This window comes from Triturus cristatus, chromosome 2_2 (assembly GCF_964204655.1).
Source record: "Triturus cristatus chromosome 2_2, aTriCri1.1, whole genome shotgun sequence".
NCBI lineage: Eukaryota > Metazoa > Chordata > Amphibia > Caudata > Salamandridae > Triturus > Triturus cristatus.
This window is the reverse complement of record NC_140582.1, coordinates 862,503,239-862,647,417: the sequence shown is the minus strand read 5'-3', so window position 1 is coordinate 862,647,417 and position 144,179 is coordinate 862,503,239. Positions and strand designations below refer to the sequence as shown.

Sequence of the window (144,179 nt, the reverse complement as noted above, 5' to 3'; positions counted from 1 at the left end):
TGTGACCCGACCAGTCGCGCTCACCCCCCGGGAATTGGCGGAATGCCCAGCTGTGTGATAGCCATCTCCTGCTGTGGGTGGGGTGGGGACTTCTACTGTAGATATGTGTGGGAACGAGCTTGAAGTGGGGATTCCGAGGATGTTCTTTCATGTATCAAAGCAATCTCAAGAATTTGCCATGTACAATAAACCGTGTAATAAAGCAATAAACTTGTGTATAAGAGGCCAGGCCTCAGAGATGTGGAGAGAGCACCTCGAGACGATACCTTGCTGTCTGATCTGATGTGTTCTCCTCCGGAGAGAATAAACCTTTGTTTCTTGCCTTCCAGTCTTCAGCGCCTGCCTCTTTTATTGGTAAATCATCGAATGGTATAAGAGGCGATTACCGCCGGCCAATACTTGAAAGGTTATCGACTGAAACTGCCGCTACCATTTAACACCCGCCCCAGCCACATCACCGTCCACCTGAGAGAGGTACAATGACTCACTGTGTGCTGCAGGATCACCTTCAGACTCGTCAACCACACTCAGGAGGCAGTCCACAACCCCAGACCCAAACCGACCTTGGACGTGTCATCCAACACCCCGTTGGCCCTACTCCATGCAGCTCACCTTGCCCTGGCCACCATTCATCACATCCACATAACCTCTGCATGCAGGAGATAGTTCTCCCACCTCGCAAAACAGACCTGGTACTCCCTCCCCGGGCACATCAACATGACCCATGACCTCTCCACCTTCATGTAACTCTACCAAATTTGTCTGTCAGAGCAATATAGCAAGGCCCCCCTCAGCAGCTTGAGGCCATCACGGGTCAGTGTTAGGCTCCATGTCTGTATTTTGTGATACATTGTGAGCCATGTGTGTCCTCGACCGGACTCAGATCCAAGTGTATGGATGACTGGAGTTAGTTCCACACTCAGGCATACTTTAACATATCCCCACACGTAGGTTGTGGACTCATGCTAAATGACTGCAACATGACATTTCAAATATTAAATTTTTAATTTCGAGCTCTGGGGCGTGATTTGTGCACAGAAAATGGGGAAATGCAGGGACCATAGAATCCAAAGTTCACAGGGGGAGATGGGATCCTTTGCATTTGAAGTCATCAGAGTCCAGCCCACAGTGTTTGGCATCATTGGTCAGACTGTGACCAGCAAGTCCATGTGGCAGATGATGTCAGTCAATGGGGTGATGCTGTCGCAAATGAAGGCCAGGTGACCTGGGAGATGTGGATGGCCCGCTGCCTCTCACGGTCTTTTCCATGGACGACCAACCTTCCTCCGGGGACCCTCAGATGCAGGCCTCCTCCTCCCTCCCTCTGGCTGGTGCTGGTCTGCGCCTGGTGTCACAGGGAGGGTTGTCCATGTTGTCAGCGATCCGACGGAGTGAATGGCTTATGTCCCTTTGCACCGCCAGGAGCTCAGCCAGTCTTGCCTCCATCCGTCCTTGGTGTTGTTGTTGACTGGCGTGTTGCTCGGCCTGCTGGTTTTTGATCTCTGTGAGGGTCACCACTACCTGGCTGATCTCCCTGGTGTCACGCCGGTATGCCTCCATGATGTTGCGGATGTGTGACATACCGGTCCCTTCAGCTGGCTGGGCAGGTTCTCGCCCTCCGCCTGCCTCCACTCCCGCCACCCCTGCCCACACGAGCCGGGCCTGCCGTTGTGGGCACATCGGGTCGACGGGACCCCTGAGGGATGGCAGTGGCGGTGTTGTCTGCCTCCTCCTGGGTGCCCGCCGCACCTTGTCCCTCCTGGTCAGACTGGCTCTGTTCACTGCGGGCAGGGCTCCTGGGTGTCTCCTGTGATGTGGCAGGAATGGGGGTGGTAGTTGGCACAGATGTTCCTGAACCAGGTGCTGCAGGGGCTTGGACACCAGAGGGTCCAGGTTGGTCTGGATCATCCGCGGAGTGTTGTGAGGCGTCGCTGCTGGTGGGATCCGGTTCCTCCCGAGCCTGTGACTGTGATTCTTCCCCCCATTGTTGGGGGGATGTTCATCACGTTGCCCTGTGTGTGAGAGAGAGACAATGTTAAAGCTGTTTAATGCAACATGCATGTTTCATAAACATTCAAGTTGGACACAGTTCCTCCAGGTAGTTGTATGTGCCTAGCATTCTCCTCAATGTTCACTTGTGTATGGGTATGTTGCGGGGGACAGATTGATATGTTCGCCTGAGTCTTTCACATGTCCATTTGTGGCTTGGATGCTTCTTCGGCTATGTATTAGTGTTGTTGTGTTACATGTCCATTGTGGTAGTGGGTAAATCCATTGCCTGTCCTGGTGGTGTGTGTTTGTGTAAGGGGTGTGCGTGACAGGGCCTGCTGGTGGGTGTAGTGTGATTTGGCACTGGGGCTCCCAGGTGATGTAGCTGTCCCCCCATGGAGCATGCTGCCATGACAGTGAGTGTGAGTTACTATCCTAGATATCTGACCTTGTTGTGTTGGTGTTTGTGTTTGCACTGGTCACAGGAGGGCCTTGTGCTGCCTACACTAGGGCCAAGTGTGAGCTATCTTGTCAGTACTTTCCCAATCCCTGGGCATTGCGCATGGTGCATGGGTATGTAGCTGGGCCATATGGGATGAGGGCAATTGTGTCTGATTTGGAATTCAAATATGCGTTTTGGTGCACCCACCCTCCCAGCATACGGGACATCCATTCTTGGGTTGGTGCTTCGTGACGCATGGGACATGGCATGGCCTTGCTTTCTCAATGGGGCATACACATGTTATTGGCATTCGCGTTGTTTGTGACTGTGGTTCTGGCGGGTGAGGGCTTGGGGGTAGTTGCGTGCATTTGGTGTAGTTGGGGTGTGGATGCCATTACCCCCATGTTACGTAAGTGGTTTGTGTACTCACTAGGCTCTGGAGGTCCTTGGAGTCCATGTACTCCCACCGGCGGAAGCATGGCCACCACCTTCTCCTCCCAGGGATGGTAATGTACTGGTCTGCGGGGCGCGCCACCTCCAGTGATGTTGGTCTGGGCGTGCTCTTCATTCATTTTTCTCTTGACCACCCTCCGCAGATCGTACCACCTGGCTTGGCATTCATTCCTGGTCCTTCTGATGGGTGCGACAGCATTCACCCTCTCGACGATCCTCTGCCACAGGCGTGATTTTTCAGCTATGCTGGTCTGTCTGACCAATGTTCCAAACAGCTGTGGCTCGACTCTGATGACTTCATTGACAAGGATGTCCAGCTCCTCCCTTGTGAACTTTGGATTCTTGTCGGTGGGCATGGTGTGGGGTGGAGGGTGTGGATGGTTGTGGGTGTGTGGGTCTGAATGTGACGGTGTGTGTGTGAATGTGGAGAGGGGGTATGTGTGAAGGGGTGTGTGTGTAGGTGTATATGTTTAGGTGGATGGGTGCAGTGGTTTGTGTGTGCTCTGTAGCAGTGGTGAGTCTGTTGCAAAGACTCATGGTTTGTGTGTGTGGTCCCTTTTTATTGGTCCATTTGTGGGTGGGGCTCAGTTTGAATTTTTGGTGGGTGTGTTATAAGGGGTGGTTGCGAGGTTGCCCCTCTGTTTGCCTGTTTGGATGTGTCCAGGTCAGTTCTTTTTATTTTTTGTGCAGTGTAGACGTGTTTTGTGGTGTTGTGCGAGTCGAATAGGCCCTCCTTGTGCTGTTTTACAGTGTCCGTGGTTCTGTACGGTACAGGGGTACGAGTCGTACAGCCACACACCCCCATGCGTTGTGTATGTACGGCGCGTACACGGACATTGCTATGTACGGTGCGTACACCCCATTGCTTCTGTACGGTGCGGGTGCATAGACCGCCATCGCGTATGTACGGTGTGTACCCGCAACATTGCGTACCCGCAACATCCACGGTACATAGGCAATGTTGGGGGTACGCACCGTACATTCGCAATGGGGGTACGGTGCGTACATACGCGCTGGGGGTACGCACCGTACATACGCGATGGGGGTATGCACCGAACATTCGCACTGGGGGTACGGTGCATACCTATGCACTGGGGGTACGGAGCGTACCTACGCGGGGGGTGTACGGTGTATACCTACGCACTGGGGGTACGGTGCGTACCTACGCGCTGGTGGTACGCACCGTACATTCGCACGGGGGTACGGTGCGTACCTACGAGCTGGGGTTACGGTGCGTACCTATGCGCTGGGGGTACACACCGTACATTCGCACTGGGGGTACGGTGCGTACCTACGCGCTGGGGGTACGGTGCATACCTACGCGCTGGGGGTACGCACCATACATTCGCGCTGGGGGTGCGGTGCGTACAAACTTCGCTTCATAGCGGGCAAAGTCATTTCCCCATGTACGGGACGTTTTCCGTACGAATCGTAAATTGTAACGCCGGTCCGGATCGTACTAGTACGGTAGGACTTCATTTTTACGATTTATACGGAGAAGTGTCCGGGTCCATCTCGTACTAATTTTACCGCTACGATTCGTACAGATCGGGCCAATCCGTATGTACTTTTTCCCGTACAGATCGTACTTCACGGGTCGGACGTGACTTGTACGATTCGTAAGGAAAAAAATACGGATACGAGTCGTACGGGCAAAAAAAATACAGGATCGGAATCGACCCCATAGTATTACATATTAGTGAAATATAATTAATTTACATTATATTGAAATTTTATGTTAAAATATTTAGAATTTACTAACTCTTTATTTAAAACAAAATCAAAATCTTGTCTATTTTTGGGCAATAATAGAGCCAACTATATTTTTTCCCGATATTTCTGTACTTACCATTATAAGTATGGGATCACAATATTGTGGTAAATGATATTTTTGTCAATGTTATTGTTCACCATGAAATTGTGTCAGTGATCCTCCCATTCTCTATGTTCCCCAATCCTTTTCACCAGCTATGCTGCCTGTTACCCAACATAAGACACCTTCACTCCAGCACACATGGCACCCCTGCACGCTCCACCACCACATGTTGTCCGGTTACTGGGGGTACTTATCCTCTGGACCATGCCAGTGACTCCATGTCCATAGAGGGTAAACTGGAAATGTCCTGGAGGCAATAGAGAACTCCAGTGCCCCACTAGAATGCAAGATAGACACTGTTGTGGTACATCTTACCTTATTACGTGCAGACCACCGCAAATTGGCAGACAAGGTTCGTAATGCGGAAAAGGCGACCTCCACAGAACCAAGAAGGGATTAAGCACCTTGCAGGAACAAGTCCACATTTTGGAAGAGAGAGCTGAAGACGCTGAGGAGCGATCTCATTGGAACAATATCCACATTGAGGGCTTGCCCGAGAACATGGAGGTACAGGATGCGTTCTCCTATGCAGAGCATTGGCTGCGCAGTATACTCCCTCCTGCTGCACTGTCACCCTTCTTCTTAACTAAACGGGCACACTGAGTTCCGGCATGGAGACCCCCACCAAGAGCAAACTGTAGACCAATGGTAATTTACCTGCAGAATTACCAGGGCCATGATTTAATCCTGCAGAATGCCCTCAAAATCTTGGATCTAGTACTCGACAATGCAATGTTCATTAATATTCCCAGATTACACCCTGGTGGTGCAGCGCAAGCAGAACTCCTCCCTCGTGGTTAAATGGTATCTCTGTGACTTGGATGTCAGGTACTTTTTACCCACCCGACTTCTTATATATGATGGCAAGACCTTTTCTTTCCAGACCCCAAGGACGCCTGGGACTGGATTGAAGACACTGGACTGGCCTGGGTTGGTCAGCTCGACCGAGTACTGTGACCTCAGCCACCCTTGCAGAGAGCAGATGGCAATGCCACCATCACCTAAGCTCACCACGACCTCACAACACGCCGAATCTGGAGCAGATAATTTAGGAGAGATGTATAGCATTGCAAGCGGATGCGACAATGCAAGACCCAAATCCTCTATCTGTCTTAGATGAAGAGATGCTCAATTCCTCCAGAGGTGACAGTTCTTCAACGACCTGGCCTTCCAAAAGGGACTCCACCATGCTTTTCCAAGTGACTCCACAATCTGCTGACGATCTTCACTGAGTCCCTGCTGTAACATGTACAGTATACCTTTTGTTGTGCATGGTTTTCTCATGACTGTTGATTATTTTTTATAATTTCTGTAAAGACCAATATTTGCATTTTTCCTTCTCCACTATTATTCATCAGACTTGCATGATCCCTTTATTTTGATGCCATGTACATGTTGGTGCCTTTTTGCTGCAATCATTTTCTTTGTTGGCATTGTGCTGTTGGATATATTGGAGCAGATTCACACAGGGGTTTTTGTGTCCCTGCCTCTGACATGCCAAGCCCACCCCTTTGGACAGTTTGCCACACTTGGCACACACTTTCACTCAATTTGGGGGGACACATGTTGTTTCTCTGCCCATATGGCATTTTTGACTTGCTACTTCACAATTGTATTCCGTTAAATTGGTATTTGTTTTACTGTTCACACCAGTTTTTGCAAGGCACTGAGAGGTGTTTGACTTGTTTTCCCCATTAGTGCCCATTTACCCCACATACAACATCCAACGTTATGCCTAACATGAATATACTTACCTGGAATGTCCAGGGAATGCACACTCCTTCATGCAGATATGCAGTTTATTCATATATGTGCCATCACTCCACACACATAGCACCAACACAGGAGTCCCACCTGACGCAACAGGAGGCTGCGAGACTACAGCAGCACTGGCATGGGCATGTATACTCCACAAATTATTCCATGTATGCTAGAGGTGCTCTGGTGCGGGTCGAGGGGGGCATTCCCTTTATAGTAGACACAACGGTTGTTAACCCAGAGGGTCGCTATGTTCTCGTTCACGGATACCTGTAAGGGAGTCACCTGCTTATCAACTCCATTTACATCCCCAACTACGACCAAACAGGTTTCTTAGCCAAACTATCAAGTGTGCTTTCACGCTGGAACGGAATACCATGGCTCCTTGAAGGAAACTTTAATAGTGACCTGAGCACTGACTTGGACCGATCTCCCCCACCATTTCTCGCACTGTTGCCTCATCCAATGCCCAGGCCATGGTCACCTGGCTAAAGTACTGGCAGCTAGCTGATATATGGTATCTGCATAACGCACATACTAGGGTCTATCCCTTTTACTCATATCTGCTCACCCTCCACGTCCGCATAGACTACTGGGTTGGCACCCAGATATTCTCCTTCACATAACTCACATTGACTGCTTGGGTCGCACCCACTCAGATCACAACCCCCAGTATCTACAATTGAATTGGGATGCCGAATCTGACCTGAAGACTGCAGCCGGAAGCACGGGAGGACCCCCCATTTCGCACCACTCTGGGCACCTTTATCGCAGAGCATTTTGACATTAATGCCAACACTGCCTCGACTCGCTTGATTGACTGGTGCGCCATTAAGGTTGAGGGCAGGGGCCATTGTCTGGGATACCAATGGAATTTGCACCCAAAGTTTGACAAGGACATTACCCAGATAAAGCGGCGATAATGGGCTTGATAATATGCCACAGAAAATTCCAATAGAAGCCCATGTTCTGGTGTCAACATGGGCTTCTATTGGAATTCTCTGCGGCATATTATCAAGCCCATTATCGCCGCTTTAGCGGCGGTTTTCTGCCGCTACAGCGGCGATAATTTTAACGCCGTGCTTGATAATATGCCCCCAAGTTATGCAAAACTACAAAAGTAATAAACAGAATTTAAACAAAAAAAGGAGGCAGAGCAAAAGGGAGAGAAAGTGCAGGGTTCACCGAAGAGTGAGGCAAGGTAGAAAGAAAGGTGAGTTAGAGCAAGATACACATATTAATCGGTGAGGTAGTGAGGACATTTTAAAGAGATGTAAAGTAGAAAGAATGTTGAGGTAGTGTTAGAAGCCTACAAAGAGGCAATGAGAATTAGATCAAGTAGAAATAGTGAGGCAGAAAGGGGAGCGACAGGTAGAAAGATAACTAAGGTGCATAGAGAGAAGAGGGGTAGTGAAAGGTGAATTAGAGCAAGAGGTGTGTTGTTGATACAGAAGCAGTGAGGGAGCTGTAAGGTAGTCGCACAGAGACAAAGAGGTGAAGTGGAGATGTACAAAGAGAGAAAGAATTAGGCGGATACATTGAGTTGAACTAGGGTTGGGGTTACAGAGAGAAATGAGAACGAGAGATTGAGGTACTGATAGAGAAAGGAGGTATAGGTAGTGAAAGAGAAATAGTGAGTGAGTAAGATAGAGTGGGGGGTGAGTTGGTGGTAACAGAGGTCCCAAGAAAGAGGGAAGGAGTGGACGTTAGGCAGCAAACACGAGGTAAATTGAGAGGTTAGGTAGTGAGAGGGGATGGATCGAAGAGATAGAGACAGTGTAAGAGGTCAGGTAAAGAGGGTGGTGAGTGCGAGAGAGGTTACATAGAGGTAAGATGGATTAGAGCAGTGAGGCAGAGGGAGCGGCATGAGGTACCAATTTAAAGATAGACACAAAGAGGCAGAGAGCAAGGGAGTGAGAGAGAGGTGGACCCAGGTGAAGAAGAAAGAGCTGAGGTGGAATGCGAGGGGTTAGATTCATAGACAAGTAGGCAGAGAGAGAAAGAGGATTAAAGAGAGAGATCGGGCAGAAGATGTTACAAAAAGTTAGGGTAGGAAGAAATTAATATTTTTTAGATTTCATTGCCACCACCTGGCTGAGAGTATGACGGTTAAGGGTGAGCACGTTCATGCCCAGTTGTCAAATGTATCTGTTTTTACACATACAGATATCACTTAGCACCCCCCACCACCCCTTGAAAGGTAGGGCCCCTGTGCAATTGTCCACTTTTCCAAGGTCTCAAAGCATCCCTTCTTTCTATTGCCAAAAGTACATGACCAAATCTCGTATTTAAAAGCAAAAAGCTGCAATGCTTTCGTAAATCTATAAGAAGACATTGAAAAAACCTGAATAAACGTCTACGCTTTCATCCGGTAGGCAAATTTATTTAACTGTAAAAATATGCTTGATTTTGCTACACAGGAAGAGTTATTTTTTTATATGTATATGGTTTATAAAGCACAAAACTACCTAGAAAGCAACGGGGTGCAGTGTACAAGAGAGAAAATACCAAAAGAAAGGGAGGAGGGCAGAGAAAGTGTGAGAGGAGATGCAGGCATTGCATAGTGGGCAAGCAGATGCTATGGTACTTGGGGCCTGGGTGGCCACAAAGGTTTCAAGCAGGGAGAAGTAAAGGGCGATGTACTAAGTTGGGGGAAGGGTGTTGATGGCAAAAGGCATTCTCTGTTGGAGTTGGTGCTGAGCTGTTCCACTCAGATGACAAATGTTTTCAAAAAGAGGGTCTATCGTTGTTAAAATGGAGGAAGAATAGAGTTTGTCCAACTCATACTGGGATGATGTTCCAGGCTCTTGGAGCATAACTGGGTGTCTCGTTTTCTCCTTCCTGCATCTCTTGGATTCCAGCCGTATTAGGCAAAAAGATCACAAAATAAAGAAGTAATTTTAAGATATGAACCACAATTACATTGATACAAAAGAAATGACGACAGAAAAAGGAGCTAACAAGCATGATGATCACTGGGTAGCTCTGCAAGCCATCTCTGACAGTGCTGAAAGGGGCGATATCGGTTTGAATTTCGATTGTTTTGAGTTAAAAGGGCCTGTCAATTGAAATAAACAAAGGACTAGTTCAAAATGGAATGCCTATAGAGCCCCGGCCACCACAACCCCCCGCACTGACTTCGTAAACATGAAGTCTATCGAGGAGAAGTTAGAATAGGCCAGCCCACTAGTGTGGTTAGTGCCATTGCTGTTTATTTTAGGCCCTGTAATTATTAAATGCCCTGTTATAAACATGTTTTAAAAGAAGAGCATCTTCCTCCTGGATGCTTAAATTACGGAATTAACTACTGGGTGACAAAACACGTCACCTCTCCTGAAGTAGGTCTGCATTGTACCCTTGCCGGGAGACAAAAAAAATATAATTCACATAGGTACTAAAGAACATGTACACACAAAAATTACAGTAAGCATAATTTAAATCAACACATTTCTTCTGTGTATAGCAATACGGAAGACTAGTACATTTCCTCCTTAGCCCAGAGGTTTAAAGCTTGCCAACGACAGCTACAGCTGTAGGCCAGAGCCCAAGTAGTCACAAAAAAGATTTAAAAGGCAGCATAGAGAGAGAGCATATTTGGCCCCTCTCATGTGAAGATCTTTTTTTACGGGCAGCTGTTTTGCTAGCCTGCTGGTACAGTAGTCCCACTGCTCATAACTAGCAGAGACATATTGAATGCAGACATCATGTCAAATACAATAGGGGGATTTGCCCAGTATAAACCTTTGACAAACACACGGGGTAGGTTTACAATGTGAACTCTGTCAAATGGAATGGAATAGGGTTTGACAATAAGAAAGCCTTAACAAACACCATCAGAAGGGACTTAAAAAGGTTTTAGACTGAGAGACCTTAAGACCGTTCCCTAATTCAAAAGGGACCAAGGAGGTCTGTTTTTCATTGTGCCTATTTGTAGTGTTACACTTAGCATTTAGTTGTATGTGAATTAAAGTGATTTTCTGATAAAGCACCGAATGAACATTTATTTACTGTGCACTTTGTAGAGTTCGAGTTTCTACCCCACACTACCTTCTCGACTGAGCTCTGGATTGCCCTACATCACTACTGTAAGGGCCAAGGGCTTATGGGCTATATATAGCCTGTGCTCAGTTTTGGCCCAGTAGTAAAACAGCCCAAGGTCATTGGCTCCGACCCTCTGCTGGTCTTCTTTATAGGCATGCATTTGAGCAGCAGTAATGTTAGCCCACCTATGAAGAAATAGTTTTGCTCATAACTTATGGAGACATTGTAATGAAGACTTTGTGTCAAATGCAGAAGGAAGAGGCCTTGCAAATACAAGAGGAACTGGTTTTACATTGTGAATTATGTGTTAAAAACAGTGGAATGTGCTTCACATTACTTAAAACTAACACACCTTCTTGCACAGATCTCGCTAGTTCAGTAGGGGCTGGAAAGGTATGATTTTTCATTAAGTACATCCTAAATTTTACATTTGGTATTTAGCACTATGTGAATTAAAGTACAGGATGGACATCTGTGAGAGAAAGGGGTGTATTATATGGTGTGGTTGTGTCACCTCACAATGTAATACAATCACAATACCATATTTGGCCCAGTCAGGCTCATTTGTAATAACTTAGCATAACCCTGGGTACCTGTGGCTTTGAGCAGTCAGGTTTCAACAAAGTAACAGGAGCAAAGTATTTAGAAGTACCAAACCAATAGCATAAGAAAGTCACACAACACGAAAGAAATCCAACACAAATTTATAAACATATATCTGATTTTTATGAATTATTAGACACCAAAACAAACCAAATCCACCAGAGGGTTCCAGAGATATAGATTTGTAAGTGAAATGTATATCACTCTTTACAATCAAAATGTAAAGAAGCATTGACAACTACCGCAGTTAGTAGAAACTTTGGAAAATGTTTAGAAAGTTGTGTTCAGGTACTCTGGCAACCTTTGGGCAACCAACTCTGGCAGGGAGTTGGTCAAGGGGCCAGTGAGAATTTGCAGAACAGTTACATTGTCACCAAGGTAGTCTCCAGTCCAGTTTCAGGCTCTATGGGCGAGCCACCATAGACATCAATGGAGTTGTCTGATAGAGGGGATTAAGGATGCTGAAGAAGGTGTAGGATGCGGCTAATGCTGTGTGGTCGACGGGGTGCTTCCTAGGGCTAATACTCGGTCCATGGTCTTAGTGGGGTGACTTTGGCCACAGGGCTCGATGCCCCTTAAAGTTCTGATGGATTTAGCAAAAGTCCACTTGCCACTGGTCTACTAGTCTCCAGTCACAGGAAAACCAGCAGTTCCCTTTGGTGGAGGTTAGTGTGCTTCTTGGTGACCAAATGGTATTTCAATGACTCTCCTGGGTCATTGGGCACTGGGACTTGGTCTCCTAGGCTGCACATCGGCGGTATGTAGTGATGTAGTGTTTGTAGCTATTTACTAGCCAAGGCGGGCTTCTTCAGCTTTTGTGACCCCGGAGCTGTAACAGGAAGTCAGCCAATTGGCTCTTGGAGTTCACCTCTTCTGTCCGAGGTTCAGGGGGTCGACTTTCCCCCAAACAGACCACCACATGTACAGTCCCTCTTACTAGCCCAGGAGAAGCAGATGCAGTCCAGACTGTGGTGCAGCCTCTCTTTGCCATTTCCAGGGAACAGTGGGGCAAAGTCCTTTCTCCAGTACAGACGTGATCTGAGGTCTGGGTGCCAGGGATGATATATTTATGCCCAGAAAGTGTCCTCTGGAGATGCAGCAGTTACTAGCAAATGGCCTACTAGGTGCTTTCCACCAGATGATGACTTCCTGTGATGTGTGGCACCTAGCCATCCTAGAACTTTATCATTACTTTAAATGGGAAAGTGGAGTTAGCAGTTTAAAACTGCTCTACTAGTCTGCAGTGACAGGCTGGGAGCAGAGTCAGCTCCTCCGTTAAGGCGGAGGAGCGTTGCCCCACTGCCATTCAGCACTGTAAAAATGAAAAAATGATAATAACGCAAGGTTTATTTTTCTGTGCTGGGGCAGTTTTGTGGGGCAGGACTAGGCTGGGCAGCGCAGGGGGGCAGAGTGGTGGCACCCTCCTAAGTACGCATGAATATTTGGCCAGCCCACTCGGGCTGGCCAAACATTCATGCGCATTTTGCATGTTCTCCACCCAGGCTGCATTACAGCCTGGGTGGAGAACATGCCCAGGCTCCCAGTCCCCATCTGAGCACCAAACCAAGGTGCTCAGACCAATCACAACACTGTATTGCAGCATTATGATTGGCTTAGGGGAGTCTGTGTGAATCCTGCTCGCACAGAAGCCAGGAAGAGGACGGAGAGGACTGAGGAGGGGTGGAAGCTGGCCAGTCAGCAGGCAGGTAAGTAGTCTTTTTTGTTTGTTTGTCTTTTAAGCACCACACTGCTTTCTGGGAGCAGCCGCTACTGGCTGGGAGCCATGTTTTACTTTGTCACGGGTTGGCACAATAAGTGCTGCAGCCCTTGAAGGACACTTTACCTTGCAGACCCTGGGTAACTTTAGCAGTTGACCCTCAGGATCGCAAGGCAGACTAATCCAAGGTTTACTTATGGATGCTGTGTGGGTCAGGAACTCCTACTATTAAACAGCACACTATGCGATTTAATAAATCAATGTTGTAATGAAATGCCTCTTTTTTCATGATTACCCCAAAATTTTGGACTGAAGCTGGTGGTTTTTCAACTCTGCAAGTGAACTGAGGCCTGCTAGCCAGACCTCAGTTCCAGGGCTCTGACCCCCTAAAAGTGTATGTTTCTTTGGCTTGTACACAATTGGCATAAGTTAACTTTCTTATACGTTCCTAGTATATGGTACCAGGGTTACCCAGGGCCTGTAAAGTAAAGTGTCCTTCAAGGGCTGCAACACGTATTGTGCCACCCCATGACAAAGTAAAACATGGCTCCCAGCCTGCTGCTGCAGACTCGTAAAGCAGTTTTAAACTGTTAACTTGAATTTGCCAAGAGGCCTTGAGACCCTCACGAGTGATTTGTTGTGCTTTACTAATCCCTGATTGATTGACTGATGTTATGTATTGTTTTGCCCACTGACTGCCTTGCCTCAGCCCCCCCCCCAGCCAGGTAGGTACTGGCAGCAGTGAGTGGTATGTAGTCTGTACTTTTCTGGTTCATCTAGGGCACGAATATGGCATTCATTGGTGCATGCTTGAGAACATGCAGAATGGTGATCCTGCCTGGTGGTGCTCCTGTCAAGCTCCCTGTACTGAACATGCACCCTGAACATAAAAGCCAATACTGCACCTGTTAATTATCGGTGTGTGCATGCAGGGGAGCTGAAGTAGCTTCTGGGCGGGTGCACTAGGACCAGTGCCAGCTTTGGAGAACAACAGCTGGATATTACTGCAGAGCTATTCATGTGTTCCTGGACACAGAGTCCTGGTGCAGAGACAAACTGTCTGTGAGTACTAAGTGGACTAAGGGGAGGAGTTTAAGATTCTGTTCAGAGGTGTAACTGGTGCTCGGTGACTACCATAAATACAGTCTCAACCAATCAATCAGGGAATTTTAAAGTGCACTACTCACCCGTGAGGGTCTCAAGGCACTGAGGGGAGGGGGTGCAGCTCCGAGTCAGCGAAAAGCCAGGTCTTGAGGTTCTTCCTAAAGGTGTGCAGAGTAGGGGAGCATCTGATGTTGAGCTCGTTCCAGGCCTTGGTCGTGACGTTGGAGAAGGCTCTTCCACCCGCTCTGGTTCTTCAGATGCATGGGGTTTATGCTAGGGGGAGGTTGGCGGAGCGGAGGTTTCTTTTGGGTACGTGGAAGGAGACTCTTTCGTTGAGGTATTTGGGTCCAATGTTGTGGAGGGATTTGTAGGTGTGGATGAGTAGCTTGAAGGTTACTCTCTTCTCGACGGGGAGCCAGTTGAGGTCTCGCAGGTGTTGGATGATGTGCTCATGTCGTGAGTTGCCGAGGACGATTCTGGCCGCGGTGTCTTGGATGGTCTGGAGTTTGCGTAGCAGGGATTTGTTGATTCCAGCATAGAGGGCGTTCCCGTATTCCAGTCTGCTAATTATGAGTGCATGGGCAACGGTCTTTCTGGCTTTGGGGGGTATCCACTTGAAGTTCTTGCGGAGGAAGTTTGAAGCATGTGGAGGCGAAAGTGTTGATCTGGCGAGTCATGGTGAGGGAGGAGTCTGTGCACATGATGTTAGAGGGTAGTGATCTGTGTGGGGTAGTGTAGGATGGAGGTGGTCTGCCAGCGGTCACCGGGCAAGAGTTATCAAAAATAAATAAATAGGCTGCCTTGGTCTTTAATGCCCTCTCAATATTTGGGCAAGCGCACCAGGAACTGGAACTTCAAGGCTTACAGGCTGTGGAAAAGAACTTCACTTTGGAACGATTGCTGCAGCGTGGTTTCAAGAGTAAGACTCATCTATTTTTTTTATTCACTTTTTTTATTGTTTTGCGGTCAAAGTATAAATAAAAGAGATACAGAGTCATCTATTTTTTAATAGGTATAGAGAAAGTCTTCAAAATATTGGTTCAACTCAATGATGAGGGTAGAGATTGTCTAGTAGCCTAATCAGAGCACCATTGATTTGACCAGTGGGTACTAACAGGCCGCATTAGCACCTCGTGCCAAGGAGAAGACTCATCCTTCAATCTGGAACAATTTGCATTAGTTTAGGGTAATGCATTAAGAATGCTCCTGCCACTTTCATTTCCTGATGAACATGTTCTCTCAGGGCTAGAAGAGTTCTTCATGGCCTACCTTGACACTATTGCTGCCTTTAGTAATACTTGGGAATACCACCTGAGGCACCTAGATCAGGTGCTGATCAGGATACAGGAAGTAAACCATCTATGCAACCAAGTGCCAAATGGTGCTGTCTTTTGTAGTCCACCTTAGTGAATCAGGTTGGCAAAATGAAGATTGGCCTGTTGGAAACCAAGGTCCAGCCTGTGTTGGGGCTTCCCACCTCCAAGACCCAAGGGAAAGACTTTTTAGTACGCAATGGCTACTACAGGAACTTTGTGGCCAACCATGGGACTATAGCAGTGCGTCTGACAGACCTGACATCCAAAAAACAGCCCAAGAAAATGATCTGGACTGCAGAACGTCAGCTGGCTTTTTACCACTTGAAGAGATCACCATTAAATACACCTGTACAGAAAATTTATAAGTATAGTCAGCCCTTCATAATATCGACTAACACGTCAGATAAGGGAGTTGGAGCAGTATTCGTTCAATTTGATGAGAAGGGTAGAGAGTGCCAGGTGTAGTTACCAGTCACAGATTACACCCTAGGTAGCAAAACTGGGTTGCTATTGAAAGAGAATGTTTTGCCAGATTATGGGATTTTAGGATGTTCCAGCCTTACCAGTAGGGTAACAAGCGTGTGGTCTAGGCAGATCACAAGCTAGTAAAGTGGTTTAAGGCTGAGATTCCAGAGTTGCTGAAATAGTCTATCTGTTAACATGCCTACATTTTGCAGTGGAGCACAAACATAAAAATTAATCTTTGGACTGCAGATGGACTTTGATTGAATTGATCTGAGATTTTTAGAGCACGTAATTAACTGGCATCCTGGCTCTTTGCTGCCGTTTTGCTGATCCAGCGACTGGGATTCTCCAATGGCTGTAAGAATCTGGGTAGTCAGATCTGGGAGTAGCAAGTGTTAGGACATGAATTTTCTCTGCATGGTATATAGGTGTGTTCCCCTTCCCTGAAAGTCCAACTTTCATTCTTAAGAATTATTATTCTGCATCTGGCATCAAAGTGTGAGCAGAGAAGCATAGGCTTTCCCTTGCCTATGTGAGGTCCTGGGCCTGCCCTGAGACCCAGAGGATTGCAAACAAAAACAAGGGACACCCTACTCACTAGGAACCAGGGTAAATTATGTGTTACAGAAACAGTGTTTCCTGCGGGAAAGTACTTATCAATATTGGTAATACAATGCACAATCGCAATGGTTACGGGTTACGTAGATGTCAGAAGGAAAAGAGACCAAGAACACTTCCGTTTGTATTTACAATCAAACTTTTATATTTTGTTAAAGAGTATGTAAATATATGTATACAAAAAGCAAAAACATATTATAAAGTAGTGCTTAGTGTCCCCAGTGTGAATGGAACCAAAAAACAAAGACTAGTGAATTTGTGACATATATAACTTGGTTTCCATTATTTTGAAAAGTGACCATCTATAAATGTACAATAATTACAGCCACTGTATACGAGCTGATACAGTGATTTGCTTTACACAGTTGTCGACGATGTTTCGACCCTTCATAGGATATAGGGTCTCTTCAGGACCTATGAATGCAGGGACATCTGAAATTAGGGAGTTGCGCAGCCACGTGAGAAGAGTGAAACACCGGTCAAGTGAGAAGAGAAAAATAGAGATATACTCACACTGGACCCAGCTGAGTACCCAGTATGAGAGACGGGGTGAAGGGCTGGCAACCATGGATATACACAGCAAGGCAAATGCCATTGTATGAAAAGCAAGACTTCCTGTGGGCTTAACCTGTTATAGGTACAAGAGTTCTCTCAAGGCAAAGCCAAGAGTGTAGGCGGGCAGTAGCTCCAGCTGGTATTGTAAGGATGTGGGCGCGGGTGCTCGATCGTCCCGGCTGGTCACGACGTACTCCTCTGAATGAATCAGCGGTACTTTGAAAGCGTGCCTTAGCTACGCAGGGTCTACACAAGCCGTCTACGCTGGTACAATGACCCAGAGGGGGCACCAAGTGTGTCATCATTTTTGGCAGAGGACTTCTGTCCCTATCTTTGGTCCCAGTCTTAATTTAGGGGTGGTGGAAGAATAGCATGTTTCTAGAAAGCTCAGTAGGTTGGAAGACCTTTCCATCTCTCTCCTTGGAAGTGAGGACTACTGGCCCATTTGTGTAAAGTTCTGCTGATATGTGTATCGCCAGAGGCTTGTGCTGGCATCCCTTCTATATGCAGAGTGAATGCCCATATATAGTGCGCGTAACACTTGTGTAGTGCCAAGCTGTGGGAGTGAGCCTGAGTAATGGGGACCATTGTGATTTATTTTGGATGCCCCAAGCCTGTAATAGCACAAGATGGAGGGTGAAGGCTATGCCTCCAGACATTAAAGTGAATTTCATGCATTATTGTAGCTAGCAGTAGTGAAATAGACACTGAAGTGAGGAGGATGGAGACATGGCTGCTATTCTAAATTCCATAAGGTCTTTGTTAGAAAGGAGCTGCTTATTAGTCTGCCTGAGTGTTACAAAAGTGAATTTTTACTCCAAGGTAAGAACAAATACGTTACTTATTATATTACAGGAAGTGGAAGGTGGACAACAGTTCGACGACATAGTAATATTAACTCTGGCTCCCTTAAACCGATGGTCCTAGAATCCACCTACCTGTTCTACATTCCAAAGTGTATGTCCTTGAGACCACGCTCAGCATATAGAATACAACACACCTTCCACTCTAACAAAAAAATTACATAAATTAAATACTAGAAATGAAACAACATGCAACAACACTATAAGAAACAAGTTAAACATTTTAAAAATACTGTGTTGCAACAGAAATTAAACATACCTTAAATCTAGAACCTGATAAAATCATGAAATTTACAGGAGGTACTTGTCACACGTAGACTATTTCTCCCACATTCACTCAGAGGTTGCTCAGTTAGTGCATTTGCTACAGTAACCTGATTTAGCTCAGGATTAGCATCTCTAACAGCGCTGTTCGAAACTCAATCGCTTGGATCCAAATATTCTAGTACTCCTTCAGTCAGATGATCAGGTATGTCTAAGAAGACATTATCCTCGCTTGCAGACTCACCATACTCAACTACACCACTACACTTCTGCAACAACTTTCCTTTATGTTATGTTATAATATAACAATTTGAGTGTCACGGCGCTAAAGACTTACGGCACCGAATTAAAAACCAAATCCGATTGTGTGAAAAGCCAGGTTTGAGTTTCTTTTTTAAAACAAAGAGATCACTGCTGAGGCATAGATCTCTTAGGAGTTTGTTCCAAATGAGGGGCCTTAGATAAGAAAAGGATCTGCAGTCCATTCCAAGTCGATGGATCCAAGGGACTCTTGCCAGATAAACAGAGGAAGAACGCAAAGTGCAAGGTGGAATGTATTCATGAATCCTCTTTCTGGGGGATCCTGTTCCTGAATCATGCAAGGCCTTATGCACTAGGATCATGGCCTTAAATTGCACCCTTATTTTCAAGGGGAGCCAGTGATTAGAGTAGAAGTCTGGCTGCCGAGTTTTGCATCACCCCAAAGATCACAATCTCACTCTTGTCTGGGTTGCATTTCAGTTGGTACTGGGCCAACCACTGAAACACCTTAGAAAGGCACTGTGAGATGAGCTCCCCTTCTAGCTCCTCTCCCCTACCACAGAAGAAGAGAAGCTGAGTGTCATCAGCATATGAGATTGCTTTAGCGCCCATTGGCTCTGCCAATGTCGCCAAAGGCGTGAGGTAAACATTGAACAGTGTGGGGCTCAATGCTGATCCCTGGGGTATGCTCAGCGTCAGAGTTCTAGCTTGAGATGAAAATAGAGGCAGCCATACCTCTTGTCTTCGGTTGTTCAGAAAAGAGGAAAGCCATTTCAGGGCAGTGCTTCTGATTCCTATTGCCTGAAGACGTTCTAGTAGTTTTAGATGGGGATACACGTCAAAGGCCGTAGTTAGGTCCAACATGATCAGGATGGTCTTGCCTCCCTTATTAAGGGTGCCTTTGACATGCTTCACTACTTTCAGAAGCACTTTCTTTGTGCTAAAGTGTCAACAAGTTAATGGGGCATGGATCAGATGGGGAGCCTGACTTCAGGCTCTTGATTGTTGTAAGCGACATTTCAAGGGACATCAGGTCAAAATTGGCCAGGGTGGAATTACCGGTGGGAGAGACAGAGGTATCCGGGAGGTAGGAGAGAGTCTGGTCAGACTGTACATTGTTAAGAAGATAGGCCTGAATGATTGCAATCTTTTTGTAAAATGAACGAATGAATGAATACGCATTTGTATAGCGCATGGCTACCAATAGGCATCCCAGCGCTTAGAATGATTGATAAAAGAATGATAAAAGAATGAGTCTAACTCCTTACACCACTCAGCTGTCAGTTTACAGTCTCTTGATATGACCTCGGGTCTAAGAAAGGATTGGACGATTTTAAAAATCGTATTAGTCTTATTACCTGCCTCCTCGATCTTTGTTTCGAACAAAGGCTGTTTTAGGTAGAGATACCTTAGCGTAATAGTTTTTTAATACTAGCTTATAGGTCGCTTTATCTTCTAGCTTGAAATTATGTCTCCACACCCTTTTAATGTGTTTACACTGTTTTTTGCAGGATCTAAGGCCATCATTGAACCACAGGGCTGTTGGTTTCCTCCTTGCTAAAGCTCGCCTTGTAATAGGGGCTACCTCATTGATGGTCTCTAGAATCCAACTATCCACGCTTGCAGCATCCTCTTCAAGAGAGCCAGACAGAGCCGGGGTGTTTGTTACCAAGGCCTGCCTCAGGTCACTTTGCTGTACTTTGTGGTAGGCTCGGGAAGGGACCTGGGTATTTTACTTAGGAGGCGGCCTGACAAGTGTTTGTGGCCACGTGAATGAGAAAAGGAGGTGGTCAGACCATTCCAGATGGGATGGTTGCAGCGCCTCCAGATCCACATTTGAAAATACCTGGTCTAATGTGTGGCCTGCTTGGTGAGTAGAGCCAAAAAACTGTTGCTTATGTGAGAAGACGCTCATAGTGTCTAAGAGTGCCGAAGCCTATGACTCCGAGGAGTTGTCCAGACAGACATTAAAATCTCCCAGGGTTATAAAATGTTATTAAAATTAATCCAGTATTTGTAAAGCGCGAACAGTTACCCGAAGGCATACCGGCGCTGGGGGCCGTCGGGAAGATTAAGCAAGCTATTGCCCAGAGTCACATGGTGCTGGGCAGACCTGCCGCTGGTGCCGGGGATCGAAACGTGTGCCCCAGATTCCAGCGTCAGTTGCCCTGGGCGCGGCGCCACCCCTCTTCCCTAATTAAAATGGGCATACCTCATGGCCCATGGGGCTAAGGTGCTCCCTAGAGAGTTCAAGCATGAGCCAGCCTGTCAGCCAGTAAATGAGGACCCCTGCCAGAGACTGATGGGGAGTTAGGGACAGGCAGAAGCCCATTGCCTCTGCCTTCTCAAGACCCTCAAGTGTAAAGGATCTACATTTGTATTCCTTTTTGTAAACGAATGGCATCCCACCCCCTCTACCTATTTCAAGGTCCTTCCTCAGGACTCTGTAATTCATAGGGATTGCTGTGGCTAATATGGTATTGGTCGTATCAGAGAGCCAAGTTTCTGTGAGGAATAAGGCATCCAAGTTCCCATCATTTAGTAAGTCAAAGACCTGTAGTTTGTTTTTCTGAAGAGACCTCACATTTATTTAAGCTGCCCAGAACTGCTTAGATGATCTGCTGGACTTACCAGGAGTGGGGGGAGGGGGGGGAATCTGTTATTTTCTAACATGTTAGGGGTCCATGCACAGTCAGGGCAAACACAGAACACAGACACGCTACTCAAATTCCAAACGTTTCCACCTTCTATTCTCACAGACTCACTAACCACAACCCTGATAGGATTCAACTATTCAGGTGATTCTTTCCCTGCCACACATAATAATTTGATATGAAACAGATCACCAACACTAGGGTGGACATTAGAACATTTTCCTTTCTTGCGATCCATCAAATGTTTAATTTTCTCTCTGCATTTCTCCACGCTTTCTCCAATTCTTCCATTATCTACTTTATCATCATTACCTTTCCTCTCCTTATGTCACCATGGACCTAACTTGATGCCCAGTTTGCTTCCTCTAAAAATTTCAAATGGTGAACAACCAGTGACCGAATTGGAAGTGGTTTTATACATGAAATGTGTGGCTTGAGATGCTTTTCTCCATTGCAAGCCACTTCTTATTGCCAGTTTATTGCCTTCCCTCACCACGTGATGAAATCTCTTAACTTGGCTGTTGGCCTTGGGATAACAAGTGGCAGTTCTTTTATGTTTAATCTCACATCTAAAATGATAATCCTCAAAGCACTCTCTCACAAATTGTGTCAATCCTTCTCTACAAAACAAATAGCGCAGAAGTAGGATTCTCAGGCATAGTGTAGAACAGAAGGGTTTATTTAAGAATCACAATGTACACATCACCACATTCTCAAACTAAGTTCTTCATTCCGTTACTACATTACAATGGAAAGATACAACACACATCTTAAAAAAAATAATTTCTAATCTTAGACATTATCCTCTCAGTCATCCTAACCTCAGGCCACTTAGACAAATATTCCATAAGGACAATCACAAGAGTCTCTTTCCCTGGTATAACACTGAACGGACCTAAAATATCAGTTGCCAAAATTGCCCAGATGTGGGTCCTGTGCATGCTGTGTCACTGGCGCCATGCAACACCCGGTTGATGAGCCCTAAATAGGGTGAAACTGGTTTGGATTGCTTGTCTTCCATTTTTAGGAGGACTTGTTTTAGCGGGTCGGGCAGGACTGTTTCCATTGGAGAAGGATCAAGACTGATTTTCATATGGTTGGGTCCAAAATGAGGTGGCATGGAGTGCAAAATAACAAAGGCTAGGATGCGACCCATATGATTAGCAGTGGCTAAAAAATATTTCAAGAATTCCATCCATTGCTTTTTTGTATACTTTAGTGCACCGCCTAAAGTATTTGGGGCAAATATTCTTCAGCTCAAGGCAGGTTAAAAATCCAAAGCAAAGCAAAAAGAACAAACGGGATCTAGCCTCAATCTACAGCAGGTCAGAGGTGACATCCAAAATGAAAAAAAATGTGGAAAAACATCAGGCAAAAGCTTATTACAAATTCCCATGCTTAAACATGAGTTAAACTAGCCCATATCCTGGAAGTTGTCCTCATCTAGCCAGAAGTTCCTGCACAATCCATTTGTATTACATTTTAACAGCATTTTAGTGGAGTTCACTAGTTACACTAAGGGGCCGATTCCGATCCTGGAAAAACGCTGTACAAATCGTGGTATGGAGCGTTTTCCCCATACAACTCGTACTTGTAAGGATTCCCCTACAACCTAGGAAGTACGATCCGTACAAATAGACACTCTCCATACAAATTGTAAAAAAGACCATACAACAAGCGATTCCGATTCGGATTGCCCTGCACGCGACGTTCACATGTATTCCCGGCAGCAGTTTACAACCCGTCAAGTACGATTCATACAAACGGCACTCCGTACGGCTCTTTTTTTACAGGAGCCAAAAAGTGCCGGGAAGTCATTGTACGCCCCGAAAACAGTACGAGACGGACCCCCCAGGTACGCGTCGTACACCCCATGAATACAGGGGTACGGTGCGTATGTACGGTGCGTACCGATGACACGGAAAGTGTGTATATACGTGCTGAAGGGGTACTGGTCGTGTACGCACCGTACAAGCACCGTACCACAAAATCGATGGTGTACGCACCGTACCCCAAAATTGCGTATGTACGGTGCGGACCCCAAAATCGCTTATGTACGGTGCGTACATGCGCGATGTTGGGGTACGCTCCATACACATGCCTCGCATGTGGGGGGACCCCTCTACGCCTCATACCCCTATACGACCCGTACCCCGGTACGAGTCGTACCCCCAGAACGAGTCATACCAGGGTACGAGGCGTATAGGGGTTCGCTTCGTAGCCCGGTACGAGTCGTTCCCCGTATATAGGCCATTTTCCATACAAATCGCATGCTGACAACCCGGGACGAATCGTACTTGACGGGTTGGTTAGCCTTTTTACAAATTGTATGGTCTTTTTTACAAGTCCGTGTCGTACAGCTTTTCCCGATCCGATTTGTAAGGAACGGGCCGATCTGTATGTATTTTTCCCGTACGAATCGTACTGCACGTGTTGGAAGGGACTTGTACGATTTGTATGGAAAAAAATACGGATCCGATTTGTATGGAAAATAAAAGTCCAGGATCAGAATCGGCCCCTTTGTGGTGAACACATGGGGTGGATGTCACCCGCTACAAGGCTACCCACTGTGTTCGGCCAATTCTATAATGGCTCTTGTGAAACAATGCAAAGATAACTTAGCCTCTATCTCCGTGAACAGAGGAAAGTGTAGGTTGTGCCCCCTTTTATGTACTCTGAATTCATAATCGTATGTTTAACAGCAAATATCACATTTTGTCTCATTTATCGACCTACAATTAACATGCTGTGTGAGAGTTTCCCACGGTCCATACAAACAGTAGGTAGACCTCTGTGACATACATCAGAACCATCATGCAGATGCAAAGTCCTTATGCTGCGTTGGCCCCCCCCGCTCGCCTCAAAATTGTTACGTTTTCCACAGCGGATCTCACTCCATGACACGCCCAACATTTCCACCATCTCCAAAGCGGTACCACGAAACGAGTCCACACCTCTCCATAATCTTTAATTCCCCAGTAATATAGTCAACTGTCTACTGTCCATCTGAGTAGTGAGTGACTTTTTCTTTGCTCATGGAGTGTTGGGGGCATTTTCGCTGAGTTCCTGTGCTCGCTCTCTGTTTGAAGAACTGCAATCCCTGCCTGGGATCTGTGAAATAATGTGCCTTACCTTACGCCATTACCCGTAGCTTGGCAAGGTATAACATATTGTATTTCAGCTGGAGCTCGCTTAGTTGCCTCTTTGCCGGCAGGAAGAGCCTTTGTGCATCATGGACTTATTGAGTAAAATCTGGGTATAAGAATAACTCAGAGACCTCATAGTGCAGTGTTTTCAATTCTCGCGTTTTGCGCTATGCGGTATCTCGATCTCTGTAGTTTAGGAGTCATGCTATAATTGGACGTGGACATGCACCTGGAATTGCCTTAGCGCCAGACACCAATGAGCACGCTCCACAACAGATATCTCTGAAAAACTATCTTTCCCCAGAAGTGTAGTGAGGAGGTTCTCCACTTATTTTTCCATGTTTTCTGTGTTGGTGGTTTCCGCCACTCCTACTATTTGGATGTTGTTCCTTCTTGGTAGAGCTTCCAGGTCCTCAGTCTTCAGTTGTAGGGTGTGAATTAGATTAATTACCTTTTTGGCTTTTGCCGATTCCTTAGTTAGCACATCTTCCACGTCCGAGACTCTCTTCTCTACTGTGTCCAGCCTCTAAGTGTGTTTAACCAGGCTCTTCGTCATCCGATCCATCCGAAACGTGAGTGCATCTATCTTGTCATCTGTTTTCGTTTGGCTTCGCTGCATAGTAGTTAGTATTTGTTTCAGTTCCACATCTGTTGATGGGCTCGTCGACTGTGACCCCGATTCCGCAGAATTCATGTCAACTTCTCTCTGCCTGGCGGTCCTGCAGGCTTCGAACTGCAGCTTGGACTGCAATTTATCTGATTTGCCCATGGCAGGTAGCTGTGAGGAGCCAACAGTTTGTTTAACTCAAAGCGCTCCTTGTGTATTTTGCAGCCCTCTGAGTACACCTACAACACAAGGACAGGAGTCATCAAATATGCCACACGGTGGTCCAGGTGGTAATATCAGGGCCCAACCAGTACTTCTGCACAGGCCCACAGCGCGCTGCCTCGAATGACCCAGTACCCACAGGGCTGTGTAGCCCTCCATCTCATCTGCGGGCTGGAGGCGACCAGTAGGCAATCTGTGTCCCAGCACCCTCAGGGCCCATGCAGGCCTCCTCACCTCAGGTCATGTGCCGCAGTGTTCAGTGCCCTCACAAGCCGCACTCTCTTAATTGTCCGCTCAGCAGGGTATCGGGGGTTCAGTGGCACTCACTCTATCTTTTTGCCCACCTTCTAGGTGGTAGGAAATTTGTGTCAGCCTGGTGATGCCACAACTTTCCTCTCTGTCGGCTTCTCCACACAATGGGTCGCAATGCATGTCCCAGGGCCTCGAACGTGCTCTAGTGCAGTTATTGTCTGCCTCACTGTGCCGCCGTTCTGCCCTTGCGACTCGCTCCCTGGGACTAGGTTCTTGTCCATGGTTGGCGCCGCCGCCCACACGTGAAGCTGGCACCCCGCACCACAGGCCTAAGGAGCAACACTGACCGTGAGGCCTTCCTGTCCGGCTCCCACAAAGTCGCACTCACCGGACAAGGGGAGGGCCAGTACAGTGCCTGTTCTCTGTGGGATAACGGGACTTTTCCAACGGCCTGCTGGGGCTTCCACACCCGCTGTCCTGTGCTGGTGCAGTTGTTAGCCACTGTACTCGTTAATGCCGGAGTCACGTCTGGCCACCGTCTGCATCTGGGACCCACCACCATCAGCGGAGTATGCACGGTCCCCCACCATGATTGAAGCTGCTTTTTCGCGCATCTGGTGGGTTTGCCTCTTCAGCAGGAGATCGCAGGCTGTCAATATGCTTTAGACCCCTTTTATAGCAGGAGGATGACAGATTATAGGCCAGTTTGTCGGAACCTTGTTATTTCGCGGCCATCTTGGAGCCAGGCAATCTACACCCCCCAATTTCGCTTTTACTACATAGAGGTCACCACTAAGGTAGGACATAGGTAACCCTATTGGCAGGGTACTGTGTAGGTAAAAAGTAGGACATGTGCCTTTATTGTGTGGCATGTCCTGCTAGTGACAAAAAGCCTATTTGGTTTCTCACTTCTGTGAGGCCTACTCCTCTCATAAACTATCTTTGGGAATTTCCTTATAGGTACTTAACTCCTTCTATGCTCATGACGGAATGGTTCCATCATGAGCACAAGTTCTAGTGTGCTTATGACGGAACCATTCAGTCATGAGCACATGCTCAGAAAATCTGTTTGCTGCAGACAGCAGAGGGATTTCCCTTTTTTTTTGTTGCCTGGGGAGGTGTGGAAGAGCTTCCCCAACCTCCCCAGGCCTATTTTTGTATTTCAATGTAATGACGATCACGAGCATGGCACGCGATCGTCATTACAATTAAATCGAAACTGAAACTTAGTTTCAGTTTCTCAGTTTCGGTGCTTGTGGGGCTATCTCAGCCCCCGAGCACCGAAAAAGATGGGAGAGGTATCGTTGGAAAGGGGAACACACCAGTCTTTCTGTCCCCCGGGGGGCAAATGGGGGCAGAAAGCCCACTAGCGCCAGGGAGTTTTTATCCAAAAATGTACTTAGGGTGGGGGCTGCCCAAAACGGGCATGCCAATACCCCCAACCCCCCAAAAGAATTACAGTCTTTCTGTCCTCCCGGAGGGGCAGAGAGCCCACTAGCGCCAGGGATATTTTTTCCGCAATTTCACTTAGGGTGGGGACTGTCAAAAACAGGCATGCCAATGCCCCCCACCAAAATTACAGACTTTCTGCCATGCCTGGGGGGCAGTAGCCCACTAGACGCCAGGGATTTATTTTGGGCAATTGAATTTAGGGTGGGGGCATCCCAAAACAGGCACCCCCCAAAAGAAATTAGTCTTTCTGCCCCCCCCCCTTTTTTTGTGTATTCATATTGGGGTGGGGGCTGCCCAAAATTGGCATGACAATACCCCCCCAGAGAAATTCCAGGCTTTCTGCCTTCCAGCGGAAGCAGATGGGGGCCGTGGCCCCTGATCTGCTCCCCGGGGGGGGGGCAGAAAGCCCACTAGGCGCCAGTGATTACGCTGGCCTTTTTTATGCATGGGGATGGGGGCTGCACAGAATGGGCATACCAATGCTCCCACCCCCCGCCCCAAAACAAAAGTAGCCACAGTCTTTCTGCCCCCCTTGGGGCAACCCCCTGATTCCCCCACAGGGCGGCAGAAAGCCCACAAGGCACAGACTTATTTTTAGCAATGTGCCTTCCTGTGGATTTTGGGCCCTAGCGCAGCCGGCACATAGGGAAACCTAGCAAACCTGGTAGGTTTCCCTAACTGGCCGCCGAGCACGGGGCCAAAAACCCAGGTGACCCCCCTTCCAAAACCAGGTTGTTTAGTGATTTTTGATGTCGCCTCAATACGTTTTGGGCCCTTGCCTGTCGCGGGTACTTGGGCCTCCCACACGAGGAGACCTGGGGAAACACTGGGTGGTAGGAAATTTGTGTCAGCCCGGTGATGCCACAACTTTCCCACACAAAAATGTGTGGAAAAAGTGATTGTTTCACCTAAATTTGAGGTTTGCAGGGGATTCTGGGTAAGAAAACATTGGGGGATCCACGCAAGCCATACCTCCCTGGAATCCCCCGGGTCTCTAATTTTCAGAAATGTGTGGGTTTTGGTAGGTTTCCCTAGGGACCACCGAGGACGGGGCCAAAAACCCAGGTGACCCCCCTTGCAAAAGCAGGTCGTTTTGAGATAGGCAATTTTGATGTCATCTCAATACGTATTGGGCCCTTGCCTGTCGCGGGTACTTGGGCCTCCCACACGAGTGAGGCACCATTTGTATCGGGAGACCTGGGGGAACGCTAGGTGGTAGGAAATTTGTGTCAGTCTGGTGATGCCACAACTTTCCCACACAAAAATGTGTGGAAAAAGTGATTTTGTCAGCTAAATTTGATGTTTGCAGGGGATTCTGGGTAAGAAAACGTTGGGGAATCCACGCAAGCCATACCTCCCTGGAATCCCCCCGGTGTCTAGTTTTCAGAAATGTGTGGGTTTGGTAGGTTTCCTTAGCTGGTCACCGAGCACGGGGCCAAAAACCCAGGTGACACCCCTTGCAAAACCAGGTCGTTTTGTGATAAGCAATTTTGATGTCACCTCAATACGTTTTGGACCATTGCCTGTCTCGGGTACTTGGCCCTCCCACACGAGTGAGGCACCATTTTTATCAGGAGACCTGAGGGAACGCTGGGTGGTAGGAAATTTGTGTCAGCCCAGTGATGCCACAACTTTCCCACACAAAAATGTGTGGAAAAAGTGATTTTGTCAGCTAAATTTGAGGTTTGCATGGGATTCTGGGTAAGAAAAAGTAGGGGGATTCATGCAAGCCTTTCCTCCCTGGATCCCCCGGGTGTCTAGTTAAAAAAAATATATAGGTTTGCTAGGTTTCCCTAGGTGCCAGCAAAGGTAGGGTTCAAAATCTACAGCTAGGCACTTTGCAAAAAAAGAGTCCGTTTTCACTGTGAAAATGTGGTGTGTCCACGTTGCGTTTTGGGCAGTTTCCTTTTGCGGGCACTAGGCCTACCCACACAAGTGAGGAACCATTTTTCTCTGAAGACTTTGGGGAACGCGGGGTGGGTGGAATTTTGTGGATCCATGCAGATTCCAGAACTTTCCACCACAGAAATGTGAGGAAAATGTGTTGTTTTTTTTAACAAATTGTGAGGTTTGCAGGGGATTATGGGTAATAGAACCTGGTGAGAGCCGGTTAAGTCACCCCATACTGGATTCCCCAGGTGTCTAGTTTTCAAAAATGTATAGGCAGAGCTAGGGTTCAAAATCTACAGCTAGGCACTTTGCAAAAAAATGGTCAGTTTTCACTGTAAAAATAAATTGTGTCTACGTTGTGTTGGACCGTTTCCTGTCGCAGGCACTAGGCCTATCCACACAAGTGAGGTACCATTTCTATCGGGAGACTTAGGGTAACACAGAATTGTAGAGCAACTGTTATTACCTATTGACTTTCGCTGCATTTCTGCCTTCCAAATGAAAGACAATGTGTAAAAAAGAATTCATTTTGAAAAATGACATATGTCTCATGCTAGTACGGGTACTCACAATTTCGGAAATCTGCAAATATCTACTGTTTCTAAACTCTATATTTTGTTCCAATTTCAGAAATACATAGGTGTCTTTCATACCGATTTTTCCATGTATATTTTTTTTCAAATTAATTGCTATATACCCGGAACATAATGAAAAACCATTGCAAGATGCTGCTCAGTTATTGGCTCTGGGCTCGTCGGGTTCTACAAGTCCTATATATATTCCACAACCAGAAAAGTTTAGCGGATGTAACGGTATATTGCTTTCAAACAGCTGTCACAATTAGAAGAAGTTACAGGTGAAAACGTTGGCACAAATGGCTGTGTTTTTTTAACTAATTTTCAATTTTTCCTATATAAATATTTAACTGTTAGTTTCTATAAAGAAACCTTGAAGGATCTACACAAATAACCCATTGCTGAATTCAGAATTTTGTCTACTTTTCTAAAATGTACAGCTTTCCAGGATCCATTATTGCTTTCATACCCATTTCTACCAATAACTGGAAGGAGGTTGAAAGCACAAAAAATAGCAAAAATAGGCTATGTCCCAGAAAAATGCCAAAACTGTGTAAAAATTTTGGTTTTCTGACAAAAGTCTGTTTGTCCCTGAAAGCTGGGAAGATGGTGATTTCAGCACCACAACCCCCTTTTTAATACCATTTGCGGGGGAAAAACCAGACGCTTTCATCTGTAGCCCTTTTTTCAAATTTTTCCCCCAAAAAAACAAAATGTAGCTGTATTTTGGCTAATTTCTGGGTCCCCTCCAGGGGAATCCACAAACCCTGGGTACCTAAGAATCCCCATGATGATGTAAGAAAAGGACGCAAATTAGGCGTGGATACCTTATGTGGTCAAAAAGTTACAGGGGCCTAAGCGCAAACTACCCCAAATAGCCAAAAAAAGGCTAAGCACGGGGGGCCTAGCAGCGAAGGGTTTAAGTGGTAATTCTTGATCTGAAAGGAGTAGCATTGCCATGTTTGGTTAGTTTAGAAAAGTGGTGACATATACTGCATACTCATGTAGGTGGATTTTTCATTACTACTGTAGAAATGCCACTTTTACATCTTACTGAAAATAGAGCTCAGACTAAAGTATACTTCGCCGCTGACGCGGCTGACATTTATGGACTCATTAAAGAGGCTAGGTCCTTTGACATTTCATCAGGTCCCATACCACAACAAATTCGTCAGCTTGAGTACCTCATGCGCAGAGAGATCAACCAACGTCTGCACGCCACCACACTCATCCAATACCACAAAGCGAGCCGTATACCGAGGGGATTACGTCTTGCTATTAAGCCAATGTTGTTCAAGATGAACAAAAAGTTTATGGATAAGTGGTATGCAATTTTAAACAAATGCTCCCTTGACTTGATCTTACTTATAGTTGAAGAACTGTCACAAGTACTCACGGGTTTAGAGTCTGAGATAAAAGACTTGCAGGCTAGTCTTATGTCACGAATGGAAACTGAAGCATGGTCTAGTACTCTTATTGACATCAATGTAAAACTAGATTCATATGCCAAAGAAATCCACGAGCGGAAAGTGAGAAAATTCCGCCGTGACACAATAGACTATAAGCCTGATGAAGTGTACTCATGGGCTGAAGTTTACGCCCAGAGACGCAGCTGGCATAAGCCATCTACCACTTCTTCTGAAGAAAGTGTAGCCTCGACAAGTGATACTCAGTTATCTCGTCCACCTGTATCCTCGTTGGTTCAACCATCTGTGAGTGAACCCACTATGACAGCTCCTAGCACTTCTAAGGTTTCTTTTTTGGCCACCAGCCCGGCTGCAAATCAACCACCCATGCAGCCCACAACAGAATCAGCCGAACCCGCAGAGGCCATCGATTCAGCAAAAACAGGCACAGGCCGTCGGACGAAGAAACACTAGTGGTCAACATTTCGTCCAAGAAATTGACGAATAAACAGATTACGGTTCTAAACAAAGGGTGTTCATTTGTACCTACACATCAATCTAGAGGGTTAGACTCCTTTGTTGCTCTGTATAAGTTCACTAGAAAACTGCGTCTCAGATATTTCTTTTCCACTGTAGACACTGAGTCTCAACTAGGCACTGACACTGAATACCTTGAGTTCAAACCAGGCAGTACTTTCTTATCTCCCATTACACACAAGGCTATTGATCTATTTGAAACTCTGGTCAAACAAGACATTGCCAAATTTCCATCTGGCTCTCCAGGCATTTCCAATTTATCTAAAAGTGAAAGATTTGCTTTGAAATCTTTGCAACTTAATGATACGTTACATTTTACAAAAGCAGATAAAGGTGGTGCATTAGTGGTCATGGATCGCATGAAATATGAGCAAAAGATTGATCAGATGCTACAAGATCGCTCCACCTATTTGCCATTAGCCAAAGACCCCACCGACGAATTCTTAACGACTTTGGATTCTATTTCGTCACATGCCATTGAAATGCAATGGATCACATTGAAAACGAGGGAGTATTTATTCACTCGGTTTCCCCGGAGATCGAGTCTATATATGCTTCCTAAAATTCATAAGAATTTGAATGACCCTCCGTTGAGACCCATTGTCTCCGGATGTGATTCTATCCATGATCCACTTGGGCGGTACCTTGATACTTTTTTTCAACCCATTGTACAAAACAGTTTGTCATACGTTCAAGATACGACTCATTTACTAACCATATTTCAAAACACACAAATCCCTGACACTCAACAACTCTGGTTATGCACTATTGACGTTGTTTCTCTATAAACGTCAATCCCTCACAGTGACGGCATCGAAGCCATTGAATCGGCGTTACTACGTCAAAATGAAGTTAGAGCCAATAAAGTTTTTCTGATTGAAATTTTGAATTTTTGTTTGTTCCACAGTTATTTTCAATGGAAGGGTCAGTTTTTCCTCCAAGCCAATGGCACTTCGATGGGCTTTTCCGGAGCCCCCAGCTATGCGAACATTTTTATGCTCAAATTTGAAACTGAAAACATTTTTGCTGAAAGTGCATGGACTTCAAACCTTACGTTATACCGTCGCTATATTGATGATATTCTCATCATCTGGCACGGATCACGCAGCGATTTGGAAACTCAGATTCTGTCAATGAATGACGTTAATCCTCGCATTCAATTTACACATCAGATCGAATTCTCCAGCATCACATTTTTGGATGTACTACTTACCCTGTCTGGTTCTCTGATTCAGACGACTGTTTTCACCAAACCCACCGATCGCAATAATTCACTTTTGTTTCAAAGTTTTCATCCTTGGCCTCTAAAACGCCACCTCCCTAACTCACAGTTTCTCAGGATTAAGCGCATCAACTCTGATGCAGTGGTGGGCCTGCAGACGATTGAAGCCTCCAAAAACAAGTTTTTAACCAGAGGTTATCCTGCACATATTGTAGACCAGGCAGCAAGAAGGGCCATATCCCTTAATCGTGATGACTTACTTAAAAAGAAAACGGTAGCGACTAACATAACGAGAGAGGTGTTTGTTTCCACATTCTCCACTGATTCTCATTTGTTAAAAAAGAGTATACTACAGAGATGGGACTTGCTTAAATGTGAACCTGATTTTAAAGGATTGTTTGTTGACGTTCCACTTTTTGCCTATAAAAGGTCATTGAATTTAAAAGAAATGTTGAATAAATCCTGTATCAAACCCCATATGGTTTACAAGGGCATGTCCAAATGGTAACAACTGTTCTCATTGTAATAATGTGATGGTAGGCAACAGTTTACCACACCCCCGCACTGGGAGAAAAATCAACTTGAATTTCAATGCTAATTGTAACAACCATCATGTTATTTATGTTATTAAATGTCCCTGTGATTCATGTTATGTTGGTAAAACTGAACGTATTCTTCGAACTCAGATCACTGAACACAAAAGCCGGATTCGTACTAAGACAATCAGTTCCCCGCTCGCTCAACACTGGCTAGCAGCTAAACACACCATTGCTCAGCTTAAATTTGGGGTTCTTGAAATTGTTGAGGTGATCCCGGGGCGAAATATGTCAAAAATGTTATCGCAACGTGAATCTCATTGGATTGGGTTTATGCACTCTTTGTCCCCTTTGGGGTTGAATGATAAATTTGAAATAGCTTGTTTTCTGTAGACATCATCATGTGCAGTTATGTCTGTTATTCTCCGATCTCTCTGTTTGGTGCTCTATTCGCAACTTTAGTCCTCATTGTATTCATTGCCGAGTATCTTTCATTGCTCAATGTTTATCAGTAGTTCTCAATCATTATTGTCATTTGTATTTTTCTTTTGGCACCTTTGTTGACATGGTGGCGTTGATTTCCTCTCCAGTCTTCACCAGTGCACAGTCGTTTCCATTATGGCCGCCACAGTAATCACCATTTATGTTTCGATCACATCGTCCGTTTTCCCTTTCTCTTTTTTGCCCTTAAACGCACTGGCTCACCCTGCACGCATGCGTGAGCCACCGTCTGTTTCCTTAGCGTCCGCGTCCGTTATACGGGTAAGCGGCCAGCATGTATGCCACTTTATTTCTGTAAACTAGACCCTGTTTCCGTGTTTCAGTGTTCACCCATGTCATTTTTTCACAGAAGTTCTTTGATATCCTTACAAATTCGGCCACGTTGTTGTTCTGCATATTTTTGCAGTAAGATTCGTTTCGTTTGGTCACTCACGTCATTTGAGTAATTCATCTCCCATGCGGTTCACCAACTTTCATTGTTAATCTCCTCAGGGTACGCACCTTAGGAGACGTTGGTGTATTGTTATCATTTCCTCGATATTCGTACTAGTACCGCTCAAGGTACCTTACTGGTTTTTTTCACTCAGTTTTTGGCACTATGGTTTCTGGTGTTTTGCACTCCCGTTATGTGGTTTTTCATTATCTAATACCGCACCTGGGGATCTGTTTATTTTGGGCTTTAAAATTGAGAACGCTGTTCAGTTTTCTCCATATTGATGTTTAGTCCTTTCCTCGTCCTCTTATGAGTCATAATGTCCATGCGATGATTTTGAGTGTACATATATTATCATTGTTCATTTCCCACAGATTCCCCTGATGAAGGGCTTTCTCTACACAGCCCGAAATGCATTGGGAAATGCGAAACCGAGACGGTTGTTTGAATGATTAATTGTGTATGTTGCTGATTTCCACTCATCGATTTTCTTCAGTAATAAAGAAGAATCGTTTGGGATCATCAAGAAACATTGATTGGACTCTCTTTTAGTTTTTTGATTCAGTGAACTTTTGTCGCAGTGATCATTGTTTAATTGTTTTTTCTACAAGTGGAGTAAAACTGTATATCCACATAAAGTTTTGATTCACACTGGATTGTGTATTCCCGTAGTGCACTGGGTATCCCCAGATATGTATCTGGGTATTTTTGTTCACTTTCAGTATTCAGAGGCTTGCAGAGCCCCTCAACCTGGTGCACACAGCATGATTATAAGTTGGTTTACAAGCAAAGTTGTGCATATTCGTGTTTAAACTAGATTCTTTGAGTGCATCGCAGCTGCTTTTTTTCATACTTTTAGCAAGTGGGCATTTCTCTCTGCTTATGACTATGTGCTTTGCAGCCTGACACCAATCCACATCCGGGCCTGGTTGACAGCTACACTTTGTGCATACTTTTCAGACAGCCATCACACAGGGAAGGTTTGGTGTAGCAGGGTTGCATCCGCATTCATCTACATACTGATGGCCTTCTTGGGCTGGGAACGAGGGAGTTGGGGCACACTTAAATTTATACAGGCTGTCTCCTGCCCTCACACAAAGAGCTTGTTTACCCCCTACTGTTTGTCTGGAACCAGGGCCGAGTTGAAAGGGGGTGTTGTGCACTTCTATGTTTTCTTTTGAAGTATCCCCAGATCACAGAAATTTTGTGTATACATGCAGGGACTCTGACCACATGATGTTAGACACTGCATGGACTTGTAACCAGACGCTGCTGGCTCTACAAACTGCACATTGCCAGAAGGACCTGCTATGCTGCCAGGAAGAACCGCCATTGGACTGACTTGCTTGTTGTGCTGACATGAGGGCTGTAAGAAGGATTGCCACTGTTCTGCACTGACCTTGGTGAGCTAGCCTGCTGCTTGTTCACTGTTTACGTGCTCCCAGTTGTTCTCCTGGTGTTAATATTGATAAATACGATGTCAATGTACACCATGATATATGTCTGTATAACAATGAACTTGCATCGCTGTTGTAGAATCCACCCGATATGACCGACCCATCAGCCCTGGGTCAGAAATATGTGGTCAGGCAGGCCCTGCGACCTAGGCCTGAAGCAACAGATTGACAGACCACAAGTGCAATGACACATAACCCTTAGACAAACACACACACAGGAAAACCCAGATAAATCCCACAGACAGGTAGCAACACCACAATGGTCGTAAGAGATTGCCCACCCCCCCAAAAAAAACACTTTTTGCGAGAGGGGTGAGCGTTCCCAAAACACCATAAAGTCAGATGTTACACTACGTTAGGCACACTCCCCAAATCAGAACACAGCATGCACACTACCTGTAGTGATCACGTAGTGCACATGCGGGACTTCTGAACACGTACCCACTGGCCTTCTATTGTGTCCACACAAGGTTGAGACCCACCTGCACCTCTTATCAAAAGACAAGATTTATGGAGCCATGGCTAGGCCCAGATTTCTGTCTCAAAAGTAATGTACAAATTGCTTTACAGTGCTTCATGTAATGTATAAAAAGACGGCCGAAACCAATGTGCTGAGAGAGACTTCAGACCCTGACTCTGTTGCCTGTTCTCCCAGCCGCGGCATTTAATTAAACCAAATGTTCCTGTTTTGCCAAATGCCTCTTGTCTTTCATTATTTCAAGGTAAAATCGTATTCGAGCAACATTTGTGGTGAGCCAGATAGAAAAGATTGGTTTTTTGAGCCTGAATGCAGCCAAAGGACAAATACCCAGCCCATATGGATTCATATTTGTACAGCAAGAATGGTGAGCAGGCGCTGCAATTGATTGGAAGTTTTGCTGAATCCGAAGGGGCGGAGGTCCATCCTGAAGCTGCCATTAGTGCCGCTTATACCCGACATCATGGGAGCAGACAGACTTTACTTAACCCAAGAACTAGCCACAGAAAAAGCAAAATATTTCATTCACCTGTACCTATGTAGGATTAGACTCACGATACAACATAGTAGAGTAGAACTGCACTGAATAGTAGTTACATCAACTAGAATGAGATCAACCCCACCGCACTGTACCTTCTCACCGAGCCTAGCGATATTCAAGACTGAGCTAGACAGGATGCGCAGGCTGGGCACCTTAGAGGAGGACATTGTTTGTCCCTGAGATTTTCCATAAAAGAGGTTCTTGGAGGTAGCAAAACCACTGCACCAGTGCACAAACACGTCCGCCTCCGCCTCCGTCTGTGGTCCCAGGGTGGCCCTTAGCGTGGATGGGGCAGTCTTCTTTAATACCAAATAGATCCCAGGCATGAAGTCACAGTGCTGGGCCATCCACCTCTATGATACAAGGGGAAATGAGTCTAGAATGGAAGGGTTGAATGCCAGCATAGATACCTCATGTCAAGAAATCTGGGACACTGAGACAGATAGGTACACGTGGCTAGAAGGTAAGGGGCAACCCCTAATTGTACAGAAAAGTACACTCTATTCCTTGTGTTTTAGAGGCAAAGAAATTATCCAGTGTGGCACAAATGAAAATTGTGGAGCCATACTGCATGTACCAGACATGAAACTGGGCACCTCCACGCTGATGGATATCTGCTGGCAATGTGGGGAGTTTGCCTATGTTTAGCTTGCCCCTGGATTGCAGGCCCTCTGCACCCTTGTAACCATACACACCCGATTCTGCTCATCCCTGAGGAAGACCTGTCTGAGTTGTTCAAACATACGCTACAGAAGAAAAACATTATTGGATTGGGCTTGAGAAAAAAGAACTGCTGATTATTTTGGCTGGGCTAAGTACAAGCGCATTCTGGAAAAATATAGACTGTTTTACGACACTGAAGAAAATGCGGGAGGGTCCATACCATTCTTCACCCTGCAAAAGGTGAACGTCTGCTGGTTATAAAACCCTAGGTGGGAGTTGCTGAAGATGATCAACAATACTGAGCTCGGCCTAAATGCTATCAAAGAAGAACTAAGAGCCAGCCACCTCATGGTGATGCAACATCGGTATGTGTTGGACTTGACCACAATGGAGGGTGGGCATGTGCCAAGATTGGTGTGTTCTACTGTACTTTTATCCCTGGAAACGACATGGACAATGGGACACTAACTCTTGCCATCCAAGCATTGCATCATCTACAAGCTGAAATGAAGGAGGAGGGAGGTGTCCCTGAGCGGGACTGGTTTATAGATTTTCCTGGCCTACACCGTCGGAGACCAGACTATGCACATCATTGCTCCCAATTGTCATTATTGTTTTGGTTTCCTACATGAGGGGATTTTTTGATGTAAAAACGCAGTCCTCAAATTAGGTAGAATGCAAGTAACTAGGGCGGTAGTAACAGACAAAAGAAACACACCAAATCTCAAATAATGTGACTGTCATGAAGTGTGAGGATATTGATGTAGTTGGAAATTCAACTAGAGGGGGGAGAATGTTAATATTGACAAATACGATGTCAATGTATGCCATGATATATGTAATTATAACATTGAACCTGCATCACTGTTGTCGAATCCACCTGATATGACTTACGTATCAACCCAGAGTCAGAAATACGTAGTCAGGCAGGCCCTTCAACCTAGGCCTGAAGCAACAGATTGACAGATCACAAGTTGGGTGACATGCAAACAGGAAAACCCAGATCAATCTCACAGATAGGCAGATAGGCAGATAGGCAGCGTTACCACAATGGTCTTAAGAGACTGGCCCCAAGAAAGCAACTTTGGACGGAGTTAGTTACAGGGAAGGGGAGGAGGGAAGGCTGTAGGATGTCATTTTTGTAAGAGATAGCACAATTTTAATACCTATAAATGAATTGTACAAAACATTTCAATATATATCAGCAGTTAGAAAAGTAAAAATGAAGCACTTTTTTTGTAATTCTGAAGTGTGATGGAAACAAACATTTTAACAGGATCAACACAAATAAATGCACTTGGATATGTGCAAATGAAATTTTGTCTGAAACCTACTTTCCACTGTTAGACCTGGCATCTTTGGCGTGGTTTCCCCAGACTTTTTGCCTCTACCTCCTGTATTTTTGACGCTGTGCTGGTTTTCGTTTTTGCTGGTTTAGATGCTTTGGGCACTTTGCCACTGCTGTTCAGTGTCAAAGTGCAAGTGCTCCCTAGGTAAATTGTTATTGTAATTGGTTATCTATGATTGGCATATTTGTGTTACCAGGAAATCCCTAGAAAAGTGCACCAAGTGTGCCAGGGCGGGTGACACAAATGCTACTAGTGGGCCTGCAGCACTGATTGTGACACCCACATGAGTAGCTCTAAAATGGTGTCTCAGGCCTGCCACCGCGGTGCCTGGGTGTAGTTGCTAACTGCCATGCTGCCCTGACCAGTGTCCACACTGGCCAGGCCTAACCCTTCCCTTTCTATACACATTGGACACCCCTATGGAAGGCCCTAGGTACCCCCCTGGGTAGGGTGCAGTGTATGTGAAAGGAAGAGCCTGTACTAGTGTGGGTGACATGCTCTGGTAGTGAATTACAGCCATTTTAGTTTTTCACTATTGAAAGGCTATCTTGCCCATAGGCTATAATGGGGAATACTGTGTATAAGGTTTACCTGCATATCTTCCCATAGGAGCAAGATAGAAAAAAAAGTCTGGTATCCCTGAACTCAGACTTTAATAACAATTAGGAAGGATGGTTTTTAAATCCTGTGTTTGAAAACAGCACTTTTTAGAAAGTGGCTGTTTTCTTGTCTAACCTTTATGTGTGCTTCTGCCTGTTTGTGAATTGGCTGTCTGGAGTTTGAGTGACAGGGCTGGGAAATTCCAGGAGGCAGGGTGAGTCAGCCCAGGGCTGAATGGAGCTATCTGCATTTGGAGTAGTGGGAGGAGTTGCACCTGGGACCTGGATAGGGCTGAGCCTGCCTTCCACAATGCTGACTCCACCTCCTGTTGAGCGGCTGACGATCCTGCCCCTCTCTCTCAAAGGAAGAAGGTGTCCACTGACAGAATCCACACAGAACTGGTTTTTGCTGGGCTCAGAGCCATCCTGCACAAAGGGAACAAAGACTTTTTGGGGTATAAGTACAGGACCCCAAACCCCTGAATTTCAGACTTCTACAATCAAGAGGAACCTCAGCCGGAAGAAGAACAGCTGGAGAAACTAAGAAGGAAGATTGCCCTTGCTGCGTGCTCTGGGGCTGACCTGCTGTTTTACTGATTCAACTAAAGGAGAGAAGAAGGGGACTTTGCTGTGTGCTGTGATTCTCCCCATCTGCTTGAAACCAAGACTTTGCTGTGTGCTGTGTCTGACTAGAGTCTCCAAGGGTCTGAGAAGAGTTGGCCTCCTGTTGGGAACACAGAGATACCAAGATTCCCAGAAACAACTTTGACTTGCAAGCTGAGTGCGTGTTGAGGTGCACAGTCAGTGCCAGTGGGTGGTCTGTCCTTCGGTGTGCAGTCGGCACACAAGGAAAGCACCCGTGAGGAGTAGTACGCACTGAGGGCCGTTATCTTTTCACTAATGGCCCCCGTTTGCCAAGCGTGCTGTGCAATCTCCCCAATTGTCTTCACCGCCGCATCTCGAGCTAAATAGCCCGAGGCCGGGTTCGCCGTGGAGAGGAAAGCCGCCGTAACACTTCACCGCCGCTGGCCGAGGTCCGCGACATCACCGCTGTGCCGCGCTGGGATTGGCCCCAGCTACCAGGGATTCCCTCCTCGTCATCGAAGGGCCGCGCTGGGATTAGTTCCAGCTGCCCGGGAGTCCCACAGCATCATCAGCGTGCCGCGCTCCCATTGGTCCCGCCCGCTCAAGAGTCCCGCAGCGTCATCGTTGTGCCTCGCTGCCATTGGTCCTGCCTCAAGGGCTTCCCCGCGCTTCTGCCAGGGAGCGGAGAACAGCGCCGGAGGCCGGGGAGCGTAAAGAAGAAGGAGCCTGCCTCGCCCGGAAGCCTTGTTGAAACTCCTGGACTGCCCAGCGCTCTCCTAGAAGGTAACTGGCTCCGGTCCCTTGCGGGAGTTAGCGCCTACCACAGTGCTCACTGAGGGCACTGCAGGTGGGCTGTGTGGGGCGCTGGTTGCCTGGCTGGGATTGGCGGCAGTTGCAGGTGATCTGGAGCGCGAGGGGGCAGCGGGGGCTTAAGTAAAGGTTGGAGTCCCATTTTTAATCACAAGCAGCATTGCCATACTCGCTGCAGTACCGGGACACAGAGACTGCCTGAATTATTTTAAATTGAGCCCTCCTTGTTGGGATTGCGCTTTCTGGATGTCAATTGAACTATAAATCAAGAGAACACAACAAGAAATCGTTGTTTTGGGCTACAAGAGATCAGTGTGTATGTTGGCCTTGCTTTTGATATTTGGTCTTGCCAAATTTCTATATAAAGAATCTATTTTTGATAATTACCTGTGTTGTGTCCCTTTGTGGTGTTTCACAGTGTTATTGTGGGTGTTGATGCAAATACTTTACACATTGCCTTGGGGATAAGCCTGTCTGCTCGTGCCAAGCTACCAAGGGGGTCAACAGTGAGTACCCCTTTACCCTGACTAGAAGTAATGGTCCCTATTTGGTCAAAGGTACCTACCTCTGCCAACTAGAGACCCCCAATTCTAACATTGGTGGTCAGCGGTGAGGATTTGAACTTGAATTTGCACTTGACCTACAGTAATTAGTGTACACCACTAGCTTTAGCGCAGACCACTACGCAGCCACATACTATACCTATTTTTGGGTCTATTTTTGAGCAGCCCTTGCAAGCATCATAGAAAGGAAAAGAAGCAAGTGAAGATGCGGACTTGGAATTTGAGATTCAGGATTTGTTCACATACAAGGTGGAGCAGTTGAAACAATTCTGCAAAAAGTTTGGATGTCCCAGGAGGAACAGCTCTAAAAAGGAGGAGCTACAGAAGGCCTTAAGGGCCTGGTGGGAGGCCAAACAAGTTGAGGAGACAGAGGATGTCACTGGAGATGGGGATACAAATGGGGATGGTTTTATATCCCATGATTTGCCAGTGGGCAAGCCAGCTTCTAGGCCTGGCAGCACCCATTCCAGCAGGGGCTTTTCTCCAGAGGAGCTGGAGGAGAATCAGAGGATCAGAGACCATGAGTTAGAGCTTTTTAAACTCAAGGCTCAAGCAGAAGAAAGGAGGTTACGCCTTGAAAGTGAAAAGAAGGCGGAGGAGAGCAGGAACGCTCTTGCTTCGGAGGAAAAGAAACTCCAGTGGGCTCATGAGTTGAGTCTGAGGGAGCTGGATCTCAAATCTAAACAAGTGGAGTGCAGTCCCAATGGTGGCAGCGCACAACCAGTGCAGGCGGGTAAGGTGTACATACCCAAAGATTTGGTACAGAATTATCAGAGAGGTGAGGATATCTATGCATGGTTTAGATCCTATGAGCTTGCCTTGAAGATGAATGAAGTGCCTGAGAAGAGTTGGGAGGAGGGCCTGTGGAAGCATTTTGAAGCCTCTGGGAGGGATTTCTTGTCACCCTTAGAGTCAGCAGGTACCCTAACCTACCCCAATATGAAAGAGGCGTTATGCCTCCAGTATGGTCCCACTCCAGAACAGTACCGTCAGAAGTTTAGAGATTTCAAGAAACTTAATTCCAGTACCTGGGTGGAGTGTGTGAGTATGTACACGTGTGCACTGGAAGGTTGGATAAAGGGCAGCAAGGTAACTGATTATGTGGGGCTGTGCCACTTAATTAGTTGGGAGCACTTGAGTAGTCCATGTGTTCCAGAGCTGCGCCAGCATCTTTTGGATAGCAAGTTGACTGACCCCGGTGAGCTTGCTAAGGAGGCAGACCGCTGGACTAGCACCAGGGTCCACAAGGGGGTGGTGGGTACCACAGCCAAAGTTGGTCAGGGTCCCCAGCAGAAGGATGGGGAGGACAAGGGTAACCAAAAGGAGTTCTCTAAAGGGCCCCAAAATAGTTCCCAGGAGAAGGAGTCCCAACCCCCCAAGCCTAAGAGGCCCTGGCCCCCTAAGGGCAGACAGGACAACCAAACTCAGCCCACATATTATGCATGTAGGGAAGTGGGTCACATTGCCCCTAAGTGCCCCAAGAAACCCCCAGCACCCACTGGTGCTCAGACACCGGGTCTAGTGAGTGTAGCGTTGGGAGAGGAATTTGTTTCCAGTGAGGGGAAAGAGCAAGCAGTTATGACCCTTGTCTCTTTAGGAGACAGAGAGATGGTCCAGGAGACCTACCTGCCTGGGAACACTAAAAAATACAGGCAGTGGGTGACCATCAATGGGAAGAGGGTGGAGGCTCTGAGAGACACCAGAGCAAGTGTGACATCTGTCAGGTGTCAATGGGTGTCTGAGGAGCAGGTCATTCCCAATACACTTCACCCTGTAGTTGCAGCAGACAACTCCGTGCGCCTGTGTAAGGTGGCGCTAGTTTCCTTTGAGTGGGGGGGGGGGGTCTCAGGTGCCTTGAAGGTTGTTGTTCGTCCATCCATGCCTGTAGACTGTCTGCTAGGAAATTACCTGGAGAGTTCCCCCTGGAAGGAGGTGGAACACCAGGCTCATCTGGGGATGTTGGGTCTGCCTGAGTGGGTCTGTGTGACCACTCGGTCCATGGCAGCCCGTCAGGGTAATCAAGAGGACCTGGAGCCTGAAACAGTGGCCCAGGGGGAAACCAGCCCCAGCCGTTCCCACGGTCCAGGAGAAAGCAGAACCTGAGGGGGATGCCCTGGAACCTACAGGGGAAGAAGGTGGCCGAACTGGGGGACTTGCCTGAGCTGACCCATTGACAGCAAGAAGTTGGCCCCTCCAGGGAGGAGTTCTGCAAGGCGCAGAGGGAATGCCCTTCTCTCATTGGTTTGCGGCAACAGGCTACAGACCAGGCAGCAGGTGGAGAGTCCAAGGATCATCTCATTTACTGGGAAGGTCGCTGAGCCTGGTGCAGCCCGTGTGCTGGTGGTACCCGAGCGCTTCAGGGCCTTCCTAATGGGTCTGGCTCATGACGTGCCTCTCGCAGGACATCTGGGGCAAGACAAGACCTTCCAAAGGCTTGTCACCCACTTCTTCTGGCCCCAGATGAAGAAGCACATCGGTACATTCTGTAGGACTTGCCAGACTTGTCAGGCAAGTGGCAAGAGCGGAGGAAAGTGCAAGGCACCCCTCCAACCCTTTCCTGTGGTGAGCACCCCTTTCGAGCGGGTGGGCATCGACATTGTGGGGCCACTGGACCCCAAGACAGCCTTAGGCAACAGGTTCATCCTGGTTTTGGTGGACCATGCCACCCGGTACCCGGAAGCTCCCTCTCAGGACAATCACAGCACCCATGGTGGGCCGTGCATTGATGGGGATCTTTTCCCGTGTGGGGTTCCCCAGAGAGGTGGTCTCTGACCGGGATACCAACTTCATTTCTAGGTACATGAATTCTCTGTGGGAGGTAACTTATAAGTTCACCACTGCTTACCACCCACAAGGAAACGGGTTGGTTGAAAGGTTCAACCAAACTCTGAAATGTATGATTATAGGCCTTGCGGAGCCCATGAGATGGGAGTGGATGTCTTTTTACCATGCCTGTTGTTTACCTACAGGGAGGTGCCTCAGAAGTCCTTAGGGTTCAGTCCCTTTGGGCTTCTGTATGGCCACCCTGTTAGAGGATCTCTCACTCTGGTGAAGGAGGTGTGGGAGAAATCCCCCGGGAAAACCCCCCAGGATGTGTTCAGCTATATGCTGGCCTTCCGCAACCAGACACAACGCTTCAGGAAGCTCGCTCAGGAGAACCTAGAAGCCAGCCAGGAAGAAATGAAAAGATGGTACGATCAGAATGCCACTCTGGTCGAATTTCAACCTGGGCAGAAAGTGTGGGTGATGCGCCAGTGGAGCCTTGTGCGCTCCAAGACAAGTGGACTGGTTAACTTGCAGACTCCCAGGCAACCCCTGAGGGTCTTACATGTGAACCGCCTCAAGCTCCACTTTGAGAGGTCTGATGTGACAATGCTCCTGGCTACGGATGCTGGAATGAAAGAGGAGAGTGACCCTCTTCCTGACCTCCTGGCAGCCAAGGAGCAAGATGGGTCAGTGGATGGTGTGGTCCTCTCGCCCACCCTGACCCCAGAACAGCAGAGGGACTGTCGCCAGGTGTTGGGTCAGTTTGCCTCCCTGTTCTCCCTGACCCCAGGTGTCACCAATTGGTGCGTCCAAGATAGTCTTCCTGTGAAGCAGAAATTCTACAGGGTAGCTGACAGGGTCAGGGCCAGCATCAAGGAAGAGGTTTCCAAGATGTTGGCGCTAGGAGTAATTGAGCCCTCCAGCAGCCCCTGAGCTAGCCCAGTGGTCTTAATACCAAAAGCTGCTGCACCCGGTGCCACTCCAGAACTCCGGTTTTGTGTGGACTACCGTGGGCTCAATGCGGTCACCAAGACTGATGCACACCCCATCCCCAGAGCTGATGAGCTCGTGGATCGGTTGGGCGCTGCCCAGTACCTCAGTACGTTCGACTTAACATCTGGGTACTGGCAGATTGCCTTAACTGCGGGGGCCAAGGAGAGGTCTGCGTTTTCAACGCCAGAGGGGCCCTTCCAGTTCCGTGTCATGCCCTTTGGGTTGAAGAACGCCCCTGCCACGTTCCAGAGACTGGTCAACCAGGTACTGTACGGGCTGGAGGAATTCAGCGCCGCATACCTGGATGACATTGCTGTGTTCAGTTCCACTTGGGAAGAGCACTTGCAACACCTCTGTGAAGTGTTGATGGCTCTGCAAAGGGCAGGCCTCACTATCAAGGCCAGTAAGTGCCAGATAGGGCAGGGTTCTGTGGTGTACTTGGGACACCAGGTAGGGAGCGGCCAGGTGGCGCCCCTCCAAGCAACGATTGATACCATTCTGGCTTGGGAGCCCCCCAAGACCCAGACAGAGGTGAGAGCCTTTTTAGAACTCACCGGGTATTACCGCCGATTTGTCAAGGGATATGGCACCATTGTTGCTCCCTTGACCGAGCTGACTTCAAGGAAGCAGCCCAGGAGAGTGAATTGGACCAAAGCCTGCCAAACTGCTTTTGATGCCCTTAAGACTGCCATGTGCACAGCACCTGTGCTCAAGGCGCCTGATTTCTCCAGTGAGTTTGTAGTGCAGACAGACGCTTCAGAGCATGGTGTGGGAGCAGTACTCTCACAGATCAACGACGAGGGCTTAGACCAACCTGTAGCTTTCATTAGTAGGAGGCTACTTCCCAGGGAACAGAGGTGGAGTGCGACTGAAAGGGAAGCGTTTGCTGTGGTCGGGGCTCTGAAGAAGCTGAGGCCCTACTTGTTTGGGACTCACTTCCGGGTTCAGACAGACCACAGGCCCCTCAGATGGTTGATGCAAATGAGGGGTGAGAACCCAAAACTGCTGAGGTGGTCCATCTCCCTACAGGGAATGGACTTTACGGTGGAACACCGCCCTGGTACAGAACACGCCAACGCTGATGGTCTGTCCAGGTTTTTCCGCCTTAGTGATGAGAACTCCCAAGAGGGTGGGTAGTTCTCCCCACTATCAGCTGGAGGGGACACGTGTTAGACCTGGCATCTTTGGCGTGGTTTCCCCTGACTTTTTGCCTCTACCTCCTGTATTTTTGACGCTGTGCTGGATTTTGTTTTTGCTGGTTTAGCTGCTTTGGGCACTTTCCACTGCTGATCAGTGTCAAAGTGCTAGTGCTCCCTAGGTAAATTGTTATTGTAATTGGTTATCCATGATTGGAATATTTGTGTTACCAGGAAATCCCTAGTAAAGTGCACCAAGTGTGCTAGGGCGGGTGATTCAAATGCTACTAGTGGGCCTGCAGCACTGATTGTGCCACCCACATGAGTAGTCCTAAAATGGTGTCTCAGGCATGCCACCGCGGTGCCTGGGTGCAGGTGCTAACTGCCATGCTGCCCTGACCAGTGTCCACACTGGCCAGGCCTAACCCTTCCCTTTCTATACACATTGGACACCCCTATGGAAGGCCCTAGGTACCCCCATAGGCAGGGTGCAGTGTATGTGAAAGGCAGAGCCTGTACTAGTGTGGGTGACATGCTCTGGTAGTGAATTACAGCCATTTTAGATTTTCACTATTGAAAGGCTATCTTGGCTATAATGGGGAATGCTGTGTATAAGGTTTACCTGCATATCATCCCATAGGAGCAAGATAGAAAATAAAAGGCTGATATCCCTGAACTCAGAATTTAATAACACATCTTTTAGGAAGGATGGTTTTTAGGTCTCGCCTAGCTATTGCGTAGCAATCGCTATGCGAGACTCTAGTAAGAGGGGCTCCCAAAAGTGGATTGCATGGCGAGCACGCGCACAATCACGTGCATCGTGCCGCCATGCAATCCATTTGGGGAAGCGCTTCAGCCCACTGGCGCCCTTGGCATCAAACTTCAAAGGGTCCGCTCCCCCGGAAGTAATGCGCTCCCCGCCCCCGCCAAGCACGCGCACCACGCTCCGCCGCGTTACAAATTTGCTTTCACTTTTTCTTTATTTGCGTATCCATACTTCTCATTCGTCCTTACATTATCCCTCTCGAGCCTCTTTCGCTGTCCTGATTTCACACCTCCCCCTCCTTTCATTTCCGTTCACTCTTTCTTCCGTGCCTTCTCTTGCCCACTATTCTCCTCTGTCGTCTTCCGCTACTCTTTCTTACTCTTATTTAAAGTGCGTTGTTCTTAAGTTACTAAGCAATTCAAAGTGCCGGGTGTTGGCAGGATCATTAACAAAAGAATGTTTTGCTTCTCAGCCTCTGTGACTTTAAGAGCGACAAACGTCGTTTAGTCTGGCTCCATCGTTCAGTTGTTCAAGGAGTGTCTTCAAAAACAAAAACAATTGTATTGATTCATCAGAGCTAAGTAATGACCTTACTTAACGTGTAAAATACAATGAAAGCGTTAGGCACCTTGTGGCTTCTTTAGCATGGTCTTCGCAAGCTAAAATTCCACTCGCTCATGCCGAGAAAATGTGCACTTAGCGTTATATTTTGCTTTGAGTTGCTATGGGAACTCCCTTGGGACTGAAGCTAATGGGTATCCGGCCGCGTATTTCCTTATGGAATTATACTCATTTTAATCTCATTCTTGTACTCTGTTGAAAGCAACCCTCTCCTCGTCCCTTTGACACCAGTCCTGGATTGGGGGGGGGGGGAGGGGTGTACATTTTCACACACAATCCATTGCGGGTGCCTCTGACTGACCACCTTTCCCTGGCTGTAGTGATTTTGGGTCCATTCCTATCGGGGACCTCTGCAGACCCAGCTGGGGTTCCCCTTTCATCACCCTTTTGTTGATTTTTTTGCACCACCAAGTGGGCCATTTGTTTTCACAATTCGACATTTTGCTCTAGTCTCCAAAACATAAAACATCTCTTTACACACTTTAACATTTTTTCCACGGGCCGTAGAAATCGCTCCAGCCTTGGATAACGCTTCTAGCATGACCTGTTGTCATTTCTGAACCTTCTAGTATTTTGTCCCACAGGCACGAAATAATTAAAGTTCCACTGTCATTTCTACGTGATGAAGTGCTAAGTGGCACCCACGCCAATACGATGTTTTTGTCATGTTATACTCCCCATTCTCGACATTGTTACTTTACCAGAGCCAGACACATAAACATCCCTGCATTACCTAATGAAGCCGACCCCAGCCTCTCGTGGTAAATTGTGACACGTACATTATTGTTGAGCGCAAACAATTGTCAAAGAATGTAAATATTATATTCCAGACCTCAAGGCATGCTGGAACATGTAGAAATATATACGGAGAACTGGCGTCAGGGGAACAAAATATGAAACATACGGATCTGATCTCGATTCTAGGGCGCTCGAGAGAACAAGCATTTGCAATGCAATAGGTCTCCCATTTAAGCGAGTTTGAGCTATTGACATTGCAAATGACTGCCTTTTATTTAAGTTTTAAAAACAGATAAATGCATTGTCATTTGCAATGTCAATAGCTGAAACTTGCGTAAATGCGAGACCTATTGCATTGCAAATGCTTGTTAAATCCTGTGTTTGAAAACAGCATTTTTAGAAAGTGGCTGTTTTCTTGTCTAACCTTTCTGTGTGTTTCTGCCTGTTTGTGAATTGGCTGTCTGGAGTTTGAGTGACAGGGCTGGGAAATTCCAGGAGGCAGGGTGAGTCAGCCCATGGCTGAATGGAGCTATCTGCATTTGGAGTAGTGGGAGGAGTTGCACCTGGGACCTGGATAGGGCTGTGCCTGCCTTCCACAATGCTGGCTCCACCTCCTGCTGAGCGGCTGACGCCCCTGCCTCTCTCTCTCAAAGGAAGAAGGTGTCCACTGACAGAATCCACCCAGAACTGGTTTTTGCTGGGCTCAGAGCCCTCCTGCACAAAGGGAACAAAGACTTTTTGGGGTATAAGTACAGGACCCCAAACCCCTGAATTTCTGACTTCTACAATCAAGAGGAACCTCTGCCGGAAGAAGAACAGCTGGGGAAACTAAGAAGGAAGATTTCCCTTGCTGTGTGCTCTGGGGCTGACCTGCTGTTTTGCTGATTCAACTAAAGGAGAGAAGAAGGGGACTTTGCTGTGTGCTGTGATTCCCCCCCATCTGCTTGAAACCAAGACTTTTCTGTGTGCTGTGTCTGACTAGAGTCTCCAAGGGCCTGAGAAGAGCTGGCCTCCTGTTGGGAACACAGGGATACCAAGATTCCCAGAAATAACTTTTACTTGCAAGCTGAGTGCGTGTTGGGGTGCACAGTCGGTGCCTGTGGGTGGTCTGTCCTTCGGTGTGCAGTCGGCACACAAGGAAAGCACCCGTGAGGAGTAGTACGCACTGAGATCCGGTATCTTTTCACTACCGGCCCCGTTTGCCAAGCGTGATGTGCAATCTTCTATTTTGTCTTCACCGCCGCATCTCGAGCTAAATAGCCTGAGGCCGGGTTCGCCGTGGAGAGGAGAGCCGCCGTAACACTTCACCGCCGCTGGCCCGAGGTCCGCGACATCACCGCTGTGCCACACTGGGATTGGCCCCAGCTACCAGGGATTCCCTCCTCATCATCGAAGGGCCGCGCTGGGATTGGTTCCAGCCGCCCGGGAGTCCCGCAGCATCATGAGCGTGCCGCGCTCCCATTGGTCCCACCCGCTCAAGAGTCCCGCAGCGTCATCGTTGTGCCACGCTGTCATTGGTCCTGCCTCGAGGGCTTCCCAACGCTTCTGCCAGGGAGCGGAGAACTGCGCCGCAGGCCGAGGAGCGAAAGAGGAAGGAGCCTGCCTTGCTGGGAAGCCTTGTTGAAACTCCTGGAATGCCCAGCGCTCGCATAGCAGGTAACAGGCTCCGGTCCCTTGCGGGAGTTAGCGTCTAGCACAGTGCTCACGGAGGGCACTGCCGGTGGGCTCTGTGGGGCGCTGGTTGCCTGGCTGGGATTGGCGGCAGTAGCAGGTGATCTGGAGCGCGAGGGGGCAGCGGGGGCTTAAGTAAAGGTTGGAGTCCCGTTTTTAATCACAAGCAGCATTGCCATACTCGCTGCAGTACCGGGACACAGAGATTGCCTGAATTTTTTTTAATTGAGCCCCCTTGTTGGGATTGCGCTTTTTGGATGGCAATTGAACTATAAATCAAGAGAACACTACAAGACATCGTTGTTTTGGGCTACAAGAGATCAGTGTGTATGTTGGCCTTGCTTTTGATATTTGGTCTTGCCTAATTTCTATATAAAGAATCAATTTTTGATAATTACCTGTGTGGTGTCCCTTTGTGGTGTTTCACAGTGTTATTGTGGGTGTTGATGCAAATACTTTACACATTACCTTGGGGATAAGCCTGTCTGCTTGTGCCAATCTACCAAGGGGGTGAGCAGGGGTTATCAACAGTGTGTACCCCTTTACCCTGACTAGCAGTAAGGGTCCCTAGTTGGTCAATACCTATCTCTGCCAACTAGAGACCCCCAATTCTAACATCGACACATTGTCTTTTGTGCACTGAATAGTTTTAGCAGTAAAGCTGTATGTCTGTGCAAATTTAGTAGCATAAGGAACAAATGATTGGGGGAATGCTGAACAATAAAAACTGCCACACCCAGTCACAAAGATCTGGGTTTAATCCATCGTTCTTTTGCTCACCACGCCACACCAGTTTGGTCCCAGCCATATGCAAATCAGTCTTGACCCTTTTCCTCCAGGGAACAGTCCAGCCTGAACTGCCAATCCAGGTCCTCCCTTCGACCAGAAGCAAGTATCCTGGGAGTGGTTTCCGAGCATCACCCGTCATCAGCCAGGTCAGCTTGAATCCAGTGAAATAGGGAGCACAGGACCCACGTCTGAGCATACCCTTCCCACTTAGGGCGACAAAAGCAAAAAGAACAAATAAAAGCAAAAGGAACAAATAATGGACGGAATGCTGAGCACTGCAAACATTCACCCCCAGTCACAAAGGGTTGTACGATGGTACAACGCAGGTAAAGACATGGTATGCCTTTAGCATGCATTTTTTACCATGCATATTTTTGCTTTTACAACGCATGCCAGTACCACCCAATATTGTTTTTATATATCAAAACAATGTATTTGTGGGGGACACCCCCCAACTTACAATAAATGTGTGACAAAGGCATGCGTTGTAAAAGCATGCACGTGGTAAAAATATGCGTGCTAAAAAATTTGTGGTAAAGGCAAACGAAGTAAGAACCTTGTTGTAAAGGCTGTTTCCCGTCACAAAGATCTGGGTTTAATCCATCTTTCTTTTGCTCACCATGCTAGCCGGTTTGGACAGAGCCATATGCAATTCAGTCTTGGCTCTGTTCCTCATGAGAACAGCCCAGCCCTAAATGCCAAGTCAGGTCCCCCATGGATCAGAAACAAGCATCCTGGGTCCGGTTTCGGGGCATCACCCCTCATCAACCAGGCTAACTTGCATCCAGAGGCGCAGTGATCACGGGACCTACGTCTGGGCATACCCTTCCCACTTAGTGTGACAATAGCAAAAGGTACAACTGATGGATGGATTGCTGAACAAGGTAAATATTCACCCTCAGTCACAAAGATGTGGGTTTAATCCATCATTCTTTTGCTCATCACGCCACCCCAGTCTGGGCCCAGTCATATGCAAATCAGTCTTGACCTTGTTCCTCTTGGGAACAGTCCAGCCCGAACTGCAAAGCCAGGTCCTCCCTGAACCAGAAGCAACCATCCTGGGACTGGTTTCCGAGCATCGCCTCTCATCAGCCAGGCTAGCTTGAATCGAGTGGTGCAGAGAGCATGAGACCCACGTCTGGGCATTTCCTTCCTACTTAGGGCGCCTCCTACGTCACCTCCATTGCCGACCTCGTCGCATCCCACAACATCGCCTCCACGGACTACATTATCCTCAGAGACCTAAACTTCCACCTCAACAACCGCAGCGACCCCGACTCCACCACCCTTCTTGACATCCTTGCCAACCTCGGACTGAAACAGCTCATTACCACCCCCACCCACAGAGCCCGACACACCCTCGGCCCCATCTTCGCAGGAGGGACTAACATCGACATCAGTCAAACCACTGAGCCCCTCTCGACAGAGCATCACTGCATACACTTCACTTTCAACACCACCACCGCACCCCAACCTACTCCGCGACCGCCACGAAGGAATTGGATCAAGATCACAGAGGAACACCTCAACACCACCCTCCTCCTCGACCCCCACCCCCCGCCACGACTGACGTCAACTCCGCAGCCAAAGAACTACACCGCTGGATCGCCGGCTGCGCCGACAAGCTCGCACCCCTCCGCCTCCCAATCGAAGAACGCACCCTAAAGGCTGCCTGGTTCACCACCGACCTCAAAGAAGCCAGGCGCTCCTGCAGACGCCTTGGGAAACTCTGGCGGAACAGGAAAACCACCGAAGACCAGAACAACTACAGGAATGCCATGAATGAATACCACCAGCGCATAAAAGCAACCAAACAGACCTTTATCAAGAACAAAATCGACACCAACGCAAGTAACGCAAAAGAACTCTTCAACGTCATACAGCAGTTCACCAAACCCCCCAGCGAAGCCACGGATGTCATACCCTCTCAGGACCTCTGCAACAAGCTCAGCGCCTACTTCCACCTGAAAATCAGAACCCTCTACAACAACTTCAGCGAACAGATGCCGGACCCAACCCCCCTCTCCACCAACTACCAGCAGATCATCACCGCTTGGAAGCCTGCCACCACCATGACCATGATGAACACCCACTCAGGAGCCCCCATGGACCCCTGCCCACCACACATCTACCACAGAGGCGCCGCCGCCATGGCACCAGAACTAGGCCGTACCATCAATGCCTCCCTCGAATCTGGCATCTTCCCCGACTGGAAGCGGGCAGAGGTCAAGCCCCTCCTCAAGAAACCCTCCGCCGACCTGACGGACCTGAAAAACTACCGGCCCATCTCTCTCCTTCCCTTCGCAGCCAAAGTCACCTAGAGGTTCATCAACGTCCAGCTAACCACCTCCATCGAAGAAAACTCCATCCTCGACTCCTCCCAGTCCGGATTCCGCAGAAACCACAGCACCGAGACCGCTCTCCTCACCGCCACCGATGACATCCAAAGGCTACTCGACCAGGGCCACACTAGGGCCCTCATCCTTCTAGACCTCTCCGCAGCCTTCGACACGTCTCACACCGCACTCTCGCAGCCAGACTCCACGACGCTGGTATACGAGGAATCAACCTCAACTGGATCCACTCCTTTCTCTCTGGCAGATCCCAAAGGATCAGACTCCCTCCCTTCCTCTCCAAACATACAGAGATCAACTGTGGACTACCTCAGGGATCCTCGCTCAGCCCCACACTCTTCAACATCTACGTGGCACCCCTCGCCGCCATCGTCAGACAGCATGGGCTCAGCATAGTATCTTACACCAACGACACCCAGCTCATCCTCTCTCTCACAAAAAACACCGAGAACACCAGACTCCGCTTCCAAGAAGGAATGAAAGACGTTGCAGACTGGATGAGCGACAGCTGCCTAAAACTGAATTCGGAAAAGACAGAGGTCCTCATCCTTGGACCCTCCCCCACTGCATGGAACAGCTCCTGGTGGCCCCCTGCCTTCCAACCTGACGGACCACGCATGGAACCTCTGCATCATTCTAGACTCCTCCCTCACCCTTACCTGCCAGATCAACGATGTCGCCTCCAACTGCTTCAACTCCCTCTGTATTCTCCACAAGACCTTCAAGATGATAGCCCCTGAATGTAGAAAGACCGTCACCCACGCACTCATAATCAGTAGACTGGACTACGGTAACACCCTCTACGCCGGAATCAACAAAACCCTGCTACACAAGCGCCAAACCATCCAGAACACTGCAGCTAGACTCGTCCTCGGAACCCCATGACACGAACACATGACCCAGCACCTACGAAACCTCCATTGGCTCCTATTGAGAAGAGAGTAACATTTAAGCTACTCACCCACGCCTACAAATTCCTCCACAAAATCGGATCCACAACCTCAACGAAAAAGTCTCCTTCCATGCACCCAAGAGGGGCCTCCGTTCCGCCGACCTGGCCCTGGCAGAGATTCCATGCATACGCAGAACCAGAGCAGGCGGAAGAGCCTTCTCCTACTTCGCATAGGGTTAAGACCCTCTAGGGTGAGTAGCACGCTTTACAAACCCGATTGATTGATTGACATAAGCAAAAAAGACAGATGATGGACGGAATGCTGAACAATGCAAATTTGGTGGCCATGTCAAAAGAAAATGTGCTGTCGGTAAATGACAGTACACTACCATGCTTTAGTAATGGATTTATGATGGTGTGCTACAAAATCCATCACTGGCTACATACTACACCCCTACCACTGCCAATACGCTTGCTACACTAGTTCTTTTTCTGGCACTTTAATTTTTCACAATCCCTTGGACTTCAGTGATGCAACATTGATGGCAGCACTCTAATGCTGAAAAACTGTTCCACCAGCACTGCTACTGGACCGCCCTTGCCACACCTTCCGGCCCAACACGTACAGGCAGGCGGACTCCCTGGACACTGAGCCTGTTCGTCAGACTTATCTGGCTCCTAGGAGCCCTTTACAAGCCCTCTGCAACGAACGGAGAAGCTCGCCTTTGCCCGTTACGTGGAGTGGCCGGTGTCAGACTCAGGACTTTCCCACCATCAGTCTCTCCAAAACTATGCCTCATCGCAGACTGGACAGCAGGGGATAAACAGCTTTTCAACACATACTGGACACCAAAGAAAAACGGTCAGTGTGCGGCTGAGGTATCACTTCCGGGTCAGACGACTTTTTTCTAAGCGGTAGGACGGCCTCTTTGGGAAAGGCTGGGCCATCCTTCTTTCTAACCAATCACTGTGTTAATTGGGTGGAACCGCCAGCCGACCCCTCCCGCTACCGCCCCTTGCTTGTCTATCTGTATAAACTAGCTAACCGAGTACCTCTGCCAGTCTTCACTTTTTTAAGTCGTTTAGAGTCGAAACCAAGGCAGAGGCAGTTGGATTTTTAAAGATCCTGCATCGGGAGGCGGGAGGTAAGGCCCACACCTCCCGCCTAATTCGGGGGAGGGGGTTTCAGCATGTGTGCTTTGCTAGTGTCTTGTATTTAGAGGCTGCTTGCAATGGGGTATTGAGGGTTGTTCGTGTGAAAAGTGCCTCTCCAGGAGGGCACGCAGCCCATACACTGTATATCTAGGCAATGCCCTTAGTTACAGATACACAGCTCTGTTCTTAAGGGCAACACGTTTCAGAAGGCCGGGGTTAATCGTCCAACTGAACTAATGCTCTGTTCTTCAGCTTTTTTGTTGAAGTTACATGCTTATGTTGGACTTTGAAGGGTACCCAGTATCTTGTTAAAATTGTACTCTAGTTCACCTGGGATTGTTTCTATTGTGTGTGTTTAATTCATGTTTCGTGTTTTCGCACTCCATTGCTATAGAAGCGGAAACTGTTTTAAGTGGATAAAAAGATAACCTCGTAAAATGCTTCGCATATTTCATTTGGTTTATCATGTCACCAAAACGAACCTCTCGCAGTAATATCGGAGAGAGATGCACACGAGTAAGTGATAATACATAAATATAGGCATTTACTTGATGTATACCTGTCTACCTTCTTCCATTTCAAACCGCCAACCGTTTACATTCGGCTATTGGCTAAATAGCCTTGTGTTTTTGCTACTGGTTTAGAGAATAAAATTGAGCACTGTAAGAAGCTTTGGTAGCATAGCTAGATGCAAACGTTCGCTATACATTTATGTTGATAAAGATTAAGTAACGGGGTTTGCACTTATGTCCACTTTTCTGTATGTATTTTCTGGTTATTTGACCATCCTGTTTATAAATTGCAAACTATGTCCCTACATGGATTTCATGTTATTATGATGCAAATACAGAAGCAGGCTGTTATGTGAAAAGCCTATTTTATAATGTTCCAAACGTCACCATAATAAATAAAACCCTTTGAGGTTTGTAATACTGGCAATTGTACATAGTTTTAATGCTATGGTATACAGGGCCAGGCTCTGAGTGTCCATCACACAGAATAATCAATCGTATCATTCATTTAAACGTTAAAGGGCGAGTAGACGCTACCAACATTCATTCGAACGTGTGCCTTTGGGGCCGTCGGTTATTTTACTTACGTTGGTTACCGTGGTCTAATGATGCTAGATTTTATCTGTGAGTTTTGATTTCTTAAAAAATGTATTCTAATAAGGCACTGGGTAAATTACATGGCCCAGATTTGTAAAGAGATAACTCTAGCTGTCACTGCTAATCTGACCTAGCCCAAGGAGGGTTGCCCGCTTTGCCCATCACATGGGCAAGCTTTTAACCTTGAATAGAAAGTTTCACTGTCACACAGCACTACGTGATTGCTTTATTGTACTGATGTGTACGTCTGCTCTGTTGCTTCTCGTCGGTTTCCAATGGACCACCTGTGACTGCTAGGCTTTAAGGAGAATATTGAGTTTGCAGTTTTTTCCAAAGAAAATCGGAAAAATCCGAGCGCTATAGAACGTATACTATTGTTTTTTTGAGAGTTACGAAACTGGGGTGAATATGACTGATGTCTCAAGGAAGAGTTTTGTTACGGTGACAAATACTGCTTTTGTCATCTTCACATATTGTTTTCATTTAGCCCCATAAAAGGTGTCCAAAAGTAGATGGTTCGATTCTTTTGGTGAAGCAACTTTCTTTGTACACGTTAAACACGCACAGTTTTGGTTGCTAGCTTTCAGCACACAAATATGCATTGTTCCATATTATAGTTGGTTATCACCGTATTCGCCTGTATACAATCCTTATTGTAAACAACCTCAGTGCTGTAGACTAGTGGAACTTTTAATCATCGATTGATTCTGCCCAGTGAAGTAGGGGCAATGAAATTTGACCTGGTGGTTGCCACGTTGTAGTTTGAGCAAGATAAAGCAATGTCTTTCGGCTTCCGAACAGGGTTTCTGGAGAGTGGAACACTTTTATTGGGCCACAATAAACAGTCTATGCTCAGATAGTTTTACCGGCCATTAACTCTTGTATTCTCTGGGAGGTAGATGATACGACAAGCAGCTGAGGTAAAATGCGGTGACTCATGGTGGTTATAAAACAGACATTTAAGGACACTCCATATTCCAGAAATATCCCTATCAGTGCAGCGCTACACAGGGCAGGTCTGGCATATTAAAGGCGGTGTTTTAATTCACACCCAGAAAGCACACGGCCCCTCTAGGCTGCTGCTGCTGTTGTTGTGGGAGGAGGCCAGCTGCCCCGGGTCAGGGAGGGCTGTGCACATGTTGCTCTGCTCTCCCCGGCTGCAGGGCCGCTTCCTGCTCTTTGTCCCAGGCTGGGCCTGCGTCACGCATTCCTGGCGGCTGCACGCGCGCCTTCCTGTTTGGGACTGTTCTCTGCCAGGCCCTCGCCCGAGCCGTGCCCTTTGTCCCTGCCCAGCAACTCCCAATCCCCACCCAGGGAGCTATCTGCCGCCTCCCGGCGCCTCCCCGCGCTCGTGATAGTTTAAGATAGGAGGTGCCTTACGAAATCAGTGAACCTTTTCACCCCACCCCCGCCTACACTGGAAAAATAAAGCCTGTGTCTTTTCCACTTTAGAGAAGTGCGCACAGCATGTACAGTGCTGCGTGTTGTATAAGTTTACAAAAAACAATAGAGTTGCCAACCTTCACTTATGTTCTTTCATGATAGGTCTGAGAGCGGAAACTTACCTGGTGTATTGGAATAATGACAAACAGGATTGGGACCTTATAGGGGCTATTTAAGGGACATTTTGAGGATGAATGCTAGAGAGCAATGGAATGGGACGTAGAAGGAGGACAAACGAGACGCAAGGGAAGTTTATGGGACGTCACATGACAACATTTTTTCCCTCAGAGAAACTGCCCCTTCACAGCCGGACTAAAGTTGTCAAACCTTCAAAATGGTCTACTAAATACCCCGTATTCATATTAAACAGCATATGGAAACGCCACAGGAAGTTTTATACTAGAAACGTTGCCTCTTCTACCATTATTGTTTCTTCTTGTGTTGTGGGGATTTCTCTTAATATTTTGACAGGCCATCGTTCAGCCATTCCTCTGTCATTTTTTATGCTCCTATCCCTCAGATATTTAGTTATCCGGCTTAGGTTTGCCCTTCTGTGATCCAGTGCCGTTTTAATGTTGGCCCTAACATCTCTGACTTCATGTTTCATGCCAGCATCTTACAACGCGTTCCTTTCTGTAATTCTGTCACGCACCGGCCCTTTCCTTTATCTGATGGCCTGCCTTTCTCGTGGTGGCATTGCATTTATTACCTATCTCATGCCCGTTTCCTGTACTCCATCTTTGTGCCATGGCTTTCTCGTAGCTCTTATTTACCAAGTAGGCAGGTTTTTGTCTATTTCAAATACTCGGACTAATTTAACTTTTCGCACTCATTGTTCGAAAATCAGTTAGTGCTTTTACCAGTAGAGTTAAGGACCATGATATAGGGTCCGCTGTTTCAATGCTAATTTTTCATTACTACTGGGTTTATGACCTTAAACCCCTGCCACGGACTTGCTTAGACCTCTGCCTTCTTCACGTCTGGGCCCCATTCCTCACTTCAGTGGTCGGGAATGCTGTGAACCATCTCTTCAAGTATGTAAACGACCGGTGGCGTTGTTTCAATGTTTGGAATCGAAGTTTAAAATTCGTTGCACGCATAGGAAACTTTCCAAATATCTTCATGGGTAATTGGCGCTTTATAAATACAATTTCAATATCACTAGGCGCTTTTTTCAGCATCACTAGGTGCTTTGTACCCGTGGGCTCTGACGACGTGACAAGCCTTCCCGGTTGCCTCGGTGTGTGACACATACCAAGACGTAAGATCTGCCCGCCCCAGGCCATTGCTCCTGGAAGAAAAGGGTGAAAGGTGAAGAGCACCACCGCCCCTCCTCCCCTCTCTAGCCCCTGCTGGCTCGGAGGAGCCGGAGCTCTGCTGCTCCATTGTCCAGACAGAAGGCTCTTTACTTCGGAGCGCCTGGGAATAGCTCGGGAGGGGCTCGGAAGGAGCGGCGTGTGGGGGAGGGTATACCTCCATGATGTTTGGAGGAAATGGCTCATCCCCTCCTGCCCGGGAGCACTGGGACCCAGATGCTATCGGCCTCTCACAATGCCTCCCTCCCCCGCCAGCTTCCTGTGCAGCCAGGGGTGTGTGCAGAGGTGATAAGTGGCCTGGCAGATGTGCCGGTGGAGGCTGCACCCGGCGCTGGCAGCGGCTGCCAATTCCAAATCTGCTGACCGGCTGGAAAGTAGCAGGGGCTGCCATAGAAACAGTATCAGGCGGCTCGGCTCGCATGTGTGCAGTGTGCCCCAGTTCGAGTTACGCAGACCGTGTCCTTCCCCAGGCTCACCGGTGGAAGCGGCAGCGCACACCTCGGTGGTTTGAATTAATTCAAACCCGCCGCTTCCGTGCCCACGTGTGCACCTTTCATTTAGAAGCTGGCAGCTGCCACTCTGTTGTTCCCCCTGGACCGCACCGGCCCGCCATGGCATGCCTGGAAAGCACAATATTTGTAGTGCGATCGTTAGAACTCACAATGATTAAACGAAGGTCGTGTACCAGTTATGTATGTAGTGAGAATTCTGAAGTGCACTCAGAATCTTGCAATTATTATTATTATTTTTTTTGGGAAGGGGTGGGGAGATGGCAGGGTGGAGAGAGTCTCCCCAGTGTTCAGCCCGCGAGGCAAAAAAAAGCACGAGGTTTTGTATGGTTGGAGGCCGATACAGTCCTCAAAGAAGCAGGTCTTTATTTTTTGAGTGGACATCTGATCAGTGACAGGGTGTTTTTCCTGATCGTTGTATAGTTGGAAAATTAATCTTTTCTGGTCTTATCTCCTTTTTTGCATCTCGTGATTTCTAGTCATACCAGGTCAAGTCTGCTTGTATTGCTTTGACCCCAGTTAGTAGTTTCTGTTTTGAGGATGGCAAGCAAGTTTTGATAGGTCAGGCTAGTACCGATCCTTCAACACCAGCTGCGTTCTTATCAAGTTTATTATTTGCACTCCCTGAGCATGACATGCAGGTCAATTCACCTAAATTCCTGGGGTAGCGGAAGTGATATTACACGCCCTTTAACTTTCACACACACATATGCTTACATATACACAAGCATTCACACTTACACACTCTCACATAAACACAAGTCACCCGCAAGCACACACACAACATATATTTTAAGGCATTTTTTTACATACCTCGGCTGCCAGAGAAGGTCATATTTCAGCTAATTGAACTCAATTTTTACAACACTAATAGTGAAAAATATGATATCTATATATATTCACTGAAAAAACCAAAGGTCACAGGGGCGTTATAGTTAGGAAATAGATTTTTTTTTTTTTTAGAAATTCAGTGAAAAAACAAAGGTTACCGGGACGTTATAGTTAAGCTGATATTTAACTCGTACAAAACCAGAGAAATTCAGCAGTTATAGTTAGCCGAGCTAATTATAGCTCACGCCCCCGCAATGCACTGCTTATGACCTCACATATTACATCACTCATGACATGGTCAGTGACATCACTGATAACATCTCAAATTACATCACTGATGACATCTTAAATGACATCACTCATGACATCATCCAGTGATTGTGAGTGTTTTCTAAAAGTTACTGAGAGTGTATATACATACACTTATATATATTCTCCACTATTAGTGTAATTATATAATTGGCAGAATACAAAGAGAGTGCATCCCCAGCTGACGTCCATAAGGACAAGCTGCCCTGGCGATCCCTAAATGACGTCCATGGAGCATGATATTTTATTTTCTGACCAAATCATTTAACAATGATGTGAATGCTCTCTCAATTACACATAGTGAGAAGTCCACCCCAACACGGGTTCACAATCTGCATGTAATGCCATACCCACCTATTGTTTGCTGTTGTGTTATGGCATGTGCCATTGCCATTTTTGTATATATTTGCCGCAGTTGGACCCAGGTCATAGCAGATTTGTTATTTTAGCATGCAAGTAACATTATGATATGGGGTCTAGTAGAGATCGGATTATTGACACCAGGCTGCCATGGGCGTGGGAGCATGCAACAGGAAGTTTATTAGCCCACTGTACAGATGAATGTTTATATTTCCTGTTATGTCACCTGTTATTTAATCCCCTTTCACGTGTGCATGCTTGGCTGGGCAAGTTTGGCTACTAGGTGCACCTGGGAAGTTAGCAGTGGGTAGTGGCAACTGTTCAAAATGTATACGATGCATACTTATGTTTCAGAAATAGGATGAATATTAGGTCACTTGTAATGCCCGTAGTAGGCTGTTATTTTCTTTGCCCTTGTTGATCCAGTAGTTCTGTATTTCCTAGGCTACTGTTCTCGGCTTTCCTAGAGAAAATTTGCTTTCTTTCCCTTGGTAAAGGGCACACAGTTGGATGAAAGGGGGAGCTGGGTTGAAATTCAAGGGCCATGTTCTTTTTGTAATTCTCTGTTTGAAAGACAAGCATCTCTGGTGGTATTCCAGTTGCAATATAGGGGTTGTGCAGCCAGCAATATAACAGTAACAAGGTTGTTTTACTGGTTAATTACAAATTCTAACTAAATCCGATAGATACCATCTACGATGCAACTGGTCAACCGGAATTTCAAACACAGATTCAAACTAGGGGATCTCAAACCTTCACGTATACATTTTTCATGACAGTCTTTATTATGTAATCATAAAACAAACTACAGCCTTAAAATACACAGAGTATTAGCAACATGCAACACAATACTGAAACCATGTTATCGTTTTTTACTCAAAACTTTCGGTGACACTGGGTTTTAATGGGCCTGCGGTGAGGGAAACTGCCTCAAAAAGTAAAACACTGAAAAGCCAAACGAGAAGAGTTCATGGTGATTCAGTGTGGAATTAAGTAACAGCTGTGAAGAGCGCTGCTGACTTTAGTGTGTGGCGTAATAGTGTGTTGGCCATCTTGGCTACGTGCATGTTGGCCCCTGGCCCGTTCGTATTTAGCTCGTCTGATTTGTAAACTCTACGTACATCCTCTGGGATTTCTCCCCAGCATTTTAAGAGTTTTACAAAATGGATGGCCGAGGAATCACTCCGTCTGATGCATTCTTCCGGCCAAAAGCAACGCGTGTTTCTGCTCCTATTCCCGCAGAGTTGGGTTTGGAAGGCGATAGCTGTCATACCATTCGGAGTACTTCACTTGTTTTTCCACTGCCAGATAGCTCCCCTTGCTAGTCTGCACGTTAATCCTGTACAGCGACGAAGGAGTCTGAGACAAGACGCTGGGGGGAGTGGGCCTGGTCAAGGGAAGGTATTGTCTGCAGATGCTGACCGAAGCAGCTTGCACTCATCGCCTTCCTCATAGGCTGATGAAGATCGATGCAAACAGGGAAGCCTGGCTAGGATCAAACTGTATGCCTCCCCCTGGTAAAGAATCTGACTGCACATCAATTGAACATCCCTGTCCCTGTACACAATAGTGAAACTAGTATGACGTCTCCTGGTGGTGCAGAGATACCGGTTGCCTATGGCATCAGGAGCATCTTTATCCATTTTTAGGTCGAGTTTGCTACTGCCTGTTACAAGGCATAGTGTGGGCTTATAAGAACATAGAGGGGCTTGGAGCATGCCTGCCCATTTCTCACCACTGGTTGGCTTGATTGTCACTCATCTTCCTGCTTCTTATTTTATGTTTTTTAAGTCTCGCCTGAGCCAGCGCATTCGCTGCCCTGCAAGACATTTAGTAGTGGGCTTTAAAAAGTGCTACCCCACGCTTTTGCTGGCCTAGCGCTTGCGGTTACGCACGCGTGCGCTGCCGCCAGCGCCCGATCAGGCACCATCTGTCTTTCCTCTCGCTTGCTCTCTGAACACTCCTCCGCCCCTCCCCCGCCGTGTCTCGCGTTAATTCGCGCTGCTTTCACTTTCGCCACACACCAAACAGAGCCTTGATGACTGCAGTGACTCGCTCAGGCTCTCGACCGGTTTCAACTTTTAAGGTACTTTCTCTGCATATACTTTTTTGTTTTTGTTTTTAGCACGCGCACTCAACTCCCGTGCTTGCTTTCGCGCACGCACGCACTACTCGCGTGCTTGTTTCCCCGATGCTCTGCTCCGCTGTGCTCTTTTCAAGAGGTAAATAAAACACATGATTTATGTGGCCCAAGATTTGTTAATTGTTTACAGAGTGAAAGCTCTTTCTCTCCTTACCTTGTCTCTCCCTACAATATCTTTGTAATTGGGAGCCTGCATGCGACAGTGGCCTTGCTGCCGGCCCCCCTGCCCCCACCCCCGCAGGCCTCCTCCTCTGCCCTGCGTTGAATGAGCCGGCTCGCTGGACCCTCTCCGTATCGCCTGCCCTCCCCTGGCACCAGGCGCTATTATGAAGCCTTGTATGGAAGCGCTTAAGCGCAGACAAGGAGCCCAGCTCTGCAGACAAGTCCTTTCTCTTTATCTTGCATAGCTCTATTTCTCTCCTTATCTTGCCTCTCCCTAGCTTCGCAACCCCTCCCGTTATTTGTCTCCCTTTTTCTCCCTCCCTCCCTATCTTTCCTCACTATCATTCTACCTCTTACTCCATATCTTATTATCTTACCCTCCTCCAGCCTTTCTTATTTCTCTTGCTCCGTTTTCTCCCTCCTCTCTCCGTTTCCCTAGTTGACATGGCTCCAACCAGTGTTGTGATAGCTTTACAGATTCTCAGCTATGAAAACAGTTTAGTATCATGAGTTTTATCTCCTGTCTATGTTTCCTCCGTTGTATGCCTCATTTGTTCCAGTCTTTTCTCTCCCGCTCTCTTCACGCTCCCACACTCTTCCCCACCATCAGCCGTCCCCTCTCACCCACCTTCTCTCCCCTCACCCACTTTCTCTCCCCTCACCCCACTCCCCTGAGACGCCACCTTATCCTTGCGGGTCGCTGTGCGGTTTCCATTCATCCACCGCCATGTTGGCATTAATTGCCAGCGTGTGCCAAATATCTTTGTAATTGGGAGCCTGCGTGTGACAGTGGTCTCGCTGCCGGCCCTCCCGCCCCCACCCCCGCAGGCCTCCTCCTCGGCCCTGCGTTGAATGAGCCGGCTCGCTGGACCCGCTCCAAAGCGCATCCCCTCCCCTGGCGCCAGGCGCTATAATGAAGGCTTTTATGGAAGCGCTTAAGCGCGGACAAGGAGCCCAGCCCTACAGACAAGTCTGCGGTGTGGGACAGAGAGCTGCCCAGCCCGGTGACCCGCCATCTTGGTAGTCCTGTTCAGGAAATTACTGGTGGGGTCTAGTCAAGGGAGTAGCCAAAATATTAAAATCCACCCCCCCACGCCCCCCACACTTCGAACCAAACATCTTGTGGCACGATGCAAACTAAACAAGTCATTACGACAATCCTCAGAAGAGCTATCTTGTCTATTCCATCCATGCATCTGCCCATTCATCCTTCCCTCCACCTGCTGATATCCACAATGTCACCTTTATATTCTGTCGTGCATTCAATCTTTCATCCATCATTCAGTCTTTCACCATTCTGTCCGTCCACCCATCTATATCCAAACCTATGTATCCATCTCCAAGCCCATCCATCCATCACTCCTTTCACTCATCCATCCTTCTATACGTATACCCTTTCACTACATTCATCATTGCACTCTAGCCATCTTCCCTTTCACTCATCCACCTACCCTTTCCCTCAGCAATCCAATCATCCATCCTTTCTCTCATCCTTCCACCCAACCACTCATCCATCCATTTACCCTTTCATTCACCCATCCACTCACTCATCCGTGCTCTCACTCATCCATCCACCCTCTTTCACTCATCCATCCATTCTTTTAATCATCCATCCGCCCTTTAATTCTTCCATTCACCCTCCCTTTCACTCATCCATTTACCCTTTAATTCATCCATCCTTTCACTCATTCAGCCATACTTTCATTCATCCATCCTTTTGCTCATCCATCCACCCTTCCACTCATCCCATCCATCAATCCACCGACCCTCTTTTACTCGGCCATCCACCCTTTCACTCATCCATTCCCACACACCCTCCCTTTCACTCATCCATTCCCACACACCCTCCCTTTCACTCATCCATTCCCACACACCCTCCCTTTCACTCATCCATTCCCACACACCCTCCCTTTCACTCATCCATCCTTTCATCCATTTGTTTACTTACCCATCCACCCTTTCATCCATCCATTCATCCACACATTCACTCTTACATCCACCTACCTTCCCTTTCATTCATCCATTCTTTCACTTTCACAATTTAAGTTCCAACACCTGCCCCCGTGGGCGTGGCCATCCTTGTGGTCTTATGGGTGATGTAGTGCACTCAAGGCATGTAGGGCAGGTGTTGGAACTTAAATTGTGCACTCTCAGCAGCGCTTCCAGTCGTTCTGCTTTAACGCCACTGAAGAAATGTTACTCCTGAAACGCGTCTGGCGTGCATTGTTTTATGCTGCTCCTAGATGTTCTCCTGCTGGCAGGCTGTCAACGAATAAACACGAGCTGATACTTACCTTCGTGTGGAGTCTCTTCAAAGGGGTTTCCTGTTTGTTTGGATATATATATAATATACTGTAATACTTCACAAGACAGAATAAGCATAAATCCATGGAAGAAATTAAGAAAACAGACAAATGAATCCCTCTTTAAAATGTCACATCTGCCACATTACATCGCTGTCCAATTATGAATCAATATACAATGTACAATTGATCAGTGCAGGGAGATTGTGAAATTAAAATTCATCAATGCGTTACAGTCATAAGAATTTAGATTATCCACTTTCTTCAGGACAGTCAATCTTGTTTCTTCCTTTGACTTTTATAACATACAAGTCTTCAAATACAACATGACAGAGTAATCTAGCACATGACTGGGTGAACTCAATAGAGAGGATGTAAACCAGTCCTTCAAAGAATGGTGCTCATGACAACATAGAAGCTTATCAAATTTTAATCTTCTGTACTTCAGGCATTCGGAAATTAGACCCCAACGTCTCACTGTTTGTAATATGACGGCTGAGCAAAATCCAACTTGCTCGTAAGGGTGACTTCTGGAATCCCTTAACAGGTCAGGCCTTCCAAGTGAAATAACTCAAGATATAAAGTAGCCTGCAGGCTTAACTGTTACCCCTCTTCATTATTGAAACCTCTGCCCCAGCAGTTAAATTATCTGACGGAAGCTCTCTTGTTGAACACTATCTACATCAAAAAGATGTGTCAGTAACTCCATGGTCCCTAGCACTTTCATAGATGATGTATGTGATGTTGAGGCTGGGTTCATGTGTCATTCTTCATGGTCTAAAATGCGTTGTCTAAAATGGTTTAGTGATGGTTCCAATTTGGGAGTGAGTTTTCGTTCCACCTCACCCGCATGAGAGGTATCACTGGATAGGTTGTCGTTCAGTTTGTCACACGTGTGTCACACATGCACTGGTAACAAGACAGATTTCTTTGTCCACGTAGACTGAGTAATCAAACTTGAGGTTATGTATTAACAGATTTCTTTGTGACAGTCCGAACTTTGCTCTAGCCATTCACTATCCATAGGGGGAATGGTTACTATTTGTAAAGGCAATAGATTACCCAGTAGACGGGTCAAAGGCCATTAAGCAGAGCGAAGCCCCTCTTCTACACATATAAAATCTTTACAAGGGCGCTGCACGCATTGCCTGTAAATACTGATGCTGACAGATTTGGAACAGATGTGAGTGAGCAAGAGTATGAATTCAATTTTTTGAAGAATGATCAAAACTAAAGTATAAAGTATTCAGACAGGCAAGAATATTCTTTCAAAAATATGTTTTATTGAGTTCCATAATAACAATAATCTTGATGCATTTAAACTGAGCTTTTAACAAATTTGTAAAATCATATTGCAGTATCATTTCCTAGTCTAATAAGAGAAAAGAAAGAAAGGCAAAACAAAGAGAAAGAAGGAAGAATTACAATCTTACTTATCAGACAAAAAGTAAGGCATCGGCTGCCCTTAGCCCCTTTGGTCTTAAGAATAGCTGCTTCAAGTTTGTGAATTCGACAGACCTAGACCACCATTCTTTTTTTATTTTTATTACTTATTTTTATACAAGAAAACATTCGCAACAGCTGTTACAGGGTTAAGACAGTAGGATGCATAGGATCAATCCTGGCTCTAGCAATGCAAAGTCAAGCGGTAACAGTTGCAGAATCTCAGGGGTTAATAGTGCATTTATATGCCATCAGAACAGCTTTCTTAGCTAACTTCACATCATACCCCAGATAAGACGAAAGATATACAGAAATTCCAGTTCATAAGTTAAGCGAGGGACAGCCGACAAACATATGAACAATGTCAGCAGAATAAGTGCTACACCTGGAGCAGCTTGTCTTATTATTCAGACTTACCCCAGTCCATCTGCTTATCTTCTCTTGAGTATAGTAAAGCATAAATACAGTTTTAAATTGTTGCATTTTAAGGTTAATAGAAAAGAAAAAACGTTAACAATATCAAATGCATCAGTGATATAATCGGCAGAGCTAGCCATGCCGAGCTGTTTGCTCCACTTTGCCGTAGGCAGAGGCTGCCCATCTTCCTGATAGGCAGACATCATTTTATAAAGTATTCTGATTGATAGTCTACCTAAAGTTGTATAAAAGTACTCAGAATGTCTGAATCATCCAAATCAGCGAAGTGTAATTGCCTTCGTAGTAGATAGTCGCAAATCTGTAAGTGTTTTAAAAATGTTTGGTGTGGAAGACCATGACATGCTTGGAGAACGGAAAAAGTATACACCCCGATGAATCAAAAAGCTGGCCCAAAGTTTTTAGACCTGATGTAAACCACAGCATCATTGAAGATAGGTGAAAAAACTGTAATACCCCACAATGTAGAATACAGATGTATAAATGGTACGGCATATTTACTTCAGATTTCCCCCAGATCCGATGAATGTCTTTAGTGACCTTGATCCGCAGTTGTTTAAAATAATTTTGGTCTGACCGCCTACATAGAAATAACCCAAAGCCAGGGCCCAATGCCAGTTGATAACCCAATACGACAGAGTCAGAATCTGAATATGTAAGTAAGTTCCAAATATGCAGTCCAAAAGCTGCCCAGAAGCATAACTTAAAATCAGGAAATAACACTCCGCATGGATTAGCTGGTAATTTCATATAGCGTATTGCCCACCTAGCTCTTTTACAACCCCAAATAAAGCTGCCAATGACCCCCTCAAGTTGCGTAAAAAATGTGTTCGGTACAAGAATATTCATTATTTAGTGGAAATAGTAGGGCTCTGATAAATTTGATTCTTCCATTCGTCTTTGGGTTACACAAATTTAGTTGTCTAGCCATTGCCTCCAACCCACTACAGAAGCCTCCGCACACCGCTGGCTATCTAAACAGGTGAAGTGCATGTAGATTGTAAAACTCTTTTACCCACCTGCACTTGACATTTCCAAATGAAATAATTAGTTTGAGTTAAGATATTTACAACCACGTGGGCATGTGAATATACTTCTCTGAGTATTCCTGACTGCACAGTTCTTGAAGACTCCACAATCGATTAGAAATGGCATAAACTGAGAAATGTCACCATGTCCACACATTGGTTCTTTGGAAGGCTACAGCCTAGTTTAGGACTTAAAGGCAATTATCTTTTCCAAAAGTGTATCCAAATGATAAGCTATCTTCTGCAAAATCTCTTGGAAGACCAACTGGTCAAGATGCAGAAAACTCTGAGGAGTCTTAAATTTACATCTCAGCTCAAATATAGTCATCAGTGAAGAATTTGTCACTCAACTCTTATTCCTTGCCTATCCCATTTTGTAGAGGTGTGCTCGTCTAAAGGTTGTACTTTTTGGGACAACGGAAGCAGTGCTTTCCACAAGGACTCCAAGAAGCTTTCTTTCATTTTGAGCCATGTAATAGATGCAGGGCACCCTGACAGGTGCAGACTGGCCTGTTGGGAAATGTGTGGCATTACTTGTCCTGAAAAAGGGCCAAAGCATTGGCTATTGATGTTATACCGGTGCAAGAAAATCCCACTTGCCATCTGTATGCCACCGTCTGCTGCCTAGCCCAGTCCAGCAGTAACCGAATTGAGCCTTAGAGGCACAGAACCTGAGAGCCAGTGACCCGAATGCATGCTTAAAGCTTAGACAGAATTGCTCCTCGCATGTAAAGCAAATTTGGGAGTAGGAGTGTTTCTACTTAATATCTCTTAAATGTACTCCGATATGTTGTGTAGTAGTAGCTTCTCTCGGCTAAGAACCCCCATTAGATACGGTCTAGTCCAAATTAAAGTGGATTTGTTACCTGGAAAAATAGTATCTGCCAGTTACTCCCAGCGGTTTAATCCCCCGATACTAGATTGTTGGCCTTGCTATGCTCAATTAGTGATGGCTGGATTTAAATGTATCTGCGAAGTTTGAGAAAGTTTAGGAAGTTGACACATGTCAAAGTTTCTCAGCTTTGCAAAATTTCACCTGCAGGCAATATTCCTGCAAAAAAAATCTTTGCGAAAGAATTTCCCCCGTTTGGTTTTTTTGCAGGAGTTTTGTCTGAAAGTATTACTTTTGCTAGGCTTTTTTTTCCTGCAGATCGTTTTTAAACGTCACAATATTGCAAACCTAGTGGCATTCTGAAAGTCTCATTAACTACACCTTTCCTAGCTTCAATTTCTTTTGTAAATGCCTTTCTAATCTCTTTCTCTACCGGTAGCTGGCGGCAAGAGGGCTCGACTATTATTATCCGCCTTTTTGCCGCATTATTGTAATTAAAGATGCCCTATTAGACTATGGACCAACCAAGCACCGTGAATTTGAGGGCAGGTCAAAGGCTTGGGTATTGATGCTATATTCCAAGGTCCGGCTATAAAAGCCAACTCTTTAGCCCAATGAAAAAACCTGCTTGCGTTCAGAGAAAAATATATATCGAAAAAGAGTCTCACAGTTGGGGAGCTTCGGCTGAGAACACGACCCTCTCCCCTTTTGGGGTGCACTAAAAAGACAAACCGTGTAAAAAGGCCACAAGTAAAACCCTTAACTCCGGGAAACTTATCTAACCCTGCGAAGAGTATGAAGGGGCCATTGAGTGTTAAACCAGGACTGTGGGCTACTTTTCTGGATGTGTGGGAGGGAGTAAAGCATTGTTTCTAACGTCGTCTCCATTTCTTTACGCAGTAACATTTTGATTTTGAATGCAACGTTGATGAAACTTAACTCAGTCTGCTAAACCAGGCAATCGTTGTCTATTCAGTAAAAATCCCATGAAGCTGGCACTGGTGTTGTGTAAGCAGAGCCCATCTCGAGGGTGGCAGTACCTGTGGTCACCCACGCTGCAGCACAGCTGCTGGATCGCAGGGCGGCAGCCTTGGCACTTGATCACCTTTGCACCTGCCCTTATTTGCATACAAGACTTCATCACTTCACCTACTGTTCCGCGGCACGGGGAGTGGCGCGAGGCTTATCGAAAGCCGTGTCCTGTTTGGACATGTTCGAACGCCTTGGCCGACGTCCACGCATGGAGTGACTGGGTGGGGCAGGAAGAAAGTTAAACGGCGTGTCTCGGGGTGGCGAGAGGGCTGAAGCGGGCGCCGCCCGCGCCGCTGGGCATGCTTTCAGGTTTCGAGCCACCTCTCGGCACGAGCCCTTCGGAGACTTGAATGCAGCCTTAAAGCAACTTAACTCACCCAAGTGCGTCTCGTTTAGATGTGCTTACCGTCTCACCCAGGTGGTAACTCCCCAGAGCCGGCTAGCACTTTTTACATTTGAGAATGCTTTCTTTTACATGTGTTCTCTAGGGACAGTTATATCAACAACCTAGGCAAGTCTTCAGCCTAAACCAGTGAGTACTTTCAGGACAGGTTGTAGAACATTAATTAGCACAAGATAAATGTTGATTAATGTTTGTTTTTTCAGTGTGCTGTGGGCTTTCGATCAGTGTACCACGGTTAATGAGGGCGTTTTCACTTTGCCCGATCTAGGCACTGCACTGACCTCCGGGCATAGTCCGTCCATTTCTTTAGCCATCCAGCGTGACGTTGCTCCACAAATACCTGTCATACATTAACCACTTACCCCCCCCCCCCCCCCTCTCCGGCCTTGGCTCCTTTCTTTCTTGTCTCTCGTGCAAAGGTGCGTGCAGTCGCACCCATTGATCCAGATGCTGCTCTTCCTATCCCTTCGTCCAAATTAAACCCGGCAATTTGCTCAGATTTGTGGGTTTTTTTCTGTGGTCACCCACCCCTTTCTTCAGTTGCTTTGTCAAGGTAGCTCAGCAGGCTACTTGCACAATGAGCTGTGAGCAGGAAGTTGGAGCAGTCTGGGTGGATTTACTGACTGCCCTCTTTTGTCTTTTCAGTCTCTTTATTTCCATGATAGTCTGGAAAACACCACACAGCCAGCAGCTAAATGTTTCCACACACAGTACACTGGCCCACTGTGCAGATTAGCTGCCGGGTATGGCAACAAAATGTTGCCTAATCCAATGCCCAGATTGTCAACATATTTTAAAAGGTATTTTAAACTCTCAAATATTTCTAGAGCCAGTTTTTGCATGATGAAGCCATTATTTTTTGACCACTGAAATAAAGTTTTCATTGGCAATATTTCTCTTTTCCTTGATGACACCGTTTGTGTAAATAGCACTGTTACTGTTCAGTAGAGCAGTTCACTCATGAAAAGAGTTGTTTTGAGTTGAATTATGCAAATACAAGTTTGGGGCTCCACACAAAATCCATATAGTATAATTCATCACATAGTGGAAGTCTTCACTTCCGGGATTCAAGTGTACAAGCTGCTTATCTACTCGAAGAGTTCGCCAGAACTTGCCCTTTCAGCCGCCCTTGCAAAGTTACTTAAGTTCATTAGCGTTGCTTGGCACACTTTTGTTGTGGTTCAAGATACTACATTTTTACTGTGACAAGTTCCTCAATCTTTCCTTAGAAGTGCCTCCCCAGTCACAACAGTCTAAGCGTAGGCGGAAGTAGCATTGCTCCCCTGGCAATGGGAAATCCCCAAGGGACTTGAAGGTTGTTTTGGGGCACAACATAAGCTAGTAGCAAACATTCTAACTCTAACGCCAAGACTATTGAGTTTTATTCCCAATTTTTGTAAATTTAGAAAACTGATCATGTGTAAATCACTCTCAATGTCAGTGCCTGACTTTCCTTCCATGCCTACATTAATTAAGATCACTTGCAATTTGATTGTTAAACATGATTGAGTGATGTTGGTCTGTGGCTTCTAAGTATGCACCAAAGCAATGTAGCTGCCAGAGTGGGACTCGGAACAGAACAATTAAAACCATCATTCAAAGAGATACATAACACTGACCTACAGTGTAAGTGGGTTGAGTAAAGCTCCTCTCGCATACCAACCACTCACAGATGCAACAAACAGAAAGCATTAGAAAGAACATTCACACCCTACACTCACAACACAACACCAGAGTCACATAATTGGCAACATAGTGCTGGCTAACAATGCAATGTAACACAAACTATTAGGTGATAGACAACCATAACTAGGAAAGTCATGCATCTCACTATGGTCAACACAACACACACTGTCAAAGACTGTACGTGCTCTGCCACAATAGTTCACCCAGGGTATCCTCTGATAAAACAGAAGGACCCATCACTAAGCTTTACACAGATTATTCCCAGTGTACATCCACCTAACAACAAGCATTGAAAATGCAATAGGTCTCGCCTTTGATTAAGTTAAAGCCGTTTGCTTTGCTAATGTTATTATATAGCAAAGCAAATGGCTGTAACTTAATAAAAGGCTAGATCTATTGCATTTTTAACGCTTGTTGTTACCCTTGTTAACACCATATGGGCTGGTTTCACTTTATTAATATCAGTTCAACCCCTAAATGCAGGAATCAGTACCCTGTGAGGTAGCGCTTTATTAACTTTGATACGTCTTAACTCTGCAACTTAGTGGAAAATGCGGCAAATCCTCAATTATGTGGGAAACTCCACGGCAGCAGAATCGCACAATTCCAGCAGCCCTGCTTTTATTTGCAGGATATAATGAGCATGTGCAGCGCCCTCTTGAATTCTGTAGTCTACTCAGCAGAGAGCCCATATTATAACAACACCCCATTGCCTTGTGTGTATCACACAGTGGTGCATAGTGTGGCATAAGAGGACAGAAAACAGTGACTTGGCGGGATTATACTGTTCAGTCTGACCCAAGATAAAAGACCGTAACACACAGCTTAAGATAAGAAAAGATATAACACAGCATAAAACATAGCAAAGCATATAAGATAGCACAGCACAGAACAGCACCTCAGATATAGAAAAGAATCACATATAAAATAGCACAGCATAGAACATAACAGAGCACAAAAGCACATTAGAAATAGCTAAAACATACGCAGCATAGCACAGCATAATTTAGGACACAGAGCAGCATATCAACACATCGCACTATAACACAAGACATAGCAAATCATGGCATAGACTATACCAGAGGACAGCCAGCAGGATATATAGTTTAACACAGAACAACACAGGGCACAATATATTGTATAACATAACATTCAAGAACATACAGTATAACATAGCAAATCATGGCATAGACTATACCAGAGGCAGCATGATATACACCATAACATACAGCGTAGCGCAGGACAACACATAACACAGGGCAGCGGATCACAGCACACAATAATATATAACAAACATATGATCACATATTGCATACATTAGCAAAGCAAAAAATATACCAGAACACAGCATGATATACACCATGACGTACAGCATAGCGCGCGACAACACATAACATGCACATGGCAGAATATAATAAATAAAGTATATCATCACATAGCAAAGTATTACTCAACACCCACTTAACTTGGGTGTAGCACTTTATGAAGAGAAGCGCTAGTGGTTAAACTGGCGACTGCCGGACCATAAGTACTAGATGCAAAACACAGACCCTCAACTTAACTGAACTATGAAATGTAAGGCAAACCATCCCATGTGCATGTCACCTCACGGGCGTGTCACTCCTGGGCATCGGGCTGCATGTGCCGCGACTCTCCCATCTGCCAAGCGCTATACATACCTGAAGCCGTTATAACTCAAAGTGTGTACACAAGAAGACACATTCATCCATTGACTGTAACTTAGCAGAGCACAACAAACCGTCATGGCCTGGGCAAGCTGCAGGGCGGCGCACAACACTTTCTTGGGGTCTCTATGCGACATGCCTATGCATAAACGAGCGTACTCCCACACTGTGTCCACTGCACCACTCACTTGAGCTCCATTAACATCGATTGTTGACTGCGCTTAGAGGCGGCGACAGCGCTATGTCAAGCACGTATTATCACAATTATTAACATTCATTATCATCATCCTCGTGCAGAAGATGTATGTGGGAGCCCCCGTCCGGCCCACGTGTCCAGCCCCCGTGTTCTGCACTCACCTCCTCAGGTAGAGCAGCAGACCACAGACCATCAGCAGACCCCTCGATGGCAGTCACACCCCCATCCTCATTCTGGCCACAAGTCCAACAGCTGGCCCAGCTTCAGCCCACACACTTCCAAGCTCCTCCGTGGGGCCTGTGCACGGGGGTCCCTCCTTCTCCTACGATGACAGCCTCAAAGCCACCAAGTAACAAGACGTGATGAAGGGCGTTATTTCCCAAACCCCTCTTTCCCAGAAACGACCTCACACACAGCAAAAAAAAAGTACACGTCCAGCTGTTGGGCTTCCAATAAATCTCTACTGTGTCATCGTGAGATTCATGTGATCCGGATGGGGGTGGCCTCGGAAACGCCCAGATTGCAGAAGCGACCCCACTTTTCTCAGAGGAAAAAAGCCCTCTGGCACAGGAAAATATACAATTTTTCACTTGACCTCAATAGAAGCCTTCCAATTTGGATCGATGTCGGTGCCATAGAGCTTGGAGAAGAAGGGATTTGTCGAGGATCACACTATGTCGGTGAAGTGAGATAGCCGGGATTAAGCGTGGGTAATTGACCGTTCGAGCGACAGATGATATGTCCTCCACGTTTTTGCCCAGATAGCACTTCGAGGTAGCCTCAGACTGCGCTCCAAACAGAAGTTTATAAGGTACATCCGGGCTGTGGATGACAGTTCTGGTGAGACCCACTCCCACCCTCCGCTCCTAGAAGGAGCCGAGCCTGCACTGCTCTCCGCCACTCCCCCGCTCATTCTCTCCTGGGGGTCATGACTCCCAAGCCCACCTCCCCTGCTGGCGCGCCGCAGCCTCTGATCTGTGCCTGCTCCCACCTTCTGCTTTAAAGGCGCTGCACTGTGTAGTATACAGGTATTGAGTGTACTGCACCTCTCCTGCTTCCCTACCTTGCTGCTCAGCCAGTGTAGATGTTCTTGGAATGTTGGTATGCGTGGTGAGATCATAGAATGCTGGTATGACTGTGTGTGGAGTGTCAGTTGAGAGGATGGGCTGAGCAGCAAGGGAGCTGCTCCTGGTGGGGCTCTGAAGAGAAGATCTATCTTACATCAAATTCAATCTTGTGATTCCTGATTTACCAACTCTTCAATAAATATACATGTAAATCCAACTGGCCTTGCCTCTTACATCTACCATTACACACTGCTACGGGACTGATGGACTTATGCTAATGTCGCTCACTCCTGCAGCTTCTGATATCCCTGGCCCTGTGGACCACAGCCTTCGGTTACTTCTGTTTCTGCTTTCTGTTACTCCGCACAGCTTTACTAAGTACAGTAACTGGAAAAAATACCAGTGGTAGCGGGAAACGACCTCCAGTTCTGTTTTCTGTGAATCCTGGGACTTCGAGTTTTTCATTTGGAGGGAGGGAAAGCGGAAGCATGCCGCAAAGCGCGCGCGTGCGCATCTGTTTTCTATACTTGTGCACATTTAGTTTGGAACAAGCAAAACAAGATGGCGTCGGACTGTCCACTGTCGTACGTACTCGTGCATGTTTAGCTTTGTCTGAATGGCGAGAGCAGCCATGTTTGTCCATCCGTACGCGTGCATGTTCGGCTTTGGTTGAATCGATCACAAAAGGCCCTTGCATGGCGAGAGCAACACATGCGCGCTGCTAACGCCAGGCGAGACCTAAAAACGAAAAGTACAGCTGAAAAAGGACAGGTGCTACCATGGGGAACAGATCTAGAACTGATGTCAACCATAAAGAGACATTCCTTGCGAATAGAAGAAGGCTAATCTCCGGATCTATTCATTTTTGTGGTACTCATGTTCAGACAGGGGAGGATTTGGCTAGGGTAGCGTGGAGTCCCAGAGTTAGCTACATTTGGAAATCTGCGACTTATAAAAGAGCAAGCTATAAACATGATGAACGTTTGTACAGAAACCAAGAAATATCTGCCAAGATGTTTATGATGTGCTCTATTTTACCTTTTCACAGACGAGCTTCTGATTAGAACACTGTTGAATGTGATGAAATTAAGGGGGCTGAGGCAGGTCGTCTAGGTGGGATAGTACAGAGGTCTAGACTGAGGCTCAGACAGTTTTGGATAGGTGTTTTTAATGGGGTTTATTGGGAGTGGGGGGGGTGAAACCAGACTGTGTCTTTTAGGCACAGTAAACTTTAAAGTGGGGTATGCGTTGCTTTGGCTAGTAATTTCCAACTTGACTTTGGTTAGGCACCCCCCAGTCAATTGAGACGGTTTGTCCACTCTGTACCAGTCGCTCAATTATAGAGGCGTAGACAATTCTGTCTTAAAAGCTCGATGCTGTATTGGAAGATTGTGCTGTATTGGAAGATTGTGCAGAAGTACTGAATCTTCACATTTTTACCATCACAGAGGCACCCTTGTCAAGATGATTCATCATGGGCTGTGCCTTGTCCTTACAACCTGATCAGAATAAGGCCCCCACTAACACCAAATACCCTAGTACTCGCCATCACATGATCAGAGGGGGCACCCCAAGTAGGGTTGTCACCTGGAAGGTTTTCTACCGTCACCACCGGTATTTTTGTCCCGGCGGAATTCAAAAATTAAGCAAAATCGCCTAAAGTCAGTTTTCTAGCTCTTATTTGCACATGGTTAAAACAGTAACTATAAATAGAAACCACTTTGAAATGTGTTTTAGATCCGCGTCATCGATCCCTGGTTAATAATTTAAATAAACAACGGCAGAAATTTCATATTAGGAATGAATACATACGACTTTGTTTAAAGTCCTATTTAGTATGAAGTCCGGGCCTTTACAGGCTCTAAAAACAACAGCAAATGGCCGGTATTTTACTCTTGAAAGGTGGCAACCCAAGACATCATGGACACTGTTTGCAGCGCAGAAATGTCATTCTATAAATCACCGATTACACGTGTTTTAGTCGAATGAAACTAAACTAAGAGAACAACACCTAGAATGCAAGAGGTTGCCACCAGCACGCCCAAAACTCGTAAAAGTGAACTTGATAACGAAGTGATTCATTTTATTTTATTTAATGCATTTTTTATAGCGCGGACCTTACCGAAAGGTGCCAGAGCACTTCAAGTACGTTACGTGAGGAGAATTTTACATATTTACACGTTACAGATAAAAACGAGAAAGAAGAAAAAGTAAAATAAAACAACAGATGGCAGTCACACAAAAAACACATTAGGATGAGGATCGTACAGGCATTGATTACACATCTACAATATTGTAAGAACTTCCTTGAGGGACGTGAAAAGGAATGCATTAGTGATGAGACCACCCTGGTCTTGATGGCCCATTCCAAGTTGGATAACCCTTTCCTATAGCATGAAAACACAATGTTCTTACATGAGGACTTTTCACCCACTCCCGTGACTTGAAGCGTCCCACCACAATGTGAGTACCACTCATAATCATTTCCTGGCTGATCTCGCCCTCCCTATGAAGGGTGCTGCTTTTCTGACTAATCCCATACACAAATAGAAAACGATGGCTTTCCCCTGACCTCGGATGGGCTGATCCTCTTTTTCCTCCTCCTTGGTCTTGCGCTGGTCCTCTCCTAGGTAGTCGGGCATGGTAAAGCTCTGGAGAGCTCGTTCGTGACACAACACTGGTTGGATTCAGGAGTCTGACTCTGAACTCGGGCACCATAGGATTACACAGCAGCTTCCCACTTCCCGTACAAGCTACCATCGCAGGGCACCCTGCGCGCGCACTCGCCGGAAGCGTGCACCAGAGAAATCGTCCGACTAGCAACTAAATAGTTTTTCCGCGTGGCCGTTGACAGCCTGCATGACAGAGCGCTTTGTTGCACGCGGCGGAGGCCATTACAGAGTTGTATAACGCCACCGCCTCTGAAGTGGCTCAGTTCGACAGCCATCGCCTTCCTGAAGCCCACGAGTAAAAGGGCATACGTGTACAACGTCATTATAAGGTGAGAGCTCCTTACAAGGGATCGGATTCGGAAACGTAAAGAGGACCCGTCAGTTGCCCGATTAAAGAGGAACGTGCTGTCAGCAGTGACATCTTTCGCGCTAATTCGCTGCGAAAGTCTTAAAATACCAGCGAATGAAACCCAGTTATTAAATACGGCATCCTTATAGTCCAATGGTCTAAGTGCAAAAAGTATTGGAACTGTGATGAAGGAAACAAAGATGTGGGGTTACGCGCAGTAGCAGCTGCATAATGCATTCGAATACTACTTGGCCAAACACGTACACTCACCTGGAACACAAGACAAGCCCGGCGGAGCGAGGCGCGCGCTTGGGGGCATGTGCGTCTGCGCGAGCGCGTCTCAGAAGCGCGTCCACAGACCCCGATCGATGCGTGTGCCCCGGTCTGTCTCCCTTGAGAGGCATCACGGCAACAATAGTTCTCGTTGGCGGCAGCGCTTCGCGCTGCAACGCCAGCGAGACCTAAAAATGACGCTGGTCAGAGGGAAAGCCCAGAACAATCGTACTCCCAGAACGTTGAAAGTACAACTAAGTCTCACAAAGGTTAGACATGTACTGTACATATCTTGATAATAAAAAAAGCAAAACGAACATTTACATTTCTTCTAAAATATCAACAGGCTAGATATGCATTTCTGATTTTTTTTTTTGTTTTTTGCATGGGTTCTATGAATCACTGGGAATGGACCCCTTTGGAGAAAACCACAACCAAACAAAGAGATTACGAATTGAGCCTTTGTAAGAGTGAGTCACTTGGAGGACTTTTGCTGCAGTTTGTTGGAGCTGCAATGTGTGTAACTGCCAAAATGACCCTGCCACTATCATCGGCCCCCTTTTTGTGGTTCGTTGTTGAACGATTGTGTTGGTAACAGATTGTTTTTTGTAACTGTTGACCTTGATGCAGACCCCCCTTTAATTTTCACTGGCCTAGCTTTGTGTCATCGGAGACCCCGAATGATTCACGTTTTATCCCTACTCTGTGTATAAGACTGTGTGAGCTATGGGGCGGTTCTTTCTCGGGGGTATGGGAATCAAGTGGACCCCATGCCCACCAGAACTATAGCTGAAAAGAAAGAAGTGACCGTACTCCCCATTTCTGTGTATCCTAGGTATGATGAATACAACCGCTCTCATTTTAAAGAACAATCTCTGCTAATGCTGTTCTTCCCCCTTAATCCTGGGAGAGAGCTCAATGTCGCAGGACAGGTGTCATTACTTTCAAGTTGTCTTCCTAGGGTAACCACAATGGGCCATCTACACAGCAAAGCATAGCATGTGACATGACTTTTGGAACCGAGTGACATATTTTTTGGGGACAATTCTTTCCTTAAAAGGGCCATGCCTTGAATTTCTCACGTTTTGTATTCGTTATACTAATGTCCTTCCTCTCTCATTCTTTTTCTTAAAGATCCCTTATTGCTTTGTAATCCGATGTCAGTTTGGTGATCTCTCTGTTTTTTCTGCAGGTATATAATTTTTGCACAGCTTACTAAATGAGACGGGATGATCATCAATATTCACAATTTGCTGTATATAATAGGGCTCACTCCCTCGGTCAATATTCTTGTTCCCTAACGTTCTTCTCACTTGCCTCTAAAGCCCCTCCAGGTCTTCACAGTTGGTTTTAGTTTACCTACCGCATCTCGCAATTGTCTCACAGTTACTCTCAGTTGTACAGTGTCTATCCCAGTCACCTTGTGCCTCAGGTCCCTTAACTGACAGCTCCTCTTGCTTGTCTCACAGCTCTTTTCACTTGACCTGTAGCTTCTCTTAAAGCTCCACTCTCTTCCCTTCCCGCTCTGCCTACTGCCTTGCAATGCCTTCGCTGACCTTGCAGCTACTCGTGCTTGCCTCACAGCTCCTCCTGCTTCCGCCACCACTCGTTTCACTTTACTTGTAGCTTCTGTCACTTGCTTCACAGCTTCTCTCGTATGCTTTGCTTGTCCACCATACTCCGTGATCTTTCAAGGAAGGTTATCAATTTTTGACCTACGCATTGCATACATTGGGGGAAAGGCAACATTCTAATAATTATCTATTGCCATCACTATTGCATTAACAAGACAAGGTGTTTTAGAGCATGCTTCTGAAGGGCTACTGGAATAGTTGAATAATAATAAATTATCAAACAAGCTTTTAGAAAGGTCATGCCACAAAGCATAGCACAATGGCATTAACTTAAAAAGCAAGTTTCGCTCTTATTCCTGGGGTCGAGTCCACTACACTGTTTTTACAGACTTTGCCAATGCTCTTAAACATCTGTCTAGATCCAGCTTATGGTCAATATCACCCAGTGTGGGTTCACCAAGTAATCTAGTATACATTTGAGCTCATTTGCATAATACCTGGGCATTTGTTAAGCGGTTAACAACCAACACAACATTTGTCACGATACACGGCCATTCTGGAGTATAGCAAAGTTGAGTTGTAGTGCCATATTTTTAAGTGATACCTTTATAAAAGATGTGGTTTTTTTTTTTTTTTAAATCAGTGTACGTTAATTAATCAAATGCACTTCACTGGGGAGCAGTCAAAATTCAAGCATTAGTTTATGCAGATGACCTTTTGAGAATGTACTTCAGTGCGGTGGGACTAAAAAGAGCATTGACTGGGAGTAACTACCTAACCATCACAGCAGAAAAAAGTGAAAAGGTTTCATTTGGAAACACTTGTTACAAAGGATCCTAGTATATTAACAACCAAAAACTGGAAAAAGTGCATGAATATAATTATCTGGGCCCCATCTTTTGAAATATTTTAATGTGAAGATCACTATTTCAGAGAAAATGTAAATTTAAGTCCATCAACAAGTTAGCTAACAATGTAAAAAAAATTTGATCGAAACAGTGGAAGAGCACATTTGGCACCACATGGCTCCCATGTTTGGTTTCCTGCATCGATAAAAAATAAAGTGTGAACCTGCAACATGAGGCAGTACGACTTGAGGCTTAAATTATTGCAGAAGATGATAACGTTAGCCAATCAGCCTTATGTGGCTCTACATTTGATTCAATAGCTAAACGTATTTTCAAAGAGCTAATGAGCACCTGATTGACAGAATATATTTGCTTTGCGAGTGTCACTGGAAGAGCATCAGTTATTACAATATTACTATATTGATGACCTTTAACAACAAAACAAATGAATCAATGGCGTACTAGAGAGACCGCACCTCAATCAAAGTTCACAAAGAATATGTGGTCCTGTGAACTGCTTATCCGGTACTTGCCCCTGTTCTGTACCACTGTCCAGCAGATTAGAAATAGCAACAAATGGAAAGGTGCACCAGAAAAGAATTGTAGCCCAAAAATATCCAATGTATATTTTCCAAGTATGATTTTATTCCTTTGTTCCTTTATATCCGTATCAACAACATCAAGCCAACGCGTTTCGTTCAAACTACTTTTAGAACTTCATCAGGGCTCTTATATATATCGTTCTTAAGAATCTCTCCTTAGTATGGTAAAATCTTTATAAATCTGTCCAATATGCATCTAACGAACATCCATCCATATCATAAAACATAATGGTTCTTGGTGATCTTTGTAGTGATATCCAAAAACGAAGTAATTGGCATGTATAATTCCCTGGCAGTAGATTCCTAACTTTCAGGCTCCCATGAGACGGCTTCACAGGGTTGTGTGAGTAGGCTCTAGGGTCTTTCTTGCTTACCATTATTCTCTTCATTTTAAGTGAATTATAAGCGCTTTTAGAAGGCAGACATTTATGGTAAATTGACAATCTTCACATACTAGATTGTGGGGACAGGACTGTTATTTATAATAGGAATGACTTGTTCTTTTATTTCACTTTCTACCAAACGTCTGCAGTTTCTAAGTACTGTAAATAGCAGGATCCACTACTACCCAATTTAAGGGTCTTCAGTTTACTGACCTCAGAAGGATTGGAGGTTGTGGTTGTCCTGTTGTAATTCAAACTCTTGAGCTGCTAATCTAATCAGAATCAACTGTAAGCATTCATTTCCCAAGCTTTGCTGCTAGTCACTCAATTATCTTGGAACTAAATACAATTGTCAACACCTTTAACCACAAAATTCACCTGTTTATGTTGCACTGTGGTTATTGGTAAGATGTTTCACGTACTTCCTTTAGATACAAGAACTCGAGCAGCTGTTGAAGTAGTTTGAAGTGACATCTTTCCAATTTTTTAACAATGGTATTGAAAACGCACACATCCCCCTCCTGTAACGAGGTACAATTCCTACCCTCAAATTGTAGACAGGCTATAAAATAAGTGAATTGAAGGCGTAATCGTAATACACATGGTTGGTTGGAAAACATTTGTCTGTGTGAACATTGAGGACTGCTAGCACCTGAACTGTGGCCCAATGTGGACTGCCAACAGGTGGTTGATGCTCTGTTCACTAAAAGGATGATGAGCCTGGAGTGGCTTACCCGGGGGCATCCAGACTAGTGTCTAAAAATCCATGCTTTGGATTACAGACATCTATAAAAGATAGACACTGTATAGTTCAAGGATGATCAAGCTGTTTTAAAGTATGCTGCTGTCAGCAATTGCCAGCTTTTGGAGATCCAGTTTATTTATTCGCAGCTGCGAGTTCGGCAGCGTCTATGCAGTGCTTCCAGGCAGACACTAGTGCCTTCTCAGGCCAAGTTGTTTTATTTTCTTCATCTTTATGGCTGCTCTCTAAAACAAGCATTGGCGAAGCCAATAGATCTGCCATTTTATACCACCATCCCCTTGGCTTTGTTAGTGTTTGTTTTGTTTTGCAAAATTTTACTATTGGAGAAGGTGCACAGCCCTCGTCAATAAGAAAAAATGGCTTAAAGCAAAAACATTTTTGAGGTCTCAAGCAATTGTTTTATAGTGTACCTGGCATGGAAGGGAACTAGGCTGTGTGTGGATGTGCTCCTTGTGAAATAGCAGAATTTCATAACTGTGAAGTTAGACAGTGGTGGTAGAGGTCCTTCCTCCTCCTTACTGTGTTATGTAGTAAGTGGAATATAAATGTAAATCACACAATAACAAACCGGTGGATGAAGAGGGCTGGCAGAAAACCCCTGTAAATAAGTATATTACACATATAATGTTTAGTAAAATCAAAAGGCCTTGGCTAACACCAGACCTATAAAGAGGCATTTTAAGGAATTTGCATTTTATCTCTTGTACAGTTTCCCTGCAGAATAGTGTAATGTTCAATTTACTGAAAGAACATTAAACGATAAGCTACCAAATTAAAAGACCATACTAGTCTATTATCACGCGGCAGTTGAACTATAATTAATTTCCTCTGCTAAATTGAAGTGTGCCTTTTTGGGCCTTCATGAAAAAAGCCTGTCCTACATTAGCGCTGTGCCAGTTCAGGCACTATGATCCAGTGTTCACAACCTAACCTGCTACCCATATGAGTGAAAGGATTATGCCCTTCTGGTGTCATCAAACCCCCACTGACCACTCACTCGGACAGACCACATCAAATCTCGTAGCAGGAACTTCTTTGTGCCTGTCTTCTGCAGTGTAGCATTTTGAATTATTGTATGATAAAGGGATATAAATCAAAATATGTACATAAAACTAATGTGGTGTGTGGACTGCTGCAAAGTTCATAGGGGACAGAAATGACTGCTATATGCTTGTGCCTTCACAGGTGCCTGGTCGACCAGGTTCGGTGGACACCTGGCCAGGGAGGTATGCATCTGGAAGGTGTTGTCTTAGCTTGTCTGTAGGTATGTCAGGGTATATCCTTCTTTCCACCTAAGGGTTGTTTTTTTTTTTTAAACTTGTCTTTATAAGTAATGATGCGCAAGAAAGACCAACCGAAAAACACGTCCCGCAGAGTGTCACACATATAAATGATGAGCCATCTAATTGTTGACATAGGAGATCTTGGCTTAACATTTACATACAATACGTTTAGCTGTTACATTCTCTTGAACATTCGTGTAACCGTGACAGTGCTCGGACGTCTGTCCATCCCGGATTCTGGCGTGCAATCATTTTTCTCAAATATAAGAAAGGAATAAAACAACAATGCAACTAATTATATGAAAAATACGAAAAGAAGAAGGTGTGAGAAAGGGGGTGGCAGCGACTGGCTACCGGTCTCATTATGTGCGAAAATATTTATTCTCTAGGGCAAAGGTGTCAGATGCCCGGAGGGGTAGCTTCAGATGGAGTGGAGGGCCGATCAGTCCCACCTTTCGTTGGCGTTTGCCTATGTGTGTGTGAGATTGGTTAGGTTGATACTTATTGCCTTTTATAGTCCACATATGAAATAACCATCTACATTTTGTTAAGTTTTTTTGTCTCTTGATCTGGTATGCTGGAAACCAGGAAGAATGGTATTGCTGTAATCAAGACAGGAGTTAAACAGTGCATCAACAACTGTAGGGTGGTTTTATAAGGTTATTTATGGAAGTATATTTGTTGAGTAGTTTCATTTGGAAAATGTGACTTTTCCTACTGCTCTAATCTGTGAATTGAGGCTGAGGTCTACATCCCAGAGGACTCCTAGGTTTCTTGGTAGGGGACAATTTGGCCAATATTGTATGAGTGTGCATAAACAGTTTAATTGCTTGAAGAAGTTGAGGGTCTAGGAAAATAATTTGGGACATTTATTTTGAGTATGTTATAGTTGGTACACGTTTTGTGACCTGAAGTCCATAACATATAGTGACAAACTTATTGAAATCCTCGAACACCCTAAGGTAGATCTGGGTGTCGACAGCGTAGGAATGCAAGTGAAGGTGATTGTCGTGGGGGATATCCACGAGCGCTCTTTGTTTTTTAAATAATGTGGGAGTGGGCAGAGAGGAGCTCTCTTGGAACTAGAAGACAACTTGCATGGTTGGTGAGAACAGTATTACTATGGTGAACAGAAAACATGGGAACCATTTGAGAAATTGCTTAGATATCTGGACCACTGACTGTAGTCTGTGCAGAAGGATTGTCTGCTCTCTTGTTTCGAAGGAGGATGACAGGTCAAGGAAGATGCATATGCTCACAGCGTTTTTTTCTCGCAGTTCGAGGATATCATCCTATACAATGAGTATTGCTGACTGCTCCATGTTTTGGTCGGAAGTGTGATTGGAGAGAATCCAGGAGATAACCGTTTTCTACCTAAGCTTGCAGTTGAGCTGTAGCCACCAGTTCCAGTACTCTGGAGGTCTGTGGGATTATAGGGATGAGACAGAAGCGATTAGGGTCAGCAAGCTCAAAGCTGGCTTTCTTACGTAGGTGGGTCAGGAGTGAGCGTTTCAGGGGGATTGGGACTTTGCCATATTTTAAGAAGCTGTTAATGCAGTCGTAGGAAAAAGTGTTTCAGCTTGGATGGCCGCTTTTATAACAGAGCTTGAGTCCGCTTTGTTCTGGCTGGCTCTGAGTGACTGCAGTATTTATTTATTTATTTTAATGAGTTTTATACAGCACGAGATTGACCCTTTAGTAAAGTTAAGATATCATGGTTGTCTGCGGGAGCGAATGTGAAGCAGTTGCCATGATCTTGTAATGTAGAGGTGATGGGGTGCGTATAGGCAGTGTCAAGTCTGTTTTTTTTGTGCAATTTATCCTTAAAAGCATATTAGTAAGTGCAAAGGACTAGGGCGTGCATTATGGCTTTCAAGGTGTAACGGGGGAATTCCCTGTGGCTGTTTGTCTTAAGTCACCCTGTCGGCAAGGAAGACGTTTCGGCTTTGTGTATGCCTTTGTGGTAGTTTGTGTGAGCATGTTTCAGGTCGGCAGGCGTGGTATGGGTAAGGCATTTGCACCATGCTGTTTCTATTCTTTGGAAGTCTCTTTCGTAGGTCTCTGAATTGGTGAAGTCAGTAAACCAGTGTTTGTTGCATTCAGTGTGAAATCCCTTTTGGATGGGGGCACACTGATTCACCGGTTTGTGAATTGTATTCTTGAGGGCCTTCATTCAGGAGGGTTTGAGGTTGGCCGGTCAGTTTATGTATGAGAGTTTAGTTTTTAAGGGGTTCATATATTTTGACGTTTTGTGTTTCTCTTCATCTGGTGTGAGTTGCGAGAATAAGGAAGAGAAATTACCCGTGAAATTCGGGCAGGGCCTCATAGGTGAAAGGAGAACAGACTTGTGCATTTGCGTTGGGAGAGCTAGTGATAATTCATAAGGCCTCCTTAATGGTATAGGCATGAGTGGGCTTCTGTTATGCAGGCCACGCAGAAGTCGGAGCGGGTGCCGAGTTGGGTGCAGTATATTGATACCATGTCTATGCAGGGAGATGTTGGTAAAACGTCAATAATTTAGGTTTAACATCACAGCGTCTCTCAAAACGGCTCAAAAGGCGGGGACAGAGAGGCAGCCATCAATGAAAGGCAATCAAAGTCCAAAGAAAGAACAGCCACTAAATGTCGTTGCATCTAATGTAGAGACAGCTTGTATGCCATGAAGAGCCTGAACGCCACTGCTCCCTTTGACAGATTAGCCTCTGTTTGTGAACTGTTCCCCAGCAAAAATCCTCAACTTAAAAACCTGCTGCACCAGTTGTCTGAAGCTTGAAAACATTAGTGCGGACAAATGAGTTCCACGAAAAGGCAGTCCTAGAATGTGTTGACGAAAGGTCGCCGAGAGGCCATTGCCTGATTTGTGCCTCCCCTTAATTTTTTAGTTCCTCGTCTCTCTATCTTTTGTCCAGTGTTCCCATCTTACTGAGCAGGGGGATCTTTGTAGTGGATATAGAGCTGAACCACTCCAGCATGGAAGAGTGAGCTCAGTCAAGTAGGGGGTGGAAGAGTTGGCTGTTAATCCAGACTGTATTTGCACTTATCAATGAAAAATCATTAACATTGCTTCACCTGACTAAATACTACATATGTAATGATGTGCATCAATACAAAGAGCTCTGTGATGCATACACGTGTTTTAAAGCTACTGTTGGCTTAAGTGTTCACATTTTTATCTTTGAAAAATGGTTAATAAAATAGTTTTTGGAAGACAATACTAGATGATCAGTGTTCATAATTTAATTTTTCAAGAAATAGAGAAGCAAAATCACCTAACATGCAGATTCTGAGAGTTGTACTATGATTGAAAGCTGTCATTTTGAATCCCGGAAAGGGATTCCCACAGAGTGGTACTTAAATTATTTTTTAGGTTAAGACTTATTTCGATTTTGAGAACACTGGAGCGGTGTACTACCAGGTGAGTATAATGTCAATAAAGAAGCTTGATCCGTGTCTTCAATGCAAAAAAATATAAGCTTTTATTTCAAACAGTCCATGCAAAGCATCAGCCTTTAAAGACCAGAACTAAGGACCTGAACTTAGGTGGAGCTAACATAGCTAGCACTACTACAATAGCGATGACTGATGGTAATAAATAGTTCACAGGAAATTGGGTAAGATGGCCGGAATTTTTCAAGAACTTCATAGTCTCAAGAGACCTTCCCATTCACTGATGAAAGATAGCTGATTTTCTACCCAAATGGGAGCGATGAAAGAAGACCTTCACCTGAGGCCTTTGTTCAAGGGTGCGGGCGTTAGTTCTGGTGACCTGGAACACCCAGACTGAGGATTTCCCCATCATTTGCAAAGAGCTGCTTTGGGAATGCTGGTAGACACAGGGCCTGTCCCGTACTAGGCGGTTTAAGCCTATAAAAGTTGCATGGCGTCCCAGTCAACTGCACATTTTGGCCCTGGGAATCCTATCTCCACATTTATGTTGCCTTTTTAGAGCACTGATGGCATTAACTAGCAGCATTTGTAACGTTATAAGTCAGAGACATTGTATTTGGTCCACTTTGAGTGCTTACGCATTTGAGTATTTGTTGCTAATATGAAGCGCACATTTAGGAGCCATGGGAAAGCATTAATCTATACAGAAGTTATGTTACTTATACAGTCTATGAGGTGTTAGTGAGTATAAGCACATCTTGTTACGATGGTACAGTTCTTTTTAAATCAGTCCCTCAGATGAAGTGCCCCAGTTTTCATTGGTGTCACTCATTGATGTCCCATCTGCTTATGATGGATAATACACAATGAACCCTGGTTCAAGTACTCATTCGTTGTTTATTTCTCCTTTTACTCGATGTGCATACATTCGTGTATACCTCACACATTGACATAAAGGAACATGTTCTGAAGACTGCTTAATCTTCTTTAACCCAGACCGTTGCATAGTGACTCGCACAGCCCTGCATGGCTGGTAGGCGGAAGAAACCTACGCCCAAATGGCAGTGTTCTGTCTGTTGAGGGAGTAGGTAGGCGAGCATGGCTGTTTTTGTTGCTTCTGCAATCGAATTTGTCGTTGCATTTGTTAGTCGTTTGGTTAATTTGTAATTTAGTAGCAGATCTCCATTTTCTTGTTGTTTATTTACTTTTTTACCCACTTCACCCACATAGTTGTTCTGTTTACAAAGTCATTTGCTTTTCTTTGGGTTAGTATATTGATTTTATTTGTCCTATGTAGACTATCGTCTGGCTTACGTGCTGCGTTCAGAATTGTCAGTTCTCCTTTGTTCTAACTTGCACATCCCCTTCTAATGTTTTGATAATTTACATTTTGACAGTCTCTTTTTGTTTTAATTGAAAATTAAATTTTCGTTTCCATGATTGTTTGGGTTTCTGTCTATTAGTTTAAATGGATGATGGGTCACCAAGAGGTGGAGCTGACCCATAAATGACTTAACTGGGCATGTGCTAAAAGTTTTCTACCTTCACCCCAAGTACTTAGTAAACAGAAGATTTTTGGTCACCATAGGTATTTTTCGATTAGAATTACATTTCTTTAAGACGTTTGTGGTTGGTTTATCCTTCTTTTAGCCGGGGTATCTTCTTTCATAGATGATTAAAAAAAACTTGCTTTCCTGTATAGATGATGTTTCTTCCTGTCACATAGGTATTTTTCCTGTACAGTTTCCAGCTAGCCTCTTTAATGTATGATTTACCTAATTCGAATGACTAGCTTAGTACAGAACAAACCAAAATAAAAAAAACTGTGCAATTGATGTTGTAATTATTTGAAAGTGTTTGTGAAGAAAGTCCGAGTTGGTAGCCATTGTTGCACCAATAATTATTGATCTGGTTTAGGGGTGTCACATAATGGGATGTAACTTACATGGTGGAAAGTCATGCATCAGTGACCACACACAGTTACTTTGTTCAGTTTAATATTAATAATCACATTATTTGATTTCCTCACGCTGTTTCGTTCATTATAAAAGTGCCTATATCTGTGACTAATGAATCACAGTGGACCACAGCTGGTTCCTTTTTTCCAGAGATTGTTGTTATTTACAAAACTAGCTAGAACTAGGCACTGTCTTCAAATTTTAACTAAGGAATGTATTTCTCAAATATGGATTTACTTTGAAAAAACAAAGACGAGGCCTTTGGCAAAACAGGAACAGTTGGTTCAAACACTGCGGCCGGGAGGGAGTACAGCATACTCACTTGAAGTAAAATCGTTGTGAGCATCTTTTTAAACATTTCTTGATGCATCATAAAACAGTTCCTAGATCCTTTTTTAGGGCGAGGAATGTAGGCCTAGTCATGGAGCCATAAAATACTCCCACCTGATGCCAAATGCATGTGGGTCTCAACCTTACGTGAACACAAGGAGAGCCGTTGGGTAACTTATCCAGATGTCCGACATGGAGAGCGAGTGATCACTGCGTGTGCTATATGTGCTGTGTCCTGGTTGGCTAAGTGTTCCTAACTTCATGTGGCATCTAACTTTAGATTGTTTTGGGAACAAGCGCCCCTCTGGCCAGGTGCGTTTTATTGGGGGCCAATCTCCTTGGACCATTGTGGTGTTGCTGCCTATCTGTGGAACTATCTGGGTTTTGCCTGTTCGCACGTTTGTCCTGCTGGGTACGTGCCACCCCATCTGTGATCTGTCGGTTAGTAGTCTCAGGCCTAGGTCGCGGGGCCTGCCTGACCACGTATTTTTGACTCGAGTTGATGGAGAGGTCATATCAGGAGGTTTCGACAACAGTGATTCGATTTTGTTTATTAACATACATGTGTATCATTGCGTACATCGACATCAATATTAAGAAATGCATTTCCTGTCTATGAGCTCTCTCTGTTGGGGGACTCAGAACAAGGGCACCCCATGGTGGTGATCAGTAAATATGGTGATGGCTGGATCACAGCTGTCATTAAAAATAAAAGCCCTAAGTCACAAAAATCATGATGCTCAAAATGTGTATTGGAATTTGCTCGTACACCCAAGCGCAGGCTTTCATCGCACACTCACCCAGGGATTATGTTGTTTCTTGACCTTACAGGTATGCAAAACCATACCTAATGTGGGGACATTGCTACCTCTGTAGTTCCTTGCAAATGATACTATCAGTCACATCAGAGTGCCTTTGTGTGGTAGCGTTCTGTGTTGGATCTTTAACAAGTTCTTTCAGGGAGCTGCACCCATCCAGTGTGCTCTCCATCCAGCTTACATCTACTGTGATAGTGCATGCCATGCCTTCAAAAAGATGGTTGTGCCTGTGCTCAGTAGGAGTGTATGCCACTTTTGAACCAGTAAAGGCACTTCCAGGGTAGGGAAATGCATGAGTCCAAATGCAACAATCCGAATTACGACTACTGTGTCAGTAGGTGAGTAGTCTTGTCCGGAGGGTAATAGAAGCGAATGTGTTTCTTCTATGTAGCAACTAGTTATTACCACGCTGATGGAGAAAAAGAAGTGTTTTCTGTTCTTAGCTCAATAAAACAATAACTTTTCTGTGTTAGGCCTACACATGCTTTCACCACATAGCAGAGCTATAGATGGCAAGTACTTCTTCCGTTATTCCCTTCACATGGAGAATATCATGATTCATTGAAGAAGACCAAATGTGTGGCCAGTGGAGTATAGTTTATGGCATTCAGGATTAGACTTGAAAGAAAATGACCTAAAAAGTATGTAGAAATGGCCTGTATACGCTAATATGTACCTTTTTTCGTGCATTCATTTCATGGCACAAATGGATTTCCCCCCGCCCAAGCTGTCTTGGCTACATTCCACTTGATTTCATGGGCCATGAATAAACCCGTGTTCTCCTGTGATTGAGTGCAGTGGCATGAAATCATTGTAATTTAAGTGAATAAACGGAAGTAGATTCTCAATATAATCGGCGAATTAAATTAGATCGCCTATATTTGAATACATGTTCTTAGAATGTAAATGTATTCCTAATCGTCAGCAGGCGGGACACTGGTGCAGTTACGTTTGGATTGTTACATATCTGTTAAGTTGGAGCTCTTTACTGACATTGTCCTCATGAAGTGTGGTGTATATTTTATAGTGTCTCGGAAGGTAAGATAGTTGGTCACATAAAACCAATGTAAACCCACAGATCGCTCTTCATATGCCAATATGGAATTAAAAGTAAAGTATTTCAGTGAAAAAAAAAATAAAAAAATCTGCAAGGAAAACATTTTCCTTATGGAGAGAGCCCTTTATCTACACCCCCTACAAAAGTGGGAGTGATCCATTTCTCCTTCCTTCCACGGAAGTGGAGTTACTTCAGCCTGTCGGCTGAGCATTTCCAGAGTGGAAAGGGGATGGCAGGAGTTTGGGAATTCCCACAAACATTAATGTTGTGGGTGTTTCCAAGCTTTCAAGGCGAACCAGGCCTTAAACCACCCACTCTCACCCCTTGAATTGGATTTACGAGTGTGGATGTTTCTGCAGTCATGGAGGAGAAATCGGTACTGCATACCTGGCAACTAAGCCTGATATTTCACTGTGTGAAGAGGGGGGTGGGGCCTTGGATGGGCGGGGTCTCCTGTCCCCAAAGCACCTGAAAGTCACCCCCCCCTCCCACCCTCCTTCATCCAAAACCAGAGAAAAAGCTTGCTGAGGCTGGTGTCGATGCCCTGCGGTCTTTTCACACACCTTAATGGATGTCAGAAGTTCAAAGCCTCCGAAACCGAGCTGGAAATCCACTGTAAACAGTAGATTCCAGCTCGTTTTCCCTGCCATCGTGTGATTTCAGCTCCTCACCGGATGACCGTTAACCATGTGTCACACTATGGCACCGTGTGAGTTGGCGGGTATGCACTTGTAAAAGGATTCACTTCTGCCAGGAATCTTGTGAATTTCTGGTAGGAGTGGAAAAGATTATTCAGCTGTAGGCTTAATTTCGACCCAATTTACCTTTGTTAATAGGCATCTTGAAGTTAAACACAATATTTAACCAGCATTGGCAAAGCCAGTAGTTCAGACGTTCATTTTCCAATCTTCTGGTTGCACTGAATTTGCATTTCAACAGTGGCTGGAACAGGGAAGCTGTGGGCATGCAGAATCTTACGAGCTACCCAGTGTCTGAATATGTTTGCTAGGACCACTAAAGGACCATTCCTTTAAAGGAAACATTAGGGGAACAACCATTTGGTATACATATCAATTAATTTGTTTCGCTCTAAAGTGAAACGATACAACTTGCAGAGAAAAAAATAGCATTAAAAAATCTTTTGGGATGCAATGCATGCATTAGATAAAAAATTGAATGCAACAAAAAGAGTAATGCTTGAGTGTACTTTTCCAATGTAAAATAGTCCAGCATTCATTCCTATGGAAACACTTCCTGGTAAACACAAGGATGCACCCAAGCTGCCAACAGTGTGACAGTGAGACTAACATACTTCTTTTGTTTGATTAAAAAATGATTGACAATCTCTCAAGCCAGTGGTTCAAAGATGCTCACCTAGACAAGCCAATGGTATGACCCAGACTCAACTTTTCGTGTATTGAACTCGACAGGTTGGTTTCGCCAGACCTAACAATGTGACAGCAGACACAGATTCTAAGAGTGTCTATAACTCATGTGCACAAGAGACAAATACTGTAGACCTCCAAGGAAGGAGTTTATAAATAAAATAAAAAAATACCATATATGTTCCTTAGTGCAAACGTAAACCCCAGCTAACAGTAACAGTTTTTTACCTCAAGCTGCATGATGTACTGCAAACTACAGCCAGGAACTGCACAGCAATTATTGTTGCCGCAGAGGACATAAATTATTTTTTGCTTGTGGCACACTTCCGTTCTAGCAAAAAGTCCATGTTTGCAGTCCCAGCTAAACTACAACCATTTCATCCTGTCTCCAAATTGGTGCCACAAGGCAGCTGCCTTACCTGTCATATGGACCATGGATCCATTATTGCAACATAACATTTAGCTGGTGTGAGGGCCCCTGCTTACCGCATGACCTGCAGGCAGTGTGGCTCAGTGAGTTAGCTTGCTCTTGACATCCGATTGTGGTTTTCAGGTCTAAACCTGTCAGAGCCAACTCAGCCATAACACTCTTCCAGTGTTGGTGTATTGAGTACTTTCAAATTAAGTCGTATATACAAAGTTATAACCTCAGCAGACCATAACCAATGAAACCAAAGCAGGTTTGAGTGACGTTCACTATTATTATTAGGCCGTAATATGGGTGACATGATAAAGTTGATCAAAAGTATGGAACATTGTCTGCACAACTTGTCTAACTGTGAAAACAAGACCAACAATGAATGACTTTGAAAACTGGCTTCAGCCCTCTGCTGTTCTGTTCCTGCATGTGTTTGCTCTCGGAAAGTTGAATTAAGATTACATGTATTCACGTAGAGTCCATCTGTTGATAAGGTCACCCAGCCCCATCCAATCTGCTCTTTGCCCTCGCTTCTCTGAACGTGTCCTTCTCCACCCACCTTCCCTCGAGATTATAGATAAAATCAGGACAGCCTGCTCATATGAGGTGCAGCGTTAACTCTGAATGCTGTCCCTGCACTCGGGCCTGCTTCTAACTCGACTACACTGTGGCTTCCAGATTGACCCCTGCAACATGACTTCTGCTTCCATGCAATGTACCCTCTCTCATTTTCTGTTTTTAGGTCGAGTCTACCAGACAATGCAAGGTTGGAAAGACATATTATGGGCTTACCAACAACATACACAGGCTTGCAGCCCGCCCATTCCTTACTTTTGATTAGGTTACTCTTATTTGGCTGCTTCCTATCTGATTGAAGCATAGCCACTTTACCATCTCTTTGATTGGCTGGCTTCTATGCTTCCTCCGCTTGCTTTTAGGGGATTACTTTTTAGGTCTTGCTTGAGACAGCCCATGCACTTGCAATAATTCTGTTAGTTTATAGGTGGCTTAGAGCCCACCAATTGCTTACTGTTGGTTTGCTTCTTTGTCATTTTCTGTTCCTTGCTTTTCTTTGGTCAGCACATGCTGTCTTCACTTCCTCTACGTGTGTTTGTCCTTTCAATGGAGCATGGCCCAAGTGCTACTTCCTTTTGGTACCCAGTGTCCTACTGCTTGTGTTCTTTCTGAGGAACTTTTTTTATTTTAGTTGTAGCACTCCATAAGAGTGCATGTGTTTGCAGGCCACCTCCACTCTGCCTCCCCACTCCACGTTGTTGTGGCTGCATTGTTGTTGCTTGCCCAGTTGTTATTACCCTGCCATTACTTGCCTCATTATTATTGGCCTGTTTGCCCCATTGTCATTGTTGCCCTATCGTTGCTTGTCCTGTCTTCGTTGATCTGTTGTTCTTTGCCCAATTACCATTTGCCCCATATCCCTCCTCCCACGTTGTTGCTTCCACTATAACCCTGCCCACTTGTTGTATTGCTTACTGCGCCTCCACTTTCTTGCTTGTGCTCCTACTTTCCCCCGCGTTCTTGCTTGCCCTACCCCCTCCAGCTTTGTTTGTTTCCCCATGTGCTCCTACCAGGAAATACAATTATTGGCAATGATCTGTTGGCTTTGATAGTGTGTTTTTTTTGTTGCCATTTTGTATAGCAGTACATAGCCAGTGTTAACCACATAATCGGGTTTTGGTGACAGGGCAACAAGTAGTCCCTTCTGTTTGAGCAACTCTGTGTGCTCTCGGACGCATTTACTTAACTAATAGGATGACTTTATAGTTGATGATTTTGGGCATTTTGTTTAGGAAGTGCTTGCTGTTTGGATGCTTTAGCCTCACATAAAGGTCATCTCCTAGCTATCCTTGCCTATTCATTTGTTTTATCTAACTGCCATGGTTACGTGTTGTATTTCCAGTAAAAACGTACATGCACTTGGGCCTTCTTAAAAATGTAGGAAAAATGCTACCTCTTTGTCAAAAGTATCAACAATGCAATATTTTGCTGTGTATACCTTGTTTTGTTCATCTCTTGCAATATATACTTCATTTTCTGACTGCTTTTCATAATACTCTTCTGAGATGGTACAGCTTAACTCTGATCATGCAGTCTGATTAGCAAAGGGCCACCATTTCTAGTTTCCATGTTCTTGAAGCCCACGATGTTGCTTTCTGTTGAGAATTTCAATCTTCGACATTCTGTGGCAACACAGATAAAGGCACCCAGCTTTTATTAAAAACGTCCCCTAAAAATGTTTTTTAAGATCACATCTATTTGCTTTGCCAATGCTTGGTTTTTTGTTGTTGTTGCAAAAACTGTGGGCGACGACCACTATGCCTACCCTATTTCCTGTTTGTTTTGGGTGGGTCTGACAGAAATTGTGTGAATAAAAAAAGCATCAGGAAGGGAGGGGACTAGAGACAGGGAGTGCGAAGGTGTGCCGGCAAGGGTGGGGGGCACAGACGGATAGTGTTTCAAGGAAGTTGAGCGAGGATGCCAAGTCTTGCCAGAGTCTGCAGCGTGAGAGACCAGGAGCTTGTAGACCGCACTGAGCTATGTTTTTAACCATGCATGACACCGCACAATGCTGAGGCAACTACCTACTTCACAAGAGGGATTGTGACCTACGGTTTTTGGCTTGAGGCTGGTTGCGGTGTCGGGATACACATGCATTCAGCAAGAAAATCACAATGGACTGGAATGTTGTCAATAACAATTACCAGTAGCTAAGATTAATTCAAGCACCCATTCATCACTGCGGGGGGAGGAGGCCGTCAGAGAGCTTTACTAGTTTTAAATAGTGTATTTAAATGGTGATAGAGTTACAAGAGCGAGCATCAGAAAACTTTACAATATTTGATTAGTATAATCCGAAGGAACTAAAGGTAGAGGTAAACTTGAATATAGTGGAATACAGACTGAAATGCTGCGGGGAGTAAAACGTTATTGTGATACTTATTTATTTTCGAGTTTTACATAGCGCAAACTTCACCCGAAGGTATCGGAGCGCTTTTCGGATTTAGTAGAGCAACATTTACATCGAATACATAAGAAGAAAAATACAATGTTAAAAAAAGATTCAGTTCAGTGGTGTCGAGAGTTGGTTCTTAAGGGCCAAATTAGTGCCAAATTTTAAGGATGGCCTCTGGATCTGTAATTGAGTTACAGTATGTGTCAGTGTATGCACATCTAACTTAATATGGAGTGTAGGAAGTGAGGGGGATTGGACATCTACTATTGTGCTGGATCCTGGATCCAGGCGAGACCCTGTGAAATATTCCCAGTGCATTTGTCCAACACCACTGTCTAGTGTCCGTTCTGAGTAAAATCCTGCAACACTGACATCTCTAGAGGAAGGGGGGGGGGGGGGGGGTGCGTCAGATAGGGACCTGTTCCCCAGCTCTATTTGTTCCGGCCCCCATGGGCCCCACAAAAATTGAATTTGCCTGGAGGCATAACAGAAATCAAGCATTTACAATGCAATAGGTCTTGCAATTCCGAGATTTTTAGCTATTGGCATTGTAAATGGCAATGCCTTTCATAATATTATAAGGCATTGTCATTTACAATACCAATAGGTCAAACTTTGGCGAAAGCGAGACCTATTGTATTGCAGTAGTGTCCCTAAAGAGGGCACTGCGCTCGGCATGCAAGTTTATAATTAAAAAAAAAAAAATGTAAACGATTAAAGAAAGTACAGTGTCCCTGAAGCGGACGCCGCGTTCTTGTGATAAGTAATTTTTAAAAAAAGCGTTGCCTTTGTACGTGAGTGCTGTGGGGGTAGGGGACAGCAACTTTTAAAGTTAGAGCAGCATAGCGATCCATACGAAAAGCGGCCGCCATTGTCCTGTATGGGCGCACTGAAAATTCAAAAAGCAAGACAGTGCTCATCGACTTATCACGCAGACCGTGTAACAAGCCAAGTATAAGGTCCGGTCGTTATGGGAGGTAACAAGTGCAGACCAGGTGGTATCCAGGAGGGACTAACCAGCCTATTTACGAATCACAAGCAATCCTTTACGAAGGACAATGACACAAGCCAATTAAATATATTGACGGAGAGTGAGCGGGTCTTCAAAGCCACATGCCACAGCTGCATGCCTCGCAGCAGCGCATGCACTGCCCAGGCTCGACCTAATAATACACACACTGCACCTTGCACACACATTGATTTGCCCAAATACCTTGCTTTGCTTAAAGTGTTTGAATATGACTTTGTATGTTTGTGTACCTGTATGCATTTCTGTATCTATAAATTTATTTAACACATATATTCAAAGTCAGATTTAAATGTTTTAAGCAAACATTGTGTGCATACCTATGCACACACTTTACGAATGACATTGTAGCTGACCCTGCCAGTGTTGTATGTGGCCTAATGTACGCCTTCCCCTCTAAAATTAACTTCCAGAGACACCACTGACCTACGACCCATGAGGTGGGTTTCTTATTTGCAACGGCAATGGCATGATTTATAGGGACTATAGGCCAATGCAATGGAGGAAACCAAAAGCACTCACTCACGTTATCTCCTCACAAGAATCTATGAGAAACTATGAAATGGGGGCAAATTTGTATGACTTTGTTCAATCACTCTATGTAATAGATATTCAAGCATTGTATACATGCCATGTGTATCTGTCTAATTCCACAAATAATTTAAATAGTACTTTTTTTGTTTAATTGTTTTATGATGCCTCTCATCCCAATATACTATGTCAGGGTACTTTAAATCGCGCACACACACACAATATACAGAGGCAATCAATCATGTAAATGTGTAGATCAATGTACAGGAAATGCCAAATAAAGCACTGAGGGCCTGATAGCAATGTTGGGTGCGGCCACCGACAGGCCGTCGGTGGTGGTCTGCCCGACAGACAGGCCATCGGTCTAACTACTGCATTGCAATGCATACAGTCGGACCACAGCGGTCTGAGGGAAAAACCACCGCCTCCGACAGAATCAACTAATCCCAATGGGGCTGTGTTCTGAATAGTACTCCCGACAAGAGGCGGTGCTGAGGCAAACACTGCTGTTGGGATTACGATGTCCCTTTCCAACAGCCATACCATGGCGATTCGTCCGACATGAAAAGGCTGTCAGGAAGGTACTGTGGGGTTCCCAAACAGGGCTCCCGTCCCACATGGGCTACTGCACAGTGGCCCAGGGGCCAACTGTAGTGCCCCCGCGCACATCCATGCACTACTGAGTGCATGGCACACAGTTCATCGATGTTCACAAATTGCTCTTTATACACTGCAGCTTTCCTGGGCTGCAGCACAAGCCGCAGTGCAAATGAGAATTTTCGACTGCCACATCGGTGGTCATAACGTAATTGGGCAGTCAAACTGCCGACTCCTTGTTGGGCGGTCTTCTGACCACCACAACAGCGGACGGCGGTCTGACCACCTGATGATGTAATCGGGCCCTGAGTGTTATATGGTGTAGGAGTCACATATTGTCCTTACTAGTAGGCATTAAGAGTGCATAGTGGGGAGAAACACAGTCAGGATTTACAACGTAAACGTAGGGATTGTCTGTACTAACATTACTTAATAACCTCCCCACCCCCCAAAAGGAACCCTAATAGCAAACCCTAGTTTGATCCCTTATTGAGACAAAAATAACGTTCTAAACCCATGCCTTGCAGTTTGCATGCAGGCCCTTGATGCCGCTTCGTGGTTTACTGTGCAATATTAGAATTGCAACGTACGAGCTGCAAGTAACACTGATATCATCAGGGAGTCCGTTAACCACCCGAGTTATTTTGCGTTACTATTCTGCTCTAAAAATTGCGTGGCACACAAAGATCTATTCAGCATGTACTTTAACCACCCAACATATTTTAAAATGCAGACACTTTGTTACCAACTAAGTAAGCAAGAGCAGAGGTACTATCACAGTGACCCTTTTTGACACTTTCTTTGTGGCAGAGTTTCACAAAAATAAATGTATAAGTTGACAGGCGTCAACCTCTCGCCGTGGGCACTGACATGGTGGGACCCAGAAGCATTCTGATTCGACTGGAAGGCATCTTGCCGTAAAAAAGGATTTTCCGGTTTTTTTCACTTTTCCCTGGTAATTTAGGCGGTATACGCGTTATCCCTGCAGCAGCAGTGACTTCATCATGATCCCAGAAGAAGCCAGTCTCTCCCTGTCCTTACCAGACATCAAGTGGACAGGAGTCAATAAGTGAACATTGTCGCATTACATATACACTAAAAACGTGAAATGCTACTTTGTTCAAGGGGTGCTCCTCATTGGTATAGCAAGGGTGCCAATGGGCCTAGTGAATGCTTTAAATGGAAATCTAGAATAGAGTACCTGCTTGCTCCTGAGTAGTGCCGGCACCCTCCCACTAAATATAACGCAGCAGTGCTGAGAGGTGCAGATAGTCTCACTTTTAATTTCAAGAAATGCAGGTACTCAGTACCGTACAGTAGTACCTGCCTGTTTAAAGCACTGGGCCTTGTTCAAGCAAGGACAGTGGCCCCTCGATGCTCTGGTTTGGTAGTGAAAAACACTAACTAACGTGGATCAAGTCGCCCTTCACACCTCTGGGCCCTGGTGCCACGGCACCACTGATAACTACGCCCCCGGGCTCCTGCCCCTGGGTTGATCAGCTCAAAGATGGCCGTGCAGCTGGTGAATTGGTCACCGCTGGCTCTGCAGCGCGAGCCCGCCTCGTGCGCTCTGTTGTCCTGAGTTTGTGCTCTGCGCCTGCTGGGCGCCGCTGCCACCTGCTGTCTGGATGTGGCTGCGTCTGCACTGTCGTGTGCAGATATTTCACCCAAGCTGTTTCTGCCTGTGTCTGCGCGGCATCGGTGTAGAGATGGGCTCCTCGGCCCTCGTAGGTCCGATGTATACAGTGTATTTCCTAGCGGGTGCCTTAAGAACGACGTTATTCAAAGCGAAACGCATCTTGAATCCAACGAGTGCTCGATGGGAGGGGGTGTATTCGATGAGTCACGCCCTCAATCTGGAACAGCGCTTCCAGGAGGGCTTCGGCCTCCGAAAACGAATGCCAGACGCCGGACCGGAGCCACCATGGCGTCTAGGAATGCTGCATCATAAACCTTGAACCCCCTCTTTCCACAGTCTCCCATATACACACCGCTCCCCTTGGACGACAGACACCTACAGAGACCTGTGCATATGCACAGCGCTAAACATGGACTCCCGCATGCACACACTCCTCTTGTACAACAAACACAGATCACATATGCACTTCAGCACACTAGAGAAACAGCACCCTCCGTGCCCATACACACGGCTTACCCACCACATATAAACACTAGAGCCACTCGCAAATAAGAGATACCACACACAACTAACTAGACTCATCATAAATATGCAGGCACCACACATCTCACATTTTACCACATACAGCTCAAAGACCGCCTGCCCCCGGCGCCTCATTTCATATATTCGTTTTTTTTTAGTTTTTTTTTTTACTGTAAACAGTATTTGCTGGTGTATCTTATCTCTCATTTCCTTTAGTGGGTCCAGGCTCTACCACAGTCTGTTTTGACCAGCCGCTCTCTGCACAGTGAACACAGAAATTGTTTTTACAAACTAGTTTTTCTCTGCAGATAAGATTATAGCAACTCAGGAGAATGGTGCTTTTGGAAAGGTGTGTCTAATACTTTTGATAGTTTCCAAACCAAACACGGCCTACACTCTGTGTTTCTAAAGCAGCAGTCCGTCCGTAGGCAGATATAGGATATTGTCCCACAAAACAATGAAGGCTGACTACTCACCCTAAGTAAGCACCACCCACCAACAACCACAATAATGTATAAAAGAGATTCCGGTCTTGGAGAATGGCTGGTTTTAATTCCAACGCTCTCATCGTATATATAAAGCCAGCACAAAACCTGCATTCAATACCTTAGACGGCCGTCATCATGTGCATCCAACACAACTCAACCCATATTTAGGCTCTCTTCAGAGATCCAGCAGCAGCCAATAACGAACTAAAACACAACACACTATCGTACTACCATGTGCATACCACTGCACCAGATAAAAATGCTGTGAATTCAACGACATTCACATACCACACTACAAACAGATTAGAAAAACGCCGATGATATTAGCAAAAACATACGACACCATCATGTGCACAGTGTTGCATCAGAAGACACCAACCTGGCTTGTAAAGCTTGCATAAAGGGCACTACATTCTATCTGAGTAAAGGGATATTAATTCACCCAATCAAGAGAATAATTTAAAATATTTTGACACACTCATCTGCACACATAATACACAGCAAAGATCTGTCTAGACTTGTATTACATGCAAGCCCAGGGCCACAACTGTGCACAAAATCTCAGATTGGACTACCCAGTGCAGTAACCAGCTAAGCAGAATATATAAGATGAAATGCCTTAAAGGGCCCTGCAGAGGTGTTCAAAGCAGGCAGCATATTGAAAACCCTTGAAGTGCACGTCTCTCTAACACTTCATCAACTTACACAAGGCTACGCACTGTGTGCCATAACATAACTGTACCTCGGTGGTCATCACGCACAACATAGAAACACTTCCCACATAGGGTCAAAGCAAAGATATCATCCTTCTAAGCACACACCCTATACGAAGTAGCGTGCTACTCATGTAGGCAAGCACTTCAGCGCCTCACATAGGGGTAGTAAGTGCCATATAAACACTGCAATAGAACACAATATAATACTTTACTTTCACACTACCTCAAGAAACCCATTTCAAATCAAAATCCTATGAAAAACGCTTCACTGATCACTTACAGCAAAGAATAACCAAACAAATCCATATCAACGGATGGTCCCCTCAGTGCACTCGATGGTCTTCCCAAATTTACCTTATTCAGGAATGTGCCCAGATACACTATGTGCTACCTTACTATAACTATGCTTGTTGGTTCATACCAATGCAACAACACACATGGTCTGGATCTGCCCTAGAGAATGAGTTACTCAAAGATGTTCACATCCAAGAGTCAAAATGAGCTCAGGGGGGTTTAAACCAGAGCTAATACTTCCACAAAAACATGCTGGTTCTCCATTAATGTCAGCCTCTTCTTGGAGGCAGGCCAAGTAAGTGTTTGTGCTCCTTGGTGTTAGTCGCACTCAGTAAGGGGTCTTAGGGGTGTCCTGCTGTAATGTTTATCCAATTTCATAATAGTCTTCTGGAGTGACAGTCTTCAGACTTCGGGTGCCTCCTATTACTTACACTTGGGGGGGGGGGTGTAAAGACCTGCCGTCAGCCACCATTGTCTGGTGAAATGGCAGATGTATGACGTTATTATTGATGATACAAAAAAAAAACATTTTGTTGAAACTTGCATTTTTGTTATGTGTAAAAATGTTCGAAAGTGACTGTTTCAGATGAATGCAGTGTAATAACGGCTTGGGCCGGGACATGTGGATGAATCTCTTCTGATACAGGCCTTTCTCTTTCTGTTGTGTTTCTAGTGAGGAAGACGACAGGCAGAGGAGTCCTTTTATGAAATGATGATGTTTGACCCCGTCCCTATCAAGCAGGAGCCGATGGAGCCACTCTCGGTGGTAAGTGGCCCCAAAAGGAGGCATGATTCACACTACACTGGTGCAAGGGACTGCCCTCTTACCACACACCCGGGCACCTCTGCCGCTGCATACTGCCTCTTACCCCATTAAACTCATGTCTTTAAGGGGTCTTTCGTGTCTTCCAGGTCCACTGACACCACAGTGTTCTTTAACAGTCACTGTCTCGATTCCTCTGTAGTTTGCTCTCGCTTGAGGTATTTGGGAGGCGCTGACCTTGAGGATGTCCTGTCTCCATGAGGATCAAACATGCCCTTTACTGTACCTCTCCCATGGAGACGGTCTGAACACCTCAGGAAGGATTCCCAGTTGGTACTGTATGTTACAGGAAGATAATGCAGATCGCTCAAGACTGGTTTGCGGCGTGCAAGGTGCCCACCTGTAGGAACCTTGTTAGATAGTGCAGACCAAACATTGTGGACAAAATAAAATAGTAAAGGCTTTCAACTCCAGTGTGCATGAGTACAGAAGCACCTTACCCCGCCGCAGCCCTCTGCATGGGTTATATATATTACCAGGGTCACTGGCATTATGAGATTTTAATGGCATTTTCTGCATGATTATGGATTCGAACAAGAAATTGTTTCTCACTCAAATGGATCAAAAGTGACTCAAAGTGTGACAGCACGTGTTGCTTCACAGTGGAAGGTCTCTGCAAAGGTTGACTGTTCACCTTTCAGTGGCTTATTGCTGCAATTGTGTGTTAAACTGGTATTAATGAGGTGAAACCCTTGCCAGGCAATGCTGGTAGTCCATAGAAGAGTAAGGAGCAGTAGCATTTCGAACAGAAAGGCTGTGGTGAGGACAATTTCAGAACATGGGATCATAAACGGTTTTACTGGTAGCAAACATCTGAGGTGTGCCTCTTGGGCACTGTCAGTGTTAAAGGAGGCTCAGTAAAGACAAACAATTATTATTTTCTTCAAACTAACAATTTAAGTAATATGAATTTAAGCAATAGTGATATTTTTTTTCTGAGCTAGAAATGCTTGCGAGTACAGTTGCATCAACAACATCTTAAGGCGATGGTCATTATCTTTTGATGTCATGGGGGAATCTGTAAGCGGGAAGAATGCAGAATGAAACTCAGCCCTTAAGGCCTTTTTGGTAGTGTGGAGTTTCCTTGTTCTCATGTTTGAAATGCGTGGGTGAGATGGCGGAGTGTTTACTTCTAAGTATAACCCTTTGTGTGCATAGGGCTCAAGCCGCGGCTCACCAGATGTTGCCCGTTTATAATGAAAAACGCCTGGGATTGTTGGTGTCCGTTCAGAGGGGACCGTGCGTAGCAGTTCGTGGTGGGTTGCTTTGTTGGGGCCAGGCTAAAAAGATTTATGAATAGTTGCTCCGTTCTTTACCAGCAAAGGCGAGCTAAAATGATAGAATGGAATTCAACCCGCAGGATATCTCAACAGTTAAGGATCATTGGGTGGTAATTTTTCCACCCAGCTTGCTCTTTTCTCATGCACACATAAGAGATTTTGTAAGGTAGTGATTGAAAAGTAATGGGGTTCTCACTTGTATACAGGCCAAACACATGTTCATTGACAATTTTATCTAAATAAATGCCTCGTTTCACAATACCTGGAGCAGGAGTGTACCCCCAAAACGGTACCCCACTCCCAATGCTTAACTTGTGCTGGTGGTTGCAAATGGTGGGCATCAGCACTCATTTTTGGGGGGCGGGGCTTATTTTCCATTGTCGGCCTTTAACACACAGTAAGAGAGAAAGGAGGAGGAAGAGAGGAAGAGAGGAAAATAGTGAAAATGAGAGAGGGTGAAAAAGAGCCTATTAGAGTGAGATGAAGAAACGGGAAGTGTGAAGTAGTGGATGAAAGAGGTATGAGGTGGAATGAAGTTTGGGCATAAAGTGATCAGATTATGAAAACCCAAAATTGGTACATTCCACAAACATAGAAGTGGGACTACAATTTTGCATCAGCCTTGGAGGCAGATCGGACTGGGACAGAAAATAGGCCCAGGCACAAAAGAGAAAGCGAATCAGATAGCTAAAAAAAAGTGGCCCACGTTTTCTAAATGGGGCAGTTTTTAGGTGGTCAATACACACTGTATAGGTGTTTTGCAGGATATGGTGGTCTGCATAACCTGCAAAAGATTTAGGCTGCAGGCAATGTGTGTGGTAATATTAGCGGAGCAGATAATGCCAACCCGGGACTGCCCTAGCAATTCCCGGACGCCCTATCTGGGCAACCTTGGTAATTCATTGGCTGCGGGCTCCTGAAAAATAGTTATGGCCCCGGCACTCAATTTGTAATAGATTAGGCCCAGACCAAGTCCGATGGAGCAGAAAGAAGAGTTTTACTGGAGTACTCTCCGTAGACCAGGCCGGAGAGAAGAGAAAGCGCCTCATGCCAGCCCCCCTTCCACTCGAGAGGAGCTGGAAGGGGCTCACAGTGAGAAGTGCGGAGTCAGCACTTTGGCGGGCCGGTAACGAGCTCTTGTAAAAGGAGCCCGCTCCTGCGTGCGTGCGGTTGCCCCCCCCTCCAACAATGTTTGCTGAGGACTCCAGGGGTCACTGGCAGGCCTCGGAGTGGGTTGCTCTGGATATGGCTCTTTGCAGTGCGTGTCAAAAATCTTTTAAAAAGTAACAGGCTTTCTTTCCAAAGTCGTGGGCGTTTCCAAAAAGGAAACTATTTCCTTTGCAGGGGAGCGTCCGTCCGTCTCCAGAAGCCTCTCTGGCTGTCGCTGTTTGAGAATACATTTGGAGTGTTTGTCTTACGGTGGTTATAGCTCACCCACCCCCTCAATGAGGTCTCTATTTTCGTATTTTCAGAGATATGAATCTTACTCTTATCTGGGGTTCAGGGAATCCCGAAGTCTCGGCTGACCGCAAGCACTTTTCTCTGCACTTCCACTAAGGAGTTTGTGGGACTGCCCCCTCGCCTTGCTGTTGGGGTCTACATGAGGCCACAACTCGCAGAAAAAGTGCTCCGCTTGAGCCCCGTTCTAAGATATATGTTTAATATGGGCAAGATGCGAGGACACTTAGTTGGGGGGGGGGGGGGGAGGCTCTGTGGACAAACGGGCAGTGCGGGGCACCAGAAGATGAAATTCGGCGCTACCTGTAGGGACAGCTCAGTGCTCCACAGCCTTCAAAGCCCGGCCAAAGGCATGCCTGTTCTCAGAAACCCTTTGAGTTGCCCTCGTCACTCTCTTGTCAGTCAACAACCTGCCCTGGCCTTGAAGTCACCCGTAGCATGACATAACTTGAATGGTATCTTTCGCACGCACCAGCTGCCTTTTTGTCAGGTTCGCCTTCCAGATGCCGTGACGAGGCACAGGGTGGAAGGTTAGTCGAGTCTCTGCCTTTTCCACTTTTTCCAGTGCTTTAAAGTTTAAAAAACCTGGCGTTTGTCTTGGTGGGGGTCGAAACGCGAAGGCTGTTGGCAGTACACGTGCTCGTCTGCAGTCTGTGAATCATCACTCCTTTTGCTTTTTCGTGCCTGTAAAGTTCACCCAGAGGTGAGGAAATGTTTGCGTGTTGACGAACAATACACGGCGTACCTGCCTGCCCGGTGTGGTCAGACCGCACCGCCAGTTTGTCGAAACAAGGCTGGGGCCTCTGGGATGGGACGCACCTGCCAGGAAGTGGAGAAGGCGCCTTTTCCTTGTGGTGTACTAGCAGGACTAAAAAAACACACACACGCAATGAGGGATTGAAAGCTGTATATTCCAGTCGCAAGGAATACGGACTTGGAATGTTGGGTACTACAGCGAGAACATATCGGCAAAAACTTGTTTACCCTGAGAATGGTGCCTGCAGGCAAAGAGTAAAACACGTCATTTCAGGGGGAGCTGTGATAGTTCGGGGGCAGAAGTGCACTGCAAGTGCAAGTCTCAGGTTTGAGTCTAATCAGGATCACCTCACCCTTTCATATTCTCAGAAGTCGATAAAAATGAGTACTATTGATTTGGGTATGTATTAACATATATTTTAGATTTTGTGTTTGCTATGCAATAGCCCTTTACAATGGATAGAATGCTGCTTAAACGTGCGATGCTCTATTTGATTGTTTAATTGTGATATAGAAACAGTTGTGTTCACAATTGTGTACACTGTTCTTGCAAAAGTGTCAACGGAGGATATTGGTACAGCGTGACTATGATTCGTCAGGCTGCTGCTGTCAGCGGCGGAGCGTGGTGTACGTGACAGCCATTCCAAGGTAAACGTGAAGGAGACAGGCAGGCTCCTGTTGCATTGTAGGACACCACCAGAAAACTGACCAGAAACACGCTTCACGACATGCCGAATGTAGACGAAGTTACAAGGCGAGAAAAAGTATTTGTGGTCGGGGAGAAAAATATTTAAGGGTAAAATATTGAACACAGTTCTGAATTCACAAGCTGCGCGGTCATCTTTACTGACCTCGGCAGTCAAGCCAATACTCCCACCAGAGTGCCCTGGCATGTAGCCCACCTTCCTGTGCCGCTCCTAGCAGGAAGGGCTGGGCGTCACCCAGCTGAGCTCTGCCCTTCCTGCAGCGAGTAGTGGAGGGCAGCATTTGACTGTGTTCGTGGCCTGGTGTGGTTGGCGTTATTGGCAGTGACACTCATACCACTGGCGGTTTCCCGTTGGTGGTGGTGCCAGGTGAGAAATACGATACCACAACGTTGACACGAGTGTCATAATAGCGTATTTGCGGCCCGCAGCGACCAGCATGACAACTAATGAGATGCCAATCGCAGGGTCAGAGAAACGTGGCTATGCCACTGCTTGCAACCACTGTGTACCAAACAGCGGACTTAAAAAAGAATTTGTATACAGCAATCGGACCCAGTCCCTAAACAGTAACAAAAGCAGTTTTAACAAAGGTCTGACGAGAATTTGACTTACTGAAGATAACACAGAGCGTTATCGAGGGAGAGCAAGATCCGATCTCGAGCCGGCCTGGCCTCGCCCCTCATTAAAAACCCACACCGAACATGGCCCTTATCTGCACTGTAGTTTTGTCTCTCATTTTTGTTTTAAAAAAAACAACCTTTCCTTCAGTCAAAGCAGAATGAATGTGACATTGTTCTACGCCACGGTTTTAATAGCTTGGTGCTCAGCCAGTAAAATTCATTCGGAGTGACGGAAGTGCAACGCCCAAGTCTGCCAGTTTTATAGCCCAGAGCTGCTGCCGTCTCGGGCAGGCGTTTCTCCTGAGGTGCGGTGCTTCGAATGAGAGCGGATATTTCAATGAGTCTTTTTTTTTTCCTTCTAATTCAGCGCAGCCACTGGATTCACTCCCTCCAACTTGGAAGGTCCCACTTTTCCGCGGATGGCTCGCCGTCTGGTGAAGCCCATCCATGAGAGCGCCTTTCCGTCCCTCCGCCCCCTCGCGGCCGGTGTCTGCTCTCTGCGCCGCGTCCGCCTCCCTGTTTAGGGAAGAAGCTGTGGGCGGGAAAACTCGTGCCTTCGGGGACCCTTGATCCCCAGCAGCCTGCCAGAAGAATAGCAGCACGCAAAAGCTTTTCCTGTTTACTAAGAAAACGAAGACTTTTTTTTTTCTTTTCGGAAGCCTTGAAAGTTTAGTTCTCCATCCCATCCCAGAGCGTGCTGCTCTCTCACCTTCGCTTTCTTATTGTCGACTTCCCTTGAGGCGCCGCGAAGCCGCTTCTGCGCTATGCGGTCATTATACTACCAGGTTCTGTGAAAAAACAATAAAGCCAGGCGGCAAGTTGAATGCTTATGTGAAGAACTGTGCAGAGAACAAGCCTTACTGGGAAAAAAGAGTCTCATGTTCGGTAAATCCTTTAAAGTGCCCTTTTCAAAGAATACCAGTCCTTCAAGATCTTAACGTAGAGTGAGATTTCCGACCATGTTCAAAAACATACTGAAATATCGTCAATCCTGATGCACGACTCCCTTGGTGCCTCAGACACAAGTGACTGACTGCCTCTTGTGTTGTGCTCGTCACTTCTGTACCCGCACCTGTGCAGGGGAGCACCTCTGTCTCCATCTCTTCAAGAGCATGGCCCTTTATAATTGTCCAATCACTCTCGCCAGCACCGTCTTCTCTACTTTACATCGCCTGTCAGACTCTATCCTCTTTCGCCATCTCACATCCAAGCCAGTCCATGAACTAACCGCATTCCCTGAGCTAGAATGGATTTTAGTCTTTTACCTCCCGGCTAAGAAGGCTCTTTTCCCTTCTCCACCAAACAAGAGGTCAAGTAATGTTGCCACTTGATTGTCTCAGATTATAGGAACCAATGAGATAGTCGCTTTCACTTCCTACTATCTTGCTGGTACAATGAGCTTTGCACGGTGATCATATTGGAGGATAGCCACTAACCAGGGCGTTGGGAAGATCCCTCATGACCCTCATTGCACATGGGACGACCCAGGGTCCCTTGACTAATTCATATTCCCCTGCAAGCAGAATAGAGCTGCAGTGTGTGTTAGCAGCAAGGTAGGTACATGAACTCATGGGCAGTATTTTTTTCTGGGGAAGGTTCTAGGAGGTGCACAACACGGTTCCTGTTTACATGTCCTCATGCAAACAAAATGTGCACAACATGTACTCCCTGCAAGGAAGGACGTATGATGAGTGCCAGGCACGCAACACCCATTGGACTCAAAGGGCTTCAGCCTTCTCCCCCCCCCCCCCCACCCCCCCCCCCCCCCCCGTCGTGTGTGGCTGCCCGGGATGAGACCGCTACCCGGGCACTCACAGAGCCGCACCCGAGCACTTCACAGGTCTTTAAAAGACCATTTGCATGTTAATGAGGCCTTGCTGTTGTTTCACCCCTTCTAAGAGCCCCTGCAGCTCCACTCTGCCTATTGCTTAAAGATTCAACCCCCCCCCCCCCGCACCCCCGAAATCAGCTCCAGTCTGCCTATTGCTTAAAGATTTAGCCCCCGATTTTTTTTTCTTAGCCCCCCTTCCCCCCCCCCCCCCCGAAATTTGGCTCTAGTTGCGCCTCCGATGAGTGCCATTAGCATACCAGCAGCCTGCAGTTCATAATCATAGACATCGCACTATCATGTGTCAGTGTCTTAGCCGCAGAAGGCGGCCTGGCTGACTATCATCTCTGAGTCTTATAATAGGGGCCTGGCAGTCACCTGCACTGAACCGTCAAAGAATAGCAGTTTGGATAAATCTGTCATGGACTATAAGCAGAGGGTTCCATAGCCACATACATCAGTTCAGAGACTTGAAAATGAAAGCAATAGAACATCCAAATCAGCAAGGGTTGAACCTCCAAAATGAAGAAATCTATCGTTCTAGGTGCACTGGGATAGTTACTGGTGAAAATGAAGAGGCTGAGTCTTACTTTGCAATGTGGGACGGTTGCTGCCTGTGGTTGAGTCGTCGCTTTAGGTCATCTGCTTTGTCTTAAAGGTGGCGCAGCGGCCAGGGTGCCTGACTCCGGATCACAGGGTTCACGGTTCGATCCTCGGTGCCGGCAGCAGGTTAGCCCAGCACCATTCGACTCTGGGCAATAGCTCGTTTAATCTTCCCGACGGCCCCCAGCGCCGGGACACCTTTCCGGAGGTAGCTGTGCGCTTTACAAATGCTGGTATTTCATTATTTCATTAAGCCTGTAACAACTGAAGATTTAGAGATATGGTCAACTGATGTAATAAATACCACAGCATGCTGATTGTTAGGAGCATGAGTGACATTTTTAAGGGAATTTAGCCAAATAATCTCATTAAGGGATGAGTTAACAGTTGCATAATACTTACTCAGTGTGAATTCAGACAGATGTGACATCCCAGAAATGTGCACGTTATGTTGGTATCTTGGATGGTCCCTTAATGCCATATGCTGTCTGTCAAGATGAAGTGAGTTGAGTTGTGGAGAAATGTTCACCCTGAGTGACCGAGGCAACTTATGGAGGGACATTGTGTGAGCCAAAGAGGACAACCACACCCATTTTTAATGGTAGTGGCTCTTAGTGGGCGTCTTTTGGGAGGAGATATTTGATTTCGCAGAAGTATTGCCAAAAGCAGATGGCGAGTTAGTATTGATCCACTCGCCACTGCTGTTCTTCCAGTTTCATGGTTATGAGAGAGGGAGACAATATGACGAGACTAATCTGGAGGAGTGAAATTCGTGATTATCGTACTGCAGGCTTCCTGTAGTTTATTGGGATGCATTCTAAGATACCATAGTTTCTGAAAGTAATATCCTACAGTTGTGACAGGCTCTCCATTCATGGCCATAATCTGCCTGAAAGACACTATCAACAAGCAGATGTCAGTGGACAAGTCCACGGCCATTGTGATTGTTTCAGGTCTTTATCAGGGAATTTAGGTTGTATTTCAGACCATCGTAAATGGGCACATATGTACAGGTACACAAATCTAGACTGTGATATCCAAGCCTGAAAAGTATAAATTATGAAAAGCAAGGCAATTTGATTAACGTTTGTTTGTGTGTGTGTGTGTGTCCGCCCGCACTCAGGGATTCTTTCATCCACTTTTCTAATATTAATATAAAAAAAATGCAAAATATATAAATTATTTGTTAGACATGCATGTGATCATTGAGTTTACTGGAATGACGTAAGATCCTTTATTTTGAAGCACGTCAACTTTACATTATATGCTTAGTGTATTGCTAAATTTATTTTATTTATTACCACTATGTCATACTTATGAGTTTCTTGAATATAATGTGTTACAAAAAACACCTGTTAAAGATGCATTATGGAAATGCCAGTGAACTCGTAGCATCCATTACTAAATCCTCGTTTGCAACAACCTAATTTTCTGGTAAACCAATATTTCTACCGAGGTGCTGGTGGATACCACGGAACCAGAGATAATTTAATATCTCTTTCACTTCTACACCAAAGGGAAGATTGTGGACTATTTCACTTCCACTGCAGTGTTGAACCAAATCATTTGTCGCTATAGATCACTTTATAAAATCATAGTTATTTAGAGTTTAGACAAAAGTATACGTTTTTGTTAAAAAAAGGTCCATACTTTTTATCTTTTGTGGCACATTTCCAAACCATTGGAGCTATCGACAGTTAATTGGATCTGTTGCCCCACCGAAACAGCATGTTTCAGGACGCCACTGCGTCGGTTCTTCTGGAGGTATCAGGAGTTTCCAAGTGTCAAACCAAATTAACAGTATGTCCATTTTAAGGTCTACTTTATCTACTGAACAAACTCCAAATTGAGCCATCCTAAAGCTGTTACCGAGACGCTTTTTGGTTTCCAAAATTAGATTGAAAAAAATAAGGTCTTTGCAATGACAAGTAAACCTCCCTTTTGTAGTAGCATGACCAAAAAGTACATGTTAAGCATGAACTCTAGGACTGTCATCTGATAATAGTAGTTGGAGATCAGGGGAAGTTGCGGATTTACACATTTTTTGTCTCCCCAAGCAAATGCCACCATAGAGAATAATTTGTCATAAACTGGTATCCTGACCAGTTGGCCATTCCCTACCAGCAATAGTGAAATTGGTTTATATAATTATTTTGTTGTTATTCTCATTTCTAATGCTCTTACTTTTTACTTACAGTCCTACCAAGCCAGCTACATGGATCAGCTGAAAGCCAACCAGTACAGCGTCATTTACCCCATGCCGCACAGCATGTTGCATAGTAACTTTTATCCGCTGCCAGATGGACTGCCCGGAGGAATGCAGATGGAGCCCGTTGATCTCACAGTGAACAAACAAGGTTCTCCACACTCCTCTGGAGGCTCGCCCTCCCCTTTGAAATTTCAATCCCTGAACAAAAGAGACTCGCCGGGATTGACTCTGTGCTCGCCCAGTCCTCCCATTAAAAAGCTTGCGCCGTCACCACCGGCTCTGCATCCATACTCAATGCCCATGTCACTGAATCCGATGCTGGCATCTATTTCACAGCAGGCGTTTAGAAACCGTGGGGTCCTTCCACTGCTACAGCCGGTCGTGGTGCAGTCAATGCCTTTTATGTACTCGCACCATCTCTCACAGCCAATCATGCTGCCTACCATACTTCCGGAGGACTTGGAGGGTCCAAATTGCAACAAAGGTGAGGGTTCTTCCTTCTTAACTTAGCCGCTCATTTAAGCCGTTTACAGCAGATCAGTATATCTGTACATTTCAAGAAAAAACTCTTTTTAGCTGGCACAAATAACGTAAAAGTAAATATCTAGTTATTTTGTTAATTTTTTTTCTCTCTGATAAATAGATCCTGTCTCATTATTCTAAAATTATAAGTAATTGAATGGATTGTAACATACCTTGTTTAATTGACATGTGAAACATTTAACTAACACAAAACATCCCTTATCTAAGGACAGGTTTTGGCATAACTGACTGAGTGTTTTTGGTGTAAGACAGTAACACATGCACTCTTCTTCTCGCACCCAGTGCCTTTGTTGGACGCGTATGAGAAAACGTCGTTGATGAAAACAATTAAGGTGGAACCAGGGCTTGAACAACATCTGAATGACCACTACCCAGAACAAATGTCACCACCAAGAATGACCCCACCTCCAAAACTGATACTTCACGAGTAAGTAAACGAAAATGTGCATGTCCTGCAACAATTACATCTGCTTTCACAAACCTTCCAGACACCTCCGCTCTTCTGGACTCCTTCTTGCACCCATCCCACACATATGGAAGACCAGATCAGGTCATCGAGCCTTCTCCTACATCGCTCTTAAAGCATGGAATGACCTGACGCCACACATAACAGCCTCCTCCTCACTTTTTGAATTCCACAAAAAGCTGACGACCTGGCTTTTCAAGTCTCTCTAGGCCCTAAGGTTTGCTAGACTCACACCTGCTCAGTGCCAAGATACCCTCCCGGGTGATAGTGCACTGTACAAATTAGCATAACCATTTACAAATTCAAGTCCTACTTAAAACAGACGTAGAAAGCTTTGGAATGTTTTGTTTTCAAAAGTAAGCATGTGCTTTCTGCACTTCATGTACCGTCTGCCCGTTCTTTTTTGCCTGATGAATATATTTAACTGAGCGCTCATTGATACAGCTCATATCAAATTGAAATTAGGAGGGATGACATTTTTATGCCCCTTCCTGATTGCAGTTCAGAATGAGTCGCAAAACACCTTTCATAACTGAAATAATTTTCTGAATCGCAAACGTGTTCAGTAAGTTGTAAAATGTCTTTTTGCGGCTGCAACCCCTGTGATTTTGTGAATCGCAGGGCTTGCAGCCACAGAAGTGACTTAAGACATTGGGCCTTTAGGTTGGTAAGTTGGCTCACAACTCCACTGGTTGATGATTTCATTTGGTGCCTCCTAGGCACCAGCGCAGCACTCTGAAGCTGTACGGTTAGACCTTTACTGTTGTATACAGTGATGACTTAAATGTTGGAGAGTTCCTATGAACATTTTCAGCAATAACGTGTTTACTTTCCACCCGAGCTGTGGGTTTTTTTTTGTTTTTTTTAAATGCATTGTTTCAACTGTGTTTTGATGCTTGTAGCCTTGTACCACAGTGCTGAAGATAAAGCTGGAGGGTGCATAGGGGCAGACTTGTTCCTGAATCAAGTCCAAAAGAGTTCTGTTACTGTAGTGTGTGAAGAGTGAATGGAAGAAGCCAGCAAACCCACATGAACAAATAGAAAATGGATTGAGTGACTTAAACACGAAGGTCCCTCAGCCGGGCAATTTAGTTGCTATGTAAACATCTGGTTTGTAGTGTATCTTTCATTTCTAATGGCATACTGAATTGACAGCCGCAGATCACTGGCGACAAAATCTATGTAAGAGTTTATGTGCGGTATGTTCTGCCATCAGAGAATTAGTGACCTATATGAAACCCGCCATTTAACGTAATCGCTGACACCAGTTAGGCAAGAGCATAGTTTTGTCATAATATAAACTTTTGTATAGCTGTGCAGCAAAGATTAACAAATAACAGCCACAGTGTTGCACTCTTGGGAAGGGTGTGGAACCCAGTGATTGAGGTCATGTCTGTGTGTACCGAATAAACGAGAACACGGACTCTGAGCAGGTGCAATACTGTACGTCCACAAAGTCAATCCAACAGTCGTCAATGTATTCAGTCTTCTCTTTAATTGGTGAATCATTAAACATCAGCCAACACGTGTTTTGTCTCTGGGTGCAATAACCCTTGACTTCCTCAGGGCTCAGAATCCAAAATAAAGGTTCCATCTGCATAGATATATAATATCACGTAAAACCAAGTATGATGCAGGATAATCAACTGCGTATTGAACAGGAGACGCTGTACTATACAGGAGATGCTGGCTTGCACTCGAGAGGGGTGACTCCGCGGTTGATTATACCGCATCATCCCTTTATACTAAATTAGATTAGATTTACTAAAACAATATATATCTCTTCAGAGGGACGAAGGATAATGCTGAAAGTGCTAACCCACCAATCCGATCATATGCATCATCGGATTTTATGTCTATTGATTTGCTCATTGACATTGCTCCATATGTAAAGGGGTTGTTACACATTGGATGTCAGTGTAGAACAATATTCAGTGGAATTGACGCAAACATTGAATTTTGACAAACCCTTAAAAATCAGACTCTAAAGCTTCAACAAATAACATTGCTTTGCAGCTTGTACATGACTTCTCCTAACTGAGCTTGATGTACTGTGGTCAGAATAATACAACATCCTTAACCCACTGCTACTAAAGACACTTATGTGTCAAAATGGGAGCATATTACAATTGGAGATTGTAATGTCTTATCCTGTCAAGCGACTCTGCACCCTTCTGGTGAAACCCCGAAACCGGTCCTAGGAAGCTTGTTTCCAGTCCAGGGAGGACCTGGCTTGGCAGTTCGGGCTGGACTGTTCCCACGAGGCACAGGGTCAAGACTGATTTGCATATGCTGGGTTCAAACTGGGATGGCATGGTGAGAAAAAAACCGATGGATTTAGGCCCAGACCTCTATACTGGGGTGAATGTATGACATTGTTCTGCATTCTGTCCATCAACTGTTGTTTTTGCATGGGGTTATGGGTTTGGCAGGAATTGGTCTTGAGATTTGACTTGAGCACGGGGTAGTAGTGTAAGGGTTATGGTTAAATTTGTTGCCATTAGTCATTGAGGTAATTTGGTTTCTGAATAGACTTTTCAATGCAACATCAAATGTATTTTTCATGAATATGTGTTCAACATAGTCGCTTCTTCATAAATGTGCTTCCTCATTTTTGAATTCTTCGTTATTGCACCCTTTCTGGAATAGTGGTGGTGCTGAGGTTAGGTTTGCTTTTTATGAGACCTGTAGTCATCTGTTTGTGGCATTCCTTCACAACCTTTGAACCATTACGTTTCTCTGCCGTTGCTGATTCCCCACTACCCAGTTTCTGCTGAAACATAGTGACAAACTTGCAAATTATTCATCTGAAAATGTAAAGAATGGAGTAGCTAGCGTAACAAGAGAGTATGTTGTTCTGTCTCATTGTTTCATTTTCCCCTCCCCACTTTCTGTTGAGCTTCTGTTTCTCCCCGGTGCAACGCTGAAGTGTTGCCTGGGGTTGCAACTGTGACATTCTACAACATTTTGATAGAAATCACTGTTTACCAGTACAACTAGTAGAGATTTCCATATTCAGCTATTCTGTGCTAGAATCCTCCTTCCCCCAGGTTGAGCAGAGATACAAGTCCATGGTTTAGGTCTACTCCTGAAAACCTCCCACCAACTACACATCAAACTGGTTAGTTTTTAGTGTGACCTGCTGGTAACATGATTTAAAGCTGATGGCACAAACTCAACATTTCATTGAATACTGGCCACCATAATGATTGAGCTGGACGATAGCTGTCATTATTGATCTCAAATGGCTATAATTGCTGCTCTTGTTGAAAATCTGAAGAGCAGGGCCGGACTGGCCGTAGCGGGCACCGGACATTTCCCTGGTGGGCTGGAGGGGTGGGCCGGTTTTGTGGCCGCATGGGGGCGCTTTTCTTACAGGGTCCCGGTTTTTCTGCAGCACTGCAAAATCGGCCCCCTTTAAGAATAGCGGGAGCAGTGCTTAGCGGCTAACCCCCCCTCCCCTCCCGTTACTAGGACCGGTGGAGAGTCTCAGTCCGGCCCTGCTGAAGAGTGGCTTTTATGGTCATAATGTGGGTTCCTGATGCCTCTACTATGAGGGTGGAGCAAATCACGTTTAGATGCTCCCCTTCTTCTCTGAAGGCGCCTCCATTGGGCAGCAGGAATATCTTGGGTGCCTTGTCACAGCCTGCAACAGGGAGTGGGTGAACGTTTGTTGCGCTGTGCCACTAATGTTGTTTTGACATACACACCGAACATTAGCTAGTATTTTGACAGTGTCATCAATTGAACACATGTACAATTCAGTATCATACCCAAACAGATGAGAAATTTAATTGGACTAACCTTGTGGTATGCTGAGGAACCACGATTTCTAGGTCTGCTTGGGTAATGTCGTAGTTCAGATGCCAACGGGTCCCACTCATGTTGACCTTAGTAGAGGGCAAGGCACGGACTAAATGGTATTTCCTTTTGGAGAATAAAAAATGTCTTCATTTTCTGAACTTAGCTTCCAAAAAACACTTCCTAAACCACAGGGTACAGTGAGAGGAGGAAAGTATTTATGAAAATGGAGCAAAATTAAAGCACGATTTGGTTTGAGCTAAGAATTAAGTTTTCAGTTGCATATAGAAGAAAAAAAAGAGGACATGCAAAGGAGGTTTGTTATATTTATATAATAATTTGTGATTCAGGAAAATAGTTAACAATTGAATGCTGCATCAAAAGAAATATAATAAACCCGAGAAATTAAGCTCATGGCATAATTCTAAATATGGGAAGTCATGGATAACGTGAAAGTAAGCACACTTTCTTGTGTCTCAACGGGTAAACTTGTTTGGAGTTTGCTCTGTGAGGCAGGAATGTTATCGCAGCAGTTGAGATGTTGATAGATTATTTATATGCGTTGCAAGTCCTGTTCTGATGGGTGCCTTAAGTGTTCCATATTAGTGAACATGGAAGAAACCTGCTGTGTTTTTAACACAGTATATTCCTCAAAACACCGACCCCTTGATCCCACATCAGAGCCGTGGGTAAAAAGTACACTACAAAAAGCATTTCTTATGAGGATAACGAAGCTGTTAAGATAGCGGAGCACGCACCAACAACTGAAAACTGCAAAATACGGCTGGCAATAAACGAAGTTAAATGAAGCAGATTCTGAGGCAAGACGTGAGGCCCTTGGTTTTTGCCAGGCTTGCTGCCGTCTTTATGACTTTGGGCGCGGCGGGGCGCCGACACCTTTATCGTGTGTACCTATGGGGCGAGCAGAAGCCGCTGTTGTTTGTGCGGGTGGAGTGCCAACGTCGGGCGTCGTGCGGGCGTGCCCCTCCGCCGAGCGCTACTTTTAGACGTTGACGTCAGCGGTGCAGGGAGGCCGCGCCCGCCCCAAGCAGCAAACAACAGGAAACTCTTAATTACGCTCTCTCAAGGAGTGGCAGGAACAATACCGCCTCTAAGCTGCGCTGTGTAAGGATAAAGTTATGATGATTGTCAGAAGAGACCCAAACCTGTTTTAAATTACCCTCGGTTTTGAGAAATACCGCACACGTAAGCAGGAGGCCAGAAAGCCGGCTGCACTGGCCAAGCGCCTGAAATGGTGCGCGCGCGCACCGGGGCAACGGAGGTCTGACCTTAGTAACTCCACGAGGAAAATACACCAGGCTGAAACCTCGCCGCAAGTGACGCGTGCTTTCCGGGAGGAATCTTTGGCGTTTGAAAGATGGGCCTTGGTTAGTCAGCTCAGTTAGTTAGTGTGGCGAAAGACGCTTGGAGGCCCCGACAGTTTCTTAATATTCCTTTCCTGGTTTCAAAGGTCCGCTTACCATGTATGGTTGGATCCGTATTTTTGGTGCCCCACAAATGTATATTTCATCATTCCCAGTTTCACGCAACCTAACACTGACGGGAAGCGCAGTTCTGCGCGTCCTCAGATACACTTTAAATCGCCAGCTCTCACACAAAACATTGGCAAAGCCAATAGGCCTCGCCTTTTCTGCCGAATGGATTTGCAAGAATGTTTTTGCCTATGCCGTTCAAGCATCATCAAAATAAAAAAGATATGTATCATGATGCTGCAGTGGCGTGACATTTACATGTGTACATGTCACCACACGTGTGCGTGCACAAACAATTTGGGAGCCTCATTTTTTGTTATTATTTATTTTTACTTGCCGTTCGAAGATAGCAGACACCACTTGGAGTGGTAAATAAAAAAATGCATTTATTTGTGTGCGAACTAATTTTTGGAAACTGTAGTGGTCCTCTGCAACTGACAGCTGGTAGGCATTCCAGAAAAAATATAAGCATATTACAGTTAGAGATTGGGAACAAATGAGTGCCCTGAGGTAATAGCAAGAACTATTACTAGTAACATGAATGGTCCAACACTGCCTGGTTAGCCAGATGAAAATATGCAGTTTACTGTCCCATGTAAAAAGAGGCTGCAACAAAAACAAGAAATACTCAAAATTCTCTACCTTCAAGGAAAATTTCCATACAAAATTTTATCTGTGTCTTAATTCCTAAATCTAGACAAACCCACTCCCAGATAGTACACAAGTGGTTTAGTTTTCTGTCCTAACTCCAAGCTTATAAAACAATTATAGAGGGGGAGGAAAAACCGTGCTTGACTCTAGGGAGCATCTGCGATCTTCCAGCATACAGGAACATGGGCTTAAGGCTTAGGTCTGTGTGGTATCTATGCAACTCTGAATTGAGACACTTAATCATCTATTTAAGCAAGTAGCAGAATATCTTCATTCACATGAGTTGCTGTACACTATTGTTACTGCTTGTATTACACATTTTTTTTCTTACTATCTGAACATGAACATTCCTTTAATTGTACACTTGAATTCTCCAGGAATCATCCTTCGGTGATAGTTCAGACAGGGAAGAGGCCAGCTCCAGCAGAATCTCCAGACACGCAAAGAAAACGTCGGATACACAGGTGTGATTATGATGGTTGTAATAAAGTGTACACTAAAAGCTCCCACCTGAAGGCGCACCGGAGAACACATACTGGTACGTGAAGATCATTCTCCAATCAAGACATTGCTTTTGTCATACTCACGCATAAATGTAAGCCTATCTTGGGCATGTAAGCCATGAGTTATACTCTGTTCTGGAATTTATTACTATAAAAACTGAATTTATTTACTGTCACCCTAGATGCGGTTCCCCTTTTTGTTCTTTTCTGCTGTCTATTTTTTAATCCATTATGTGTCTATTGTTTCCCACCGTTTAATTTCCATGTTTATCATTCAATATTACATCTATCGTCATACTCTCGTTTCTACCTCTTATCCCAGTTTATTTTCTTGAGTCACAGCACTTTTCCGCATCTAAGTTAAAATTTGGAGCATTAAAATGGTTATATACAGGTGCAAATGGCAGTCTCCGATTTATGGAACCAGGATTGCTGGACATTTAAGTTAACTACCGTGAAAAATCTGCAAGGATGGTGCGTTTTCTGCAATCTTATATTTATGGTCAAGGTATGATGGGTGCCAAGGCTCACTCCTTGTGCCTCCCCTTAAGCACAATCCCTTAGTAAAGGAACCAGTGTTCCCTCGAGGCAAGTCACTAAACTCATTCAGAACACAGTAAATTTAGTATGAAGATCTGGTACCTTAGCAATTTGCAAATAAGTGTATATAAATATGTACTCAACACTGTAGGTTAGAGGAGGAATGTTTCCGACAGTGCAAGTAAGAGTACCTCTGTAGCAGACCCAAAAGAGGTGAACCAGGATGGAACAGGGCAACAGAAACTGGAGTAAGTGGAACAGGAAGAAGGGTTCAGGAGATAAGCAGAGAGGGAATTAGAAGGAACATCCAAAAACAACAAATGCTTACATATAGGGAACCCAGCTGCAAACTTCTACCACAGCTAAGGAGGATACAAAGGCACACACTTGTCAAGCAAAGATGTTTTGATTTGAGCTGTTTCTTTACTGTTGTGATTGGCCAAGAGTGATACACCTCGGCCATCTTGGCTAGGGAAGGTCTCGTACTCCAAATCAGTTGAGACACAAAGATGGGACCGAAAGAACGTCAGCAGTCTTGCATGCAGCCTGCCAGTACAGTTTCCAGCACAAGTCTGCATTCCATATTCCCCAGGTCTTCGAATATTGTTGGGAGTACTTCTTGTACAGTGACAAGGGAGATGACCGGGAGGATAATTACAGCGATAATCCCTTTAATCCCTGACAGTTGGATGAATGCATATGACCTGATGAAGCAGGAATCGGAGGCCATAGGAAAGATGGCAAATACAGACTAAGTCAGAACACTACAGCCCTCCCATCACGCATAAAAACTGGCCTCAGCCTAAACTAGTATAATACCATCTTGTGAGTATCTTTGGAAGCAATTTGTCGATATTGAGAGCATATGGGTGACTTAGCTGCTCTCTATTTCAGTCATCCTTGGCAATTTCCCTGTTTAGGTCGTTTCTCCCAGTTGTTCATATAGATAAGCTTGTTCAGAGATTATAGCTTTCTCAGTTGCACATGTAATCTGAATATACCTTTTGTAATTTGATATTTACGAAAACAAGTTTGATTGGCGTCTTATCTGTAGATGCCCTCTCCTGCACTTCTTTGTTGTCCACCAAGTGCAGTAATACTGTTAGACTGAAAGGGCCTAATTCACAGAATTAACTTAAGACAAAATCCTAAACTTACTACTTTTGGTATTCACAGAATGCACTTACTACTTTTGGTATTCACAGAATGCATTTACTACTCGGGCCGGAAATTCTGACCCGGAGGCGGAGCTTCTGGCCCGGAGGTGGAGATTTCGGCCATGGCTAAATCTCCGCCACTGGCCGGAAGCTCCGCCTCCGGGCCGGAATCTCCGGCCCGAGTGTGGACGTAAAGTTAGTAGTCGTAAATCCATTCTGCGAATACCATAAGTAGTAAGTACATTCCGTGAATACCAAAAGTAGTAAGTTTAGGATTTTGTGTTAAGTTAATTCTGTGAATCGGGCCCAAACTGTCTAGCATAGTTAGTTTAAACCTTTCTCTACAGATGTCTCTTGTCTGTTATTTACCCATTTTCGAGCAGCTTGCCAAGTTGATCCAGTTCTGGTTACTTGGTTCGAGTAGTCCATCAGTACTGTGGACCAGCCGCGGCCCGTGGAGGGAGTTCCGTGGGGCGGTAAGGCGGGGGAGGGGCAGAGTGGGGGGGTTCCAAAAACCGGAATATGGATAATTACAGGTAAGTAAACAATTAAATAAATAAAATGAATTTCGTAGCGCGCACTGCATCGCATTTTGCGATGCAGCGCGTGCTACAAAATTCGTTTTATTTATTTAATTGTTTACTTACCTGCAATTATCCATATTCCGGTTTTTAGAACCTCCCCCGCCCCGCCTTACCGCCCCACGGAACTCCCTCCACGGGCCGCGGCTGCTGTGGACGCCAAAAGCATTGATGGAGTGGTTCCTAGTGTTTGCACTGACTCCATAACAGATATTTGAAAAGTAGTCCATACATTGTAGAGCACAGCTTTAACAAGTTAAACAACTTGGTCCAAGCCCGGTCTATAGAGCCCTTCAAATGAAACATCTGATTTCCTGCGTTTACCACTATTTGGATGGCATCCCCACGCCTGATTTTCCTTTTTTGCCCCAGTCAGAATTCCATGATTTATACCAGGTTGATTATCCTAGTGTGCATTTCGATTTCCATTTGAGTTTCAGTCTGTCATTTAGTTTGATTTCAATAATTGTCACATTCTTATTTACACGTTTGGGTTCATCTAATTCTATTTTCCTCCCAGTGAGAATTTCTGATTTAATTCCAGTTTAATTTGTGTAAGTTTTATTTTCACGTTTCTCTAGCCAATTCTTTTGTACCAGAGTGATTATTCCCTTTCACTCCCTGAGACACTTTTTTTTCCTTGCCAGCTTTTTTCGAAAGTTGTCCATTTAAAAACAAAACGCAAAATGTTTTTTCACATTTCTGTGTTTTAAATGATCCATCTCGGAGGCAATTCCATAGATGTTGATTAAGGCTGGCATAATGCTAGTCCCTGTTCAAAAAAATCAGGTAGGATATTTCCCTTTGGGATTCAAATTCAGGTTCAGAAAAAATATAGTGCAGGTTATTGCTTAAGTGTTGTCTCGCTTACCAATGCAGTAGGTTTAACCCCATTTTGCCCTCTGGACAGATAGTTCAAAGCTGTTTCTACAGGCCTTTAAAATGTAGACTTTTACACAGATACTGTAATTTTACAGATGATTTGCAGAAATTAATGACTCTATTTCATGAAATGCTATTGTGTTTCATATTGCCCGTCACCAAAAAAGAGACAAAGTTTCGATTTAGGAGTCCTTGTTGTCTGTGCATTACTGTAGTTCCAGAACCCTAATATTATTTGAAAATACACGTTTATACTGCAAGCCATGACGTCACAATCTCCAGCACTGTACAGACTCTTTTTTCAGTGTTTCTAAATCTTATTAATTAGAATCGTAAAATATTTTAGCATTGTAATCATGTTTTGTATGTTCTTTCTTTACAGGGGAGAAGCCCTACCAGTGCACGTGGGACGGATGCACGTGGAAATTTGCACGTTCTGATGAACTAACGCGGCATTTCCGGAAACATACCGGGATAAAACCCTTCCAATGCCCGGACTGTGACCGCAGCTTCTCTCGTTCTGACCACCTTGCCCTCCACAGAAAGCGGCACATGCTTGTGTGAGGACCCCGCATCATCCCCAAAACTCTCTTATGTTTTTTATACAAGTGGTGGATTCAGCTGGCCTGAATTCCAGAGTTTGGATGCCAATGAGATAATTCCGTATGGTCAGTAATAATTATTACCCCTCATTGCTCATACCACGGGTCAGACCTAATGAATGTGAACATTTTTTTGAGGGTTGCTAAGCAGTTCCTCCCTGGAGTGTACCTCAGTGAACGAGGGACCTTGTACAATAACACTTTACTGCTTTGTATGTACAACACATTTTCTGATGTAAGTAGTCTATTTTAATTAACCTGTACATGTATTTAAATGCACACAATATGTAGACTGCTAATTCTTGCCACAGACTTTCTAACCTATGGCCTGTGATGGATTTAAACCCATCGTATATCTGAGCGGTGCAATGGACAGATGGTTCTTAGGCAGTTGCTTATCTAGGAGTGGTTAAAACAATACGTTTTGTGATGTTGCTTGCCCTGGCCTAATGGTGGTGCTGTTTGGTGGGGAGGAGGGGAGCTACCATCCCAACCATCAAGGCCACCCAAAGCAATGGAGTTTCCTACCTGAGGAACAGCTCGTGTAATTCTCAAGGCCCACAATCTTTTGCTGTCGGAAAACAATAGTATCTGTAGCTGGAGCTTTGGCAGGTGTCAAAATGGTTTTTCACTTGCCCTCCTCTGAGAAGTGCCACAAACCAGGGTGCTGCGCAAACAAATGCTGGACGGAATGCCGAATAAATCATACATTCACCCCAGACCCAGTCAAGATATCTATTGCTCACCATGCCACACCAGTTAAGACCCAGCCATATGCAAATCATTCTTGACCCTGCTCCTCATGGAAACAGTCCAGCCTGAACTTCCAAGCCAGGTCCTCCCAAACCAAGGTGAGGCAGTTTCATCGGGTTCATATTGAAGCACAGAGAACTAGTATCACTATTTTCTAAGAAATCATTTGGCGCCAAAATACATTTTCCTAACGAGGATCTACTAACCAACCAGACACTCTGTACGTAACTGGTATGTGAAAGTGCCTATTTTAAACAAAGTGAGTGACAATGGCCTCTTCTACAAATAAACAAACATGGGGCATTTCTGGTACATCAAAGAGGCACCATATAGCATAAAGACGGCATTCCAGCAGGCCGGCGCCAGATCGCTCATAACATCCCCCTTGTTGACAGCTATGGTGGCATCCAAAGGAATGAACACTCTCTTTGTGTATGTGTGTGTGTAAAGCGGATACTGGAAAAAATTTGTGATTTATGAATAAAACGAACAAACACGATGTTTCCCTCCATACGTTGGCTGTTACCATTGCATGGTATCATTTTGTACTGTGATAATTTGGTTACGTTACACAAATAATGCAGTGTGTACATTGACAGCCTTTCACCGTGAGACGCTACATTAAAAAAAGTGGAAGTCTACTCTCACGAAGAGCCTGTCCTGTGCTACTCCAGTAGATGTAATTCTGAATGAACTAAGTGCCTGTACCCCCCCCCCTAACAAGTGCAATTACTGGCCTAATCAAAAGAATGACTGATCCATTGAGAGGGGAAGGACTGCCTCCTCCTGAAATGTGTCACTCTTGTGAGCAGCATGTTTGTGTTCTTCAGAAGTTGCACATATAATCTGAAGTTAATGTTGCAGTCACACCCATTTCCAGTTTCTCTTTAAACACTGCCCTTGGGTGTGACCCAAATGCCAAACAATGACTGAATCTGTTGCAGGAGAAAAACTCATCCTAAGTGGGTCTGATTGTAAAATGTTATGCACTGCCTCATCATGCTGGGTGAACCATCATAAAGATATTTCATCTTTTATTAAGTTTATATCCGTCCCAACGAAAGAATTTATAACACTTTAGAGTCAACATTACACAGTGTTTCTCCTAAATGTTGTTCTCCGATCCGCCACAAAATCCACACGAGTGACTTGCCATTATCACTCAGCAATGTTATTCTCACAAAGACATGATGGCTGTGTATAAGAATGACTTTTATGTGTTCCCGACATTTACCTATTCACTAACATTTGAGCATAATACATTTCCAGATGCACTTGTTTGCTTCAGACCAACAATGTCCGCCATATTGAAATATGGGATGTAAATGGTCTAATGTAGCAATGAGTGAAAACAAGTTTCCAAACCACAATTTCTGCGTAGTGTGGGACTTTGTTTTTATAGTCTTACGCAACTTTGAACTTCCAGAAAATCTATTGTGATCTGTGAGATTTAACAATAACTTGGCTGTGCTGCTAAACTTTACTAGGGTTAGTTGTAGTTTTAGTCCATCATTTGTGTTTTTATTTTTATCTCATCACTATTGAGTTTCACCTCACAAGTGAGCGGGGGATATAATTACCAATCTTGTAATGAGTTCTTCTCTTTGTTGAATGATGAGGCCTGATCAAAAGAACAAGAAACATCGGATAATCTCAATCGGTCATAAATAATTGATTTCAAAATTCCCTTGGAGTAGTTACGACGTACGAATCAATAAGAATACATGTGCATATTTACTAGTCGGCTGTACTGTTCACTGAGGCAATGCTGTCAGACTGATCACGCATCCCTGGTGCGTCCTGTCACATGGCTTTGTTTTGAGGGTTGTTACTTTGCAAATCGGTACCTGTTCATTTCCACTCGCCCAAGTCTTTTGTGTACATGAGTTGTTGAGAGGGAAGTTTCTGTGTCTTAGTTGTGAATTCCAGGTTTTGTATGACCTGACTTACTTCATCTGGTTTGAGATCCTGCTGCAGTATGCTTCAAACTGCTAATTGTAATTGGGACAACAAAAGAGCAAAGCTGTTCACTCATCTGAAAGGGTACCCGAGGCTGGGACTCACTGCCAAGTCCTCAAACCTGCCGTATGGATCAGGGAGACAGATGCCCACTGCTGACCTCTTGGTTTGATCTGCAGGCTACAGGTTTCAATCCAGGCATGGCTGAAGAAGCCTTCTGTCCTTTCACTGTTGGCAAATTGAGTTCCAGTAATCCGCGTACACTAGCAGTACCTGTTATTTACATCTCTTAAAAACGGAAGAAGCACTGACTGAAGGAAGTCATTATGATGCCCAGTCATGAAACCTTGTAGTTGTAGGTGTATCTTGAATGCTTGGTTCAAATGTATTTCTCAGAATCTAATTCTGGCTTGGTAAATTGGATAATAGCCCTTTTGCAACATGTCCATCTTAAAGGGTCTGGTTTCTGTATTTTTATTCATTGGTCTGTTCCCAGCTCCTTGCAGATTTATTAGTCAAATGCAACAGTAAAGGTCAGTGCTAAGGCCCGGATCTGCCACCTTAACCTTTAGTAGAAGAGCCAGCTTAAACCCATAAAGGCATTCTTCTCCTTAAACAGCCGGACAGACTATGCTGAATGGACAACAGTATGGGCCTACATTCACTTTAGTTTGTGTAACACACAGGTACATCAACCAGTTTGCAGTGCAATTGGTTTCTAAAGTCACCTTTAGATTGCTTGGCGTAATCAATAGCATGATTAATGATCTACATTTAACACTTTGTGAATTCTCAACCACCATTGCCTAGGTATCAAGGCAGAATGATGCCCTAGAGTCAAGCTTTCTATCGACTGTTCTTTGGTGCACTTTGAAGCAGGCGAGAGGGGTCAGTCGGCTGCATGTCACACATTAGAATCTCCTTTCAGATTTGTTACCTTCCAAGGCCAGTTAAATGAGCATCATTCAATCAATCAATCGATCAATCAGGATTTGTAGTGCGTGGCTGCTTCACCCGTGAGGGTCTCTAGGCGCTGTCTGAGAATTCATTGAGTTGGGTGATAATTGTTCGATGTTTCGAAAGGCAATTCTATTTGATCTGAACTTTATACAACTAGTCATTCTTATTCTATAGTATTGTCTCTGATAATCTGGTGGCTCTGGTGTTGCTGCTAGTTTATTCTTTGGGAAAGCTCTCTAATTGGAGGTTTGGTAATACTATGCTTCGTGAATCATTCAGTTTAACTCGTGGCAGTTAAAAGTACTTACACATGTTCTGAAATGTAGATGTGGTAAGATTTGAAATAAAGACAGGACCATGGCTGGAACAAAAAGAAGACGGGCAGTTTTGCGGACTTAGGCCTTCATGAACAGTGGTCTGGAAAATGGGCCAGTATTTCCCCATTTCTGGAGGTACCAATACCAAGGGTACTAGTAAATTCAGTAGTGGGGACATTTTGGCCCTTTATGAGTTTGAACTTTTATAGTTGTTCCTTGAGGATTTACTTAAAAATGATGAATTACAGGGAATATCAATAATTCCAGGACCCAGTAATTCCTTATTTCCCCCAGATTTTGGGTGTTTAGAGGAGCTAAAATCTCTTGTTATAGTGAAAAGGTGTGTGGTGTTACTATAACTCCAGTGGGACTGGTAACTGCTGTAATTGGTCGCGTCAGAAAAGGGCCGGTAACTCTATAGCTGCAACCCTGCTTGTTTCTTTGATGAGCACTATTTGATTTCTTGTAGCAAGTCCATAGGCAAACCAACCTGAAAACCACACAGAAGGCATGGAGGAGCATACAATGGACATTGTGTCGAATGTATCTCAATTTGGTCTTTAGCATGAACTTCGATGTGTGGACCGCATCAGGTGTAGAGATTACCAGCCTGTGCAATATGATTTCTTATGGGTAACTGCAAGTAATTAGCCAGGACTAATTGTGTCAATTTGGAACTCATGAGCACTTAATGAATGTCACAGCTTACAAAAAGTCTGACCATTAACCCTTGAATTGTTCGGCTGGAATCACTCAATAGATTTGTTTTGAAAATAAAAATACACAATCTCCACTGACTATTGTTGAATCACGTCATTTGTCAAAGTATCCACATCTACTCTCAGACCTGTCATATTTAATTATTTATCGGTTACATATTGATCCATTCAAAATCACAGTGCCATGTTGTATCTTTTCCCTAGGACAGAGCTACAAATATGCCTTATGTTCTACAAATCCTAGCACTTTTATATTTATACACATTGAATTTGAATAATGTTAGAGGGTCAAAATAATCTACCTGCTTAGCATCTCTTGAAATATACCTACATCTTTAGCAGGGCTATAATATTTAGTTTTCAAATGTATGAACTATGCAGAAAGTTTATTAAATTGTAATATATATTTTATAAGCTGGATAAGACTGAATGGGTAATTATAGGTTTCTAGCATGCGTTGGTATATTTTTGTAATGTACGGAAATATTTTTTCATTCTTAATAAAAGATGTGAATGTTTCATGTACTTTCACTGTTTCTACTTTGGTAGTCTGATGGGAACGCAGAAACGACACTTTGTCATATCAAACTGTGAACAAAAATTTGTACTGTACAGTCGTTCAATTCATATATGCAATATATATGTATTATAAACTTGTTAATAAAACAATACAAATTCATCAGGTGTGTGTGCGCGTTCATTCAGAGACTGCAACAGGCACAGTATTTTTTGACACCACGTCATATTTCTATTTCGATAATGTATACGGCATATTCTTTATTAACTGTGTGCGTTCATTCAGAGACTGTAACAGGCACAATATTTTTTGACTCCACGTCATAGTTCTATTTCGATAATGTATACGGCATATTCCTTTTTAACTTGAACCCATTTAATTCTCTATAACTGATTGATTTAACAATCCTTTAGATATATTATAACAGGCACCTCAGGTGGGGTTTTTAATATAGGATTCCGCACTTTTCTTTAATTGGGTAACGGTAATTCCATTTATTCAAGCTCTGATGGGATTTAAAATGGTAGTTTATGGGCATTACACCACCATCTTGCTTCTTGTATGGCAGGCATTGTGCGACTGAAGCTGTGGTTCGCCCTGTCTCCTCTGTGAGTGCAGTTCATTTGTTGGGGAGTGATGAGTAGGCCGATTACAAATATCATAGCTGCAGATGAAAAAAGACCGAGTTGCAACACTCCTTACTTTGGGACTATCAGAAATCCTGTGGTTCATACCACGAAAAAGTCTAGTCACTTACTCTTGAGCTCCGGACGCAAAAATGTGGGGTGCTTTATATCATGGCCTTTAATAAAACTTTAATTAATAAAACCCAGAGCATATGTGCCATGATGAAGCGCACAACAGAAGCCGCCCCATTACATCTACGCTAGCCATAGACAATATACATAACAACAATGGCTAACTGTGAGATAAAACAAAACATCATAAGCCTTAACATAAGTGTCCTCACTCTAGAAGTTGCTGCAGTGAGTGCACTGACAATTGCGGTGTCGCTCCAAGCCTCTGCCTGACTCTTCAATGCTCCACCAGCATACGAGTTGATCTATATAACCCGTACTTGGAACCCTTTGGAGCCTCTAAGAATGTATCTCCTTGGTCACCGACTCAGACACCGGTGTCTGATGATATTCCCTGAGTCACCAGTTTTGTGATTTAGGGGATATCAGTTTTTCCTTAATCCATTCGTTGGTTGGTGTAACCGGCTGGCACGCTCTCCTCACTACCTCATAATGATGTAACGACTAATACCGCTGAACATTTGCAACTCTGGGGGCCTTATGGCCATTATTTATTATTTCCAATCAAGGCAAGTGTGATTGGCTTTGGTTTCTTCTGTTACTTCGCAGTTATTGGTTTTGACCCAATGCCCACGGTTATTATACCTTTGGCTAAATTGTTATCTAGTAAATACATACTCTGATTTCACTTTGATTCTTTTGAAACTATTCTTTATAAGCATGGTTTGTCTCTAAACTATTCATGAGTCTTAGGATGTATTCATTTTTCTTGGAACGATACCCATGCAAGCCATTGTTATTTGTTTTTTAATATAACTAGTCAGAAGTGATAGCCTGTGACGTGTATGCACTGAGTTAATCAGAATCTTTATTATTAAGAATCTTTATTTCGATCATTTAGATCCTCAAAGATATAATACATTACAGTTGTATATATAAAAAAATTCAAGTTGTCAGCATCCGAATAATAACATTAAAACAATTAATTGTCATAAGAATGAATGATAAATAGATTTTAAAAAAGATACGAAATGTATTCTGAAATAGATTACCAGCTATACTTGGCCGGCCTTTTTTAGGAGGCTGGTTCGAACATGCCACATAGCCAGTAGGTACTTTGCCACTGCAAAAACAATTGGAGGCGACAAGTCAAATTTTAGTATTCTAAAGGCTGGCAAAAATTCCCTAAAACCCATGTTTTTTAAAATGGGTAGAAGCCAGCGGTTCCTTGCTCTCTGATAGGCTTTGCAAAAAAATAACACATGTGACTCGCTTTCCTGGTGATTCAAACAGATTGGGCATTGCTCACTTGTTGGAGGCTTGGACCAGGAGCTAGTGAAAGCCCTCAGTGGCAAGGAACCATACCTCCACTGCAGATAGAGCTTTCTAGCCAACGCAGGAGCCATTCCATCCAGAACTTTTTCCATTTTGTAAAAATCTTTCTGGTATATAAATGAATGTGTCAATGAACCCACCCGTGTGCTATGTAGGGTAGAAGTGAGCTTAAACTGGTAATAGAGTCGAGAAAGTGCCTTCCTTGAGATTCTCAAACTTGAGTTTGCGGGATCAGTCCATAATTCCTGCAACCCTAAGCTTTCGCATAAGCTTTTTACATATATTAACCAAGGGATATTACTAATGTTGGGCAGGGCACGAAATTCCTGAAGTTCGCTTCTGTAGTTGGCAAGGTCTTGGCTACTCCAAACACGCTGCCAAAAGGTTAATGGTTTTAGACCCAGTTCCTCTGCAATTGGTCTGAGACCAAGGTCAAGTCTCAGAGGGAGCAGGGGCGTGCTGGAAGGGAGAGCCACCAGCTGCCTCAGAAATTTATTTTCTGTGGATGTTAGATTGTTAACAGGAGTATGGCCCCATATTTCAGCCCCATAGATAACTGAGCCCCGAGCTTGGGATTTGTAGATCTGTAACAGGGGGCCCAATGGGCGGTATATGGATTTGCCCACCATTCTGGTAATGCCACCCGCTTTCTGTGTTAGCTTCATGTTTACCCTGATCGTGTGGGTCCCCCAGGTCAGTTTCTCATTTAAGGTTACCCCCAGGTATTCGAATGTGGAAACCCTCTCCAGACGCACTGAACCCAGCATAGGGTTTGGGCGTGTTGAGGGGGTGGGGTTTAAAATCATAAATTTAGTCTTAGAGGCATTGATTTCGAGACCCCTCTCAATGCAAAATTGCAGAAACCCATCCACAATTCGTTGGATTCCCATGGGGGATTTAGACAGCAGCAGAGTGTCATCCGCAAACATTATAGCGGGCACTCTGCTGCCGTTCAGTTTGGGGGCGTCGATGTCAACCAACCTAGACAGATGGGCAATTACCCCATTGACAAAAAGACAAAACAGGGTGGGCGCTAGCACACAACCCTGCCTCACCCCCCTGTCAACGGGGAATTTTTCTGTTAAACCCCCCATCCTGCCGCACCTGACCCGGGCATAGTTTTTCTGGTGTAGTTTAATTAGAATTTCCAGAATATCTGGTGGGACTCCCATATCGTTAAGGACACTCCAAAGTTTGGATCTCGGCACAAGGTCGAAGGCGGCACGCAAGTCCACGAACACCGTGAACAAGCTGCCGCCCTCGACAAGCGCCGTCCTCCAGTAAATAAGGTTTAAGCGAAAGATCTGATCCGTGGTGGATACCCCCTTTCTAAACCCAGCCTGATATGGGCTCAGGGCAGCAGTCTCCTTGATCCAGTTCTGGAGACGATCCAGAATAAGCCTTCCAAAAAGTTTTTGGGAGACATCAATCAGGCTGATGGGTCTATAATTGGATGGGAGCAGAGGCGAGCCCTTCTTGAAAATCGGGACCACCTCAGCACCCAGCCAAGTAGAGGGCAGTTCCATGCCCATCAGAACTGCATTGAATAGTATCAGGAGATAGGGGGCCCATATATCAGGCTCCTGTTTGAAAAGGTCACCAGGCAGGCCGTCCAATCCAGGTGCCTTCCCGGGAGAGAGGCCTGCAATAGCAGCCCTGACCTCCCTTTCAGTAAAGGGGTCCGCTTCCACATGATTTGAAGGGAGTGGGATTATACAGCCCCGGTGCCCTGCTTCCAGCGCGTAAAGTGACTGGAAGTGCTCCTGCCATAAGCGAGGAGAGATGTTGGGTTCGATTGCCGAAGCAAGCTCCTCCATGCCAGTGTTGACGATACGCCAGAACTTCCGAGAATCCATTACGGCCAGAGAGCTGGTGAGTTCTTCCCACTTGTTCTGATCCCACTCACTCTTAGCGTTGGAGAGCAGCTTCTTATAATCACGTCTCCTAGCTTGGATCTCAGACCTGCTTTTATGGGCCTTTATACTCAGTAAAAGGTCCTGCCTTGCCCTACGGCACGCTGCATTGAACCAAGTATGCTGGGTCTTTTTGCCCCCCTTCATTGGTCCGTTACAAGTTAAATCTGCAGCCAGGGTCTTTATGACTTCTTCGTGCAGCAGCCATATTTGTGAATTTTCCCTCTGCTAGTGGGTTCCTCTATTAGAACGCCCATTTTCTCCAGGATGGGGATAACATTTTTGTAGAGCCGAGGGAGCTTTACTGTGCTTGCCACGAGTTTCTCCTATTTGATTTTCCTCCTGTTGCTTTCTAAGCCTAGATCCGGGTTGATTTTAAGCAATTCCAATTCCCCATGAGCCCGGCCGGGGAGAAGAAAGTCCAGTTCCAGGGCGTTGTGGTCACTATCAGCTCTATCTGTTACCCTAAAGTCAGAAACGTACGACCATTGTGGTAGCTGTACCAATATATGGTCTAATCTTGACTCCCTGCCCTTTCGATTGTACGTGGGTTTGCTCGGGATGTCAGATTTGACACGCCCGTTGCAAGCCCTTACGCCATGTTTAAGAGTTAGGGCAGTAATCTGGAGTGCTAGCGGTGTCCAGGCTTTGGATGGTATAGATGGTTAATCAGAATCACATTTCACTGTGACTGGCCCTTATTGAAAGAGACTAAAGCAGCTATAACTGGGTCCAAAGTGAAGATCAGCACTGCAAGACCAGGAAGCCTATCATTAGAAGTCACCAATTGAATAGCAGCAGCAAGTACCACAACAAGCAACTAAATACGAACTGAAGAGCAGCAGATCTTTGGCCCCATATTAAATTCCTCAGGTTTAGTAGAGACGCTCAGACTGTAACCATGAAGCTTAAAACTGCGCTTTGAAATGCTGTTAGCACTGAAGATTGCATCCTTAGAGCTTTCCAGCCCCAAGAGGTCCATATGTGTGGACACAACCTTTAATAATTAAAATTCAATCTAAAAACACAGTCCTTTTCATACAGAGATAATCTGTCTGTTGTCCCTGTCCTGGATGATAAGTTGGTACACCTGTACTTGCAAAGGATACCAGGGGGAGCCAGGATAGACCCTGGTTTACAGCAACACAATTTGGTAAACACAAAGGTACTTGCCATAAGTCGGGTATCTCCAGCATCTCAAAGCTTTTCTCCCAAAATAATGTGCGGGATTCATCTACAATTCTGCTTATTCCAGTAGTGTATTATAGAACTTACACGTCTGTTTCTTTTGTCTGTCGCTCTTTGCAACTCAAGCACCATCTTAAATTCATTCTTGAACTATAGACTTTAACAAATTTGGCAGTATTTCAGGTTTGACAAGGTGTTCTCTTTTTTTATGCATTTTGCTCATACCATGGTTCTAAACTGGCCTCCTGTAAATTATGGGGCAACTCCAACTGTCCTTAAAATATTTTGGACCACCCAGTGTCAATGTAAACCAATTAGTAACAGTAACAACTGAAGCCATGTTTTCTTGTTCATGCTAACTGTGCCAAATGAAGTGCCTGCCTATGATGTTTAGAGACTCACTATGAGCCAAAATGTGATTCCCATGTAAACCCTAATTGTAAAATACTATCAGCCTTCTTTAGCATTTAGGCAGATAGGACACTCCAGCGCAAATGTGGTGGATGTCCTGCTTGTGTATTACAAGTGCATCATAGCATTATTGACAGAGTATCCAGGCCATATATATTTGTGTCTTGTATTGGTAGAGCAGTTCTCACTTTTAAACAATGCAGCAAGGGGGACCTTCTTGTAGTCTGATTCTGTGATTCACAGGTATATTTTTTGTTTAATAATAAACATTTTAAGACTGCAGCTGGCTTGAGCGCAGCGGTTCCTTTATACCAGTGAGAGAGCAATTGGGTAAAAGCAAGTAATATGGAACTTAAATCGTCCCAGTACCAGGATCTAACGTAGATCAAGGTAATTTAAAAATAATATTATCAGTGTAAAGAAAATATTCAAGGCAATTGTGGCTGTAGATACACATGCTTTGCATACCCCTGCCATCTGGTGTTGGTTCCGGATGTGTGTACGTTGTTTTTCTTCAAAGAAGTCTTTCGAGTCACGAGGTAAAGTGACTCATCCTCCTGGTGATAATATGCATGGTCATCAACTAGATTCTTTTCTTTCCGCCATCAGGTTCAGACTTGCATTACTGTGCTCCGTTTCGAGACCATTTTGGACTCCTTTCGGTTCGTAATTTGCCCTTACCCTCACCGGTATTGTTATCTAATGCGTTCCCATCTTTGCTTTTTGAAATCTGAAAACTCGCCCTTCGGATCGACGTGCTCGACCTCGCTCTTCAGGGCCGATCTTTCTATCCCTTCAGCTTTGCCTTAGAATGCCCTGCTGATGGAACGGATGCTGTGTCTTCTATAGGGCGAGCTCCAAACAACACCTTCCGATGCCTCTTCCTCATACCACTGAGGTCAGAGACAACACTCCTCTCCCAAAGGCTATTACAGAGGCACATACAGAGGCAACAACTCAGAAGGTAGAGGCAAAGGTGCTTCCCTACGTAGTGCTGCACCCACCACAAATCGGTGACTCTTCTTCCCCGACCATTCCACAACTCTTGAGGGACGATTGCAACAGTCTCTCCACACTTGATTATCCATAACCTGGGATTAGTGGGTGTAGGACATTATCCAACATGGTTATTGTCAGGAGCTCATTCCCACAACTCCAAACATTCCATCCCTCACACTCACAGGCACTCTCGGGAACACCAAACATTCAAACAGGAAGTTCAAGCTCTTCTACTCAAATGAGCCATATAACCCATCCCTCTTCAACATGAAGGGTCAGGGGTATACTCCCTGTACTTCCTAATCTCCAAAAAAGACAGATATTTGCGGCCAATCTTAGATCTACAGCCCTTAAATAATTACATCCAGTCAGAGCATTTCCATGTGGTCACTCTTCAAGATGTGATCTTACTTCTACAGCAAGGTGACTTTCTGTCAGCCCCAGACTTAAAGGGCACCTGCTTTCACATTCCAATTCATCCTGCACATCACAAATACTTGAGAATTGTGATAGCAGGCAAACTACCAATTCCAAGTCCTCCCATTCTGAGTAACTACTGCACCTCGGGTATTCACCAAATGCCCAACAGTAGTAGCAGCACATTTACGCAGACACAACATCAATGTCTTCCAATATCTCAGCACTGGCTTATCAAAGCCAGCACTCTTCCTCTGTGCCAACAACACACTGAAAATACTATAAACCTGCTTTATCAGGTAGGTTTCACCATCAGTATCCAAAAATCTAATCTTCAGCTCTTACAGATTCACCCAACTGTCAGGACTATCCTAAACACACAAGTGAGGTTAGCCTATCCCAATATAGCAAGAATCCAAAATGACAACGCTAATGCCACAGTTCCAAGACAATCCACAATTATCAGTAAGAACTGCCATGTGCGTATTAGGGATGATGGAATCATACATCGCCATAGTCCCCCATTCTCGTTTACACTTGCGCCCGCTGTAGGAATGTCTAGCACGACAATGGTCTCAGTCATAGGGTCAGTTAGAGGATCTAGTGTTGATACAGCTGCTTTCATTGGTCTCTGCAGTGGTGGAACACAAGCAACCTGTTAAAAGGGCAGCCTTTCCTTGACCCTGTTCCCCATAACATCCTGACAACGGAGGCATTGCTAACTGGCTGGAGTGCTCACAAACAAAATCTCACAATCCAGGGTCTCTGGGTCACCAAACATGAGGGTCTCCACATCAACTACCTAGAGCTCCAGGCTGTTCACCTAGCATTGAAAGCGGTTTTACCTCACCTGATCGGCAAGGTTTTATAGTTCGGACAGGCAATATGAGAACAATATATTATGTACAAAAACAGAGAGGGGACACACTCTCCACAGTTGTCACGCCTATCTCCGACCATTTGGCTTTGGGCTCTGCATCACAATATCCATCTATTGGCAGAATACCTCACAGGAACAGACAACAACTTTGCTGACCTCCGTAGCAGGATGCGGCAACAAGTCCATGGGTGGGAATGCCACCCCAAAGTCCTCCTCCCTTACTTCCACAAGTGGAGTTTCTGCAAATAGATCTGTTTGCAACCACAGACAGCACAAAATGCCCAAACTTCACCTCCAGGTTCCCACAGCCACTATCCAAGGGCAATGCTCTATGTATGAATTGGTGAGGGATATTTACCTCTACTTTTCCACCGCTCCCGCTTCTTCCATTTCTGAAGCTCAGGCAAACATCCCTCCCACTCATACTAGTAGCTCCCACAGTCACTTGACGGCCCTGGTCCACAACACTTTTCGAACTCGCAATAGTTTCACGTGAGAAGCTTCCCGTCAACCCGGACCTTTTCACTCAGAACTGTGGAAAATTCAGGCACTCAAATCCCAGGGAACTAAACCTAGCGATTTGACTCATGAGGTCATAGAGTTCGGTTATCTCAATCTCCCACCTGAAAGTATGACCATTCTCAAAGAAGCTCGTAGGCCTACTGCTAGAGCATCCTATGCAGCTAAATGGAAAATATTTGTCTGTTACTGTCATAATAAGAGTATCAATCCATGTAATGCTAGAATACAAAACATTGTTACATTTTACATCTACAACTCTCTGGGCTTGAGTTCACTTGCATTCTATGACATCTAGCTATCTCCAAAATAGGCAACATTTGTCTTTGTTTCAAAGACCAAACATAAAAGCTTTTATGGAAGGCCTCAAGATAGAGATTCCACCTTGAGTTGCACCTACATGGAATCTTAACATTGTCCTCACAAGACTTATGGGTCCACCATTTGAACCATTACATAATTGTTCCCTCCAATTTGTATTTTGGTGGGTCGCATTTTTGATTGTCTTCACTTAATTCACTTAAATGTGTTAGTGAGCTCTAGGCACTAACCCTAGAGGAACCTTTCTTCCAGCTACACAGGGATAGAGTGGTTCTTCACACAACCCAAATTATTTCTTCCAAAGGTGGTCTCCCCTTTCCACCATAACCAATCAGTTGAGTTACATGTATTCCTTCCTCAACCAGACTCCTTTGCAGAAAGGGCTCTTCATTATCTAAGATGTTAAAAGAGCTCTAAAGTATTACATTGACAAAACTAAAGACTTTTGTGAAACTAAACTTTGTGTTGCTTTTTCGCCCCCTTCTAAAGGAAAGCCCATATCAAAATCAGGCATTACCAGACGGATAATTAAATGTATTCAAACACGTTACACCAAAGGCAAGATGACTTTACCAACTACCTCTACAGCGCTCTGTACTCACAAAGTAGTGGCTTCATGGCTTTCCTGGTTAATATCCCAACAGATGATATATGTAGAGTAACTACATGATCTACAACACACTTTCACTAAGCAGTATTGTGTGGATGCTCTAGCACATCAACAAGCTAATGTAGGTTAGGCAGTACTATGTACACTTTTCCAAACAACTGCAACACCCACAGGTTAGCCACCACTTTCGGAGGGCACTGCTTTACAGTCTATGCAAAGCATGTGTATCTACAGCCACACATGCCTCGAATGGATTATGTTACTTACCCTGTAAGCATCTGTTCTTAGAATGTGGTGCTGTGTGCCCACCCTCCTCCCTGGACACCTGCAGCTGTTGCAGTTCCTTTACCTTTGCATATGCATGGACATCTCTTTACTGACACTTACCTACTCTCCATTCACAATCAACCGTGGGAAAACAATGGAGTCAGTTTCCATGAGCATTAACACCAAGCGGAGGAGTTACTTTACCTCGTGACTTGAAAGACTTCTTTAAAAAAAACAAAAAAACGTGCACACTTCCAGACCCAACACCAAACAGCAGGAGTTTGCAAAGCATGTGAATCTACAGCACTACATGCCAAGAACAGATGATTACAGGGTAAGCAACATAATCCTGATAAATGCACTCTATTAGCTTCCTTGGTGATGTCATAAACAAATCGTAGTTTACATGATTCCACACCTATTCAAGGACATTCATATCAAGGAAAAAAATGAATAACCCAATAATACAAATAAGATGCGAGTGCCTACCCTGCTTTTTTAAATAATAATCTCCAGATCTCCTTCCAGTCTATCCTAATTCCCTTAGAAGCTCTTTTGAATCAGGATACTGTGAATTGCAGTGTGTCAAAATATTTCTAATGTATTGACTCTGTAATTACTTTGTGCAAAAAATAAAATGTCTAGGATCTCCATTTTAATTACATTAATCCTCCTTGAAAATGTGAGCAGATGGTTTCATGCTGAGAAACTTTTTAAATCTGGCTATTACCTTAACAAAATTCAAATGTATGAGGTAATCCAGGCAAGCATTAACTATTATCCACAAATACCTGATCTGGGTCCTCAGCTAAGCCGCGTGATGGAGGGTATTTCAACCTATATCTTTTGAATTCCCTTGTTTCACTGCACACCAAGGTAGGTTATAATATTCATCTGCTACCCCTCTATGAGCAGGAAAGGAGGTTGAGAGTTCCAATGTGAACATAGCAATATCATCATATTATAATACCATCTTTTGTATAATTCCTAAAACGAAGCAGGAAAATCAAATTTTCATGCCTGATTTTCTAATATTATGGTTCGGTGTATGGGTTCAAAATGCGCAGAGAAAGTGAGCATCACTGCTTGGTCCCACGTGAAATTTTCAAAACCTGTTTTACCTTGTCATTTATTAAGATCCAAGTATGTGGAAAGATTTATGTAGCCACAAAAACCTAGCGCCTTCATATGAATTGCTACATTTAATATGTTGATGACTGTAGGTGCCTTTCCTGACAGTCCATCATCCGTCATACTTAGATCTGTATCTCCAATTAAATCATGCGTTAGATTCCACTTATATCTGTCTGGTATGAGGGCCTTTTACTCAATGCGCACATTTTGTGGCAATACCATATAAAGGGCCTCATTTAGGGGTGGGCACTTACGGGGCATTCACTATAAATCAGCAAATGTCCTATTCCACCAGCCTCTCAGTCCCCAGCTTCATTAAAAGTTAAGGGAACTCTTGGGTTTTCAAAGCTGTCCAAAGGTCCTTAACTTTTAACTCTCTCTACAACTCCAAATCCAGATACTCTTTCGGATGGCACTAAAAACTGTAACTCAAAAAAATATCTGATGTGAAATGCAGCAATAACCCTTTTAATGAGACGGCTCAATGCAAAAATAAACACATTAGTATGGCATTTCTAGTACCTGTCACTTCTATTAAGAGAGTTACTGAATTACAAGCATTACCAAAAGTTATTAATTCACCTGTATTCATGTAGAAAAATTATATTCTCTTCTTGCCAAAAGGAATATCAATTGGTCAGGTGAATGAGAACATTAAAACATCCCTCTCCTTTAACTAATTTGCTGCCCTATTGATGTATATCGAAGACATGAAAGGGTGTCCAAAGGACCCTTTTTCATGCATATATCCATTTACTAGGCAAAGATCGCCCCGTGCACTCTATTTAAAAAAAACTGTTTTGTCCCCCTAATGGTCACAAATGTCTGCTGGTCTATGGGTGTTGGCAAGAGGTTTGGCGGCGCCGTATTCGTTCGGGGTACCAGCAAACTCCTGAATGAGATGGCCTGGTTTTCCCTTCTGTACCACCCCATTAACCCCATGTGACACCATTAACCCCATGTGACACCAAGTTGACAGTATTTTCACATCTGATGAACTTTGGGCCCGCCCAGGTCCATCCAAAGATCACGCTACTAGGCTGGGCCAACAGCAGCTATTACTGGCCCCAGTTCCTTTATAGCCATATCCAACAGCTGGTTGGTGGGATGGAGTGAGGTGGGCGAGAGGGTGGGAGAAGCAGCCCAGCTCCAACCACACCAACAGAAGAACTGAACCAGGAGGTGGAGACTGAAAGGGGAGGACTAAGATTGTTTCTAAGAAAATAATCCAAACAGTGTCTGACTTTTTTCAGTTTGTTGCCCTCATCAAGGACCCAGATGCTGTTTTTTTTATACTGAGAAAAATTCCACATAGTGTCTGGCTCCTTTTTGGTGCACCTGGGTGCTGGTCAACTTTGGGCTCAAATACTGAAGATATTCCTCATGGACCCTCCCCGGTGTCTAGTGTGTGGATCTCTTCTCAAACCCACGCAAGACCAACAAATGTCTGATAGCTCCACACTCGAAAGAGCTAGTGGAACACAGATATTGGTCAAGCCTCTGCATGGATAGGCTCCTGTTTGAGGAAGACTGATGGAAGCTACTATATTTTGCCACAAATGATGAAAATCTGACAAAAATTGTATTCAGCGCATTGTCCCAGCCAGCCAATTAGTGCGAGTTGGTCTGGCGTCCAATGATAAAAAGCTTATGATGTGATTTGTGTTCTGTATTCAGATCCAACTGGAGAAGGCACTCTACCTAAGATGACCCTTGCTTTTCAAGTGGTCCTTGCATTTATACCAATGGCTTTTGTAACATGTTATATCTAGAGGAAATTGACACGGAGTGGCTGCTTTGTCTTAATACATGATGCATGAGTTCCTGATTCACTTCTATTTTCTTTGTTTAAAAATGTTATAGGCATCCTTTGTGGGGTGATCTTTACTTATCCCTTCCCTCCCCCTTTTGTATTATTGTAGTTCAGTACCTAACGATGTACAGAAAGGTTGCATCGTGTACTTTTTGCCTGAGTCATGTTCAGGTATGATACGTGAAGTTTGTGGCAGAAAAGGTTCATAAAAATTGGAATACAAAATATTTGATATGTAGATGTTAAAAATGTATGGTTGTGGTTGGTGCCCGTGGGGGACAGCAGCGCCACCCCCACGAGGAGCAACGCCCGATGAAGCACGACACTTGCAATGGTGTGTGAGGGCACCACTTCTAAAAGGAGTAATTTCCCCACCTTCATCTAGACCCAACAGCATTTAGAGACCACACTGACAGAACTACCGAACCAGAATAGGTTGTCTTTCTCTCTTTTAGGAAGAGTTACCCCACAGTGAGTACAACGTTAGTCCTTGGGAGCATCAGTCCTGGACCTTTTCTTTTCCAATTAGCTCCATGTCCCCCCTCTTTACGTTGTGTTGTGACTTAGTATGGCAGCTAGCCGTGGGACATTACTATTTTCTATATTTCCTCTTGCTATCCCTCGGATCACCTCCTATTACACGTACCCCTACACAGTTCTTAGTGGGTACCACCACAGGCACACATACATATCAGAAAATGGACAACCCAGGTTTAAGCTTTGATGACGATACAGTGGCAGAAATTTTGAGGGCACACTCCCTCTTATCAGGGGATGGTAGTTCAGCAACAGGGAGCAAGAATGATGACTGGAAAGCCTTACAATCCCTAAGGAAACAACATATAAAAACAGCCCTACTCGGGATAATTATGACAGAATATCTATGGGCCAATATAACCCTAATGGCCATTTGGTTACACTGACCCCAAGGATCTTCCTAGAAGATCTTACCTTCCGCAGAGAATGGTCCAAAATAGCATGGGAGTGTACACGAGATTGGCTCGTATTAATAATCAACACTGCCAAACGATTCTAAAAGAGCGAGAAGAACGTCTGTTTCAGATCACCTTAGCTGAGAATGGACTCAAAGCTTGCATTTCAGTCTCAGCATTTACATCACGACTGGCAAAGATAAATGAGGAGATTAATGAACAGAAGGAGTTCCTCACGAAACAAAAGATTACTAAACTCCAGAAGGGTGTCTAACATTTTGACCAAGAATAGGTGTATCCATATACCAAAGACGATTACGTCTTCCAGAATTACGAGACGACATCAGATGAGTGTAGTAGCAATCACTCAAGGAGATCACGATCAATGAGTAGTGACTCCAGCTATGAGGGCAGGAATTATGCGCCTCAGTCCAGAGGAGCTCCGAGATAACATCCGCCACCCGTTTCAGAACTTTCCACCTCATCCATTCCAACCATAGATGTACCCGATACAGTGGATGGGACCCCAACTGATGTGGAGTGTACCACCAGGACACCCTCTTCAGACACCACAATACCACCAATTCCCAAACCCTTCTTTTTAAAACAGAGGGAGGGGCAAAGCAAGAGGCAGAAGAAGAGGAGGACCTAAGAATGTCCACTGGCAGGACCCAGAACCAATGATACTACGGAGAAAGACATCAGGACAGAAACACTAGTGGTTGATCTGTCCTCGAGACATCTGGCCGAGGGCGAATCCAGGCTCTTGGAGAAGGGCCTGGGTTTCGTCCCGACTCCATCCGAGGACTCTTACACTTCACCAGGAACGACACCAATTTTTCCGGAAGGTGAGATGGAAAGTTTTTTTCCAGGACAAACCAAAGACCCCCACCATCAGAACGGGTCTGAAGAAAAAAAAATCGAGGTTCACTCCAACAGCTGCCATGACACTGAACGAAGTACTTACCTTCGAACAAGCCATCTTGGGCATCACGAGCAGGCGCCCATTCAATAAAATGTCAAAACAGGAAAGGACCCTACTGAAGGCCATCACTGAAGATACCAGCATCATCCTTAAACCAGCCGATAAAGGCACTGCCATAGTTATCCAGGATGTGGGCACATATGATGCGGAGTGCCGTCGCCAACTAACCGACACCAAATACTACCTTCCCATTGAGGAAGACCCCACGGCTCGGTTGACCGCCAGGATCAAGGGCTTAGTCACTGAAGGATGGATTTCCTCACAGGAGGCAGCATTTCTTATCAATGATAATCCCTGGCTCTCTTACCCCCCTCCATGATGCCCCATTGTGTCTGGGATTGACTCCTTTCTGGAACCACTGAGCAAATTTTGTGACTTCTACCTCTGCCCAGTAGTCACCAAAACACCAACCTATCTCTGACATAACTGAAGTCCTTAACCTGATTGAGAACTTCCCCTAACCTGAAACCATCAACTTCTTGGTTACCTTGGTTACCTTGGACGTGGAGGCCCTCTACACCAACATCCCCCAAGATGCCACCTTGGAAGTCTTGGAATCCACACTACAGAGTATTGACCCGTGGCCCTACGAGACACCTATCTCATTCATCTGTGAGTGTGCCTCCATAGCCTTGAAGGAAAATGTCTTTGCTTTTCATACGCAGCTCTACCATCAGATCCAAGGTACCAGCATGGGGAGCACTTCCGCTCCAAGTCTGGCCTGTCTATACATGGCTAACTTTGAAGACAAGTTTATCCTAGGGGAGAATAATCCCTACAGGACCAACATTTTGATGTGGCAGCACTACATTGACGATATCCTTCTCTTCTGGAGGGCAGACGAAGAACAGTGCGTGTCAATCTGTGGATGGATCAACACCCTGGACCACTATCTCAGGTTTTCAGGTACCAAATCACATGAAAGTATCCCCTTTCTGGATCTCCTGATCTCCCAACATACAACTAACTATAAAAAGCCCACGGACAGGAACAGTCTCCTTCTGTATGAGAGCCATCACCCGAAAGCGCTAAGAAACATCCTTCCAGTGGGCCAGTTTTTACACCTCCACAGGAACTGCAACACCTTGAGTGAATTTGAGAAACAATC

General features: G+C 45.1%; 1 protein-coding gene across 1 annotated transcript; it reads left to right on the top strand.

The window, feature by feature from the left end:
- Positions 1-54,543: 54,543 nt before the first annotated feature.
- On the top strand, positions 54,544-128,751 carry KLF3 (KLF transcription factor 3). The gene is made up of 6 exons (XM_085642276.1): positions 54,544-54,674; positions 102,535-102,627; positions 112,134-112,629; positions 112,971-113,115; positions 119,477-119,637; positions 123,145-128,751. The coding sequence occupies exons 2-6, from the start codon at positions 102,571-102,573 to the stop codon at positions 123,324-123,326; spliced, it is 1,041 nt and encodes a 346-aa protein (XP_085498402.1). The 5' UTR covers positions 54,544-54,674; positions 102,535-102,570; the 3' UTR covers positions 123,327-128,751.
- The last annotated feature ends 15,428 nt before the right edge of the window (positions 128,752-144,179 follow it).

Bases quoted from the DNA above. Each gene is read 5' to 3' on its own strand.
- KLF3 (XM_085642276.1), top strand. From the start codon at position 102,571: ATGATGATGTTTGACCCCGTCCCTATCAAGCAGGAGCCGATGGAGCCA. The intron at 112,630-112,970 runs GTGAGGGTTCTT...TCTCGCACCCAG, and splicing joins GGGTCCAAATTGCAACAAAG to TGCCTTTGTTGGACGCGTAT. The intron at 119,638-123,144 runs GTACGTGAAGAT...CTTTCTTTACAG, and splicing joins GCACCGGAGAACACATACTG to GGGAGAAGCCCTACCAGTGC.